The sequence below is a fragment of the Schistocerca piceifrons genome, chromosome 5 (assembly GCF_021461385.2).
Source record: "Schistocerca piceifrons isolate TAMUIC-IGC-003096 chromosome 5, iqSchPice1.1, whole genome shotgun sequence".
NCBI lineage: Eukaryota > Metazoa > Arthropoda > Insecta > Orthoptera > Acrididae > Schistocerca > Schistocerca piceifrons.
This window is the reverse complement of record NC_060142.1, coordinates 79,719,592-79,835,660: the sequence shown is the minus strand read 5'-3', so window position 1 is coordinate 79,835,660 and position 116,069 is coordinate 79,719,592. Positions and strand designations below refer to the sequence as shown.

Below are 116,069 nucleotides of genomic sequence, written 5' to 3'. Positions count from 1 at the left end.
GATTAAAATATAAACTAATGACCACAGAATACTTACCAGAAATGAACTATCCCTCTAGATCATGGATAACCATTTCTTTTGCAAACCGTACCAACTTTTGCACCTGCACACTCCACACCATGTGCTGCATGCGGCCATCCCCCCACGCAGACCTTGGGTGACGCACCGTCCACCGCTACCGCACTTCCGGTGTTGGAGGTGTCCTGCTCTGCTCACACTGATCTCCATCTGATGGTGCTGCCTCATTATGCGTTACCCAGCAGGTTTCCTAAGCTACCTGCTTTGCAAAAACATAACTCAAAGACTTGATTTGCCTCAGCGGATCATCTCCTGGATATCCATGGCATTTCTGATGATGGTGTTTGTTTTGTCTGTCTGATGAGTCATCTCCACACATATACAGACCTCATCAGTGACTTGTTCCTCTCACTGCCTGCCTTGCACAAATATTCGACGGTCAAATCACTGCTTACCAAGCACCTTTCCTGCTCTCTGGCAGAGGCTATCCATCAAATTATTCATGAGGAGCATCTTGATGACCGCACCCCTTAGCAACTTTGGCAGCATCTGTGTGCATTAATCAATCATCAAGCATTACCTGCACTGCACTTTGGACGTTTTGGATGGTCAAAATGCCTTCAGATCTACAACTTTATGTACTGTCTCATGTTGCTGACCCACTAGAGGTTCTTTTATGCATGGCGGATCAGTCTTACGCTATCATTCATCACCGACACCACCTACCACGAGCAAAATCTATATCACCCTCAGCTGGCACACCTGTGCCTTCGGTTCCATGCCCCACTGGCAGAGGCCAGCATGCTTGCTTCAGTGCCTCAGCTACTAGTCAGGAGCTGCCACCTACCGTCCTGCAGGAGGTACTGTCAGCAGGTTCCCTATAGCCGCTGACTTAGCCCGAGTGGCAACCCGATCAGCTACTGGCCCCAACGCAGTCAGCTGCGCCCCCTTCCACACCACATTGACCCACCAACTGGCCTACCCACTGTGGTGGTCCCATGATGCCTACAAGGATGCTGCCCAAAACTGCCGTGCTTGTTCCGCCTACCCAAACGAGACCAGCGAGCCACGTTTAGGCACCACTTCCCATCACGTTCCTTCACAGGCCTATCATCTGACGCTGCACCACTCGCTTCAGCACCATGATACCTCTGTGCCACAGGCATATCAATGGGTACCCGCTTTCTTGTCAACACCGGCGCCGACATTAGTGTAATCCTGCCCATGCACGCTGCTGATGCACTATCACCTTCTACCCTCACCTTGACTGCCACCAATCTTTCTCTTATTGCAGTCCATGGCTCCATCAAGATGTCGCTCCACCTATCACTGGTTCACATCTACCCTTGGATCTTCCACATTGCCAAAATGTATGAACCTGTGATCGAGTTGGATTTTCTACACCATTATGAACCTTCACCAGACCTGCAGGCCGCCACACTCTGCCACACATCTGGTTCTAGTGTCCTGACCTCACACAAGTTCAACACGACTCTACTTTCTGCCTCCTTGGCTGCACTTTCCACATGTGCGTCCCTGGTCAAGCAGATTACTACACAACTCTCTGAGCTGTGAGACATGCGCTCACAAATTGATGAACTCCACACTCAGAACAATGCCTTATGCACCCGCATCACCTCTGCCTCTGCTGAATTGTCACATGCACAGTGTACCATACAGCACTTATCTGCAGACCCACAACAAGGCAGTCCATCACACACCTCTACAGCGTCTCACCAATCTGTTCCTGTGTCAAGCATTCCACCATCTGCTGTTGTTTTCTCACTGCTGTGAACAAATCTGCAAGATGCATCTGCATGCTCCCCTCCTGCACCGTGTCTCCCGTCGCTGACTTCAGCCGACGCCCCGCCTATGCCGCCCTGGTACACCAAGGTCAATGAACCAACATTGCCTGCAGATAGCTTATGACCCCTGTTGCTGACCCTGCTATGCGAGTATCAGCCATCACTAATGGCACTTGTCATAAGATTCACACCACTGCTGGCCATCCTGTTCATTATAAGGCCAGGCACTTTAACGCTTCCAAACTTCTGTGCGCAAAGGAGTTCGTTCAGGATCTGTTGGGTTCAGGTGTCATCACCCTTCCAATAGCAACTAGTCCTAACCTATTCACCCTGTTCCTAAAAAGGATGGCACCTTACGCATGTACAGGGACTACAGGTCCCTTAATACTCGCACCATTATCGATAACTACCCCATTCCCCATATCCAGGATTTCACGCAATTATTATATGGTTCTAAGTTTTTCTCTGTTTTAGATTTTTCCAAGGTGTACCATCAAATCCCTATGCATCCACCGGATATTCCGAAGATGGCCATCATCACACCTTTTGGCCTATTTGAATACTGTTACATGCCTTATGGATTGAAAAATTCAGCGCAGACATGGCAGCGGTTCATTGTTTCCATTTTACTCCCTGTGCCATTTGCTTATGCTTACTTGGATGATATACTGATCTTTTCCTCCTCCGCTGAGGAGCATCAAGTTCACCTCAATGCAGTCCGTTTGGCCCTTGCTAAGGACCTTCTGCTGAGACGTTTCCGCCTTATGGACTTCATCTGTCAGCACTCTTCTGATGCATGCTATATCTGCAGCGTAAAGAATGTTGTGGCAGACTATCTTTTCCGCATCTACATAGTAACCGCATTGCTGAATCTGGAAGAACTCACATGACTTCAGGCCAAAGAAGATGATATACAGCAAAGAATATCGGACAACGAGTCATCTCTCTGTCTGACACCGTATCCTACATAGGTTGACAATCCCTGCCCTTTGCAACACCTCTATGGGCATTCACCACCCCCTGGTTCCTACTGCCCTTTGCTATGGGGTCTTTACTGCTTTGCATGGCTTGGTCCATCCTAGAATGTGAACAACAATGTGGATAGTTGCTGAAGTGCTTGGTCTGGAACGGTGTGAAGCATGACTGCTGCACTTGGACCCGCATGTGCGTCCCGCACCAGTGCAGCAAGGTTGGCAGGCACACTCAACCTCCATTGGGCAAGTCTGACATTCCAAAGGAATGCCTTCAGCATGTCCTCATCGACGTCATTGGCCCTCTTCCCCTTCCAAGGGTTACAGATGCATCATATCAATCATCGATCGCATGATCCACTGGGTCGAGGCTGTCCTTATTGAAATCGTGGCCGAGACCATTGCTTGTTCTTTTGTCTCAGTGTGGATTGCTTATTTCGGCTGTCCCCGGTCTCTCATGACTGATCAGGGATGACAGTTCAAATCCATCCTCTTTGCATGACTGTGTAAACTCTGCGGTGTTGCCAAATTCCAGTACCACGGCTTACCACCCGCAGACAAACAGCCTGGTCAAACGGTGGCACTGCACTCTCAAGGCTTCCCGTATGTGCCACGGTGGCTTATGATCTGAGGACCTCCCATGGGTCCTGTTGGGCATTCGCTCGGCCCATAAAGACGACTTGAGCGCATCACTCGCTGAGATTCTATACGGCGAAGCCCTCCTCCTTCCGCAGAATTTGTGGAGGGTTCACCATCGGCCAATACTGTGGATTTTTCTGCTCTGGTTGAATGGGTTCAGGCGCACATTGCACACCTTAGCAACCCCCGTCCACGCTGCCGCCACCGCCGGTGGCGGCGTAAGTAGCTAAAATCATCTCGTGACTTTTAATTGTCGTTTTGTAAATCTTACATTTAAAAACGTATTCGACTGTTTAGTTTTATATAAAAGGAAGTGGCGCACATGGCACGATGGCAGTCTGCATTATTGTCTTTCAAAAGCTGTTTGTGTGAGAATCTTTCAGAGGCTATCAGACGCCCAATGTTATTTCACCAATGTACATGTTAATCAGTCACAATATAAGACAAGAAAACTGATATACTCTGTGTTTTATTTAAAAATTGGTACATCAGCAATGCCAAATTCTGGAACTTTCTGAAGCAACAACACCCGAGGATAACAAAGTTGAGTATCTCATCATATGGAGTAGCTAAGTTATTATGTGAACTTTCATTAACTGTGACTGTAATTTTCTAGTTTTCACCATTTTCATACTTGTGAATGGTGGAGGCCCAAACTGTTAAGTTGCTCTGTTGCTATGGTTGAGAATGCACTACAGACAGAACTGGAGGAACTGTATATTTTTTCTCACTCAGCGTCAGTGTTAATTAAAATGTTTCTTTCCTCTCTCACATTTAATGGTGGCATTTCAATAATCATTAACTTGCACCCTCAGGGGGATGCACACTCTTTGTACATCATTCGTGCAGCAAATACATGGTCCCCAGTGTAGTAAAAATGATCAATGCACAAAAAATAAACTATAACTATATATGAGACTTATGCTTTGATAGTGCTTATGATTGACACATGCTTATTATGTTTTTTGCTAATATGGATTTATGCTTTACACACACACAAATATGATGTTTATGATGTTTTGAATGACTATTATGATGCTTATGTTGACAGTCATTACACACTTCTACACTTTCATACAGAATGTCTTACACCTTACACTTATTGGATGATGCTTTGAGAAGGAGGTAATGCACACATCAAAAAAAGTTTTGCATCATCCTGGTTTCCAGAACAATGCCTTGATGAACTTGTGGATAGTATGCTATGATGAATACAGGCATGCACCAATGCAAGACGACGTGCTACTGGGTATTAGAGGTACCGGTGTGAACAGCAGTCTGAACCACCAACTCTGAAGGTCTCGCTGTATGTTGATCTCTCTTACAATTGTCTGCACAGGTTCTGGAACTCTCAGAACCAATGTGATGCAAAACTTTTTTTGATGTGTGTATTATTCTGTAGGTTCTGACGCAATTGTGGTCTGACTCTATGAAGTAATTAATGGGATTCTGTAATTCTACTGAAGTCTTATGATGAGGATATGAAGTTAACGGTTTTGTTTCTATGATCAACTCCATCACTCTGCTGAGTGTTTGGTAGTGTGTTCTTTCATTTGGCCTTTATGCTTTTCAGCCTTCTGTATTGTCCTAGGGCGACAACTGAAAAATTTACTTAACTGCGTTCTGTAGGCTCCTAGTGTGGCAACAGAAATTTACCTAAATATTCTCTAACTTGACCTTTATGCTTTGCATCTTTCTGTTTTGACCTAGTGTGACAACAGATAATTTACCTAAATTGCCTTCTGTTTTGTCCTTGTGTGACAACAGATAATTTGATAATTTACCTAGTTGTATTACGTTTCATTCTTTACTGACATTCTTTATTAGTAATCACCCATGACTCTATGAACTTGCTCAATTATATATGATGTTTAACACTATTGAACTGAACACTTATATATACTTGGCTCTTTCTTGTTTTCTTTTATTTGGTGGCATTTTTGTCTTGCTTGAATTTCTCTTTGTTTTGGGAAGCTCTTGAAATTTCAAACACATTGTGTGCGATTGATGAACCTTGAGGTTTGTTCACCAATCCTGTTCTGTATTTAGGTAGACTGGATTTTGAGTTGATGTCTGATGTGATATTCTTCAAATGAACTTATGATGATATCTGGAACTGATTGTTCCGTATACTTATGTATATGCTTTTGTCCATCTTGATTCCTGGTATCTTGTTTTATAATCTTGACTTCTACGTTTGTTTCTTATGCTATGTATTATGATTGTGATAGTAGTTTGGAACTGGATGTTGCACCTTACCATTTTTTTATGTCTAGAATTTTTGTTTTCTTCTTGTATAAATGTAGACTATTTGCGTTTCTTTTCAATTTTCAGTGTCATGTTAGGGTTAGTTTGTTTAATCTTCAAGTTGTATTACCTTATCTATCTTATGTTATACAGCCTATTATGCTAGTTTGGTTTTAAGCCATTGTTTGTTGCTGTGTGGCAACACCTACATCTGGGTATCACCTTCATTAATGTGGGGGGTGGTACTCAGGAAAATATACAGGGAATCTGTCTTCTGTTTTCCTGCTTTCATAACATGTCATAAGTTTTCTTCTATCTCTTATACTATGTCCTCCATGTGATGATCACCCAACTGGTTTACCTCTTTTCCATATACATATGTTTCTATCACTCAAACCCTTCTTGTTATCTGTGCCATAAGTTGACTTCAACCTGAGATTTCAGGAATGGTCTGGCAAGATAATCTGCAACTTGATTACCTTTGGATTGGATATATTTATCTTATTTTTCATGACCCATTTAGACTAAGTGCTAGTACCTAAAGTTCATTTATTCTGTGAATGCCCTCTGTGATTACTTTTTTTGTTTAACTAAGAAACTGTTTAATTATGTGCTAATTGAATGACATACTTGGCCAAGTTTAGGTCAAGTAACACACACTTTTTACACCATAATATATATGAACTTACTGGATTCTAAGTAATACATGAAAGTTCGGAATTTAACGTTAAGTTTACTGCTATGACATACAGCTTTTCTTCTAAAAATATATATATTTTCCAAGAAACTTCAAGATGATGCTGTGATTCAGATTCAAGATGATTATACATACACTGACATTGTACTCATACAACACAAAGATGATAATTATGATCTAAACAATTCATACTCAGTCATTACATATGATTTTTGATCTTACATTTCCTTATCTTGTTGGCTTACTGTCACACTTGAGAGGTTAGGCAGGTTTCAGGCTGAGCAAGCATTTTGTCTAACAGGAATTACCTGTTCGGACCATTGTGAGGCTGATGCTGATCTACCTGTTCCTTTCGTACTAGACTTACCTGTTGCCTTTGAAATTATGTATATACAGGAGGAGGAAACCTATCCAATTTTAGGACATTAATGTGATTATAATATGATGATTATGCGTATCTAAGTCAATATCTCGATACTATTAGTTATATAGATTTACATTGTTTTATCTTGTCACATGATGTATTTTTCAATGGCATCATCAATAAATACATGTAATAATTTAGTGTTGACATGAAGAAAGTTTACATGCCATATTCTATAATCAACATGTTTCATGATTTTTGTGTAGGTATGTTCATAATTACAACTGAGTAACCATCCAGTCTGCTAATATTTATTCTGCACTTGTCAGTACAGAGTAATTTTTTAATGATGTAGTGCATCTACATGTAAATGACTACTCTGTAGTTCAAACTTAAATGCCTGACAGAGGGTTCTTCAAACTGCTTCCAGCCTATTTCTCTATTGTTCCACCCTCCAACAGCAGATGGGAAAAATAACGAACAATTAAATATCTCCCTGTGAGGCTTGATTTCTCTTATATTATTATCATGATCATTTTTCCGTAAGTACAATAAAATATTTAAGCATTCAAAGGGGAAAGTTGGTGACTGAAATTTCGTGAAAAGCTCTTGTCGCAATGAAAAATGCCTTTGTTTTAATGATTGCCACCACAACTCACTTATCACATTCATGGCATGTCCATTTCATATTACCACTCTACATTACAGCTGATTAGAAATAATTTAATTCCTGTGATCTGATGAGATCAATAGATTTTTTGATAGAGCTAAGTTTAAATTGAGAAGATAATTAGGTTTTACAGTGAAATAAGAGAGCAGTGACTTTACTTCATTTTTTAAAAATTTTATGAATGTTTTTTGAATGAACAATAGTTGTTATTCTGTGAAAAGCATTCAGTAATTTTGCAATACAATAACTGCAATGTTCAATAAATTTACATTGTTTTATCTTGTCACACAATGTATTTGTCAATGTACATCATCAATAAATACATGTAATAATGTAGTGTTGTCATGAGGAAAGTTTAGATGCCTTATTCTACAATCAACTTTCAGATCAATGGTATAAGAATGGAGTATGGAGAACTGTGAACACACCAGAATATTATACTTCATGAGTTCCATTTATCAGAAAGATAAATTTAAAAATAATAGTTAATAACATTAACGCTATAAGCTCTTTTTCTGTTATTATTGTTCATTGTTAAGAATTTTCACAGTTTACAAAAATCATTCTTTCAGAGGACATTTTGCTTAGTCAGCTTTTTCATTAGTAACATGCTATGTGCAATCTCACTGACACAAACATTAAGAGTATTATGCAAATTAATGAGCAGAAATGCCAATTCACTTAAGGAAACATGAACAGCAGTCAAATTTAATTGTCTAAGAACTGATTGTGATATTTATTTTTCCAGTTTCGTGACATACAAAAGGGGAGGTTTGTGAACAAGTTATAAGAGTTTTCATTTAATGTTAAAACACTTTTAAAAGAATATTACAATTCCATAACTCATGCTATAACATGCAAATTCCATCAAGATACTGAATCACAAAATTTTCATGATATTTTATCACACATTATTCCCATAATAATTAAAACTGCGTGCTTCAATATAGTTTTGCTGGCACTAAATGTCTTGTATAAAACTGAATTGAAAAATCACAGAACTGTGTCACATCTTGTATGACATATTTAACAGAAAGAATTAATGGTATGCAAAAAAGTACAAAACACAGAATATTACTCTTTAAATTTTCTACAAAGTAGGGAGATCGGGTTAAAATTGCATACACAGTCCACTATCTTTCATATGGTATTCTGATGAGAATACTAATCCAGTTTTTTAAAATTTGACTCTTCACTGCAGTACAGATATGTTCTAACTTCAGTCAATAATAAATGAGAATCTAGTTATCTTAAAAGAATACATTGTGACAGTTTTTAAATTTGTAAAACAATAATAATTAAAACGGCTCCATAATTAAATGTTCCTCTATTCTTTGGTACGGGAAGAATACTGGAAAACCAAGTACATCTCTTGTTTCTCAGTACCTGAAAGCAAGTGAAATTCTTAAAATGAAGAAATAATCACAAAATGTAAACACACGACATTACAAATTAAGTAGTAATAGTTTCTAAATTTTTACCAGAGATTATGATTGATGTTTACATTTATGTGCTAAGTGTGTCTTTCACAGTTATCTAAGTAAAATGACTTGCAGGTACAGTCAGTGACAGAATTCATGAGATTCTTTGTCTTATCATTACGCCAAACTGCACAGCTTTGCTGACCCTGATACAGCAGCACAAAGCACAAATAACACATTGTCTACGGGTGTGAAAAGCTATCTGAGCTTTGTCAGACTGTTCTGATAATGTGGGGGCTATACTGCTGCTGATTAATTTCTTGCATATGTTTACTTGCTGTTAACATTTAAGAACTCCAAACTATTTTTTATTGAGAAATGTCTTACAAATTGATGGAATTCACAGTAAATGATGACTCTTCAAGCCCCTTCCGCTGTTTTTTAGTCCTTTATTGGAAACAATACTGGTTTACACCATTATAGGTGTATCCTCATTTGGTGCAATGATTAACTCTTAAACAATGAGGAAGTTACGATGTCTCATATTTCTGCTGAACATAAAAAATGTTAATCTATTATAGACAGTTGTTAATAGTGAAATTTGCATTAAGCACCAGTAGATGAATGTCTAATTGGACACAGGGGGTGATAATACCATTAAGCAAGTGTTAAAACAGCAACTGTTTACTACGCCAATGCTAATAACTGGTCATTGGTGGTGCTGTACTAGAATTTCACATTGACAAACATTCAATGCGAGTTTCATAACATAAATCATGCAAAATTGATATCACATTCTCAATCAAGCATGCCCATTAAAAAGAAAGAGAACTCAGTCACATGCTGTAACCCGAAACTGGATATCAGCTTCAGTCACTGGGGATACAGAAAAACTCAAAAATTATTAGAAATACTACATAGGCCTCTAAATCCTGTAAAACAAACATTTTGAAAGTGGCATTCAAAACTCAAACAATATTTCCAAAACATCATGGTCACTAGTAAATTGAGAAATAGGTAAATCTGGGAAACATACAACTGAAAATCACTTGCTGATGAATGGTAAAATAGAAATTGATCACAATAAGGTAGCAGATCTATTTAACAATTGTTTTGCCTGTGTTGGCTCCAGCATAAACAATCAGCTTAAAAAAAAAACAAATGCAAATTCAGAGGAACACCAATGTCATAAAGTATAGTTTTTGACATCAACAAGTGAAGAAGAAATAATTAAAATAGTGAGTAGCTTGATGAATTCTCATGCAGCAGTATACAATGGTCTTAGTCTGGACACTCAAGAAATGTATTCATAAAACTGCACCACTTTATTAGCAATTATCATTTTTGGTACAGAAGATGGTCTGTTTCCAGGTGAATTGAAAATTGCTCAAGTTCTGCCTATTTTTAAAAAAGGAAACAAGAAAACTTTCAACTCATATCTGTTCTTCTAGCAATATCCCAAATCTTTGAGAAAGCAATATACAGGGCTATTACAAATGATTGAAGCGATTTCATAAATTCACTGTAGCTCCAATTATTGACATATGGTCATGACACACTACAGATACGTAGAAAAACTCATAAAGTTTTGTTCGGCTGAAGCCGCACTTCAGGTTTCTGCCGTCAGAGTGCTCGAGAGTGCAGTGAGACAAAATGGCGACAGGAGCCGAGAAAGCGTATGTCGTGCTTGAAATGCACTCACATCAGTCAGTCATAACAGTGCAACGACACTTCAGGACGAAGTTCAACAAAGATCCACCAACTGCTAACTCCATTCGGCGATGGTATGCACAGTTTAAAGCTTCTGGATGCCTCTGTAAGGGGAAATCAATGGGTCGGCCTGCAGTGAGCGAAGAAAAGGTTGAACGCGTGCGGGCAAGTTCCACGCGTAGCCCGCGGAAGTCGACGAGTAAAGCAAACAGGGAGCTAAACGTACCACAGCCGATGGTTTGGAAAATCTTACGGAAAAGGCTAAAGCAGAAGCCTTACCGTTTACAATTGCTACAAGCCCTGACATCCGATGACAAAGTCAAATGCTTTGAATTTTTGGCGCGGTTGCAACAGCTCATGGAAGAGGATGCGTTCAGTGCAAAACTTGTTTTCAGTGATGAAGCAACATTTTTTCTTAATGGTGAAGTGAACAGACACTGTGCGAATCTGGGCGGTAGAGAATCCTCACGCATTCGTGCAGCAAATTCGCAATTCACCAAAAGTTAACGTGTTTTGTGCAATCTCACGGTTTAAAGTTTACGGCCCCTTTTTCTTCTGCGAAAAAAACATTACAGGACACGTGTATCTGGACATGCTGGAAAATTGGCTCATGCCACAACTGGAGACCGACAGCGCTGACTTAACCCCATGCGATTTCTTTCTGTGGGGTTATGTGAAAGATTCAGTGTTTAAACCTCCTCTACCAAGAAACGTGCCAGAACTGCGAGCTGGCATCAACGATGCTTTCAAACTCATTGATGGGGACATGCTGCGCTGAGTGTGGGAGGAACTTGATTATCAGCTTGATGTCTGCCGAATCACTAAAGGGGCACATATCGAACATTTGTGAATGTCTAAAAAAACTTTTTGAGTTTTTGTATGTGTGTGCAAAGCATTGTGAAAATATCTCAAATAATAAAGTTATTGTAGAGCTGTGAAATCGCTTCAATCATTTGTAATAACCCTGTACATAAGAAGCTGGAACTTCCTGGTAACCACAAAAGTGACATATATGTCTGCTTGTGTCTGTATGTGTGGATGGATATGTGCGTGTGTGTGAGTGTATACCTGTCCTTTTTTCCCCCTAAGGTAAGTCTTTCCGCTCCCGGGATTGGAATGACTCCTTACCCCCTCCCTTAAAACCCACTTCCTTTCGTCTTCCCCTCTCCTTCCCTCTTTCCTGATGAGGCAACAGTTTGTTGCGAAAGCTTGAATTTTGTGTGTATGTTTGTGTTTGTTTGTGTGTCTATCGACCTGCCAGCGCTTTCGTTCGGTAAGTCACCTCATCTTTGTTTTTATATATAATTTTTCCCACGTGGAATGTTTCCTTCTATTATATAAATTCTATATTTATTGAGAAATGGAAATGTTAACATACTGTGAATGGAGCTCGAGTTTACTCATGTTTCACGTGCCATCCATTGTGGGTGAATCTCAAGATAACTCATTCTGTTTGTAGATGCCATCTTCTGTGGTAGATTTTAACTACTTCATATTGTTAGGTTTTACACCAGTAGTGAATGTATCAAACTTGATTGCCTTTGCTTTCAAGCAGTTACTATTTTTGTATTGAAGTTTATCCTACTTTTAGAGATGGCCCTATTTAGAAAACAGAAGGAAATGAACAAATCTGAAATATGTTGGGAGGGTTTTGTCCTGATTATTCAGATGTTTCTCATGAAAATGAAGATCCAGATGAATATGCAACTGGATGTTTTTATGTTCTTAGGGTGACTCCAGTGACAGCGACATGATCGGACATGTAAAGGTGCGTAAGATGTATGTGTCTTCAACTGACTCTGACAATAACATGAAGGTGATTCTGTTCTTGTGTATGATTCTTTTGCCATAATGTTAATTAATTGACTATTACTGAATCATGTTTTTAAATAAAATATGATCTTTTGATTTTAATTACTGATCAATGCAGAAATTTGAGTGCTCCAGAATTATTTAAATTTTGGTACAAAAATGAGAAACATGAAACAGAAAACAAAGGCCTTTTTTCCTTATAGATATTTAACAGTATTATTAATATACAGAATCTTTTTTGCTTGACAGTAAGGCGTTTCACTTATCTGAATCAAATTTTAATTTACTTTCAGGGAACCATTAATTAAAAATTACTTTATTTAAAATTATGATTTAATATTCAATTTGATAATCAGTTACTAAAATGAGCTGGTAAGGTATTGTACTTAACAGTGCTCAAAAATATTCTATTCTTCAAAAGTATCTTTTTCCATTTTCTGAGAGCTATATCATACTCTTTTAGGAAATTGATGTTCGGATGCCAACCTCTAAATCCCGTAAATAGGAAGGAAACTGAAGAGGGCCAGTCCTTACAGTCCCACAGTGAGTGTAAATTTTTGTTTATTTGCAGTATGAAAACCTGCCCTTTAAGTCTAAAGTAGTTCATAAGATGTACACTATACTGAAATGCTAACAACAACAACAACATTAATATGAATCACAGCTTGTACCTTACCAGTCACTGGTCAGAAGATGAAGGTCTTGAACATTGCCAGGAAGCTAAATTCTGTTGGTCTGATGAATATCCACTTGCAGCTGCCTGCAGCTGAGAATGCATTTGTTCAGCTATATTTTTAACATGTTGTATATCTGGCCGTTCATCAGGATCAGGTCTGATACAAACAGCCACAAGTTCACGCAGCTGATAATGAAACATCAAAACTCACACTGTGTATGGGCAATTCATATTAAAAAAATGCGCATCTTACTACGATATAGTCTGTAATTACACAAATATTCACACCACATTCTTTATCAGTATTTTCTATTTATTTTGAAAAGCATTTCAACATTTTTTGTAAATGCTAAGGTTCCATATTTAACAAATTCCAAAGAGCAATGTTAGGCCATGGAAAATGTGCAGATACTGACAATATCATGATTCAGAAACTACAAAGAATGTAAAAAAACAAATGTGGTACTTTTTCAAAAGAAAGATTGGGTCATCTATGATCACATGATAAAAAAAGTGTGGATGGTTAAAATTAAGAAAAAGAACAAGAAATTAGTGAAAAAAGGGAAAACTGACAAGTTTGGATTATAGTGACCAAAGGGTGATTAATCAATATTACTTCACTTAAATCTCTCTCCTCACTCATATTAAACTATAAAATTAATTCAAATATGTTATTCACAACTGAAATTAAAACATAATGACAGATAACATTTTTTTCTTCTTTTAAGAACACACACTGTGTTGACTGTTCATGAGAAGTTACAACTGTTCTAGACTTTGTCTAGCAAGGAACTACTCTCCTTTCAAAAGCACTGCTTTACCAAATGAAGCACACCAGAACACCTTGTTATTTATTTATTACGAGTTCTGTTGATCCTAATAGCAAAAGAATTGCTAGGATATGGTATGATTCATAGGATATGACAGACTAATGGCAATACTTGTATCAACTAATGGTGCATCATAATACACAAAATTACACAATAAAGCTACAAACATGCACACTCATTTATGCTAAAAAATTCATTTATTGGGTAAAATAAATTTTTCAACGGGCATTCTTTCAATTTGTTTTTATGCTTTGGCATTTCAAGAGCATGTCTTATAATTCTTTAGATAGAGCTTTGGATACTTTCACACCTGAGTAACGCAGTCCATTCTGCTAAAGGGTGAAGTTTTTCTGGTTACTATGTAAGTGCTGTTTTGATCTCACATTGTGGCCCTGATATCCACTACTGGTTTTGGAAAAAAAAAAGAGAGTGATTTTTATTAATGAAAGACAGAAGGTAGAAGATATATTTAATTTGTTAGCAATGTACCCATCCAAGAATTTAGGGCCCGTCTTCCTGTATTTATTATCCATTACATTTTATATTTATATCCTCTTGTTCTGTCTATGTCACTTGAATCTGCACATAATTAGTGCTGAGATCCAGATTTTTACCATCATTTAACTCCTTTGGTATCTGTAGATGTCTCCAAGGACATGTTCTTTAAGTTAACTGTTAGTAGCTCTGTGTTATTCTCCATACAATGAGTCATGACTAAAGTTGTTTGATAATTGTGTGTCATACCTGTACTGCCAAACCGTGTCCCAATAGGTCATGGGCTCAGGTTACACAAGCAGCAAAAATAAAGTTTTTCATGAGAGAAAACTGAAATTTGTAAATTAAAAGTGTGGTAACTAACAAGTTTGTTAATACAATGAATACGGCACAAATGATTGCTGCAAAATTGCGTTCAACTAGAAATGCTGTTGTGCAATAATTATGACACATGGACAGTACAAGTCAAATCACTACTCCTCAAAAACGACATTTGGGGATATGTATCTGGAGACATATTGTAACTCACGGTGTCTGGTGAATGTGAAGTGCTTGCTGGTGCAGAAGCTGCATACAAAGCACGGCTAGTGGCACGTTGAAAAGCAAAAGCAGGCTTTATTTTACCCATCATCAATCCCATCAAGCTGAAGCAGGTACAGAACTGCACTACATCGTGTCAGGTATGGCTTAAACTCTAGTCAATCCGCGCATCCAAAGGACCTGCTCGCAGAGCAGTACTGCTAAAACACATCACACTTCACAAATTGCAACCTACTGATAATGTGACAATGAATTCTTCGATGCTGTGGATAAGTTACAAGCAATAGATATTGACATAAATGGTGATATGATGTCAATAATACTGCTCTACACTCTTCCAGTTAGCTATGACAGTTTTAGGTGTGCTATCGATTCCTGTGACAATCTACCAGCTGTAGAGGGAGTAACGGTAAAATCTTGGGGGAAAAAAGCAAGGATTCAGAAAGACAGTGAAATTGCAAGTGCCACAATGTTTGTTAAACCATGTAAGCATTTCATGAACAAGCCAAAACATACTGCAAGTGGCAGAGACAAAGTGGAATGAAAATCAGAACAAAACCAAGAAACATAAAAGTAAGCATAAAAATTCAGTTTTTGTAAGAAGCGACATAAAGAAGATGAGTATGTTTTCAAGAAGAAGCTAATTGTGCAAGCTGCAAGCAATGTTGACCAATCTCCTTGCTGTTTCTCTATGAATGAGCCTCCTCTGAAGTTTTGCGACTATTCTTTGGTGCATAGGCAGTGGTCGCATATCACATATGTGCAATGATCCAAAAGCATTCACAAATGACAGAAACACGAGAGAATTTAATGATTGCGGACAACAGTGCTACACAAGTAACAGTATAGGTGATGGCAACGACAGCCTGAACCAATCTCATTTCAGTGGTAAAGGTTTTGGACAACAAGCATACAGTGACATTTTAGGAAGCTCATGCAGTTATACAAGATAATAATGGTAAAATCAACATGATTGCAAACAGTTTTGGTAACCTCTCTTATTTACAAGTAAATGGTCCAGAAGCCTTAATCGTTGTCAAGTCAGAAGTTACACTATATGATCAAAAGTATCCGGACACCCCCAAAAACACACATTTTTCATATTAGGTGCATTGTACTGTCACCTCCTGCCAGGTACCCCATATACTGACCTCAGTAGTCATTAGACATCGTGAGAGAGCAGAATGGGGTGCTCCACGGAAGTCACAGACTTCAAACCTGGTCAGGTGATTGCGTGAAAACTGTACAGGCCAAACTCATCTGTTGCCTGACAGAGACCACTGACGGTTGAAGAGGGTTGCAATGTGTAATAGGCAAACATCTATCCAGAACATCTTATAGGAATTCCAATCTGCATCCGGTTCCAGTACTATGATAGTTAAGTGGGAAGTGAGAAAACTTGGATTTTATGGTCGAGCGGCTGCTCATAAGCCAATCACGCCGGTAATTGCCAATCAATTCCTTGCTTGGTGTAAGGAGTGCAAATATTGGACAATTGAACAGTGGAAAAAACATTGTGTGGAGTGATGAATCACGGCACACAATGTGTCGATGTGACAGCAGGGTGTGGGTATGATGAACGCCCGGTGAACGTCATCTGCCAGTGTGTGTAGTGTCAACAGTAAAATTCGGAGACGGTGGTGTTATGGTGTGGTCATGTTTTTCAGGGAGGAGCTTGCACCCCTTGTTGTTTTGGATGGCACTATCACAGCACAGGCCTACATTGATGTTTTAAGCATCATCTTGCTTCCCACTGTTGATTGCATCTTTCAACACGATCAAACATCTGTTCATAAAGCACGGCCTCTGGCAGAGTGGTTACATGACAATAACATCCCTATAATGGACTGGCCTGTACAGAGTCCATACCTAAATCCTACAGAACATCTTTGGGATGTTTTGGAATGCCAACTTCACGCCAGGCCTCACTGACTGACATCAATAGCTCTCCTCAGTGCAGTACTCCACGAAGAACGGGTTGCCATTCCCTAAGAAACCTTCCAGCACCTGATTGAATCTATGTTTGAGAGAGTGGAAGCTGTCATCAAGGCCAAGGGTGGGCCAACGCCATACTGAATTCCAGCATTACCGAACTTGTAAGTCATTTTCAGCCAGGTGATCACATAGTGTACAAAAAGTGGTATGTAAATCTGGCACGCTCAATTAGGCCTCTGGAACTCGTGAAATATCACCAAAGTGGTCAAAAATGAAAATGTGACACATCTGCAATTCAGTGATGTTGATATCTCCGCATGAACTATGTGTCTTAAAGAAAGAGACACATCCACTCTCTTCACTAAGTGAGAAGGCAACTCACATTAACCTCTACAGTTAATCCACTCTGATGTCTGTGGAACAATGAAAGAGACATCTCAAGGTGGCGCAATATTTTTTGTGATCTCTATGGATGACCACATCAAATGGCATTAAGGCTATTTTCTTCAACATTTGTTGAATTCAAAAACCTGGCTAACGATCAGACTGGTCATAAATTAAATCCTTTCAGTCAGACAAGGTAAGGCATACTGCAACAGAAGAATGGACTCCATCTTCAGAATGACAAGAATACAGCAACTTCTAACAGTTCCATACACACCACAGCAGACTGGTGTTACCGAACAATATAACTGTTCACTGGTCAAAATGGCTCATTGTGTGCAGCTCGAGTTGAGACTACCACCATCATTTTCAGCCGAAACCATCATGACATCTAATTACATTTGAAACTGTTGCTTAACTAAAGAACTGTCAGATGGAACTCCATATGAGAAGTGGTTGAAGAGAAAACTTGTCCTATTTCACCTTGTACATTTGGTCAAAAGGTTGTCATCCTGCATACATCATCAAACAAACGAAAGTTTGATCGTAAGGGGAAAGAAGGGATTTTTGAAGGCTATTCTGACTGTCTGGAAGCCTATTGTGTGTGTGTATCATGAGATCACAGTATTCACCTGTCAAGATTATGAGTATCATGAGATTATGAGTAGCATGAGATCACAGGATTCACATGTCAGGATTATGGCAATTTTGAGCCCAATAGAACTTGTATGAACTTCCGCGAAGATGGACTAGATCATCAGCAAAGAGGGGGCATCATCATGAATTCCACTCGAGGAGATTTCAATGGTGATGCAAACACTGAATCAGAGCCATTGTCTGACAATGATCTATTTTATGGCTTTGAAGATGAGGGACTTCCAATCACTACAGACCAAGAATTCAATACGGACAATGACTTACCATGTGGCAAGACAATTTTTCAAGTGCCATACCTCCCCAAAAGTTTGTGCCAGGTATAGATTCATCAGATGTTTCAATTAATGATGCTAATTTAATTTCACATTCAACAGAGATCAATCTCAGTTGTGTGGTTCAGATCATCAAGAGTGGTTTGAGACTATATGTGATGAAATCAGGTCACTGGTAAAAAAAACTGGGGCATAGCAGACAGGCCAACAAATAAAAGGGTAACAGACTGTAGGTCTGTTTTGAGAAATAAATACACAAGTGATGGACCTTTGCCAAGGAAAAAAGAATGACGATTCAACCAGCAGTCTGAAGTTAACTTTATGGAAACATTCTCTACAGTTGCAAGACTTGGATCATTTAGACTACTCATGGCTTTGTTAGTCAAATTTGACCTTTGTGTTTCACAGCTGGATATCACCATTTCATTTCTCAATGATGAAACTGACATACACACATTCACAGAACAGCAGTACTCACTTGTTGAATTCTTATGAAAGATCAAAGATGTGGAGAGTGACAATCATATAGTCAAGAAGGCAAGTGAGATGCCCCAAACATTTAAATCTAGTGATAAAGTGTGTAAAGCCATTTATGGACAGCACCAAACTGTTTGATAGTGGTATGCCAAGTTGAATGCAAGCCTAACATCAATTGGACTGTAACCTACACATTCAGAGCCATGCATCTTTATAGACACTGTAGGAAAATGTCCAGTCTTCCTACTTTTTTATGTAGATAACATTATAATTGCTTTAGTGGTACCAGAAATGATAGAATAAATCAAGAATCAGTTATAAACCAGATTTAATGTCAGGGACCTTGGTGCCATTAAGGTACTATCTGGATGTCTAAGTAAATCAATCTGTTGACAAAATTACATTATGTCAAAGTGGCTGTATCAGGTAAGTTTTACACCAATTCAATATGAGTGACTGCAAGCCAGTAAGTATCCACTGGCAATAGGGAAGATGTAGGATGTGACAGCTATGAATACAGGAGATGGCACTCACTATCAATTCAGAGAATTAGTTGGAGCATTGATGTACATCACTACTGGTACTTAACCTGACATATGCTATGCAGTCAATGTCAGTACAATGACAGCCATGACTTCATTCACTGGGAAGCAACTAACCGAATCCTTAGATACCTCAAAGGAACCAAATACAAGAAACTGACCTACATCAAGGATAAGGAAGGAACTGTTGGTTTTCTAGATCCTGGTTGGGGAAGTTCCGATGTTGATACAAACTCGTATACTGGCTATAGCTTCAACTTATTCAGGTCAGTAATCTCATGGTGTTCAAGCAAGTAGAGAGAGCAGTTGATCTTTCATCAACAAAAGCTGAATACATGAGCCTCAACAATGCAGCAAAGGAAGTGACTCAATCATCAACATTCATGAAAGGCCTAGATTTAGAAAAATTGTTACACAACACCCTGTTCAATGACGGTCGGCCAGCTGGAAAGTTAGCATGTAGCACAGTTCTTCATTCAAAGTTTAAGCATATTCATATAAAATAACACTCCACACATCACACTCTACAAGAGTATCTGCTGAAACTGGAATATCAGCGAACAGAAGTTATGACAGCAAATGTACTGATGAAAGCTCTTTCCTGCACCAAAGCACAAGAAATGTGTTGTACAAATTTGACTTCAATCCTAGAACCACAAACTTAAGACTCAAGTCTTAATTTATAACTGTCTGTAAAAATTGAAGGGGCATGTTGAGATTCAAATTCTGCTGTCATGTAATATCTTTGGTGTTTATAGAGTTTAACGGGTAGTAGTTCTATGTTATTCTCCACGCACTGAATATGAATAAAATTGTTTGGTAATTATGTGTTGTGTCTATTGTGAATCAACATCCAAACAATTAGTTTTTTGACATTCAGAGAGAGTCCACTGTAGCTAAACCAGTGGAGGATACACAGCACAAGATTTTGCCTGCTGTTTTATCCACTGAGAGGGACGTATCATCTGCAAAGAGGCTCAAGTTGCTCACTGTAGTAGAGCAGAGGGATGTCACCATAAATATAAGAAACAATAAGAGCCTCTGTATCAATCCGTGTGGTACTTAACTCTTAACTGTGTGCCACTTAGATGAAGCTGTAATTCTATTACTGACAGTAATGATTACCACCTGCTTCCTATTCTTCGATAAAACTTAAACCACTTAAACCATTACTTTGCTTGACCCATAGAATCCCATTTTATTTGGGAGAATTTCATGGTTGGTACATTCAAAAGCCTTGGATATGTCATATAGGATTCTGAATGGTGCCAGTTTTTTGTCAACAGATTGCAGAATTTGATCTGTGAAGGAGAAAATAACATTATCTATTGATAGGTCTTGCTATAAACCAAACTGACATTCAAAATGTTGTGGCTTTCAGGTAATGGATATTCTCAAACAACAAGTTGCAAACATTTTTGGTGAAATAATGTTATCCGTTATAATCATTACAGAAATTAATAATGCCACTGACTCATCAAAAAATAAACCTTAATTTGGCTTTGACAATATCTTAAGCAAGAATTATCTGGAATACTGACCCACAGCCTTAACTCATCAATGCACCTAGGTATGTTTGCAGAGAGGATGAAAGATGTCACAGTAAAACTCTTCCAAAAAAGGTCATGCCTCAAATATGAATAACTATAGAACAGTTTGACTTCTTCTTGTGTTTTCAAAAGTATTTGATAAGTTGTTGTATTCTAACATTGTTAAACAATTTTAACCCTTCAATATTTCAAATAAATGACAATTTGGGTTTCAAAAGAAAATATTGACTGATAAGTCAATCTTCACATTTGTGGAAGACATCTTAGGGTCCCTAAACGAGAACAAACTACCAGAGGGTATCTTCTGTGATATGAGTAAAGACACCGAATTTGTTTTGTTGCAGCTGATACAAACATTGCAATAAATAGCAAATGAAGTGTAGTCTTAGAAAGATCAGTTAATGAAATTTTCCTGGACCTTAACAAATGGTTCCTTGCCAATTCTTTGTCACTAAATCTTGACAACACACACTACACGCAATTCAGAACTTTTAAAAGATTTCGCACAAGAAGATGCCTAAAACAGATAGAGGAAGTGGACAGTATTAAATTCGTGTGCTTACACATTGACAATAAATTCAATTTGGGTACACCACAGGGCTGCTGCAGCACCTAAGCAAATCTCTGTTAGCAATGGGAATGTTGTCAGACATAGGGGATATAAAAATGAAAAAACTGACATACCGTGCTTACTTTCATTCCATAATGTCATATGAGATTATTTTATAGGGATAATTCATCAAGCCAAGTGAAAGTTTTTCAGGTACAAAAATGTCTAATTAGAATTATTTGTGGTGTGAACACAGTACCATCCTGCAGAGGCCTATTTAAGGAACTAGGGACAATAACTACCATTTCACCATATATTTATTTCTTAATGAAATTTGTTATTAAAATGTATCCCTTATTCAAACCAGTTTGTGAAATCAATACTATAAATAAGAATAATCTTCAAAAGATGTAAAGTAACTTACTTTGGTCCAAAAAGGTTTCCATTAATCAGGAACACACATTTTCAATAACTTGCCGGCAGCCATAAAAAGTTTAACTACCAATTAAAGTTCAGTTTAAGAGGAGCCTAAAGGATTTATTGGTGGCCAACACATTTTAGACCAGTGATGAATTTCTTAGTAAAAACAACTGCTGTGTGTGTGTGTGTGTGTGTGTGTGTGTGTGTGTGTGTGTGTGTGCGCGCGCGCGTGTGTGTAATGGTACATTAGCATATTTGTTTTATATTGTAAATATTTATTGTGTTTTTTGTTCTTCTGTTCTTCTGACATTTTCTACATCCCAGACAATCTCATCATTATGGATCAATTGGAACAAAAACACATCTAATCTAATACAATCTAATCATTGTGAGGATTACCAATTACTACACTATGTGATCAAAAGTATCCGGACACCCCCAAAAACATGCGTTTTTCATATTAGGTGCCTTGTGCTGCCACCTACTGCCAGGTACTCCATATCAGTGACCTCAGTAGTCATTAGACATTGTGAGAGAGCAGAATGGGGCACTCTGCGGAACTCATGGACTTCAAATCTGGTCAGGTGGTTGGGTGTCACTTGGGTCATATGTCTGTAAGTGAGATTACCACACTCCTAAACATCCCTAGGTACACTGTTTCCAATGTGATAGAGAAGTAGAAATGTGAAGGGACACGTACAGCACAAAACCGTACAGGCTGACCTCATCTGTTGACTGACAGAGACCACCGACAGTTGAAGAGGGCTGTGACATGTAATACGCAGACATCTATCCAGACCATCACACAGAAATTCCAAACTGCATCCGAATCCACTGCAAGTACTATGACAGCAAGGCAGGAGGTGAGAATACTTGGATTTCATGCTCGAGTGGCTGCTTACAAGCCACACATCATGCCTGTAAATGCCGAACGTCGCCTCGCTTGGTGTAAGGAGCATAAACATTGGACGACTGAACAGTGGAAAAACATTGTGTGGGGTGATAAATCATGGTACACAATGTGGCGATTTGATGGCAGGGTGTGGGTACGGCGAATGCCTGGTGAACATCATCTGCCTGCATGTGTAGAGCAAACAGTAAAATTCGGAGGCAGTGGTGTTATGGTGTGGTCATGTTTTTCATGGAAGGGGCTTGCACCCCTTGTTGTTTTGTATGGCATTATCACAGCACAGGCCTACATTAATGTTTTAAGCACCTTCTTGCTCCCTATTGTTGAAGAGCAATAATGGCATGGCAATTGCATCTTTCAACATGGTCAAACACCTGTTCATAATGCATGGCCTGTAATGGTCTGGCCTGCACAGAGTCCTGACCTGAGTCCTATAGAACACCTTTGGGATGTTTTGGAATGCCGACTTCATGCCAGGCCTTACTGACTGACATCGATTATTGATTTTCCTACTCGGGTGGTAAAGGATAGCAGCTCACTGATAGATAACTTCTTTATAGACCAAGATAAGTTTAACCAGGTAAATGCTCAGTCTGTTGAGAATGATCTTTCTGATCATGGTGCACAGCTAGTTACAATATATGACATAGCTCCATTCAGCAATACTAAACAGTCCTCCAAAGTAGTACGTTCAGTCAACGATTTAACAATTGCAAATTTCAGGGAAAGCCTACAGCAGTTAGACTGGGATGAGGTGTACCGTGAACCTGATGCCAATTTAAAATAGAATTTATTTCATGACATTTTTGTAAATGCATTTGAAAACTGCTTCCCCAAGAAAATAGTTAAATATACTCGTAAGAAACCTTGTAACAAACCATGGCTTACTAACGGTATAAAAATATCTTGTAACCGGAAAAGGGAAATGTATCTGACAGCAAGAAAGAGTAGTGACCCAGAAACTATCAAAAATTATAAAAACTACTGTGTTATATTAAGAAAAGTTATTAAAAAATCCAGGAGTATGTGTATCATGTCTGAAATCAGCAACTCTGATAATAAAATTAAAACAATTTGGAATATTATTAAAAGAGAAACAGGTCAACCAAGAGCAGAGGAAGACAGTATTACCATCAAATTGAATGAAAGCTTTACGAGCAAAAAGTCAGAAGTTGAAAATATTTTAATAATCATTTTCTAAATGTGGATATAGTAGGATCCAGGTGTTCATTAGAAGATGCTAGGTTGTTAATGGAAGAGGCCATACCTATGCAATTTGATACAATTGAAATCTCACCCACTTCTCCCTCTGAAATTAGGAAAATAATAAACTCACATGGAATTGATGGCATTTCCAGCAAAATACTAAAAGCTTGTTCTCAACAGATAAGTAAGATTCTCAGCCACCTGTGTAATAGCTCTCTGGAACAGGGCATTTTCCCTGATAGACTGAAATATGCTATTGTTATACCTTTGCATAAAAAGGGGGATAGATCTGATGTCAACAATTACCGTCCAATCTCCCAATCTAACAGCTTTATCCAAAATTTTTGAGAAAGTAATTTATTCAAGAGTAGCTTCACATATCTGTAAAAATGAAGTACTAACAAAATGTCAGTTTGGTTTCTAGAAAGGTTTTTCAACAGAAAATGCCATATATGCTTTCACCAGTCAAATTTTGAATGATCTGAATAACCGAACACCACCCATTGGGATTTTTTGTGATCTCTCAAAGGCTTTTGATTGTGTAAATCATGAAATTCTGCTAGACAAGCTCAAGTATTGTGGCATGAGTGGGACAGTGCACAAATGGTTTAATTCGTACCTAACTGGAAGAGTGCAGAAAGTTGAAATAAGTAGTTCTTGTAACATGCAAAGATCAGCACATTCCTCAAACTGGGGAACTATCAAGAATGGGGTTCCACAAGGGTCAGTTTTGGGTCCTTTGTTGTTCTTATTATATATTAATGACTTGCCATTCTATATTCATGAAGAGGCAAAGTTAGTTCTCTTTGCTGAGGATACAAGTATAGTAATCACACCTGAGAAACAAGAATTAACTGATGAAATTGTCAATACTGTCTTTCAGAAAATTACTAAGTGGTTCCTTGTAAACGGACTCTCACTGAATTTTGATAAGACACAGTACATACAGTTCTGTACAGTGAATGGTATGACGCCATTAATAAATATAGACCTTAATCAGAAGCATATAGCTAAGGTAGAATATTCCAAATGTTTAGGTATATCCATTGATGAGAGATTAAATTGGAAGAAACACATTGATGATCTGCTGAAACATTTGAGTTCAGCTACTTATGCAATAAGGGTCATTGCAAATTTTGGTGATAAACATCTTAGTAAATTAGCTTACTACGCCTATTTTCACTCATTGCTTTCATATGGCATCATATTTTGGGGTAATTCATCACTGAGGAATAAAGTATTTATTGCACAAAAGCGTGTAATCAGAATAATAGCTGGAGTCCTGCAGACATTTATTTAAGGATCTAGGGATATTCACAGTATCTTCTCAGTATATATACTCTCTTATGAAATTTGTTATTAACAACCAAACCCAATTCAAAAGTAATAGCAGTGTGCATAACTACAATACTAGGAGAAAGGACGATCTTCACTATTCAAGATTAAATCTAACTTTGGCACAGAAGGGGTGAATTATACTGGCACTAAAGTCTTTGGTCACTTACCAAATAGTATCAAAAGTCTGACAGATAACCAACAAGTATTTAAGAATAAATTAAAAGAATTTCTGAATGACAACTCCTTCTACTCCATAGAGGAATTTTTAGATATAAATTAAGAAAAAAAGAAAAAAAAAACAAAAATATAAAAAAAAATAAAAAAATAAAAAAAATAAAAAATAAAGAAAAAAAACACAAAAAAATAAAGTTGTTATATTAACTTAAGTATGTTGTTAAATTAACCTAATTATGTCATGTATTGGAAAATTCGACTCGTTCCACATCATTACGAAATATCGTATTCATGATCCATGGAACTAGTATTAATCTAATCTAATCTAATGATACCTCTCCTCAGTGCAGCACTCTGTGAAGAATGAGCTGTCATTCACCAAGAAACCATCCAACGCCTGAATGAACAAATGCTTGTGAGAGTGGAAGCTGTCATCAAGGCTAAGGGTTGGCCAACACCATATAGCATTCCAGCATTACCAATGGAGGGTGCCACGAACTTTTAAGTCATTTTCAGCCAGGTGTCCGGATACTTTTGATCACATAGTGTATTAGAGAAAGCCCAGCAGTATGGGATCAGGAGCCCATTACATAACCTACTGAAATCCTATCTTATTAGCAGGAAGAAGGACATAATTTTGCAAGCTGTTGATTGCAAATCGGTATTACATGTTCTGTCAGACTGGGACATTATTCATCGCAGAGTCTTGCAGGTTTCTGTCCTGGATCCTTTATTGTTTTTGATTTATGCCAATGATCTACCTGCAGCTGTGAACAGTGTTGAGTGCAGATTTACCATGTTTGCAGACGACACCAGCATTATAGTTGAAAATCTGTCAAGCACCAAAAACCTTTTATCAAAAAATTTTAACTGGTTTATTCTTCAGTCTCTTTCTGCCAATTTATGCAAGCAAATTTTTGCAGTTTAGATCAAGTGACAAAAACATAGAGGAGTATGCAATGGCACTCAGTAACAAGCAGTTACAGAGGGCTGATAGCACCAAGTTCGTGGGCATTCACTTAACCTTCAAACTAAACTGTTAACATCACACTCACCAACCTGTGAAGGGAATGAAGTCAGCAGCTTTTGCATTAAGAATGCTCTCTTGTATTGGAGACCAAACAGTCATGAAGGTAGCTAATTTTGCTTATTTGCAAACTATCATGTATTATGGAATTATCTTCTGGAGGTATTCTCCTCTTGCTCAAAAAATCTTCATTGCCCAAAAGAGAGTGATATGTAGCATAATCCAAAGACCATCCTGAAGTAAATTATTTATCCAGCTAGGAATACGTATCATGGCTTCTGAATTCACTTTTTCCTTCTCTTTGTGTTCAACTCAGCAGTCAACACTAGGCATTAGAATCACATTCACTACCAATTAAAAATCTTTTGTAGGTACAGAGAGACCCTAAGTACACTGGTGCAAAAATTTTCAACCTTCTTCCCACTGAACTCAGAAACATAAGAAATAGTGCATCCCTGTTCAAAACAAATCTATGGCAACTTCTCTGAATTGCTCATTCTACTCCGTAGAGGAATTTGTGAAAGAGAGCTAACCTAAAATAAAATATAACTTAACTGTTTCACGTCTGTCAAATATTAATAAATGTAGTTCATGTAGATTAGCTTATTTCATTCAGTCACTGTGTAATGTGGCTGAGTATTTTTATAGTACATGGGTTGTTGAATTGACTGCTCAACAGTATGACAGTATGCCTGCATTACTGTTCAGAACACGTCAGTACTGAAAAGTGAATATAACAAACTATTCAAATGTTAATATAACTTTTTTATATAAATCTTGTTATTTTCATTCAAGCACTGTTTTTCTTAATGCTGTAACATCTGTTAAGCAGTAAAATGTAATTTAATGTATTGTAATCTTTATCTTGGAATGACTCGCATCCATGGTGAACTACATGGCCAATTACATGGCCAACTACAGCTTATCTCTGTTCACCAAAGAGATTCAATGAAGTAGTAAGGCAATAACTTCTTATTTTTAAGCTCAAACACAAAGAACTGAGAAATCTAAGTCAACACAGAAAACAATACTAAAAATCAAAGAGTAAAGAAGATTTTCCATGTGCTCATCGCCACAGAATAATGCTGTGCTTCACTGTGCATTCACGGATGATGTTCTGGTGACTCCCATAAACTCATCATTGTAAAGAGTCCATGGAACATGGAATGAATAAACAAACAATTATCCTGAACACCAGCTTCTCTAGGACCTTGGAAAAATTTTTTAGCAGGAAGATTAGGCGGAAGTTTGTGACCTCAAGTTTCCTTAACCCTTCTTGAAAAATGCTTTCACACATGCATATTTGAATTGCAGTGGGACAGTGCCTTAATGTAAGCATTCATTAACTGACACAAAACTGTAGTTATATATTCATGACAATGCCTGATTATCCTTGTGGAAACACTACCAACTAACTTTTTATTTTCATTTGTTTGATTGTCTTCTTTATTTCAATGTGATGGGAGTTATGTGCATCTGATTGACTCTGCTGCTGCTGCTGCTGCTGCTGCTAGCTTTATGCAGACAAGCTGTCACAGCATTCACTAAGCCACTTCTCTACAGCTGTTGAAAAAATGCATAGTGAAGATTTTTAGCAATTTCCTCAACGATTTTACTGTATTTCCAGCATGGCTTATTTCTGTGTATGATATGTACTCTACTTTTTCCCCCATTCTTCCTTTTTATAACTGGCCAGATGCTTTTTGCTTTGTTGTTGGATTTCAGATGTGATCTACAAAATTTTGTATTTTTATTGACACTTTTTCTAATATTACAGTACTATTAATACATTTATAATTCTCTTTTTTATGGGTCATCAGATACCTACACGATTCATAAAACCTATTTTGTTCTATACAAAATTTTGACCCCTCCGGTAATCCATAGTTTCCTTCAGTCGCTTGAGAATAGTTTTTAGAACTTTTCTTTCTTTTTTTTAAATACAGTTTGAAGCAATGACACAAACTCATGAGAATGTTACATTTGTCATTAACCTTCCTTTCCATATGAACACATACATAGAGCTCCAGTCAATATGTTGCAAATACAGGCTGAGATTTTCTAGGGCGTCATCAGTGGCTAGCCTGCGAGATTTAAAGGAATGTTTGGTTTTATTACACCGGCTGATGTCATTCACTGTAAGTAGTTGTCCACCATGATTTGACAGTCTCTTGACAATTTAACTTACAATGACACAGCTCCTCTAGCCTCTTTCAGTGAATATAGTGTCAATTAGGGTGTTACAGTTATGCTAGTAGGGAAGTTACCTACTGCACCTAGGTTGAGCTACTCCATCAGGTGCTTTAATTCTTCCCTAATGTTATTTTTATCTAAGAAATTCATACCGAAATCACACTTTATAATTAAATCCTTAATTTTGGAATGTGTTTAGCTCAAACACTGTTCCAGTTTGTTTAAAAAATGCCCATTTTTTCTTGAGGAACCCTGTACACTACCACTGACATATGATGTGTGGTAATTTCAGTTCCACAGGCTTCACGTTGGAAATCTACACAGTAAGTACTTGAGTCAACAGATTTAAATATTAAATTAGTTTTGACATAAATTGCAGCTCCATCTTTCTCCTTAATAGTGCTACAATAGCTCGCTGCTAATGTGTTGCCTTAAATTCTAGGCATTTCAGTTCCACCCCTTACAAGACACTTTGTGAGACATATTATTTGGGCACAGCTTATAGATACTGTAGCTTTTGTCTCAAATTTAGAAACTCCAATTGGTTTATGAGACCACTGATACTTTGGTGGAACACATACAGTTTTTTCTTATGCCATTTTTCATCTTGTTGCTATACTTTGTTAACGTAACACCTCCCAGTACACTTCAATTGAGTACAGTACTAGTAAGTATACTGATGTAGGAACTATTTAATCTCGGGATTGCACCATTTAAATACTGCCCACAATCTGTGCTTTCCTCTTTGTTGGATGATGCCAAAAAGAATCACCACTCAAAACAGTTGCTCTTCTTGTCCTAGGGCACTTTCTTTGAGACGTTTCCAAAATCTGGGAATCTCCCATACTGAGTAGCCCATCATATATCGTACCAAGTACATTATCTGAATTTTCTCTCTGGATTCTAGTTACATTTGGGACACTTCCTTGTTCTATGAAATCTCCAGCTTGGCTTGGAATGGCGCAGCTTCACTGACAGCAGATTTCATGCTGATTCTCTAAACAACATGTACTTCTTGGCCAACAGAGGTATGACCTCTGTAGCATGGCAAAGCACACTTGACATCTTATTAACTACTTCTAAAATATTTGTTATTGTGGTATTTTTCCCTAACCTACTGAGTCGGAAAATCATATGTTATGTGGACTCATTTTCGTAAACTGCTTGCATGGTCTGACTCAAAGCTTCAACTTGCCAGTATTTCCTCTCATTACTTCCAGCCTCTGCATTTATACATTCGTTCATTCACATGTTCTGTAAATCTCATAAACAAGGACAGACTTTGGGTACGTGGACCAAGTCAAGTTACACATCAATAGACAGAAGCAGCCACTGCAAGCTGCTACTGTATAGTGCATTAACAACAAATAATGACTTGCTCTAATTTACTCACACAGATAATTATATCTAAACCACTTTATATATGAAATCAAACAACTGAAACTCCACTTTATACATGTTATGCACAGTAGGGAAAAAAAAAAATTTACACTGAAAAAGCCACATCACCTCATCTTCTTCTGCTCAGCTGCTTGTTTGATATAATGCTTCAAACAAAGAATATATGTAACATTGTACATTCCACTATCATCTGTCTATATACTCACAGGATCAATAACTGTTTAGCATAAACATTAGAGTTAATGTCCCTGAGCTGAAATGTTCTAATAAATTGTAGAAGATGCCTAATAGTAATAGACACAGCTGCAGCAATTACTGGAGAAACAACAAATGTTAACTTAGACAGCACAGAGGATAATCATGCATTTGTGCTTTTCCATAAGAATCTTGTTACAGAAGAAACCCCCCATACTATAGGAAACTTAAAACCCTAAAGGTATTTCTACAGATGTGCTATACATAACAGAATGTCATTTGGAAATAACAGAAAATGAACAGATGAACCAAAATGGAAACATCTCAGTATTGTATTACTCTAAGCCTAATACAAGGAAAAGGAAGTGGCTGTATGCACAAAATGTGAATAAAGTACCAGGCCATAGACGTGAATGAATACTCCATTGAGCAGCTCTTACAGTGCTGTATTTCAATAACAAATTTCGAAACATACCGATAACAGTTCCGCAGTGTGCAGATACAGGACCCCAACAGCAATTTTTTAAAACTTCATTGGAAGTTAGATTTTGTACTTGTAATACTGAGTAGAAATAATATAACTGTATGTGAAAATTTCAATATTAATTTAATTTTGTGTAGTTCTGATAGAGGGCCAACTAGAGGGTCCCTCTTTGATTTGATGCCTGTAGCAAAATTCCCAGCAACAAATGAAGGCCATAGGACATCAAAACATATTTTTTCTAGGAAGAGAGATCTTTATTTATCACAAAGAAATAGTTCTAATCAAGACTTAAAATGCGTTATAAGCAGTATTGCAAAATTGCTCAGGGTGTGTTGTGTGTCCTACATACATCAGACAAGAAATTCAAAATTACAAACCAGCTAAGGATAATTTGGAGCATTATTGATATGTAGTCATAAACTCAGAAAGGAAAATGATACTGAACTCTCATATAACTGCAGTAGTCATGCAAGTGATATGGAATTCATGACATTAACTACTAAATTCAATGAAGTGTTTCTAACTGTAGATGAAAACAAGGGTATACAAATGGTCCACAAAAAGCAGATCCAATAAACTTGCTTACAAAGGCAATACCTATTACACAACCAAAAAGCAGGTTTGTTACTCATCTGCTAGAGAGATTACAAATCACTGGGTCATTAAAAGAGAGTAACTCTTCTGTCTACAATGATATCTCGGCTATAGTACTACAATTTTTTGCAGACTTGGTAGCACCACCTTTTAATTTAAATACTTAAATATAAATACTTTATTTAGCATCCTTGTATCTCATCATTATAAAAATGATATAGGATTTCTCATACATTATATGCCCATAAATAAAATGCGTAACAACATTCATAACATGCTAAATTAGAATAATAGATGAATAAAATTTAGTTTTTAATGAGCATTTTGGGTCATTACGATGAAGGAAATAAGCTACTGTATATTGAATGCTGGTGACTTAAGTATTCCTTGACACTATAAAAAATTCTTGCTAATTAACATTTTTTTAAAGTTCGTTTTTGAATATGTGGAATTTTGGTATACTTTTAATTTCCTTTGGTAGTGCACTAAATAAGATTTTTGGCAGATAAACAACACTTTTTTGATACATAGCTTTTGTGTGACTTTATCTATGAAAGTCGTCTCTATTTCTCGTTTTGTAGTTATGAACTTGACTGTTTAACAAAGAAAGTTCCTGGTGTGCCTTGATAAAACATATACTTTCATAAATATAGATACATGTAGAGTCATCATTTGTAGTTCCTTGAAAACTTTTTTTAGATGATTTTCTGTGTGTCATACCTCTGATTATCCTTATTGCCTTCTTTTGAAGTACAAATGAGTGTTTGGCCAAACTGGTATTCCCCCCAAAATATGATACCATATCTTAGTGTGCTATGTATGAGTGCAAAGTATAAACACAACACTGCATCAACACTACAGGAATGTTTTTAGTATTCTAAGAACATAACAATACTGACTTAATTTTTTGTTTAACATTTCTGTGTGTTTCTCCCACATTAAATATCCATCTAGCCATAATCCTAAAAATTTAGTGGGGGGGGGGGGGGGGTTGCTTTGTCTACACTGCTCAAGTTTTACAGTTAGGTGAGTTTTTACTTTGTTTGTTATATGTCTGATGTTCATCCAAACTGTTTTTTTGTCATTAACAATTAATTTGTTGTTTGTAAACCACATGTTTGCTTCTTCTGTGGCTACTTTGACTCTCTCCAGTAAGTCAGTTTCATTTTTAGCTTTGACAAATAGACTGGTGTCGTCAGCAAACAATACTGCATCTGCTGTTGATAAATGGCTTGGCAAATCACTATAAATGTTAAGAACAGCAATGGCCCCATTACAGACCTCTGCGGCACACCATACCTGACTATTTGGTATGTCGATGAGTAGACTGTACCCGCATGCTGTATCTCTACCTTCTGATACCTATTAGAAAGATATGATCTGAACCAATCTTGTGCTACTCCACGAACCCCGTAGCAATATAGTTTTCTGAGCAGTAAATTATGGTCAATGACATCGAAAGCCTTAGATAGGTCCAAAAACAGTCCACAGTTTAGTTAATTTTTGTCTACAGAATTTATGAACAGTTTTAAAAAGTTATAAATTGCTGTGTCAGTTGACCAATTTTTTCCAAAAACCGTTTTTGCCTTTTAACTAGAATTTGATTTTTATTAAGAAAATGAGACAGTCTTTCATGCATTACTCTTTCAATTACTTTTGAAAATCCAGATAACAATGATATAGGCTGGTAACTGATAACATAAGACTGGTCACCCTTCTTGTAAATAGGTTTGACAATCGATTTCTTTAGTTTTTTCTGGGAAGATTCCTGTGCTAAATGACATGTTAATCATGTCAGCAAATGAGGAATCTATGTATCTTTCACTGTTCTTTATTGCTTTGTCTGCTAGCATAAGAAGTGATCTTCTTCAAATCTCATAACATATATCTATAATATAATCTCAAAATAATTAACATAATTATCAGTTTGAGTACATTAGCACTAGTCAATCAGTTGCTAGGGTACTTCACAGAAGTAGCCAGCCATGGTGGCTTATGCCTATTAATATACAACTCGACTCGTTCCACATTCGTTAAGGTTCTCCTTCGTGAAAGGATTTAAAGAACACGATTTGTGAATGAATGAATAAATTCAAAATCTCAAGAAGCAGTAAAATCAGATTTGACTCTGTTTAATACTGGTTTTTATTAGTCTCTACATATTTATTTCCTTAATTTTTGTTTCAGTTTTACTGTGCTAGCCACTTCATCTCTATTAGACATTAGAATATGCGCGCGCGCGCGCCCACACACCCACCCACACACACACACACACACCACACACACACACACACACACACACACACACACTTACCTGTAACGAGTAAATGTCAGATGGTATAGGTGGGACACAGCATTTCTCAATTTTTTTGCACAAGGTATAGAGATTCATTTTTTCACCATAGAATGGTGACTGTAGGGCTGCCAGCTGAAACATGTTTTCAGATACTGTTACTGGAAAGCAATTCGACTACAGTCTAATGTATCATGTGGTTATAAACTTCTGCAGCAACTTACCTCATAAAGGAGGCATCCCATGGACCAAATATCACTTTTAAAGTTGTATCCTTGTTCATACATTCTTTCTGGACTCATATAATAAGGAGTACCAACAAGTGAATGAGCAGCTGTTGTTTTGGAACTGAAAAAATCTACTGAGGCCCAAGTCACCAAGTTTTACAACACCTTGTGATGTCATGAAAACATTTGCTGGTTTAATATCTGCAAAGGAAGTGTCAGCACTTACAGCTGTTTAAAATTCTCGGTGAAGTTTCTGAACTGAGGATGAGTCGGTAAGTTATCTCCCAGTTTCATTGTCACTGGTGAAATCTGGGACAACAGGGTGAAGTTACGATGTATCAAAGAGAAAAAAGCAGAAGCCCATGGTTTGCAGTACCACTGAACATGAAAGTAAATGTGATGGTATAGGCAAAATTACATTACATCTGGAGTCAGCAGGCATTACCAAACAGGAGGCACCAGGATGCATAACTTGGCTGGTATTGATAAAAAGATATATGGCAACTTCATTAAAGTTAGAGATTGTGCAAAAGAAGTAAGAATGAAATCCTTCACCTATGGGTAAAGGCAGTGAACATGCAATATACAGCGTATGTCAGAAGGAAAGGTACATGCTTTGACGGGTGGTACTACTGGTGATTCTGAACAAAAAAAACTTCTAATAAACATATGCCTTTTTCTTAACCATCTCTGAGTAAACCAACGGTAGACAAGTGTTTTGTCACCGATTGGAGCTCAGTTTTGCATTCCTATACCTGGGCACAAGCATGTGAAATACAACTGAGAAGGTCCTCTCATGTCCACTCTGCACTTGTAGACGTCGCTCTTCAGCCGCCCCCGCAAACAGTAATCCAATGGGGTGACCTCGGTGGCCAAGTAATGACTCCATGGCAACCGATCCAATGACCAGGATATGTTGTGTTGAGATACTGTGTCACTGACCGTGCAGAATGTGTAGGAGCTCCGTCATGGTGAAAGTACATATGAGCTCGTGTTGCCAAAGGGATATCCGAACATATTCTGGTAACAAATTTTGAAGAAACTCAAGATAGTGTGTCCCAGTAAGATGGTTATCTAAAACAACTGGACTGATGAGTTACGTCACCAATAATACTGCACTACACATTGACTGAGAAACATCACTGAAAATTAATTTCCACAGTAGTGTGCACATTTTCATTTGCCCATACATGAGAGTTATGTGTGTGTTGTTGACTCTGCTGTGGGCAAATGTTGAGTTATCAGTGAATGGAATACGTGGAATTAATTGCTCATTGGCAATGATCTATTGACAGAATTCTTGCCGGGCGGCAGCATCTCTTTGATGCAGATGTTGTACAATCTGCCGATGAAAGGGATACAGACCGTACTCGTGTACTGTGCGTATCACTCGTGTTTGTGGAATACCAGTTGGGCAGCAATTCTTCTAGAGCTAGTGGTACGGTTGTGTTCCACTACTTGAAGAATGTTCTAGACTTCATTAAGAGTTTGTTGTACAAGATGTTCAGAGACAACATTATGCTGGGAAGCATACCATACTCGGGCAATCCGTGAAACAGCCTGCTAAACACCTTGTTATCTGGCACTCTGCAATTCGGAAATCGTTGTTGGTATTCTCGCACAGCAGCTCTGGAACTCCCATTGGACAAACCATGGACAAACACCATTTCAGCATACTCTGTATGTGTGAAGATCCATGGCATTTTCACTACACAAAACTGTATTTGTTGTTCATGTAACAACACTGTAGCACCATGCACTACAACAAGCACTGTCAGACTGATACTTGATGTAAATAACTTTACCGTGCGCAAGTGAACTGCGTACTGACACGGTTAGTAAGGGACGACACTATATGTTTCCCATTCCTAGTTGTTTTCATTGGTTTACCCGGAAATGGTTAAAAAAAGGGCATATGTTTATTAGGAGTTTTTTGTTCAGAATCACCCCTAGTATCATCCCTCAAAGCTTGCACCTTTCCTCCTGACTCACCCTTTATATCAAGCAATGAATGTTTCAATTTACTTACATCTTGCACCTGGGAAAAAATTTCAAGTGCAGATTAGTATAATCTTAAGTTACTGTTAGAGAATAATGCAGCTTAGACTTATCCTAATATACTACAACAGATGAAATAAATAAGCATTTTTTAATATTCACAAATTCTTCAAATAAGTGAGACAGTTTATAATATTCAAATGCTTATTTCGACAAATAGGGTAAATTTAATTAATAACAAATGTTAAAATTGGAATGCAGACTTGAATCTCTGTCTATTATCCACAGCTTCTGACCTACTCTTGTGAGTCAAAGATGCTGATAATATTTAATCTCACATTTGTTTTTAATTACAGCTCCAATCTTTCTTTCCTTTGTCTTACATGTCATACTCTAGAAACAAGTTTATCATTATTACGAGGGCAGTTCAATAAGTAATGCAACACTTCTTTTTTCTCGGCCAATTTTGGTTGAAAAAACCAGAAATTTCTTGTGGAATATTTTCAAACATTCCCGCTTCGTCTTGTATAGTTTCATTGACTTCCAACAGGTGGCAGCGCTGTACGGAGCTGTTAAAATGGCGTCTGTAACGGATGTGCGTTGCAAACAACGGGCAGTGATCGAGTTTCTTTTGGCGGAAAACCAGGGCATCTCAGATATTCATAGGCGCTTGCAGAATGTCTACGGTGATCTAGCAGTGGACAAAAGCATGGTGAGTCATTGGGCAAAGCGTGTGTCATCATCGCCGCAAGGTCAAGCAAGACTGTCTGATCTCCCACGTGCGGGCCGGCCGTGCACAGCTGTGACTCCTGCAACGGCAGAGCGTGCGAACACACTCGTTTGAGATGATCGACGGATCACCATCAAACAACTCAGTGCTCAACTTGACATCTCTGTTGGTAGTGCTGTCACAATTGTTCACCAGTTGGGATATTCAAAGGTTTGTTCCCGCTGGGTCCCTCGTTGTCTAACCGAACACCATAAAGAGCAAAGGAGAACCATCTGTGCGGAACTGCTTGCTCGTCGTGTGGCTGAGGGTGACAATTTCTTGTCAAAGATTGTTACAGGCGATGAAACATGGGTTCATCACTTCGAACCTGAAACAAAACGGCAATCAATGGAGTGGCGCCACACCCACTCCCCTACCAAGAAAAAGTTTAAAGCCATACCCTCAGCCGGTAAAGTCATAGTTACAGTCTTCTGGGATGCTGAAGGGGTTATTCTGTTCGATGTCCTTCCCCATGGTCAAACGATCAACTCTGAAGTGTATTGTGCTATTCTTCAGAAATTGAAGAAACGACTTCAGCGTGTTCGTAGGCACAAAAATCTGAACGAACTTCTCCTTCTTCATGACAACGCAAGACCTCACACAAGTCTTCGCACCCGAGAGGAGCTCACAAAACTTCAGTGGACTGTTCTTCCTCATGCACCCTACAGCCCCGATCTTGCACCGTCGGATTTCCATATGTTTGGCCCAATGAAGGACGCAATCCGTGGGAGGCACTTCGCGGATGATTGAAGCAGTTATTGATGCAGTACGACGTTGGCTCCGACATCGACCAGTGGAATGGTACCGTGCAGGCATACAGGCCCTCATTTCAAGGTGGCGTAAGGCCGTAGCATTGAATGGAGATTACGTTGAAAAATAGTGTTGTGTAACTAAAAAGATTGGGGAATAACCTGGTGTATTTCAATGCTGAATAAAACAACCCCTGTTTCAGAAAAAAAATGTGTTGCATTACTTATTGAACTGCCCTCGTATTTTATATGGGTGTTGCCATAAATGCCTGCACTCGACTTTTCTGCAAATTAAATTATTAAATAGTTATACTAACCCCTGTGCATTATGCGTTTTGAGTGCATATGCTCAACAGCACTACACAACTGAACAAAATATTTCCCATATAGTCCTTTCAGGTATGAGGCGTCTGTGGTTTACGGAAATGTTTTATCATGCGTGAAAGATCCCCAGCATCTGCAAGCTCTAGAACAATGTTGAGCTCATTGTCTTCAATAAAAGATCCCAGAATATTTGATGATATTTGGATGGTCCAATTGCTGAAAACAGAATTAAATATTATGAGTTCATACAATGTTTAAGATAAACTCTATGCTTGGTTCCACAGCAACATTAAATTTCTTTAAAGTAATCATTTTCCTGAAGAGAACACTATTTAATAGGGACGTCTCCCCCCCCCCCCCCCCCCCCCCCACCACACACAACACACACACACACACACACACACACACACACACACACACACAACACACACACACACACACACACTCTCTCTGGGCAACTATCCTCTCACATGTAGGTCTATTGTTAAACTGGTTAACTGCAGATTACCAACTGCTTGCCGAACATACTGTACACCATAGCCAATAACCTCAACTGAGCCATTTGGATATTCACCCATCACCAGCTTCTTTGTACTGCACAAAGCAAAATTGCCTTTCAGCACACCCTTCATTTTCACAATTGCTGTAGCTTTAAGGTACATTCGTTGTCATCTCATTTCTTTGCTAACACACACACACACACACTCGTCATTTTTCCATTTGCCAAAATTATGTTGTAATCACCTTTCCCCAGATACTTCCTCCATTCTCTCCCCCCCCCCCCCCTCCCCAAATCTCCAAAAACATGCAAGTTGCCAACAGATCTACCACGTAATCATATTTTCTTCCTCCTCCTCCTCATCGTCATTGTCATCGTCGTCATCTCCATCATACCTCAAAGAGTATTTTAGGTTATTCAGAATATTCTAGCATACTGTTTATTTAAAGTAGTTATTTGAAGAGTAACTGAGTAAACTGAACCTTCCTAACAGATTAAATCTGTGCGCCAGACTGGGTCACAAACCTGCGACAACTGGCAAGTGAAGCTGTGAGGATGAATTCCTTAAAGTTAGCACATGAAAGTTGGGAAGGAGTATACATAGAAACTAAAGTGAATAGCAAGTTCTCCAATTTTATGTCTGAGTTTAAATTAAAATTTGAAGGAACATTCCCCAAAGCATTAATTCCCACAGGAACACCCACCAACAATAAATGGATTACTAAAGGAATTAGAAAAAATGCTCAAACTTGTAAACACCTAAACTCCATTAAAAAGGACAATAGTGATCCAGTTTTTTTGCACTACTACAAAAAGCTACAAAAGAATCTACAGGAAGGTACTCAATACAGCAAAAAATAAAATAAAAAAAAATAAAAAATAAAAAATCAGCGAACGACAGGTTCATAAATTTACCCAATAATAAAAGTAAAGCTACATGGGCTGTAGTGAAACAAGAAACAGGAACTGTGAAGCAGAGAGGTACAAACACACAAATCAGGAACAAGGAAAACTTCCCGAAAGAATTAATAAATTATGTGAATACCTACTTTAGCAGCACTGCAATGAACTTACAGAAAATTTTTCCAAAAGGTGCTAATCAACCAATACAGAAGCATATAGCAAACTCAATGGCATTGCTTCCAACTACCGAGGAGGAAGTATGCAATGTTGTAAGGCAATTAAAGAACAAAAACTTGGCAGGTTTAGATGAAATCCTAATGTGTGTGCTGAAAAAATGTATAAATGGTATCAAAGCTCCACTAACAGAAATCATAAATGAATCCTTCAAAACTGGTTGCTTCCCTGACTATCTGAAGCATACCAAAATTTTACCAGTTCACAAGAAAGATGACGTAGAAAACGTTGAGAACTACAGACCAATAGCCCTATTGTCATGCTTTTCCAAAGTGATAGAAACAATAATGAAAAACAGGTTTTTGAGCTATCTAAGTAAATTCAACCACCTCTGCAATGACCAGCAAATTTTCAGGCCTGGTAGAGGTACAGAATCTGCAATAGCACAATTTACAAAAACAGTTTTAGAAGCACTAGATGAGAACAGCTATGTAACTGGCCTTTTCCTAGACCTGTCTAAGGTATTTGATACAGTTGACCACCAGAAGCTGTCGCATAAATTAGAGGCTCTAGGAGTAAGGGGAGTGGTTTCATTTATATCTAGAAAACAGAGAAGCAGAGTACAGTCAGTAGAGATCACACATGTCTCTAGTGGATCAAAGTACATTGAGAAACATATATCTGATCTGGGGAAAAAGTGCTCAGAATTTACAAACAGTATTTAAAATGCAAAAGAAAGCAATATGAATTATAACAAAAAGCAGTAAGCGGGCCCACTGCAGAGAACTTTTCAAAATGTTAGAAATTCTAACTGTTTCTTGTGAATTTATATTCCAAACCATAGTGTACATCAAGAAAAATATAGAAAATTATAGCACAAATAGCAGTTTTCATAACTATAGTACAAGAACAAGTCACTGTCTTCACCTAGACAGGAAGAATAAACATAAGACTCAAAACAGCTTCTTGTATGAAGGTGTAAAACTGTATAAAAAACTGCCGCAGAAAATAAAAGCAGCACATAACATGTACCGCTTTAGGAAGAATCTTAAATTGTTTTTGCGGGAACACTGCTTTTACACTATAAGTGAATTCCTTAGTAAAAAAGATTGTAAATAGCTTTTGTTTCACAATATTTTGATAAGGAGCAAAAATGATTGTAAATAACTCATCTGTCACAATGTTTAACTACATGTACCGACAAACTGTATAAATATATGAACGTATGCAACTGACAACATCCATACATTTTAAAATGTCCACGGATGGCTAAATAAACAAATAAATAAATGAGTTGTGCTTGGATAGTTCAGTTAGTAGAGCAGTCTTAATGTACTAGGAAGTTTCAAACTGTCACACACACACACACACACACACACACACACACACACACACACACCACTGCAGAGTTAAAATTCATTCTGGAACCTAGTTAATTAACACATTCCAGTCGCTACCCATATGTACGTTGTGACCTCCCCAACAGTCTGCACTCAAAGAACCTCTGAGTGTGGCTTTCCCAATTATTACCTCATGATGCGTTATTTCTGACCATTGGTGGGTTAAGTCAGTTGTTCACTCTTTTAGTACTTTGGAGAGCCCCTAAATGGATATTCCTGCTTCCACAAAGTGCTACATGACTCAAAAAACATATTACACGCACAATCAGTTCCCACACATTTGTTGTCACAAAAGTTTTGTCGTAAAATGGGGACAGTTTGACTGATGATGACATTCTGAGGCTGCGTGAAGAATGTTTTTGAAAGTGGTGTATAATGGTTTTAAATCAATGACACTATTCTGAAACATACAGTAATTCACTTGAATCCTTCATTTTAAGCAGGAGTCATACAATGAAGTTGAAAAAGCTTACGATGTCTGGGGGACTGCAGCAGTCACTGTGGCCCAACTGGACTGTGTAGCAGTAAAACCACATCAATACAGGAGTATTGTGACTGTGGGCATGGTGGTTTCTGATGAAATGTTCCTATAAAATGTTAATGACAGCCAACCATCACATACGAGAGCACTTATTTTTTGTTGCATTATGTCCATGCTTATCACAATCCAGGGACACTAGACAGGTAGAACACTGTTAGTATATTTGAAGTGTCTGAAGATTTAAATAATTTGAAATGGAGGAGGATGAAATTTTCTTATCTATGACAAACCTAACTTTATGTACAACCAAGTAAATGAATATGTACAGTTATCCAAAGAAATATTATATTTAAATTTAAAGAGAAGCAATATAATATGTTACATTACTCCAGCATCAGTTGTGTTCTACGTCATATTCTACCCATATCCACAATCAATTTTCAAACACGATATTAAACAAGTCTGGATGCTAAACACTTTAATGGCTCTCTTGAGTACCTACAGACAAACCTGAACGTAATACATGTACATTATGAAGTGGAACCCAAGTTATACAAAACACCTCTAAAAATTGCAAGACCACAAATAACACTGTACTGCACAGAAATAATTCAAAAGCCAAGATTGTGCGGGGCTCGGGCCAGCAGGGAGAGGTGAATGTCCGACCTTGATTTCTTTCCCAGCCACCAACTCAACAGTCTACATGCAGCTCATTTTCAACAATACAGCATTTAAGTTGCTTATTTCCAGTGACTGTATGTTTTTGTGCTATTGTGACTAAGGGGAAAGATGTTGTGATTACTTTCACTGATAAATTAGCTGTTATCAAAGAAGTTGAAGAAGGAAGTTTATTGAAAACTGCTGTAACTAGTTACAGAGTTGCTGTTTCCTTTGTTCTGAATGGGTGAAGTCTTAATCTACATTTCTAGAACAAGCTGCAAAAATTATCAAATAAAAACACTGAAACCATCTGACTTTGAAAAAAGTGTGTGAAGCTCTTTATCTTTGGTTCATCCAGAAATGAGGAAAAGGCATGCCTCTGATGGGGCTGATAGTGCAAGAAAAAGCTAAGATGTTAGCTGAGTTGTTAGCTGAGAAAGAAAAAGAATTTTTTCCATGCTATTTGTGTTTACACAGGTTTAAAAATGGATATAGCATTCAGCAACTGAATGTATGAGGAGAAAAGTTATCTGCAGACCCAACTGTGGTTTGTGTTTTCAAAACTGAGTTTTAAGATTACACTCAAGACCAGATTAAGGACCAAATTTACAACGCCGATGAACTGAGTATTAATTTCAAGAGGTTGCCTACAAAATCCCTAATTTCCTCAAAAGAAACATCTGCTCCAGGGCACAAAATGAAAAAAGTATTGATAACTGTTCTTTTGGTATTAAATGCCACTGACACACACAGATTGCCAACCCCCACCTCCCACAATGTGTATCAGGATGTCAAAAAATCATGAGCCTTGAAGGATTTTGCCTGAAATGTGCTGACCTTTTTTTATAGGACCCAAAAAAATTCTTGATTTGTCTTACGATCTCAACATGGTTTGGTGATCAGTTTGTACTGAAAGTTTTTAACTGACAAAGGTCTGTAAAAAAAAAAAAAAAATCTTATTAATTGACAATGTGCCAACACATCCCTGTGATTTAAAAAGTGGCACTACTGCTGTATGTTTCCTTCCCCAAGATGTTATCAGTCTAATTCAACCAATGGATTGGGGCATAATAGCTATATTTAAATTGAAATGCAGTGTGCTATTTTTGAGACCCAACCTGCAAAATAGTATCTTATGAAACAAAAACATGAACAAAGCGCTGAAGGTAGTAAATATGAAGCACGTATTTATTGGTGTGCACAAACTTGGGTTAATGTGAAAGCAGAAACTCTTTAAATGTGCCAGAGGAAACTGTATGAGGGGGCTCGAAAGAGATTGCTTAGATAATTTTAAAAACTGGGCACCAATGGTAAAAAGATTCCCGGATGCGAAGAGGGGTTGTGTGTGAGGTGGATGAATGGGTTGTGGATGATTTGCTATACCTATGTTGTTATCTTTTAGGGTATCCTAAAATTTATTGAACAATGGAGGGAGTCAACGCCAGCTGGCATCCTTCTACTGAAAAGACAGCAGGCCATGGTTGCTTGGAAATGTTTCGAGGGATGCAAGAAACAAACACTAATTACCGACAAGGAAAGTTGCTACTCACCATACAGCGGAGATGCTGAGTTGTGATATGCACAATAAAACAATACATACAATCATAGCTTTCGGCCATTCAGGCCCTTTGTCAGCAGCAGGCGCGCGCACACACACACACACACACACACACACACACACACACACACACACACACACCTCTGCAGTCTCAGAGAGCTGAAACTACACTTGTGTGTATCTTTTTATTGTGCCAATCATGACTCAGCATCTCTGCTATATGGTGAGTAGCATCTACATCTACATCCATACTCCGCAAGCCACCTGATGGTGTGTGGCGATGGGTACCTCGAGTACCTCTATCGGTTCTCCCTGTTCCAGTCTCGTATTGTTCGTGGAAAGAAGGATTGTCGGTATGCCTCTGTGTGGGCTTTAATCTCTCTGATTTTATCCTCATGGTCTCTTCGCGAGATATACATAGGAGGGAGCAATATACTGCTTGACTCCTCGGTGAAGGTATGTTCTCGAAACTTCAACAAAAGCCCATACTGAGCTACTGAGCATCTCTCCTGCAGAGTATTGCACTGGAGTTTATCTATCATCTCCGTAATGCTTTCGCGATTACTAAATGATCCTGTAACGAAGCGCGCTGCTCTCTGTTGGATCTTTTCTCTCTCTCCTCTATCAACCCTATCCGGTACAGATCCCACACCGCTGAGCAGTATTCAAGCAGTGGGCGAACAAGCGTACTGTAACCTACTTCCTTTGTTTTCAGATTGCGTTTCCTTAGGATTCTTCCAATGAACCTCAGTCTGGCATCTGCTTTACTGACGCTCAGCTTTACATGATCATTCCGTTTTAAATCACTCCTAATGCGTATTCCCAGATAATTTATGGAATTAACTGCTTCCAGTTGCTGACCTGCTATATTGTAGCTAAATGATAAGGGATCTTTCTTTCTATGTATTCGCAGCACATTACACTTGTCTACATTGAGATTCAATTGCCATTCCCTGCACCATGCGTCAATTCGCTGCAGATCCTTCTGCATTTCAGTACAATTTTCCATTGTTACGACCTCTCGATATACCACAGCATCATCCACAAAAAGCCTCAGTAAACTTCCGATGTCATCCACAAGGTCATTTATGTATATTGTGAATAGCAACGGTCCTACGACACTCCCCTGCGGCACACCTGAAATCACTCTTACTTCGGAAGACTTCTCTCCATTGAGAATGACATGCTGCGTTCTGTTATCTAGGAACTCTTCAATCCAATCACACAATTGGTCTGATGGTCCATATGCTCTTACTTTGTGCATTAAACGACTGCGGGGAACTGTATCAAATGCCTTGCGGAAGTCGAGAAACACTGCATCTACCTGAGAACCTGTGTCTATGGTCCTCTGAGTCTCGTGGACGAATAGCGCGAGCTGGGTTTCACACGATTGTCTTTTTTGAAACCCATGCTGATTCCTACAGAGTAGATTTCTAGTCTCCAGAAAAGTCATTATACTCTAACATAATACGTGTTCCAAAATTCTACAACTGATCGACGTTAGAGATATAGGTCTATAGTTCTGCACATCTGTTCGACGTCCCTTCTTGAAAACGGGGATGACCTGTGCCCTTTTCCAATCCTTTGGAACGCTACGCTCTTCTAGAGACCTATGGTACACCGCTGCAAGAAGGGGGGCAAGTTCCTTCACATACTCTGTGTAAAATCGAACTGGAATCCCATCAGGTCCAGTAGCCTTTCCTCTTTTGAGCGATTTTAATTGTTTCTCTATCCCTCTGTCATCTATTTCGATATCTACCATTTTGTCATTTGTGCAACACTCTAGAGAAGGAACTACAGTGCAGTCTTCCTCTGTGAAACAGCTTTGGAAAAAGACATTTAGTATTTGGCCTTTAGTCTGTCATCCTCTGTTTCAGTACCATTTTGGTCACAGAGTGTCTGGACATTTTGTTTTGATCCACCTACCGCTTTGACATTAAGACCAAAATTTCTTAGGATTTTCTGCCAAGTCAGTACATAGAACTTTAGTTTCGAATTCATTGAACGCCTCTCGCATAGCCCTCCTCAAACTACATTTCACTTTGCGTAATTTTTGTTTGTCTGCAAGGCTTTGGCTATATTTATGTTTGCTGTGTAGTTCCCTTTGCTTCCGCAGCAGTTTTCTAACTCGGTTGTTGTACCACAGTGGCTCTTTTCCATCTCTTATAATCTTGCTTGGCACATACTCATCTAATGCATATTGTACGATGGTTTTGAACTTTGTCCACTGGTCCTCAACACTATCTGAACTTGAGACAAAACTTTTGTGTTGAGCCATCAGGTACTCTGAAATCTGCTTTTTGTCACTTTTGCTCAACAGAAAAATCTTCCTACCTCTTTTAATATTTCTATTTACAGCTGAAATCATCGATGCAGTAATCACTTTATGATTGCTGATTCCCTGTTCTGCATTAACTGTTTCAAATAGTTTGGGTCTGTTTGTCACCAGAAGGTCTAATATGTTATCACCACGAGTTGGTTCTCTGTTTAACTGCTCAACGTAGTTTTCAGATAAAGCACCCACCCGTTATGAATGGTTGAGTCTCCCAGTCTATATCCGGCAAATTAAAATCTCCACCCAGAAATATAACATGGTGGGGAAATCTACTCAAAATATTTTCCAAATTATCCTTCAGGTGCTCAGCCACAACAGCTGCTGAGCCAGGGGGCCTATAGAGACATCCAATTACCATGTCTGGCCTGCTTTAACCGTGACCTTCACCCAAATTATTTCACATTTCGAATCTCCATCAATTTCCTTCAATACTATTACACTTCTTGTCGATATAAACACGCCTCCCCCTTCACTGTCCAGCCTGTCTCTGCGGTATACATTCCAACCTGAGTTTAAAATTTCATTACTGTTTACATCTGGTTTCAGCCAACTTTCTGTCCCTAGGACTATGTGGGCATTGTGACCGTTTATTAATGAGAGGCAGTTCTGGGACCTTTCTGTAGACGCTCCTGCAGTTTTCTATTACCACATTAATATTGTTATTCCCTGTTGCATTTTGCCTGCTCCTACCTTGCCGCGTCTCAGGAGGCATCTAGTCAGGCCTAGGGAGGGAATTCTCTAACCTAAAAAACCCACATGTTCACTCCACACGTACTCCGCTACCCTTGTAGCTGCTTCCTGCATGTAGTGCACACCTGACCTATTCAGGGAGACCCTACATTTCTCCACCCGATAGCGGAGGTCGAGAAATTTGCACCCCAGATCTCCGCAGAAGCGTCTGAGCCTCTAGTTTAAGCCTTCCACTCTGTCCCAAACCAGAGGACCGCGATCGGTTCTGTGAATGATACTACAAACAGTTAGCTCAGATTCCACCCCGCGAGCGAGGCTTTCCTTCTCTGGTATTGTTACATTCCATCATAGATTTCCCATTGTTTGACAGAAATTACAGAGTTTTTTTGAATGAGTAATTTATATGCTACAAACTACTAAGTACAGTATATTGTATACCTATGTAATATGATCCTAAAAATGTAATTTCATCTTTAGTAAAGTAAGTAAGTAAGTAAGTAAGTAAGTAAGTGTTGCCTACAAAGAAATCCTTTCAAAAATACATACTGTAATTACAATACAAAACGCTACAGTATGTATTTAGGTGTCCATGAAATAACCAGAAAAAACTGTTATCTCAAACAGCTTCCCCCTTTGGTTTGGTTAACAAGGGTTGTACTGTGTTTATATTTTTACATATATTAATTTCTTAAGTTTTCAGGTAACTTTTGGTCAATAACGTAGCATGAAGGGTTTGAAGAAAAAAAGGCAATGAATTTTAGAAAGCTACAAGCTATGTTTAAATAATGATTCCCGTGGAGGCCCGGGAAAAGAATGGGCCTTCGGTATGTTCTGCCAGTCGTAAAAGGCGACTAAAAGAACAAACCACTAATAGGGCTAACCCCCCTTTTAGTGTGATTAGTTGGTTCAGGACAGAACTAAAGAAGCCTCAGACAAGCGCCGTCATCATCGGGGACGACGCTTGAACCCTATCCCCGCCCACAATGGTAACAACACTGCTAGCCAACTGGAAAATGATTTAAATCCAAATAGAGGTGTTTTGCAGGATATGCTTCCTGCAACCACCCTAGAAGGAAAACAAAGGCAGAGGATGAGATGGTCAGATGAAGTTAATCGACACCTCATGTTCAGTTATTACCAAGCAACAAACCTAGGAACCAACACAAATGGATACAGATCACAAGTATACACAACATTTATTATCAGATACCCAGAATTAAAATTTTTAACAGAACAACGTCTAGCTGATCAGATCCGTGTAATAATAAAAATTAACAGGACACCCCAGTCAGAATTAGAACACATCAAACAACAAGTACAACAAATACTGGAACAAAATAATGTGCAATCAGAAGAAGAAGAAAATACAGTAATGGACTCAAACATCCCAGAGCAAACAAACAAAGAACAACACGCATCAATTAAACAATCAGAGGAAAATGAAATCTTAAGACAGCCACCAGAACAAGCACAAATAGAACACAAAGTGACACACATGTTAGATATAGAAGAAAAATTTCAGCTGACATATATAGAATACAAAGACACAAATACAGACATTAAACCATTCTTGCATAGACCGCCAAATAACCCACAAGTCGAAACAACAATAAAAACTATCAACACAATCATACACAACAAAATAAATGAAAACACAATTATGGAAGAATTACAACTACTGGTTTATATAAGAGCACTCACTACACTAAATATACACACTAGGCAGAGATCAAAACCAACCAACACACAGAAGAAACCCAAAAAACCAGCATGGCAACACAGGCTACAGATCAGAATAGAAAAACTGAGAAAAGACATCAGACAGCTAACACAATTTATAGGAAATGAAATGTCAGAAAAAAAAATGAAAAAGGTTAGGTAAAATCTCACAACAAGAAGTGATAGAGCAATTAGATGAAAAGAAGCAGAAATTACAAGCATTGGCCAAACGACTTAGAAGATACAAAAAAAAGTGAAAATAGAAGGAAACAAAACCAAACATTCAACACAAACCAAAAGAAATTTTACCAGACAATAGATAACACACACATTAAAATAGACAATCCACCAAACATAACAGACATGGAACACTTCTGGAGCAACATATGGTCAAACCCGGTACAACATAACAGGCATGCATGGTGGATACGAGCAGAAACAGATACATACAAGATGATACCACAAATGCCTGAAGTGATAATTTTGCAACATGAAGTCACCCAAGCAATTAATTCTACTCACAATTGGAAAGCCCCCGGAAAAGATAAAATAGCAAATTTCTGGCTAAAGAAGTTCACCTCAACACATTCACATCTAACTAAATTAGTAAACATATCTAAAAACAAATATGATGTGACTTACCAAACAAAAGTGCTGGCACGTCGATACACACACAAACAAACACAAATATACACACAAAATTCTAGCTCTCGCAACCAATGGCCGCCCCGCCAGGAAAGAGGGAAGGAGAGGGAAAGACGAAAGGATTCGGGTTCCAAGGGAGAGGGCAAGGAGTCACTCCATTGCAGACCCATACACATTCCCTAATACACTTACACATGGAATAACTTATCTGAAACCTAAAGATCAAGCAGACACAGCAAACCCAGCTAAATATTGCCCCATAACATGCCTACCAACAATATACAAAATATTAACTTCAGTCATTAAACAGAAATTAATGACACATACAACACAGAACAAAATTATAAATGAAGAACAAAAAGGCTGTTGCAAAGGAGCACGAGGATGTAAAGAGCTTCTGATAATAGATGCAGAGGTGACATATCAAGCTAAAACTAAACAAAGGTCACTACACTACGCATACATTGATTACCAAAAAGCTTTTGATAGTGTACCCCACTCATGGTTACTACAAATATTGGAAATATACAAAGTAGATCCTAAATTGATACAGTTCCTAAACACAGTAATGAAAAATTGGAAAACCACACTTAATATCCAAACAAATTCAAATAATATCACATCACAGCCAATACAGATTAAGCGTGGAATACACCAAGGAGACTCATTAAGTCCTTTCTGGTTCTGCCTTGCTCTGAACCCACTATCCAACATGCTAAATAATACAAATTATGGATACAATATTACTGGAACATACCCACACAAAATCACACATTTGCTATACATGGCTGATCTAAAACTACTGGCAGCAACAAATCAACAACTCAATCAATTACTAAAGATAACAGAAGTATTCAGTAATGATATAAATATGGCTTTTGGAACAGACAAATGTAAGAAAAATAGCATAGTCAAGGGAAAACACACTAAACAAGAAGACTATATATTGGATAACCACAGCGACTGCATAGAAGCGATGGAAAAAACAGATGCCTATAAATATCTAGGATACAGACAGAAAATAGGAATAGATAATACAGATATTAAAGAAGAACTAAAAGAAAAATATAGACAAAGACTAACAAAAATACTGAAAACAGAATTGACAGCAAGAAACAAGACAAAAGCTATAAATACTTATGCTATACCAATATTGACCTACTCATTTGGAGTAGTGAAATGGAGTAACACAGACCTAGAAGCACTCAATACACTTACACGATCACAATGCCATGATCACAATGCCACAAATATAGAATACATCACATACATTCAGCAACAGAAAGATTCACATTAATCAGAAAGGAAGGAGGAAGGGGATTTATCGACATAAAAAACCTACATTATGGACAGGTAGACAATTTAAGAAAATTCTTTCTAGGACGAGCAGAAACTAGCAAAATACACAAAGCAATCACTCATATAAATACATCGGCTACACCACTGCAATTTCATAACCACTTCTACAACCCTCTAGGTCACATAACATCAACAGATACGAAGAAAGTAAATTGGAAAAAGAAAACACTACATGGCAAGCACCCATATCATCTAACACAGCCACACATCGATCAAGACGCATCCAACAAATGGCTAAGAAAAGGCAATATATACAGTGAGACGGAAGGATTCATGATTGCAATACAGGATCAAACAATAAACACCAGATATTACAGCAAGCATATTATTAAAGATCCCAGTACCACAACAGATAAATGCAGACTTTGCAAACAACAAATAGAAACAGTAGATCACATCACAAGCGGATGTACAATACTAGCAAATACAGAATACCCCAGAAGACATGACAATGTAGCAAAAATAATACATCAACAGCTTGCCTTACAACATAAACTTATAAAACAACATGTTCCCACATACAAGTATGCACCATAAAATGTACTGGAGAATGATGAATACAAATTATACTGGAACAGAACGATTATAACAGATCAAACAACACCACATAACAAACCTGACATCATACTCACCAATAAAAAGAAGAAATTAACACAACTAATCGAAATATCCATACCCAATACAACAAATATACAAAAGAAAACAGGAGAAAAAATTGAAAAATACATCCAACTGGCTGATGAAGCCAAGGACATGTGGCATCAGGATAAAGTTGACATTATACCAATTATACTATCAACTACAGGAGTCATATCACACAATACAGCTACATCCAAACTTATATATACAACTACAGAAATCCGTAATTATTGATACATGTTCAATCACCCGAAAGTTCCTAAATGCAATATAACATATACCGTACAGTTAAAAGGAAGTCACGCTTGATCAAGGTCCACGTCACTTTCCATTTTTGACCAGACATAACGTCTGAGAAAAGAAAGAAATAATAATGATGATGAGGCAATTATGGTAATGCACAATGTGACACACATAATACAATGCAACTGGTAATTTAAAATAACAGTGCACTAGTTGTCAGCATTATAAAATTACGTTACAATTGATAAATTCCTTTATATCATAGACTGAATGAGCAACTAACCAGTCATCTATAGGCTTAGCATACATCCAGGATTAGCCCGGAGATTCCTGATTTTTTAGTGGTGTGCAGGGTTACAAAAATGTCTAGGATTTGAGATTTTATGGCCTGGTGAAGATCTTTTTGACTTTTAGACATATTATGTTCGAGTTTGCCTTTTTAAACATATTCTTACAACCATATACCTCTCTCAGTTGGCCTTTGAGCAAGCACTGATGTCAACGGGGCGACATGGCTACCAATTCCACCACAACTTTTCACTTAGCCATTTGGCAACACAACAGGGGCAATGTGTTTATGTTGTTTTCATGTGCAAAGAAACTCATCTACACACTTTTGATCATTTTACTTCAATTTGTTTTTTATATTATTGTTTGGCAATGGGCAAAAGAAAGTGTGTGTTTAATGTTAACCTGCAACATGAATACAAATTTTTGAGATTTATTATGCATTGAAAGTAACATTTAATGTGTTTATTGCACACTCTATACTGGAGAATTTTCTGTTGTACACACAGGAAATGGTGATATTAAAGACCATGTGAAAACAGCTAAACATAGGAGTGCTATTAATGCTAGTGCTTCACCAAGACAAGCCAAATATGGCAATAACAGTGATCTGAAGTGTGCTACTAAAGAGGCTACATTTTCCTACCAAACTACTAGACATTAACTTACAGCCAGTTTCAAAACATCAAACTGCCTATCTAAACTACTTTAAAAGTTATGTGACTGAAAATTTTCCAGCCAGAACCAGAATCAAAGCAATTATGGTTATATCTAGTGAAAAGTGCAACTGAATAAATAAAGTTTAATGTTTCAGTGAACACTCTAGATTTTTAAGTAATTTCAAATATATATCCTGGGTTGGGCAGAAAGAGCAATGTAATCCTAGTTGTGTAGTGTTTATTAGAATGCTTGTTCTGATAATCATTTACAATGTTTTAAAGCTTACTACTAAATTATAGTGTTCCATGAGTTCATAGACAGTCTGTGGTATGGAGTATAACACATCTATTGCTTCTTACAGTGTAACAATGTACATTTCAGCATTTTACTTCTGGTACCTCATTTACGAACAGAGGTTTACTGTGTGGACTATGTGAAAAACCAGCAATCGTGCTAATGGCTTTCTTCTTGAGTATTAAGTTGTCATGCTTACAGCTGGACTTGACACTGTAAAATAATGCTATTTTTTACGATATTATGCTTTGGAAAAATTTTAAACGCAGGATATTCTAATATATGTATATTTCAGGTACACAATCTGTAAGTCACTTTGACAAATAAATTACTCTGAACAACTTAACACTAATATATTTCATATACTGACTCCAACATAATGTATCATATTTCATCATCTAGATTTATTTCCAAAAACTTGAAATAACTTGGATCATTTGACAGAAGCTTGTCAGTTAGACTAAAAACGATCTGCTGACTTTCGTTTCCATTCAGCAAGAATCAGTTTGCTTTATGTCAATATTAAGTAACTGTCTTAGCAACACAAGTTTTGAGGCTACTGAAGTCATAACTACTGCAAAGAAAAACTGTATCACCTATATATCAGATGGTGCATGTAGTTGGATGGCTGTTTGGGGTTTAAGGGACCAAACAGCAAGGTCATCAGTCCCTTGTTTCAAATGTGGCCCATTCCGCTAGTGTGACATCTCAGGAAAGTCAGAATAATAAAAGGGAAAAGACTAAAAATGTAAAAGGGCAGTCATGTTGTCAATGGTAAAAACAAAATGAGGTCTCAGCGCCCTGCCCCAACACCAGAGAGAGATTAAAAACCTTAAAACTGAGAATAAAAACCACTTTCCCGGAGGAAACCGAGAACCAGAGAGACCATCCAGGAATCGTCAGCCAACTTCAAAGGTAAAGTGCGGTAGAGCCCATACTTGGCACGCAGAGCCAAAAGAAGGGGGCATTCAACCAAAATGTGGGCTACTGACTGGAAGGCTCCACAACCACAAAGTGGGGGTGGCTCATCACGCAAAAGAAAACCATGGGTCAGCCTGGTATGCCCAATGTGGAGACGACACAGTGTGATCGAGTCCTTTCGGGAGAGGCGAAAGGAAGAACGCCACGGGCCTGGTGTCACCTTAATCGCACAAAGTTTATTAGACAGGGGAGTAGCCTCCCAAGAATTGGCCCATGACTGTGCGAAGTGGGATTTGATGTGAAGCCGTAAATCCGCTGCAGGAGGGGTTACAGAAAACGGGGGGTAAGTGACTGCTCCCCCAGCCAAACGATCAGCGAGCTCATTACCCGGGATACCCACATGGCCAGGGACCCAAAGGATGTCAATGGAACAAGCACCACGGTGAATATCAGCGAGATGGTCATGGATGGCAGAGACCAAGGTATGGCGCGGAAAACACCTGTCAATAGCCAAAAGGCCACTCATTGAGTCCGTACATAACAAAATGCGGTTGTGTTGGGACTATTTAATAAAGATAAGGGCCTGGGAAATGGCCATCAATTCCACAAAGTGGGGGTGGCTCATCACGCAAAAGAAAACCATGGGTCAGCTTGGTATGGCCAATGTGGAGACGACACAGTGTGATCGAGTCCTTTCGGGAGAGGCGAAAGGAAGAACGTCACGGGCCTGGTGTCACCTTAATCGCACAAAGTTTATTAGACAGGGGAGTAGCCTCCCAAGAATTGGCCCATGACTGTGCGAAGTGGGATTTGATGTGAAGCCGTAAATCCGCTGCAGGAGGGGTTACAGAAAACGGGGGGTAAGTGACTGCTCCCCCAGCCAAACGATCAGCGAGCTCATTACCCGTAGGTGGCAGCAGATGAACTAAAAACAGTACCAACCCGAACCCTGAATGACCGATGGAACAGGAACTGGTGGATAAAAATCGGGAGTGGGCCCCAAAGACCCCACTGATGAAGGGTAAGTAAGATGTGATGGCGCCAGGCCGTGTCATAGGCCTTGCGAAGGTCAAAAAATAGTGTAACCAAATGGCGGCCCTGGGAAAAAGCCTGCCGAACTGCAGATTCCAAGCGAAGTAAATGATCGATTGGAGACCATCCCTCTCGGAAGCCACACTGGTAAGGGAACAATAGATCCTGAGATTCGAGGACCCAATTGAGCCGATGGGCTACCATCCGTTGAAGTAACTTACAAACAACATTGGTCAGACTAATTGGCCGATAGCTGTCAACAGATAGGGGGTTCTTACCAGGCTTAAGGACACGAACCACGATGCTATCCCTCCACTGAGAAGGGAAGTCACCCTGGAGCCAGATACAGTTAAATACCCGAAGAAGATGTTGCCGTTGTGGAGCATTGAGATGTTGAAGCAGTTGGTTATGAATGGAGTCTGGGCCAGAAGATAGAGCAGAAAGAAATTCCCATTCAGTAAAAGGTTCATTGTAAGATTCTGACTCACAAGGGGTAAAACATAAGGTGGAAGCTTCGGCCCGCTGTTTCTGGTGAAGGAAAGCAGCCGGATAGGAGGCTGATGCTGACGCCACTGCAAAATGGGTCGCAAGATGTTCCGCAAGAGCAAACGGGTCCGTACAAAGGCCATCTGGGAGGTGAAGGCCTGGGAGGGTGGACTGCCGATGGCAACCTTGGAGAGAGCGAAGTTAGCCCATACCCGTGACAGAGGGACAGTAGAACCGAGGGAAGAAACAAATCATTCCCAACATATCCACTTGCTCTGTTTGATTAAATAACGGGCTTTAGCGTGAAGGCATTTAAAGTTAGTAAGGCTGGCTACGGAAGGGTGCCTCTTAAAGTGTTGCAAAGTTCGACAGCGATCACGGATGGCAATGGGAATGGCCATACTCCACCACGGGACTTGCCGGCGACGAAATGGTCCAGATGAGCGTGGGACAGCAAGGCTAGCAGCGTGAACAATCGTGTCAGACACGTCACATAGGACATCATCAATACAACCCGACAAAGAGGGAGAAAACATGACCAGTGCAGTGTATAGAGGCCAATCGGCGCGTTGGAAAGACCAACGAGGTAACCTGTCCATCGGGGAGCGGGAAGGGAGAGAGAGAATCAATGGGAAATGGTCACTATCACAAAGGTGTGGCGACCAGTGTAATGAAGGGAGGAGAGAGGGAGAAGAAAGAGAAAGATCAATGGCAGAAAAGGTACCATGACCGGAACTGAAATGAGTAGGGGAGCCATCATTAAGAAGGCACAAGTCGTGGTCTGCAATAAACTGGTCTATGAGAAGACCTCGTCTAGATGGAAAGGCACTGCCCCACAAGGGATGATGAGCATTAAAATCCCCAAGGAGGAGGAAGGGAGGAGAAAGTTGCTAGAGAAGGGCAGTTAAGGCAGCAGGTATAAGATTCCTGTCAGGAGGGAGATAAAGACTGCAAACCATGACCTCAGAGTCCAGGTGGACCCTAACAGCAACCGCTTCCAATGTAGTTTGAAGAGGAATCCACGTGCTAGCAACGTCTGTACAGACCAACGTACAAACGACACCAGAAGCCTGCAGGGGGCCGACCCGATTTTGAAAGAAAACACGGAACCCACAGAGGGTCGGTGAGTGACCATCAGTAAAATGAGATTCCTGTAGAACCACACAAGCTGTAGAGTAAGACGAAATAAGGGATTTCAACTCCAGAAGGTGACGGTAATATCCATTACAATTCCATTGGAAAACCACAGAACGATGATTCAAATGGGGGTTGAACAGGCTAAAGCCAGTCATGCTGTCGGGTCACCACCCGTCACCGACAAGGAGGGGGCGACATCCATGAACAACAGGTCAGAATCTGGCTGTGAAGCTGGGGATGGGACCTCTAGTGACACCAGAGGCTCCTTGTCTGGGGACTTATGTTTCTTCTTCTTTTCTGTTTGAGATCGAGGAGGGCTAAGCAGCATAAAAGAGCCAGCTGCAGCAAGATCGGGAACAGAAAGAGATCGGGCGACCTGGGGGCCAATAGACCATGGTTCTCGTGGTCGTCGCGTGGCAGGAGACCTTTGGCCTGGAAGGTGCCAGGAAGGGGTATCCCAGAAGGAGCGCCCTTGACTGGCAGACGCCGAAGATGTGGGACACTTCTCCAGCTGGGGAGTGGGAGCAGCGCCCGGAGGAGACGGTGTGGGAGCCGCAGGGAGGGGTGGAGGTGAGGGGTCCGGGGCTGGGGTAAGGAAGGGGGAGGAAGGGGTGAAGATGTAACCAAAGCGTAACTAGATTTCATGGACACAGGGTGAAGACATGTATACTTCTTATGGGCCTCTGTGTACGTTAAACGATCGAGTGACTTATACTCCTGTATCTTCTTTTCCTTCTTATATACTAGGCAATCTGGTGAATGTGGAGAATGATTGCCCTGACACTTAACACACACAGGAGGGGAAACACAGGGACTCCCCTCATGGAGTGGACGTCCACAGTCACCACAGAGAGGGGCCTGTGAACAGTGGGAAGACACGTGTCCAAAACGCAAGCGCTTAAAACACCTCATAGGAGGTGGGATGTATGGCTTCACATCACATCGATAAACCATAATCTTTACCTTCTCAGGGAGGGTATCCCCTTCAAAGGCCAGGTTAAAGGCACCAGTATCAATGTGATTGTCCTTAGGACCCTTCTGAACACACGGAACAAAGTGAACACCCTGCCGTGCGAGATTGGCCCGAAGTTCCTCATCAGTTTGAAGGATGAGATCCCCGTGAAATATCACACCTTGAACCATATTTAGAGACTGGTGGGGGGTAATGGACACAGGAATTGTGCCAAGATGGGTACAGGCATGAAGGGCCGCAGACTGTGCAGCTGAAGCAGTTTTTATCAGCAACGAACGCGGCCGCATCTTGTTCAGGGAGCCCACTTCGCCAAACTCGTCTTCAATGTGTTCCACAAAGAATAAAGGTTTGTATTGGTGAAAGTATCCCCATCAGTCCTGGTGCAAACCAGACAACGGGGGAAACGTTTCGCCCCTAGCCAACAGACCTGACCCTCTTCCTAGGGAGTAGCCATGGAAGGGAAGGCCGAAGGGGCAAGAGTAGCAGCACTCGAAGAATCAGTTCCACGCAGAGAGACGGCCGCAGAAGAATGGCCAGAGTTCTGGACCCGTATGCGTTTCATTTGCATAGCGTCCGCCCTGATACCACCCACTCCAATCAGGGGCTCTCCTCACGGGCGCCACCCAGCCACAGCAAGGGCCGTCTGGCATGGCGGCCATTGCCAGGAGTTCCGATGCTCCAGGATGACGAGCAACCACTGCAAGACTTGCATGAGGAGGTCACAGCTCAGGTATCAGAAGTGTGATCCCTGTGTGTTCAGGGGGCTCAACCAAAAGGGTACATAGTGACCCCACCACACGGGCTGGCTACCGTGCTGGCTATGCACCCTAGCACCAGACAACGGCGTGAAAGAAAAGGTGGAATGTACTAGGAGGGCACACGTCGGAGACACTAGGTAAGGTGCTCTTCCCCAAATGGCTCACACTATGGAAGAGAAATTTAGTAATGGAGGTCAAACCCCAGAGGGGGACCAGGGAATGCCAAAAGGAGGAGATGATTACACAACAAAGCCAAATTGTAAAACCAACAGAACCAGGAGGATTGCGAGGCCAACATAAGCAAGGACACCAAGAGAGGGAGAGGAGAGGGCAACGAGAAAGGAGCAAGGAGGGGAAAGGTGGGGAAGGGGAAGGAAATGCAGCCCTGGAAAGAAAGAAGGCTGCAATAGCTCGGGGCCCCGTGATAGCCACGCATGTATCCACAAAAGAGTTGTTGACCCCCTGGGGTGATGGTGCATGTAGGAGGGGTTCATATCTCAGGCACTATTCATCGCAGAGATAAGAGGTCAAATGTTTTGGGTAGCCTAGAGACCATTTGTATACCTATCAGAAGAACAGACAGAGTCTAGCTATCCTACAGCATAGTGTCAAAATTTAAACAATACACACTTCCTCCAGTCCAGGCAAATTGAGTAAATTGGTTGGCTCTTTTGCGTTAGGTGTGGTCTAGGGTGGACCTTAGGCAGCTTATAAAAGCACCACTTGTTCATGGTTGGTTCCTGAGAAAACCCTGATAAACTATGGTTTTTGGGTACTGAAAGTACCAACTGTAAGGATGGCCCCTTCTATAACTTCTGTTCATAGCAGATTGTCAAAATTTTTACCAAATGTTCCTAAGAACATTTTCTTGTGGAATCTTGAAACTTTTTGATATCATTATATGAGTATGTTATCAAGATCCAGAGGTTCAAAGTTACCACACATAAGCATAAAAAATATGAATGTAATACCCAGTCAGAGCCACCACTGTAAATGTAGTTTTAACTGACATATGAACACATAGCGAGGTTTCTTACATCCTTGCAAGGATTCTGGGATCATCAAACTATGTCTTTAGGCAGCATTTTTTCATCAAAAAAACTTTATGATGTGCTATATCTGTCTAATGGGCACTTCATGCCTACACAAATATGCCCAAAGTGGTACCACAGTAACAGAAAATGGGCTAAAAACAGTATTAACATGCCGGAAAAGAACTTAAAATGACTGCCAAAAATTACATAAAACTGGAAGCAGTGAAAATTCAGTAAAATATTTCTTATTTCATTTTTACTCTTTCAAGATATGAATCGCAAGCTGTGCATTTTCGGTGAACTGAGACAGATGAGGAAAGTATCCAGAATAAATGTAAAGCAAATGACTGTCTTAATCTTCTATTAAACAAATTTTTTGTTGTGTTTGTGTGACAAGATATATAAATATGTTGAAATATGTAAATGAAATGTCAAAACTTTACTGACCTATAGAATTCATTCTATACAAGTGGCCCCCAGTGGAACAGTGCTCCTGACAGAGCACAAAAAGGTAAATATGATCCTCTTTAAAAGACTCTGACAGAGAAGTGGGGAACCAGCTGTCTCAATCCTCATTCTGCTTTCCTCACCAAAAATTTTGGCACGCAAACATATTCACACTTTTTTGTGCTTAAAGAGAGTAGCCAAGAGACAGTGATGGTGGAAGAGAGAGGAGACAATGATGGTAGGAGATAGGAAGTTGCAGTGACAGAAAACAAGGGATGGATGAAGATAATAACAATGCAAGCCAAAGAGATAGGAGATACTGATGGTCAGTGAGAGACGGTGGCAATAAAAGAAAAAGAGAGGTGGATGGAGATACAAGCAGTGTGAACGAATGAGAGGAGAGACAGTAGAAACAAGAAACACACATGAGCGGAGACCAACTTTAAGATGGAGGTATAGGGAAGAATTCATTTTGGACAGACATTTTATACACGAGAGTATAGGAGAAAAAATTAGTCAGACCCACTCCAGCAGGTGCAGTTTTTTGCTGGTAGTATCACACTAGATCCAATGAATGATGGCATTATTTACATTATTATTTACATTATTATCTCCCTTTTTATGTACTGGAACTATCCTAGAGAATTTAAGCTACATATGAAAATATCCCTCTAATATACAGTTGTTTATATGATATTTGAACAGGTCTTGAATACAATCTATTATTATACGAAACCACATGAGACCTCAAAGAAACAAAACTTACTTGTATTTCCTTATGATCTAACTCTGATGAACTGACACCAGATTTGATAGTAGCACTTCCTACTTCAGCTGATTTAATGAAAAAAAATCACTGAATTCTTGGGGTGAGAGATTAATTTTGTTATTTCTTGTATCTTTAACACCACTATTTATTAGTTTCCATACAGCTTTCCACTTTTCCATTTATTTGGTGAATTCTCAATACTACCTCTTTTTTATTTATTTACAACATGCTCCATTACAAATATTTGCAGTACTGTGTGTGTGTGTGTGTGTGTGTGTGTGTGTGTGTGTGTGTGTGTTAAGTGTAATGTAGTGTTTGTGTTTGATAATGATAATGATGGTGATGACGGAAGGGAGAGGGTGAAACCTGGTGCTGACCACTGCCTACTGCTCGCAAACAGCACCAAGGGGGCAGTTAAGCTTCACATCCCCATCTGATGGACAGATCACCATTAACAGTCACACTCTCTTATTTCATGAGACACTGTGGAGAGCTTTGTTATTTAAATCAGGACATTGGCATAAAGTCTAGTGATCAGGAACTTTATGCCACCACCTCTCCTCCCCTTGCTGGCCAAATACTGACAATTAAAATTATTTCCACCACCAGGATTCTAACTAGGTTTCCCAGGGTCAAGCACTACTGCACAAGCATGTTATCAATTCCATTGAGGAGGTCATACCAGATTAGTTGGAAGTTTAGCATACCATGGACTTTTCTGTTTGGAACATTAGTTTTAAAACCTTTGTGAATTATTTTGCATTCTTTATAGGATGAAAGACCTGAGTCGAAACAAGGCCCCCGGAGTAGACAACATTCCATTGAAACTACTGACGGCCTTGGGAGAGCCAGTCCTGACAAAACTCTACCATCTGGTGAGCAAGATGTATGAAACAGGCGAAATACCCTCAGACTTCAAGAAGAATATAATAATTCCAATCCCAAAGAAAGCAGGTGTTGACAGATGTGAAAATTACCGAACAATCAGTTTAATAAGCCACAGCTGCAAAATACTAACACGAATTCTTTACAGACGAATGGAAAAACTAGTAGAAGCCAACCTCGGGGAAGATCAGTTTGGCAAGGGAGTAAGACAGGGTTGTAGCCTCTTCCCGATGTTATTCAATCTGTATATTGAGCAAGCAGTAAACGAAACAAAAGAAAAATTCGGAGTAGGTATTAAAATCCATGGAGAAGAAATAAAAACTTTGAGGTTCGCTGATGAATTGTAATTCTGTCAGAGACAGCAAAGGACTTGGAAGAGCAGTTGAACTGAATGGATGGTGTCTTGAAGGGAGGATATAAGATGACCATCAACAAAAGCAAAACGAGGATAATGGAATGTAGTCGAATTAAGTAGGGGGGATGTTGAGGGTATTAGATTAGGAAATGAGACACTTAAAGTAGTAAAGGAGTTTTGCTATTAGGGGAGCAAAATAACTAATGATGGTCGAAGTAGAGAGGATATAAAATGTAGACTGGCAATGGCAAGGAAATCGTTTCTGAAGAAGAGAAATTTGTTAACATCAAGTATAGATTTAAGAGTCAGGAAGTCATTTCTGAAAGTATTTGTATGGAGTGTAGCCATGTATGGAAGTGAAACATGGACGATAAATAGTTTGGACAAGAAGAGAATAGAAGCTTTTGAAATGTGGTGCTACAGAAGAATGCTGAAGATTAGATGGGTAGATCACATAACTAATGAGGAAGTATTGAATAGGATTGGGGAGAAGAGAAGTTTGTGGCACAACTTGACCAGAAGAAGGGATCGGTTGGTAGGACATGTTCTGAGGCATCAAGGGATCACCAATTTAGTATTGGAGGGCAGCGTGGAGGGTAAAAATCTTAGGGGAAGACCAAGAGATGAATACACTAAGCAGATTCAGAAGGATGTAGGTTGCAGTAGGTACTGGGAGATGAAGAAGCTTGCACAGGATAGAGTAGCATGGAGAGCTGCATCAAACCAGTCTCAGGACTGAAGACCACAACAACAACATAGGAATAATGTCATTAAATTGTGTCAGAGAGCTCTAAAGCCAATCAAGTATGACCTTTGCTGACAAATCATTACTTATATTATAATGTGTCACCCTCACACTGACCACCTAGTCTGTCTGCAAAGGACTAACTAACTCTAATAGTTGGAACCTACTTGTATAATTTACAGATAGAGACTTATGTGGATGGGCTTGCAGACTGACTGGCTGCAGAAAAGTTTTCAGCCAGAGAAAGGTGCCCATTCACAGGCTGACTGCATCTATTGCTAGCAAAGTTCATGAGTCCACAGGCAGAACATGCACACCACAGGAAGTTGAGTAAAGCAATATAGGAAAAGACCCTCACTGAAATAATAATAATAATAATAATAATAATTGTGGACATTCCTAAATGTATGGATGAATAACCCTTTAACATAGTTCTTCTGTCTACCTGTTCATAAAGCCACACTCTGTAGACCTTTGTTCACAATCTTATTGCCAAGAGAAATGGTAATGGCACCTGTGAGTGTGATGCCACTATTAATAAGTACTGTATATTCTGATTTTATACATTATAAATTATGACATCAAAAGTCTGAGAGTTTATTGTGTTGTAGTCCTTTCTTCAATTAACTGCTTGGTGTATGTACTTACCAGGTTGTTGGCATAGTGCTTTTCAAATGATGTAATCACCTTAATTGCAGTTTCTTGAAAATTATGCGTAAGTGAGATACAGTACAGATTTAAAATTATACAGTGAAACATTTTATATACACTCCTGGAAATGGAAAAAAGAACACATTGACACCGGTGTGTCAGACCCACCATACTTGCTCTGGACACTGCGAGAGGGCTGTACAAGCAATTATCACACGCACGGCACAGCGGACACACCAGGAACCGCGGTGTTGGCCGTCGAATGGCGCTAGCTGCGCAGCATTTGTGCACTGCCGCCGCCAGTGTCAGCCAGTTTGCCGTGGCATACGGAGCTCCATCACAGTCTTTAACACTGGTAGCATGCCGCGACAGCGTGGACGTGAACCGTATGCGCAGTTGACGGACTTTGAGCGAGGGCATATAGTGGGCATGCGGGAGGCCGGGTGGACGTACCGCTGAATTGCTCAACACGTGGGGCGTGAGGTCTCCACAGTACATCGATGTTGTCGCCAGTGGTCGGCGGAAGGTGCACGTGCCCGTCGACCTGGGACCGGACCGCAGCGACGCACGCCAAGACCGTAGGATCCTACGCAGTGCCGTAGGGGACCGCACCGCCACTTCCCAGCAAATTAGGGACACTGTTGCTCCTGGGGTATCGGCGAGGACCATTCGCAACCGTCTCCATGAAGCTGGGCTACGGTCCCGCGCACCGTTAGGCCGTCTTCCGCTCACGCCCCAACATCGTGCAGCCCGCCTCCAGTGGTGTCGCAACAGGCGTGAATGGAGGGACGAATGGAGACGTGTCATCTTCAGCGATGCGAGTCGCTTCTGCCTTGGTGCCAATGATGGTCGTATGCGTGTTTGGCGCCGTGCAGGTGAGCGCCACAATCAGGACTGCATACGACCGAGGCACACAGGGCCAACACCCGGCATCATGGTGTCGGGAGCGATCTCCTACACTGGCCGTACACCACTGGTGATCGTCGAGGGGACACTGAATAGTGCACGGTACATCCAAACCGTCATCGAACCCATCGTTCTACCATTCCTAGATCGGCAAGGGAACTTGCTGTTCCAACAGGACAATGCACGTCCGCATGTATCCCGTGCTACCCAACGTGCTCTAGAAGGTGTAAGTCAACTACCCTGGCCAGCAAGATCTCCGGATCTGTCCCCCATTGAGCATGTTTGGGACTGGATGAAGCGTCGTCTCACGCGGTCTGCACGTCCAGCACGAACACTGGTCCAACTGAGGTGCCAGGTGGAAATGGCATGGCAAGCCGTTTCACAGGACTACATCCAGCATCTCTACGATCGTCTCCATGGGAGAATAGCAGCCTGCATTGCTGCTAAAGGTGGATATACACTGTACTAGTGCCGACATTGTGCATGCTCTGTTGCCTGTGTCTATGTGCCTGTGGTTCTGTCAGTGTGATCATGTGATGTATCTGACCCCAGGAATGTGTCAATAAAGTTTCCCCTTCCTGGGACAATGAATTCACGGTGTTCTTATTTCAATTTCCAGGAGTGTATTTCATCATTATTCTTTCCCCAATGAACCACAGACCTTGCCAAGGTCAGGTGGCTTGCATGTCTCAACAATACAGATAGCTATACTGTAGGTGCGAGCACAACTGATGTATGTCTGTGGGAGATGCCAGACAAATATGTGGTTCCTGAAGAGAGGCAGGAACCTTTTCCATAGCTGCAGGGGCAACAGTCTGGATGATTGACTAATCTGGCCTTGCAACATCAACTAATACGGCCTTGCTATGCTGGTACTGTGAATGGCCGAAAGCAAGGGGAAACTACAGCTGTCACATTTTTTTTAGGCCATGCAGCTCTACTGTACAGTTAAATAATGATGGCATCTGCTTGGGTAAAATATTCTAGAGGTAAAATCCAGGTGGGGACTACCCTGGGGAATATCATCACTAAAAAAACTTTATTTCTACAGGCTGGAGCATAGAATGTTAGATCCCTTAATCAGGAAGGTAGGTTAGAAAATTTAAAAAGGGAAATGAATAGGTTGAAGTTAGATGCAGTGGGAACTAGTGCTGTTCAGTAACAGGATGGACAGGAATTCTGGCTAGATGAGTACAGGGTTATAAATACCAAATCAAACAGGGGTAATGCAGGTCTAAATATAATGAATGAAAAATGGAGATGCAGGTTAGCTACTATGAACAGCAGAGTGAAAATTTTATTGTAGCCACGACTGGCTCAAAGGCAACACCTACCACAGCAGTACAAGTTGATAAGCCAACGAGTTCCACAGATTATGAGATTGAAAGGATGAATTATGAGATAAAACAAATTATTCAGGTAGTTAAGTGTGAGGAAAGTTTAGTTGTGATGGGGTCCTGTAATACAACAGTAGGAAAAGGAAGAGAAGGAAAAATAGTAGGAGAATATGTACTCAGGGAAAAAGAATGAAGGAGAAAACCACCTGGTAGAATTTTTCGCAGAGCATAATTTAATCATCAACACTTGGTGTAAGAATCACAAAAGAAGACTGTATATGAGGAAGAGACATGGGGACAAGAAAATTTCATATTGGATATATGATGGTAAGACAGAGATTTGGGAATCAGATTTTAAACTGTTAACATTTCCATGGACAAATGTGGGCTCTGACTGTAATTTATTGGTAGCAAACTGTAAAACTAAAACTGAAGAAATTGCAAAAGGTGGGAAATTAAGGAGATGGAACCTGGATAAGTTCAAGGAACCAAAGTGAGCACTAGCCAATGTTTGACTGAAACAGGGGAAAGGAATACAATAACAGATAACTGGACAGCTTTGCGAGAGGAGATGGGGAAGGAGCAGATGATCAAATAGGTAAAAGAAGGCCCAGTAGAAATCCTTGAAAATCACAGGTGATATTGAATTTGGGGCCTAATTGAGGAAAGGAGAAAATATAAAAATGCAGAAAATGATGAAAGTGAAAGGGAATATGGACATCTAATAAAATTAGATTGACACAAAGTGCAAAATGGCTATGCAGGAATGCCTACATGACAAATGCAAGTCTACAGAGGCATATAGAACCAGGGGAAAGATAAATACTGCCTATAAGAGATTCAAAGAAGCCTTTGCAGAAAAAGAAGTAGTTGCATGAATAGCTCAGACAGCAAACCAGTATTAAGCAAAGAAGGGAAAGATGAAAGATATAAGGCATATATAGAGGGGCTATACAAGGGACATGACCTTCAAGGAAATACTACAGAAAGGGAAGAGGAAGTAAATGAAGATGAGATGGGAAACATGATACTGTCAGAAGAATATGACAAAGCACTAAAAGACCCAACTGAAACAAGCCCCCAAGAGTAGATGACATTCCTTCAGAACTACTGTCATTTTGTGACAGCCAGTCATGACAAAACTATTCCACCTGGTGTGCAAGGTGTGTGAGATAGATGAAACACCTTCAGGCTTCAAGAAGAATGTAATAATTGCAATCCCAAAGAAAGCAGGCACTGACAGGTATGATTAATACTGAACTATCACTTTAATATTCTAGTTCAAAATAAAAGACTGGATAAATTGGTAGAAGCGAACTGTGGGGAAGATCAGTTTGGGTTGCGGAGAAATGTAGGAACATGCAAGGCAATAATGGTGCTATGAAACGCTGAGGAAAGGCAAACCTACATTTATATAATTTGTAGATGTAGAGCCATGAGCCATGGACCTTGCCATTGTTGGGGAGGCTTACATGCCTCAGCGATACAGATAGCCATACCATAGGTGCAACCACAATGGTGGGGTTTCTGTTGAAAGGCCAAACATACATGTGGTTCCTGAAGAGGGGCAGCAGCCTTTTCAGTAGTTGCAGGGGCAACAGTCTGGATGATTGATCTGGCCTTGTAACCAAAACGGCCTTGCTGTGCTGGTACTGCAAATGGCCGACAGCCAGGATAGCCCTAATTTTTCCCAACGGCATGCAGCTTTACTGTATGGTTAAATAATGATGGTGCCCTCTTGGGTTGTATTTCAGAAGTAAAATAGTTCCCCATTCGGATCTCTGGGTGGGGACTACTCGGGAGGATGTTGATATCAGGAGAAACAAAACAGGCGTTCTATGGATCGGATCGTGGAATGTGAGATCTCTGAATCAGGCAGGTAGGTTAGAAAATTTTAAAAGGTTAAAGTTGAAGTTAGTGCAGTTCGATGGCAGGAGGAATAAGACTTCTGGTCAGGTAAATTCAGGGTTATAAATACAAAATCAAATAGGGGCAATGCAGCAGTTGGTTTAATAATGAATTTAAAAAAAAAGTGTGGATAAGCTACTACGAACAGCACAGTGAATGCATTAGTGTAGCCAAGACAGACATGAAGCCCATACCTACCACAGTAGTACAAGTTTATATGCCAACTAGCTCTGCAGATGATGAAGAGATTGAATAAATTTATGTTGTGATAAAAGAAATTATTCACATAGTTCAGGGAGAGGAAAATTTAATAGTCATGTGGGACTGGAATTCGATAGCAGGAAAAGGAAGAGAAGGAATAGTAGTAGGTGAACATGGACTGGGGATAAGGAATAAAAGAGGAAGCTGCCTGTTAGAACTTTGCACAGAGCATAACCTAATCATAGCTAATACTTTGTTTAAGAATCATGAAAGAAGGTTGTATATGTGGAAGAGGCCTGGAGACACTGGAAGGTTTCACATAGAATATATAATGGTAACACAGAGTTTTAGGAACCAGGTTTTAAATTGTAAGACATTTCCAGGGGCAGATGTGGACTCAGGCCACAATTTATTTATTATGAACAGTAGATTAAAACTGAAGAAATTGCAAAAAGGTGGGAACTTAAGCAGATGGGACCCAGGTAAACTGAAAGAAACAGAGGTTTTAGAGGGTTTCAGAGGGAGCATTAGGGAACAATTGACAAGAACAGGGAAACGGAATATAGAAGGAGAATGAGTAGCTTTGAGAGATGAAATAGTGAAGGCAGCAGAGAATCAAGTAGGTAAAAAGACAAGGGCTAGTAGAAATCCTTGGATAACAGAAGAGATATTGAATTTAACTGATGAATGGAGGAAACATAAAAATGCAGTAAATGAAGTAGGTGAAAAGGAATACAAACATCTCAAAAATGAGATTGACAGGAAGTGCAAAATGGCGATGCAGGGGAGGCCAGAGGACAAATGCAAGGATGTAGAGGCGTATATGACTAGAGGTAAGATAGATACTGCCTACAGGAAAATTAAAGAGACCTTTAGAGGAAAGAGAACCACCTGTACGAATATCAAGAGCTCAGATGGAAAACCAATCCTAAGCAAAGAGGGGAAAACAGAAAGGTGGAAGGAGCGTATAGAGGGTCTATAAAAGGGCAGTGTACTAGAGTGCAATATTATGGAAATGGAAGAGGATGTAGACAAAGATGAAATAGGAGATATGATACTGTTTGAAGAATTTGACATAGCGCTGAAACACCTAAATCGTAACAAGGCCCCGGGTGTAGACAACATTCAATTAGAACTACTGATAGCCTTGGGAGAGCCAGCCCTGACAAAACTCTACCATCTGGTGAGCAAGATGTACGAGACAGGTGAAATACCCTCAGATTTCAAGAAGAATATAATAATTCCAATCCCAAAGAAAGCAAGTGTTGACAGGTGGGAAAATTATCGAACTATCAGTTTAATAAATCACGGCTGCAAAATACTAACACAAATTCTTTACAGACGAACTGAAAAACTGGTAGAAGCTGACCTCGGGGAAGATCAATTTGGATTCCGTAGAAATGCAGAAGCACGTGAGGTAATACTGACCCTATGACTTGCCTTAGAAGATAGATTAAGGAAAGGCAAACCTATGTTTCTAACATTTGTAGACTTACAGAAAGCTTTTGACAGTGTTGACTGGAATACCCTCTTTCAAATTCTGAAGGTGGCAGGGGTCAAATATAGGGAATGAAAGGCTATTTACAATTTGTACAGAAACCAGATGGCAGTTATAAGAGTCGAGGGGCATGAAAGGGAAGCAGTGGTTGAGAATGGAGTGAGACAGAGTTGTAGTCTGTCTCCAATGTTATTTCATCTGTATACTGAGCAAGCAGTAAAGTAAACAAAAGAAAAATTTGGAGTAGGAATTAAAATCAATGGAGAACAAATAAAAACTTTGAGGTTTGCTGACGACATTGTAAGAGCTGTTGAATGGAATGGACAGTGTCTTGAAAGGAGGATATAAGATGAACATAAACAAAAGCAAAACGAGGCTAATGGAATGTAGTCGAATTAAACCAGGTGATGCTGAGGGAATCAGATTAGGAAATGAGACACTTAAAGAACCGTAGTGGATGAGTTCTGCTATTTGGGGAGCAAAATAACTGATCATGGTCAAAGTAGAGAGGATATAAAATGTAGACTGGCAATGGCAAAGAAAGCATTTCTGAAGAAGAGAAATTTGTTATAGTCAAGTAGAGATGTAAGTGCCAGGAAGTCTTTCCTGAAAATATTTGTATGGACTGTAGCCCTGTATGGAAGTTAAAAATGGACAATAAACAGTTTAGACAAGACAAGAATAGACACTTTCAAAATGTGGTACTAAGGAAGAATGTTGAAGATTAGATGGCTAGATCACTTAACTAATGATGAGGTACTGAATAGAAGTGGGGGGAAGAGGAATTTGTGGCACAACTTGACTTTAAGGGGTCAGTTGGTAGGACACGTTCTGAGGCATCAAGGAATCACCAATTTAGTACTGGAGGGAAGTGTGGAAGGTGAAACTTGTAGAGGGAGACCAAGAGACGAGTACACTAAGCAGATTCAGAGGAATGTAGGTTGCAGCAGTTACTCAGAGATGAAGAAGCTTGCAAGGATAGAGTAGCATGGATATCTGCATCAAACTAATCTCTGAACTGAAGACCACAATAACAGATGTAGAGAAAAGTTTTGACTATGTTGACTGGAATAAACATTTTGAGCGTCGAAGGCAGCAGGGATACAATACAGGGAGAGAAAGGTTATATAAACATGTACAGAAACCACACGGCAGTTATAACAATTGAAGGGCATGAAAGGAAAGCAGTAGTTGAGAAGAGAGTGAGACAGGGTTGCTACCTATCCCTGATGTTATTTGTTTTTTAAGCTGAACAGGCAGTACAGGAAATGAAAAAAAGTAGATGTTCAAATGTGTGTGAATTCCTATGGGACCAAACTGCTGAGGTCATCAGTCCCTAGACTTACACACTACTTAAACTAACTTAGGGCCTACGCTAAAGACAACACACACACACCCAAACCCGAGGGAGGACTCGAACCTCCGGCGGGAGTGGCCGCCCGATTCGTGACATGGTGCCTAAAAATAAGTAGAAAGGGGTAAAGTTCAGGGAGAAGGAATAAAAATTTGATGTTTGCCCATGACATTGTAATTTGCAAGTCACTTGGAAGAGTAGCTGAATGTAGGCCTAATGGTCAATGTGTTGAAAGGAGGATATATGATTAACATCAACAAAAGCGAAACAAAGGTGATGGGATGTAGAGAATTAAATCAGGTAATTCTTAGGTAATTATATTAGGATTGAGACAGTAAAAGTAGTAGATGAGTTTTGCTATTTTTGTAGTAATATAACTGGTGGTGGTTGAAGTAGAGAAGGTATAGGCTAATATGCAGACTAGGAAGGAAAGCGTTTCTGAAGAAGAGAAATTTGTTAACATAAAATATAAATTTAAGTGTTATGAACTCTTTTCTGAAGATATTTGTGTTCAGTATAGCCTTACAGGGAAGAGAATTGTGGACAACAAGCAGTTCAGACAAGAATATAGAAGCGTCTGAAATATGATAGTACAGAAAATGCTGAAGATTGGTTGCCAGTTTTTTACTTATTACTAATTTATTACTAGTTCTATGGCATCCACCAGCTATATCTAAGCAGACAGCATCAAGATACAATAATATTACTACAATCAAATGAACGGAATACTGCTATTTAAGCTATTCTACTAATAAGGATACCATAAACATATTGAAGTTAAGAACTAGATGGGTGAGCAGCGTAACCAATGCAGTGCTGAACAGAACTGAGAGGAAAAGAAATGTGTAGCTTAACTTGAATAAAAGAAGGTGTCAGTCGCTAGGACGCTTCCTGAGACATGAAGGAACCATCAATTTAGCACCTCCCCTCCATCACCAAGACCTAACTCCAGACCCACACCCAGCAGTTCAAATGTACATCCCCATTTGATTTTATAACATTGTGTAGAAAGGAAAACTGTACACTGCTATTTTTGTTGTGTCGACTTTGTTACAACTACAGTGTGGCACCCACCAACACAAGTCCAAGAAACCAGAAACTTTATGTACGATTAAGGGGAGAGTAGAAGGTATGTTACATATTTTAGAGTGATTTAATTAAGTTTTAACTGTATTGTGATAAATTTGTGTAATTTTGTACTGGGATGTACAAATACAATGGAAATTGTGTAAGTTTGTCTACGAATGAATGACGGAACACGTAAATATATAAATACCAGTGTAGTAAACATAAAGTCTCACAACGCAACACAGTTTATGTCACTATCTAGGGTGAGGGGGTGGAACCAAAACTTTCGATTGACCCAACCAAAGTTCAACGAGTGTGAGGCGAAAATATACTGGTAAATCAATGAAGTATTGGTTACATTATTCTGGATGCTGCTGCACGTGATGTTTCTTGTTTATTTGCCTCTCATTAAAAACACGGACTGAAAGTGGAACTATCTTTTCAAGTTTTCGGAAATTTTTGTTTCGGGCAAATTAACTGCTCATAAAACGAATGAGCGATGAAAGTAGCTAACCGATAGTAATAATCCAGAGTAAGAAACCCTTGTTTCACGCCAGGAGGTATTTTAGAACTTACGAGACGTGTGCTGATAATGCAAACGTAGGGCTTCCGTGTGTTCAACTGACGCTACCATTCTCCCGGACTATGCGACCCGATAAATAAATAAATAGCAAATGCGATGAAAATATTTACCACTATCATCGATTCGTATTTACGTAACATGCACAAGTCGGTTTTTATAATGTTTCACCGATATCTTTCTGAACACCATATGTTCAACAAGATACATCGGCGTGTCGCTGCCGTCCATGGTGAGGAAGCTATTGTTGTACAAAATTAGCCAATACGAATCCCACCAAATGTAACTGCCAGAACTATCTCACAGCTGCGGTAAATAACTCTTCTAACATACTGATTGCACTATTACTGTGAATAATTTACTACAAAACGCTACAATAAACCGGTGGGGAATGAAACTCTCACTAATCAAACAGTGAATGTGTAAGTTTTCATCGTTTGATACGTCCATACGTGCTAGGGGGCTACATATTACGCGAACAATGGTTGCTCACAGCAAGACTTACATGAACTAACCTACGTGCTGTGGGTAAGGGAGGGGGGGGAGCAAAAGTGTTTACTATTATTATAATATTATTAGTAATGCTAATACTATTATTATTATTATTATTATTATTATTACTACTACTACTACTACTACTACTACTACTACTACTGCTGCTGCTGCTACGATGTTGCTGGGTCAAGCTGCTGGTGGTGCTGCTACCCGTGACAGAATCAGTGTTTTCAAATAGTTGCATTCATGTTTCGTTAAAATATATAAATCCTTTACCTGCAACAGTTTGATTTCTTTCATACAATCAAGGCGAGCCTTTGCGTCCATCATCTCGAAGATTTGCACTTTTTTCAAGGCAACGACTGATCCGTCCACTTTACTACGTGCTCTATAAACGACGCTAAATTGTCCTTTGCCGATCTGTCGCTCAACGTTAAACTGATTTAAGCTTCCGTAACGCGACTCCCCTAGGTTGGCCGTCAGAGCCAGAATTTCCGCGTCACTCATGTCGCGAAGGGGCTTATGCGCACACTTTTCGCGTCAACGTACTTTCTCTTCCGCGCCGTCAATTGGAATGTGGGGCGGCGACGCGACTTCCCCTACGGAACGACTGCGCAGACGCAAGATTCGACAAGTAACAGGTGACAACCTATGCTCTCCAGCTTTGACTTGCGCTCTTGTAAACATTCTGCTTGATTGAGTGTATGAGGTAGCCGATGTCGCTTCATCATATCAGCGACACAGTTTCTTTTCGTCACAGAAACGTCGTATTCCGACTTGTAGCTCTCAACAGCTGCTAATGTGGTATCATTGACGTTGCGATGCGTCATTGCCATTGTTTACGCTTACAGTTGCTAAGTAACGGTGTTATTGCTTTTTACCGTCGGAAGGAGAAAGCTTAGACTAGCTGTATCTGAGATCAGAAAACCGTATAAAAACTCATGGTACTGTAATTTTGATCGTCTTCTTGTCGTATGAATTAACTGTGACTGTGTCGCGACGAATTCAGACACGTGTACATAGTGGTCGTTGTTTTGCTGTGCTGTTACCTAGCAACGCAGTATTTACGTCTACTATTCATCAGCACTTGAAGGTTATCGACCAAAGCACACATGACAAAGAGACACGACAGTCCATTTTCATAGCTTCATTCGTGGCAGTGTTCATAGTTATCATTACTGCCCTATATCAACATCTCTGTTCGTTGACAGGCGGAGAGGAGCGAGAGACTACAACCATTTTTAGATATTCACGTTTTATGTCATAAGAAAGGCCTACGCAATTTTGAAGAATTAAGGGCAGGAGCTTAGGCAACAAATAAGTATCCACAATATCCGCTTGCCATCTATTAACATGTACAGTAAATGTCCTTGTGAAAATTTCTTGGCAAGATTCCCATGTAAGGGATATTGTGACTACCCTCTACAGGAATAGGACCTACTTTCTTGTCGTCTGTATAATGTACGATACTCATGGTAGTCTAAAATGGTCACTGTTATTTTAATGCTTTTTTGTGATGCATCGTAGTTCAAGGGCGCCCGTGTGATAGTTTGTACCGGGGCGGGGACTAGACATGGGGGGTTCGGAATGTTTTTAATATTTTGGAAGCGTAAGATGACTTTTAAGTAGCCAATAAAAAGTTCCAGTTCCGACCCTGTTAACAACCTGCGTAATACCGATTTTTAAACCATTTTCTAACCACTTGACAATGGCTGAGATCTCTGCCGAAAGCTCATGGACAGTAAAACACTTGACGAGGCTGGAAACCCGACAATATTTTAAAAGAAATTTAAGGTTTGCAAAACACACTTATTCCAAACAGCCTGTGACCGCAAGTTTGATTAACACTCCACATCTGGAGAGCACACTAAGCGTTAGAGGGAGCGCGTCGAGACTCTGTTTTTCTTAGCGTCTTGTCTCTCCCCATTGTATTATTGAGAAGTAAGACAACTCCCAAAGCAGTTGTCACTTCTGAATTAATGGGATGCTAACTTCAACGAGACAGCTGACAGTTTCTTTTCTGTTCTTGTCCAGTGTGAACTACGCCCCATATTTATTCATATGGCTCACATGCAGTGTAGAAATACGGGATTAACGTTACTATATGAATATAACAAGAATACAGAAAGACGGAACTACATATAAAAATAACTACATGTCAATGTCTAAGATCCTAATCCATATAAGAGATGTATTGTCAGCTTTCATCAGGTCGCTCCAACTACCCTGATTGGAGCGCAAGGGGCATACATCACTAATATGCTTGATTTGCAAAGTGCGTCTGCGCGTCGACCATGGCCATTGCGAGCTCTGTTCGGTTTGACCCATAGTTTCCCTTCGAGTTCTGTGCGAGCAGTAACACAGTTATGCTCTCGGAACCACTTCCGCTCCTTCTCAGCAGGGTGACAATTCTGATCCCACAGGTCTCTCGCCTCTATATTACTGGCATCTAGCTGTTCTGTTTGCCATAACGGTGGGTTTGTATTTCGTCGTAGACCGCTACGTACACTATGTGATCAAAAGTATCCGGACACCCCCAAAAACCTACGTTTTTCAAATTAGGTGCATTGTGCTGCCACCTACTGCCAGGTACTTCACATCAGCGACTTCAGCAGTCATTAGAAATCGTGAGAGCAGAGTGGGGCGCTCCGCGGAACTCCTGGACTTCGAACTTCGTCAGGAGATTGGGTGTCACTTGTGTCATACGTCTGTATGCGAGATTTCCACACTCCTAAACATTCCTAGATCCACTATTTCTGATGTGATAATGAAGTGGAAAGCTGAAGGGACATGTACAGCACAAAAGCGTACGGGCCGACATCGTCTGTTGACTGACAGTGACCGCCGACAGCTGAAGAGGGTCGTAATGTGTAATAGGCAGACATCTGTCCAGACCATCACACAGGAATTCCAAACTGCATCAGGATCCACGGTAAGTACTACGACAGTCAGACGGGAGGTGAGAAAACTTGGATTTCATGGTCGAGCGGCTGCTCATAAGCCACACATCACGCCGGTAAATGCCAAACGACGCCTCACTTGGTGTACGGAGCGTTAACATTGGACCAATGACCAGTGGAAAAACGTTGTGTGGAGTGACGAATCACGGTACACAATGTGGCGATCCGATGGCAGGATGTGGGTATGGCGAATGCCCAGTGAACGTCATCTGCCAGCGTGTTAAGTGCCAACAGTAAAATTCGGAGACGGTGGTGTTATGATGTGGTCGTTTTTTTCATGGAGGGTGCTTGCACCCCTTTTTGTTTTGCGTGGCAGTATCAGAGCACAGGCCTACATTGATGTTTTAAGCACCTTCTTGCTTCCCACTGTTGAAGAGCAATTCGGGGATGGCGACTGCATCTTTCAAGACGATCGATCACCTGTTCATAATGTACGGCCTGTGGTGGAGTGGTTACACGACAATAACATCCCTGTAATGGTCTGGCCTGCACAGAGTCCTGACTTGAATCCTATAGAACACCTTTGGAATGTTTTGGAACGCCAATTTCGTGCCAGGCCGCACCGACCGACATCGATACCTCTCCTGAGTGCAGCACTCCGTGAAGAATGGGCTGCCATTCCCCAAGAAACCTTCCAGCACCTGATTGAACGTATGCCTGCGAGAGTGGAAGCTGTCATCAAGGCTAAGGGTGGGCCAACACCATACTGAATTCCAGCATTACCGATGGAGGGCGCCAAGAACTTGTAAGTCCTTTTCAGCCTGGTGTCCGAGTACTTTTGATCATATAGTGTATGTGTTCTTGTATGGGTAACTCCAGGTTCGCCTGTAGCTTGTGGTATTCCCTAAGCAAGACCTCGCTTCTATGATTACGGGTCGATGGTTGTTGCTCAACAGAGGAAGCCATCAAATGGGCGTTGGTCGGGTTGTCCCAGTTATGAACTGCATAGTGTGGTTTAATTGGATGTCGATCAGGTGGCAGTTATGAGAGCGAAATCGTCAACACTTCCTAACAAGAAGCATGTTTATTCGATAGAAGCTAAAGTATAGGCGAAGCTGAATGTCTGACTCAGCAGAAAGTGCTCCAAATTTTACAGACATAGAATTTTCGACCTAAATTATAATATTCGCTGAATAAGAAGTCCCAGAACATCCCAGAAAACAAGAATGCGTCAGTAAAATCACAGCAAGAATTAATTAAAAATTAAATAAGTGAACAGAACAATTTATCATGTACATATGCTAATTTTTAATTATTTCACTACTGTAATCACACTTGCAATTGAAATAAAACAATTGTGCCAACTGAAAGCTTACATGATCTCGTGTTTGTGCCGTGACAACTATCGCAAGAAAATTAAATATGTATGCTGACTGGAAAGCTGATCTGATGTTATTTCTCAGTTATGCGACCTGCTGTAAGTAGAATATACGTTCCTGCTCGCCGTCCTCACGCCATGATCTTCAGTTTCTTCTGCTGCTGAGGATAGCGAGGCATCTGGAGTTAACTGATCAATCAGGAACTTAATTTCTACAACACGGTGCTTTCATACACTGTTTGAAAAAATTCCAACACGTAACGGGACATCCTCCTCTATCATTACTTTTCCTCAATAGTAGTTGTCGATGCCAGTATTATTTTTCGAATTTTGAACAGGTCAGTATTATCTCAGTTGCTTTTCTGAAAACTTTCATATAATATTATACACGGTATGTTATATTTCAGGCTAAAATTCATGAAAAGTAATTACTTTATAAAATATTTAAGTTTCGATATTATATCGATAAGTACTAGTTCTGAACGTACAGTTAAAATTATTTTTTAGAAACATTTGAAATTACGAATTGTTTGTACACTTAAAATTTCTATTGTTAATTACGCAATCCTGTACTGTTTATTAAGTTCATTTCTGGATTCATTTATGAAATAATAATCGAAATTAAAAACGTAACGAAATTCATTTGTTAAGAAAAATTGTAAACCCTTTGGAATATTGTTATTTTCGCAGAGTGTGAAAGTCGTAAGCTTGCCTCTGATGTGATCGGACGTATTTTTGGATAATAGGTGCGAACAATGTAAATCGGCTTTGTTAATGTGAGAAATCAAGATACTGCATGACATAGTAAAATGTGAGAAAATCTGAGGAAAACATATTTACCTAAAAAAAATTCTGTAACAACCATCTTCCAATTGATTTAGTTCAAAACAACCGTGAGTACCTGAGATTTACAGTTTCAAGAATCAGACTCCTAGACAAGAAGAAATGGAGCCATGTCAACATGACAAGCTAAGTAAGCCTGAAAGTTTATTGTAATCGTCGCTCCTCTCAAATCTTCATAAAAGACTTTGCTTATTAATTACTTGGACTGGGCATTGTTTAATGTGGACAATGGGTGGAAGAAGGAAGGAGGGAGGAGATTACAAACACCAACAAATAGTTAATATAAAGTAACGAAATTTCGAGAAAACATTTGTATAGGTAACGTTGCAATACCACTGGTTACTGTAAGCTTGAGAAAAGCCATTGAAAATGTGAAATTCTAGTACATTAATAACCGGCGATACAACCAGAATGTTGACTGCAAGCATGGAAAAGTGCATACATTGTGCAGGTGCACGATGTCAGTTTGTTGGATGTAGTTCCATGTCTGTTGGTCCATACGTGCTCGATTGGGGACAGATCTGATGATCGAGCAGGCCAAGCTAACATGTCTACACTATGTATAACATGTTGAGTTACAACAGCAGTATGTGGGCGAGCGTTATCCCGTTGGAAAACTCCACCTCAAATGCTGTTCATGAACGTCAGCACAACAGCTCGAATCAACAGGCTGACGCGCAGATTTGCAGTCAGAGTGCTCCTGTCGTTATACAAAATCGCATCCCAGACTCCAGGTGTAGGTCCAATGTGCCTAGGCTGCTGATAGGTTGGTTGCAGTCGCTCACCTGGCCTCCTCTTAACCAACACACGGCCCTCACTGGCCCGAGGCAGGAACGGCTTTCTTCAAAAAACACGACAGACCTCCACCCTGCCCTCCGATGAGCTCTCGCTTGGCACCACTGGAGTCGCAATATATTGACGGTGGTTTAGGGTCAGTGGGATGCACGCTACAGGGCATCTGGCTCGGAACTGTCCTCGAAGTAACTGCTTTGTAATAGTTCGTTGTGTTACTGAGGTGCGAACTGCTGCTCAGTCGAAGAGCCAGAGTCATATGCCGACCACCATGGTATTCCCTCACCTGAGCACATTCTTCTTGCTACCGTACATTCTCGTGAGCACCACTGCCAGCAGTCATACACAGTGGCTACATTCCTGCCACATCTTTTTGCAGTATCGCAGAAGGAACATCCATCTTCTCGTACCCCATTAAATGACCTCGTTCAAACTAAGTGACTTGTTGATAATTGCATCTTTGTCGCCTGAGAGGCATTCTTGACTAACGTTACCTCAACACGTCCAATCTCAAAGATAACTAACGCTCACGACCGTTAAGGCATGCATTTAAGTCAAACGTGATTTGGATCCTCATAGTGGCGCTACTGACGCCACTCTAATGCGACTAACGCGAAATCTGAATAGACATCATCATTCAGATGCAGAAACACGCCTAACAACTTACATTTATCTCGCACAATACCTTCTTGGTGTTGGGATTTTTTTTTCTCTCAGTGTATACAGCTTCCAGCTCACGTCCCGAACTTGTGTCACTTAAGCCTAGTTTATATGACGACACTAGGTTGCAGGCAACTGCGCTACCAAGCACTGCGCATGCGCGCTGCGCGGCTGTGCAGCTCATACGTGTAACTAAACACTTTCGGCGTGTTCCAACTTTGGCGACACTAGTTGCATGGGTTTTGAGGTTATGTGTGTTCGCAGAGTGTAGACAAACTGAAATATGAAGTGGGGAATGGAGAATAATGTTCGCTTTTTGGATATCTATGCTTTGCATAGGTGTTTGTGGGATTTCAGTGACGCTGATTTACAAAAAAATTCTGCAACAACCATCTTCCAATTGATTACCCTCATGTGTGATCAGAACACAGATGGTTTTGACAATATCTGAGCTGCAGGGCAAAATTTATTGAAGTAGGAACACATATACAACTGAATTAAGAAAAATACAAGCAAATTTAATTCTAGCTGTGGAAATGCTCTCGTCTACAAGACTAAAATCCCATCGTTCGAGATGGTCGACTCTTTTTTTTTTTGTTGAAAAGGGGTATTGTTGACAGGAGGGAAGGCTACAGAAATTAAGAAGCTGCATTCTTTATTCAATATTTATCTATTTAAAACGTCGCAACAGTGCTCCCCATTGACGTATATTTGAATTTTGAAATATTGCCACTGAAGCAGTTTGCAAACCATTCTCTTCTAATGCGGCCTGCTTCGAATAGTTACTGCTGTCAATGTTACTAACTGTTACTGTTAATGTTAATAATTATTGATGTAAATGAAAAAGCGCCATCAGCAGCTAAAACCGCTTCTTATAGCACGCTGAGTGTTCTCGATTGTCATGCACGCAATGTGATATGTAATTTCAGTTCTGGCGGCAGTGGTTCATGCGTTACACTATCTTTATGCCTTATCGCATAATTAACTCTATTTAGAAGAAACGTGAACAGTTCTGGTGACATTATAATTAAAAGAACTTCTTAGGTCTTCCATTATAAATTATTTCAGCAAGGATGCTGAGCAACCAAGCTGATGTCTTTTCTTCATCCAGTCACGAATCGATACACGTTTCTTATTTTTTTCTTATGCAGCGATTCCACGCAACAAGCTTTATCTCCAGCACAACTCATGTGACGTGCAGCTGCCAAAACTTTCATTTCTGACACGACTCAGGAACCCAAAAAACGACGAAACTGAAGTGTATACTGGTTTCGCCGTGTCTATAGTCAAATATGAAACCAATTGCGCAACTCATTCCACATAACGAGTGGCGCAACCCAATGTCGTCGTGTAAACTAGGCTTTACTTTTTTCACGTCTTCGCGAAATTTCGTTTGGAGTGAATTGAATTTCTCTCGGCGTCGTCAGGAACTGCCGTGTCTTGCGCAATATCAACGATACACTTTATTTTTTGCAATATATTACACAATATACTGAAGGGGCATGTGCTGTGCAAACTGCCAATAACGATCTCAGACAGTCGATTTTATTGCGCAGTACTCAGTATTGCGCAACAAATATTGGGTGGATGATAGCCGCTTAAGGGCGGTATTGCGCAAAACACGTCAGTTCTTACCGACACCGACGTAGTTCAGTTCTCTCCGAACGAATTTCAGCAAAGAGCTGAACAAAAGCAAATGACAAAACATGCAGAAGTGAGCTGGAGGATTTGTATGAAAGTACCATCTCGCACTTTGAACAAATGAAGTTTCGGATTGATCAGGTAACTTTTGGTACCCGTTGTCCACAAATGGAGAGGGAACTAGAGATCAGGGTGTCAGGACGGCAAGCAGAAATGTGTACTCCAGTTGTAGCAATTCTCAGTAGTGACAAATAAGATCAGGTCAGCTGTCCAGTATTTATTTTTCTTGCAACAGTTGTCACAGTACAAACACGAGATCATGAAAGCTTTCAATTGGCGTAATTGTTTTATTTCATTTGCAACTGTAGTTACAGTAGATGAATAAATAGAAACTAGCATTTATACAGGATAAATTGTACTGTTCACTTGTTTAACTTATGATTAATTCTTGTTGTGAATCACAGTTGTAGGCTGTCATTGTTTGAAAAGCCCACGGTCCATAGAAATGTTCACAGATAACTTCTCGAACTTTATTCTCCTTCTCTGAATAATTGCTGGTTGTATTTTGCAAGCAACTCGTCGAGCCCTAATAATTATGTGGTGTCGTGTGTCACAGATAATACACCATGTTACCGGTTCCACAGACATACGTAATGTTTGTCTGTGGTCGGTCCCTAGTTCGGCAGTGCAGGTAACGGAGCATATAAAGGCCGCTCCACACATGTCAGTGATGCTGCTGCGGTGTTAACCAAGGTGCATATGACGTTCCCGACGTGGTGTCTGGCGGACTTGCCTCTCGCCTGACGTCTAACCAAACTGCTCCTCACCAGTTTCCCACTCTACCCAGGTGTGGCAGCCTCTGGGCTACCATAATGATCACAGGAATCGTCTGCCAGGCCAATACCGAAGAAGAAGCAGCCTTGCTCCTGCCTCTTTCCGACACGGAGGATATCAACATGGATTATTCCGTGACTACATCCAACAAATTCGCAGGACTCACACTAGATGCCGCTGATGCTCCCCCTTAAGGGGCAACACAAAGCAAAAAGCATTCCCCCAATTAAAAGGTACCAAACTGAGGGATATCTAAAGTTCCTTAAAGACATCAAGCCGTCCCTAAAGGGCAAAGTAGTGTGCATTTACAGAGGTGACACAGTGAAATACCAGCTATACAACCCAGAGGACTTTAGATTTGTACTGAAAAGCATGGAAAACAGCAGCATGCAACATCACGCCTATGATCTCGAGGCCAACAAAATCCTCAAGGTAGAGATCAAAAAGCTTCCTCCCGTGGCAAAGAGGCAGACATCCAGCAAGAACCAAAAGAATTAGGATTCAACGTCCAGGTCGTCGTCAAGATGCACGAAGCCGAGGCAGCGGAAAAAGTCAAATCAGAGAACAAATTTAGAACACCTGTATTCATCGCAAACATCGTCAAGGACGACAATTTTGCAGATGTCTACAAAGTCACAAACCTCATGTACAATAAGGTAACCGTGGAATCATACAGAAAAAAGAAACTGCCCGACCCAGTGCTTCTGGTGCCAAAGGTTCAACCACAGTTCACGAAACTGCCACTCAGACCCCCGCTGTGTAAAACGCGGCGGCAACCATCTCAACAGCCTTTGCCTGAAAGCGACAGCAGGCCCTCCTAAGTGCGTGAACTGCAAAGGAACGCACACAGCCAGGTACAATGTCGATCCTGGATCGAAATGGCAAAGTCCATGCAGCCAAACAGAGATTGAAAGCGGATGCTGCACCCAGACCAGCCCCTGCTAGTAATGCGCAAAACTATCCACGCTGCAGGAGTTGTTGAGGAATCTTGGTTTGCCCAGTCTGAAAGATAGAAGTACAAGCCTTGCGGCTACGCCTTCAATAATAACATATATTGGAAATAAAACATTGGCTTTTTGGTGGGCTTATTTTTTTCCTACATTAAAATGATTTCAAGACACTGGCTGGATTTTTTTTCCATTCGCTCACACATTCACACGATATATACAGGGTGTTTCAAAAATGACCGGTATATTTGAAACGGCAATAAAAACTAAACGAGCAGCGATAGAAATACACCGTTTGTTGCAATATGCTTGGGACAACAGTACATTTTCAGGCAGACAAACTTTCGAAATTACAGTAGTTAGAATTTTCAACAACAGATGGCGCTGCGGTCTGGGAAACTCTATAGTACGATATTTTCCACATATCCACCATGCGTAGCAATAATATGGCGTAGTCTTTGAATGAAATTACCCGAAACCTTTGACAACGTGTCTGGCGGAATGGCTTCACATGCAGATGAGATGTACTGCTTCAGCTGTTCAATTGTTTCTGGATTCTGGCGGTACACCTGGTCTTTCAAGTGTCCCCACAGAAAGAAGTCACAGGGGTTCATGTCTGGCGAATAGGGAGGCCAATCCACGCCGCCTCCTGTATGTTTCGGATAGCCCAAAGCAATCACACGATCATCGAAATATTCATTCAGGAAATTAAAGACGTCGGCCGTGCGATGTGGCCGGGCTCCATCTTGCATAAACCACGAGGTGTTCGCAGTGTCGTCTAAGGCAGTTTGTACCGCCACAGATTCACGAAGAATGTCCAGATAGCGTGATGCAGTAATCGTTTCGGATCTGAAAAATGGGCCAATGATTCCTTTGGAAGAAATGGCGGCCCAGACCAGTACTTTTTGAGGATGCAGGGACGATGGGACTGCAACATGGGGCTTTTCGGTTCCCCATATGCGCCAGTTCTGTTTATTGACGAAGCCATCCAGGTAAAAATAAGCTGCCCACATGCATATCGCCGTCATCAATCCTGTGCACCATATCGTTAGCGAATGTCTCTCGTGCAGCAATGGTAGCGGCGCTGAGGGGTTGCCGCGTTTGAATTTTGTATGGATAGAGGTGTAAACTCTGGCGCATGAGACGATACGTGGACGTTGGCGTCATTTGGACCGCAGCTGCAACACGGCGAACGGAAACCCGAGGCCGCTGTTGGATCACCTGCTGCACTAGCTGCGCGTTGCCCTCTGTGGTTGCCGTACGCGGTCGCCCTATCTTTCCAGCACGTTCATCTGTCACGTTCCCAGTCCGTTGAAATTGTTCAAACAGATCCTTTATTGTGTCGCTTTTCGGTTCTTTGGTTACATTAAACCTCCGTTGAAAACTTCGTCTTGTTGCAACAACACTGTGTTCTAGGCGGTGGAATTCCAACACCAGAAAAATCCTCTGTTCTAAGGAATAAACCATGTTGTCTACAGCACACTTGCACGTTGTGAACAGCACACGCTTACAGCAGAAAGACGACGTACAGAATGGCGCACCCACAGACTGCGTTGTCTTCTATATCTTTCACATCACTTGCAGCGCCATCTGTTGTTGAAAATTGTAATTACTGTAATTTCGAAAGTTTGTCCGCCTGAAAATGTACTGTTGTCCCAAGCATATTGCAACAAACAGTGTATTTCTATCGCTGCTCGTTTAGTTTTTATTGCCGTTCCAAATATACAGGTCATTTTTGAAACACCCTGTACATTGCACACATTTATACATCTTGCGGTAAACACATTCACACACATTCATACATCTTTTATTTTATTTATTTATTTTTTTATTTTTAAAATATATGTACACGAGGTGTATGGTCTTGTTATTCTCGTAGGTCGCCTGGCCATCTGGTGGAGACCTGGTAGTGGACCCTGTGTCCAAGTTTTCGTACAAGGTTGTTTTCTGAGTTTTGTGTTCTTTTGTAGAAGGCTTCGGCAGTGGTTCTGAATCGGTCCCTCAGGTAGGGAACCCCTGCGAGCTGGTGAAGCTCGTTCGTTGGGAACCGGTGTGGCGGGTGGAGTGCCCTTTTCAGAGCACGGTTTTGAAATCTTTTGTAGTAATTGTATGTGGGTTGGAGCAGCATTGAGCCACACAACAGCAGCGTAGTCTAGGATTGACCGCACCAATGTAAGGTACAATATCACCCCCAGTCTTGATGGTAGTGTCGATGATGGATTTAGTAGTGAATAAAGCACTGCCAATCTTCTCCTGGCTTTCTCTCGGATGTTCTCTGTATGGGGACGCCATGTCAGACGCCTGTCGACGGTCACACGCAGGTATTTCGCTGTTTGGGACTGCAGTGCCCCTTATGTCGATGGGCTGGATGTTAGGTGGAAAAGGTCTTCTGCAAATAGCTATTGCCTGCGTCTTCGTGCCATTGAAGGGCAATCGCCAATTCGTCGCCGATTCGCTCAGCGTATTACACGCTTGTTGCAGTTTTGCCTGGAGGTGTGCAGCATTCATACGTCGGGAGTAGATGGCCGTGTCATCGGCATGTAGAGACAGGTGTGTTCTGGCACGTCAGATGTGTACAATGTGTATAACGGTGGTCCCAATACACTGCCCTGAGGTACTCCCGCTATGATGAGTCTGGTGGACGATGTACCATCTTGAGTGCTGACATGAAATGTCCTGTTTTCGAGGTAGCTTTTCAGGAGTGTCGCATGTGACACGGGGACCCCCTATCTAGAAGTTTATACAGGAGGCCCTCGTGCCACACGCAATCAAAGGCGCGTGAGACATCCAGGAATACAGCCCCTAAGAATTCGTTCCTTTCCATGGCGCCGAATGCTTCCTCAACTAGGCGTAATAGCTGCTGGGTGGTGGAGTGGCCTCGGCGAAAGCCGAACTGGACGTCTGGTATCAGGTGTTCTGCTTCCACATGCTGCTGAAGTCTCTTTATGTACAGACGTTCAAAGAGTTTCGATATAGCAGGTAAGAGACTGATTGGTCTGTAATTTGCTGGCGATCGAGGGTCCTTTCCTGCCTTCGGTATGGCGACGACTTCAGCATATTTCCATGTGAGGGGGAAGTCGCCTGTTGCCAAGATCCCATTGAAAGCCGCCGCTATTAGTGGTGCTGCGGTGGGTGGTAGTTGCTTCAGCAGCTCATTTGTTAGGAGCCTGGCCCTGCTGCTTTTTTTCCATTTAGTTCTTCGAGCTGTTTTGTTACTTCTGCTGTGGAAATCGGTTGGATGTGGTCGTCTTCAGCTCGGCCGGCGATGAATCTTGGAAGGCACCCGTTAACTAGACGAATGTGGGCTGCGTCGGAAGGGTCGTTCATCGGCGCGAAATTTTTTGCGAATGCATCTTTAGTGTCTGGTTCGCTGACAATATTGCTGCCCACGTGTAGCGGGGTTAACTTCTGTCCCTTCCTTAGGCCAATATTACACTGTCAAATTTCTTTGTCAAATATCTTTGTCAAAAAACATTGTCAAAGATATTTGATGGTGTAATAGGGGACTTTGTCAAATGTCGTCCAATATTTGACCAAATCTAGGACCTCGCTGTAGATTTGATCAAAGAAGTCGCTTGTCTTCTGTTCACTGCAACGTGACATGTTACCACATGGAGCGCTAGCATCGCTGCAGCGTTCTGTCATCTGTAGTGTTTTTATAAACATTGCCAGTAAATACAATTGGTGTGTGCCGACATCTACAAAATTAATAGAGATGTATGAAGCTGTTGAGGTGCTTTACAACGCGAGGCACCCTGAACACAAAAATAGATTAAGAAGATTGGAGACCTGACCTGACCTGACCTAACTTAACCCTCTCCTGTAGCAAGGAATCGGAGTGTTACAGTGAGCCTGTCTTCTGCAGATGTAGCTGTTCTTAAGTGAATATTGTGCTTTGTGATATGAGGATACACTTCACTGAGCACATACAGAAATGTATGCTCATCCATTCTTAAGTAATTGATGTACGACTTGACGTCCTCCACTATAAGCTCATGTAACAAGTTTTGTTGAATGCTATTATCGTGTCGTCGTAAAACCGACGGCTTCGCCCAGGTACGTTTCCTTTTTTTCTCCGCTTCCGCATGTGCACACAGTGCAATTGTGGTACATACAACTGCTGCGGTTAATAACAAGTTGTTGTTGTCAGCCATCTTGAACTTTGACGAAAAATATGATGACAGTGCAATACCTCTTCTAGCGCTACGTCAAAGATCTTTGTCATATTTGACGGAATATTTGATCACATCTTTGATCAAACCTTTGACAAAGAAATTTGATAGTGTAATACCGGCCTTAGTAGAGACTTCGCCATCTTCCACGCTGATTGGTCTTGCATCTGTAGCAGCCCGATCTTATCTGCCCAAACTTGGTTCTTTTATTTTTCTACTGCTACCCTTATCTCTCGTTGCAGTCGGTTTACTCGGCGCTTTGTGGCTGGGTTGCGCGTAACTATCCGCAGCTGAGAAACAGATACCAGCACAACAAGCGGCATCTGCGGGGCAGCTTGCTGCCGAATCCGCCGCTGCCATCCCCACCACTGGTCCCCCCTCCCCTCCCGCACAGCACACGCCACGCAGGACGCCACTGCGCCACCTCGTGCAGCCGGCAGCCAGCAGACAGAACAGGCAATCACCCAACCAGACGGAGCGGCCACACTCAACCACCTTCACGACACTGCCCGTCTGATAGGCAACTTCAACATCAGCAAAATAGTCACCACTGTGAAAACTACGAGGGAACAACTACTGACTTCCCCAGACAACCTGTCGAAATTCTTGATTATTGCCTCAGCAGTGATGTCATTCTTTAATGGACCCTAATCTTAAGCACTCCCTCACCATAATAAACTGGAATGCCGATGGCATCTTACACCAGAAATACTCCCTAGAACTTTCTTAGATGACCATGGGGTTGACATCAGGCTAATAGGAGAGACTCACCTTAAGCCCCGCAACAACCTTAGAAGTAGAAACTACATTATGTATACAAACTATTGGGTAAACTGTTCCCAAGAAGGGACGCTAGTACTAGTCAAAAATAGGTTACCCCATGACTTCAATAGAATCGCAGACCAGAGAGCCGTGTCGGCAGCAGTAGTAGTAGTAGTAGTAGCTCGCAGTCGGGCGGTTGGGCCAGGTCGTCCGTAGAGAGCAGTTCATAGACATTCCCCCAGTAGGGAGAATCGAGGCCACTGGGACAGAAACAGAAGTAAACAGGACGACTGTCATACTAGTGGCAGCCTGCCAATCTCCCTGTGGGACTATTTCCCCAGTAGATGATCCATTTGTTGTGGGTACTTTCCCACTCTGGTATCCTTTATAATGATGAAGTTGATGCATTAGCCAAACAAGCGGCAACCTTAGGCACCGTCCTGGATCTGCACCTTCCTTATACAGACTACTTACGTGAAGTCAAGGATTACGCAAGACAACAATGGCAGGAAATGTGGAACGTTTCTCAACAGACAAAAGGCTGTTATTACGCAGTGCTACAACCTCGGATTCCTTCACAGCCGTGGTTCATGAGGACACATCTGGACCGATCCACGATTTCTACCATCATAAGACTCCGCTTCAATCATGCCTCTTTCCCACAACATCTACATCAGATCAACGTTTACAGTGCACCAGCATGTGAGTGTGATCCTGAGTCGGAAGCTGATGTCAACCACATCTTATTTATGCGCCCCAAATTTGACAGTGAACGGTTGGTCTTTCTGAAGACATTGCTGAGTATGGGCTACCATCTTCCTCAATCAGCTTCTTCTCTTTTGTGTACTAAAGACGTTCGTCTATATAAAGTGATAGTTAACTTCATCAAGAGTACTGGTTACAATCTGTAGGTTTTAATGGTGTATGTAAATTATAAATATGTCTTGCTGATGAAGATATTTCAGAATTGGTGTGAATTGTAAGCCAAGACACTTTTAATTATTTTCCAATTCAATTCAATTCAATTTTTAAAACATTATGTACAAAACTGTAACAGCTTTTTATTCTTGTAAATATGCATTTCTGTATTTGTTTCTTCAATTATGTGTACATTGGCACTATGTGTTGCCGATGGCTAAATTGAGTACACACTCAAAGGCCAAATAAACAAACAAACAAAAAAAAAGATGTAGAAGCACTATTAGGTTTAGGTCAGAGAGTGATTATTGGAGGTAACCTAAACTCGAAACACATGGCATGGGGTTGTCGAACGGGAAACGCGAGTGGCAGAATCTTGCACATCCTGATAGAGGCAAGGAACGATGTCACCATTTTAGCAACAGAAGAGGCAACATACTACCACCGCAACCAACACTATCAAAAAATTGTTCAAATGACTGTAAGCACTATGGGACTTAACATCTGAGGTCATCAGTCCCCTAGACTTAGAACTACTTAAACCTAACTAACCCAAGGACATCACACACATTCATGCTCCAGGCAGGACTTGAACCGGCGACCGTAGCAACAGCGCGGTTCCGGACGGAAGCGTCTAGAACAGCTCGGCCACAGCGGCCGGCCCAACACTATCGTCCTGATATACTAGACATATTTCCAGTAAAAAACTTCCCGTGGGCGTATAACCAAAAGACAATAAACGAACTCGACTCTAATCGTATTACAATCTGCCTGGAAATAGCTGGTGCCAACCACATCAGGAAAAGCGCAACCTACTTGACCGACTGGGAGAGTTATGCACTCCTAGTAGGTCTCCACATTGACCATCTTCCAAGCATGAATAACAGAAGGCAAAACGATGAAAAACTGGAGTACTTCACTAGAACACTAAGTGAATGTTATAAGAGGTCAACGACGAGGCGGACGCACCACAACAGGGACTGAAGGACTGTAGATTCATATTTTGCGCGTACTTGCGATCCGCTAATTGCGTCATTTATTCATAGTCAAGGAAAGTTAGATCCCGTCCATGTTGCAACTTTAATGTTGTGGTTCACCACATAAATAATTTGTTCTATTTCCCACTATTGATTGAATCTATAATTGGCCCACAATTGCAGCGAACCTGATTACTAATTTAACAATTCAACCTGATGATGTGGGTCCTAGGTTTTGAAGTCACTCATTAAATAAATTATTTAGAAGAGCACCCACGCGATTGTTACTCAAGATGCTTCAAATCATTGCATGTGGAGCTAATGGATGTAATAACAGGACTGTTTTGGTAATTGTCGAATTGTGGCAGGAATTCCAAACCCTATTGCCACACCTTCATGACCAGGGTAGTACATGGCATATTTCAGCAGGATAATGCAATACCGCAGAATGCAGTTCACACCGCAAACGCTTTGAGGGATGCACAGATATTTGACTGAACTGCCAAATCTTCTAATTTGTCACCATGTCTGGGGTGCGATGGGAAGACAGAATGTCATACCAATCTCCAGTCAGCAGTCTTCATGAGGTCATGTAGCATGTGTTTGGAGTGTGGCAAGAATGAGAGTGGTAGGTCGTTTGTATGGTATCACATATCAGTACCACCCCATGGGTGCCACAGTTGGCAACGGAAATGTAAGTTTCCATCTGACACCAACAGCGGTTGTGCGGGGTCTGGCGGAACCAATGGTGCACTCCTGCTGAGCTAGCCTCCAGCGGCTCTGTACTATGAGCAGCCTTTGCTTCGGCAATATAGGACGGCCGGCAGTAGCTATTCGCCCACTTGCACTCAGAGCCACTTCACTACGTGAAGCTACGCAGCCGCCGCCAAGTCGTAGCTTCAACACCATAGGTCGTGCTTTTGTTCAGAGAGTCTCTTTCTTGTTGACACTGAGAGCTGGACTCTGTTTCTTGTAATGAATCTTCGTAAGCTTGGAGAAATACACTTTAAGTAAATCTTTTGTTAACTTGTTGGTTAATCACATCTGCTCCGTGCAACAACGAATAAAAGCGTGCATTCGTGGCTGTGGGGGCCACACTGCATACTGGTGTCGATGCACGATATTAGTTTCTAATGGAACGAATATATATTCATTCAATATCCGTTACGTAATTAGTGTCTCTATAAAATGTGATGCCTCATGGTGCAGCACTTTCCCTTATACAGTGTGTAAACTTTTAGATGGCAGACCTCTCCCTAGTCCTGAATCGGTAGAAGTCGGTAATCGTCGGGAGGGTTCGGTAGGCACGCAGTTTCGACTGCTGCCAACATTACGTAGCTGACTGTGTTGTACAAGGTAGCCATTGTCGTCTGCTTCGTTATTGTTTTGCGCTGTACTGTTCTGCGTGTTTTTATTGTGCAGTTGTGCTAAACATTATCAAAATGAGTGAAGAGGCAGTTGCTGGCCCATCTCGGGAGTCGCCAACGACCCCTACCGGTAGGCCTACGGTTAGAAGGAAACCAGTGTTACGTAGCGATGCTCGCAAAATTATATTGCGTGTGATTGAATGCTGCGAAAGGGAAATAGTGTTAGTAGTGAAGAAATAATAGAACAAAACGTCATGCCTGACGCGGCACTTTTTCACGCATCTCAATGTTTACCACGTCATATCTCCTGAATTATAAATCGTAAAGAGACATAAATTTGCCGGCGTATTTACTGATATATGTGGATACTGTATGGGAAATATGTTGCGATTAGAGTTAATAGTTACGAAATAATACATTAAAACGTCACGCTTACTGCGGCAGATTTACGGTATGTACTGAGAAAATGTAGTAAGCGACAACCTTTTTTCCCTTCATTATTTTGTGGGGGGTGTCAGCGAGAAAAATTTTCGTAAAGGTTTGAAACTGTATGTAACGTTTGTTGCTAGTCGCTAAGTGCTCTCATTCTCAAATAATGGATGCGTAAATCTGGGTACTTTCCTGCGGTGGCATCTCATTGTTTATGACGTCATATCTCCTCAAGAATGCGTCTTATTTCTTTTTTTTTCAGCTAGGAACCCTCGTGGGCGTACGGAGAACAAATCACCAAAATTTCATCGCAATCGGATGAATGGTTTGGTAACGCACAGAGGGCAGACATACATACATTCATTTTTAGCGATTGACAGTTACGTTAAACTATATGACCTGTTTAAGTATATTTAGATTTTATAATTAATAGTTTAACATTGCGGGGAATGAAATTAAAAAATTGAGGCCAGTGGGAATCGAACCCTGGTCCGCTGCATGTCAAGCCTTTACCTAATCAATTTTTTTTTGTAATTCTCATTTTGTCCGCGTTTGTTCGTTGTATCTGCTCGTGGCGGACGTCGTAAGACATCCGATGAAGTTCGTTGATGATCGATTAACTCAGATTTTGTATTACAGAGGGTACGTAACCCTCTGTCCGAACACACTGAGCTACCGTGCCGGCAATCAATTGCACTACGCGTGATACAGCGACCTAACTGTTGAAACATTGTCTATTACTCTTTTCGGGCGTTCGGAGAACAACTCACCGAAGTTTCATTGCAATGGATTGTGAACGCAAAGTAGACAAACATACATACATTCATTTTTATATATAGATAGATTTTAACGTACATGACGATTTCAGTTTCGTTTACGAACAACATTTGAAGCGAGTTTTACTTCCAAGCCTTTCGTCTGCTTTCGTGTAAGCATGGCGCGCAATTTGTAGTGCCAGCACTGCAACTGGTAGGCGTGCCTTGTCTCCCCCCCCCCCCCCCCCCCCAACGGCTCCTCTTACCTCACCAGCCAATGCTTGCTTCCTCCTCTCCCCGCACTCCCCTCTCTGCCGTCAGTCAACACACTGTAAACAATTGTTAAGGTTTTCATGGCACTTGTTGGCCTGTCGACTTCTGTCTCGCGTTCTTCGGCCGACGTTTGTTTAATGATTTTTCTGGCGTTATCATCCGTTTGCTTTGATTGGTTATTTAAAACAGATAGTCATTAAGACAGCAGGTATTGCCAAAAACTGCAGAGTGATTGCGTACCTCACTTTCAAAGACATCTAATGACATTCAGTAACAAATTTCGAACTGCTTGTCATTGCCTGCAAGCGGTTCACTGAAAAATTTATCTCAGTCATTCGGTTCCCCACTTTTTAGCGCTGGCATTGTCAACGGTTTTCCCTTATCTTTTTTTAAATGATGCCACATCACAGTAAATGATGCTACGTGCCGGTTTATCCCGCTCCATTTTCGAACCTGCGCGTGAGCCAAATGGAACCAGCTGCTGCGTCCACAACCCTTTGTGTCGCTTTGTGTGCTTCTTCTGACAATTTGTCAGTTGCAGCCTACATCCACCCGCAGGCCCTGCTCTGTCTTTACAGTTTTTATACCCCGCGCTTGTTCCCTCCATTACCAGCAAACCGATGATTCTTTGTTACCTCAGGATGTGTCATACCAACCGAACAGTTCTCTTAGTCAAGGTGTGGCATAGATTACTTTTCTCCCCATTTCGCATCAATACCTCGTCATTAGTTACCCGAGCTACCAATACAATCTTCAACATTCTTCTGCAGCAGTGCATCCCAAAACCCTCTGTTCTCTTCCAGTCTCAACTGTTCATTGTTCATATTTCACGTATGTAGAAGGTTGCAACTTAGGCAAATACCTTTTGAAAAGACTTTGAAACTTCTTTATTTAAATGTGTGAATCTGTACTTAAATTGCTAAGTGACTGAGAAGTTGAAACTTCTACGTTACTTTATTCTGAAAGAGCCGAGTAAAACCGAACGTACTGAGCCTACTTTCTCTTTACTTTTTCTTATCATTTCAACACTGACCCACAATATTCTAGCGCAACGCAATCTGACTGCTCAAAAAAATTACAACCTAACTTCAAATAATTAATACAAAAGAATGTTCCTTAATAAGAAGCAATCCTGACAATAACCTACACATTTCATTAAGCACTTACCTCACAAAAATCTTCATTACGCGAACTACTGCAATAGAGCGAGCGTCAATATTGCCAGGTAAATAAAAGACTCTAACTACTAAAGCCACTAACTACTAATAGGCATGTGGTTAGCAAAGGAAAGATTTTGTTGCAAACCAAATAATGAATTTTTTACCTTAATAATGCGACATACAGTTCAAACTAGAATATAAATTGTCATTGACATCCAGTACAAAGATAAATAATCTCCAAGTCGGATACTTCCAGGTCGTTAGCCTACGCTAACACTTCAGACCTCTATCCTCCATCAACGGTAACTTCTCACATTTATCATCTATCACTGCTGGCTGTTCACCTCCAACTGCCCAACAGTACCTCCATCACTGCTGACGACAAACTTCCAACTGCCCAACACTAACTGGCGATTAACTTCCGACAACGAGTCCAACCAGCCACAGAGTCTCTTACAAAGAAAGCGTAGTCAGAGATCCAATGCAAAGCGCTGCACAGAGCTGCCAACACAGAAGCGGCCCATTTACAACTTCATCACATTTAAATTTACATTCGATGTGAACAAGTCTGTCTCTTACAGAAATCCTTTTCTTGGTGTTGGCATTCTGCATTTTATATTCTCTCTATTTCGACCATCGCCAGCTATTTTCTTGCCCGAAGAACAAATCTCACCCACTACACTATTAGTGTCTCATATCTTAATCCAATTCCTTCAAGACTGCCTTATTTAATTCGACTGCATTGCATTACCCTTGAGTTACTTTTATTGATGTTCAGCTTATAGTTTCTTTTCAAGACATTATCCGTTCTGTTGAACTGATCTTCCAAGTCCTTTGCCATCTCTGACAGATTTAGGCCTACTAGGTGTTTCAGTTGGCCGTGCGGTCTAACGCACGACTTCCAGGGAGGGAAGGAGCGCCTGATCCCCGGCACGAATCCGCCCGGCGGATTTGTGTCGAGGTCCGGTGAACCGGCCAGTCTCTGGATGGTTTTTAGGCGGTTTTCCATCTGCCTCGGCGAATGCGGGCTGGTTCCCCTTATTCCGCCTCAGTTACAGTATGTCGGCGATTGCTGCGCAAACAAGTTCTCCACGTACGCGTACACCACCATTACTCTACCACGCAAACATAGGGGTTACACTCGTCTAGAGTGAGACGTTCCCTAGGGGGTACGCCGGGGGCCGAAACGCACAATAATCCTGGGTTCGGTGTGGGGCGGCGGAGGGGCTAAGTGGACTGCGGTAGTCGTCGTGGGGTTGTGGACCACTGCGGCTGCGGCGGGGACGGAGCCTCGCCGTCGTTTCTGGGTCTCCGGTTAACATACAATACATACAAGTAATGCAGCACATTTTTTTTCTGAAAGTGCGTTGGTTTTATTCAGGATGCCAATAAAAGACATTATTCCCCCACTCTTTTGGCTACAAAGCCCTATTTTCAATATTATTCTCCGCTCAATGCGACGGCCTTACGCCACCTTACAGGGAGGGCTCGTATGGCCGCATGGTACCACTCCACTCGTCAATGTCGGAGCCAATGTCTTGCTTCATCAATAACCGCCCCATCATTCACGTACTGCTTCCTGCGGAGTGCATTCTTCATTGGGCCAAACAGATGGAAGTCGGAAGGTGCGATACCCGGGCTGTAAGGTGGATGAGGAAGAACAATCCCATGAAGCTTTGTGACTCTCAGGCGAACAGCCTTGCGTTGTCGTGGAGAAGTTCGTTTTCATTCTTGTGACGGCGTTCGAACATTGCAGGAGTCACAGCTATGTGCGGCCGCCCAGCACGCGGTAGACCGGACAAGTTTGTGTTGCGATGCGGTGACAGACGCGATGATGTTGTTGTCATCATGACAGACGCCTCGCCCAACGACTCACCGTGCTTTTGTTCACTGCCAGGTCTCCGCAGACATTCTGGATATCTGCGATGTTCTGGTTCTCCACCAATGGAAACCCAATGACAGCTCTCTGCTTGGAACGCACCTCCGTACAGACTCCAATTTGAAGGTTACGTACAGCGCCACCACCAGTCGGAACTTCATGAAACTACAGGGTTCGAAGCGGGATTGTTCCACGATGTCTCACAACAAATTCCGCATTTTTTCAACCGAATTTTACCGAGAAAAAAATTGCTGCCTACTTATTAAACGACACTCGTACAATGTGACAGGCAAACCCCAAAATTTTTATTTCTTCTCCCTGACCTTTAATTCCTTTTCCAGTTTCTTTCTTACTTTCCTTTAATGCTTGCTCAGTGTCGAGATCGGATAACATAACATAACCACAACTACTGATGCCTTTTCATGCTCTTCGACTCTTATAACTGGAATGTGGTTTCTGTAAAAGTCGTAGATAACCTTTCATACTCTTTATTTTATCTCCGCTATCTCATTAATTTCAAAAACTAGAGACCATTTAACATTGTTAAAAGCTTCGCCTAAATCTACAAATCTATACTGAAGCGCCAAGTAAACTGGTATAGACATGCTGCATGCATATTCAATTACAGAGATACGTACACAGTATATATATATATATATATATATATATATATATATATATATATATATATATATATATATATATACACATATATATACTGCCGAAGGCACACTCTTGTGCACTGCACGACACAAAGGTTTACCCCTCACCTGGGCCCGTCAACATCGACATTGGACTGTTGATGACTGGAAACATGCTGCCTGCTCGGACGAGTCTCGTTTCAAAGTGTGTTGAGCGGATAGACGTGTACGGGTATGGAGAGAATTTCATGAATCCATGAACCCTGCATGTCAGCAGGGGACTGTTCAAGTTAGTGGAGGCTCTATAATGGTGTGGAGCGTTGAAAGGTGGCTACACTGAGTCACAGCGCCAGAGATTGCGCCAAAGAGTATTATTGCGCCGCCTCCATTGGGGCAGTTGTAGTTCAGAAGTTGCTGTGGGCTGTAGTAGTTCAGAGGTTGCCGTGGGCAGTGCTTGTTGAGAGGATGTCGATAGCAGTACTAGTTGAGGGTATGTCGTGTGCAGTTGTTATGTTGGGCGAGACAGCAGATGCTGTTCGATTGTGGATGTTGCAATAATCACAGTGTATTTTTCGTCAATATATATGAAGGTAAAAAAAAATTTTTATTTCCAATTTCCTAAATAACAATACCTCTTGGTCACAGGTTCCGTCAACAAAGTATATGGCTTGTGTTCATGTATTAGACTGTAATTCTGGTTTCTATGTGCAGTTATGGTATTCCTGGTTTTTTTAATTACTTCATTGAAAATGGTGTTTAAAATATCTTGTCATATTGAGGAAGAACCGTGCCAGATACGAGTACGTTGAATCACACTTCCACACACAGAACAGTTACACTTGCGCTTTGTTGTTTCGTAGCTTTTATAGTTGCTGGGGACTTAATTAATCAATTGTGTTAACGGAAATTTCCTTTCATTCTTTATTGTTATTCTAAGCAGTCAGATTGCGTACTAACACTACTCAGGGCCAACAGCTACTAAAATTATTTTTATTTGCATTTTATTTAATTAAGCCCCCATGCAACATGTGGAATTGGAGTGATATGGGAACCTCTGATACGTCTGGACACGACTGTGACATACGACGTGTACATAAGCACCCTGCTGATCACCTGCATCGATTCATGTCCATCGTGCATTCCGACGGACTTGGGCAATTTCAGCAGGACAATGCGACACCCCAAACGTCCAGAATTGATGCAGTTCGGCTCCAGGAACGCTCTTCTGAGTTTAATCACTTCTGCTGGCTACCAGACTCCCCAGACAAGAACATTATTGAGCATATCCAGGATGGCTTGCAACGTGCTGTTCAGAAGACATCTCCACCTCCTCGTAATCTTACGGGTTTATGGATAGCCCTGCAGGATTCATGAAGTCACTTCCCTCCAGCACTACTTCAGACATTAGTCGAGTCCATGCCACGTTGTGTTGTGATGACTAAAGTCTCTGTCACGTGTATCTTTTGTGTTTATTTCTCTGTTATGTGTATCTGTTATATTTATTAAACTTACTGAAAAACGCTACGAATCTATTCACCAACACAGTAGTTTCTTGGTATGGGCCACAATATATTCTTTGAAAATTGTTTATTGAGTTCTGGGTATAAAATATGTAACATTGTTTTCCTATAAAAGTGGGGAGAGGCTTCCTAATTACAGAACTCTCTTTCTGTCCAAACATCAATCCCAACTTGCGGGGTCTGCTGTTATGGTTAAATGGACATGGCACATTAATGTTAAGGGCTGGCCAGATGCGCTTCCTGTCGCCACTCCTTACCTCCCCCAAGACTGAATCAGTGAACCCCAGCTGTCTGCGTCTAGTGTAAGCCATGGAATAGAGCGAACGTGCTTCAAATGTCTGTGAGTCGTGTAACTGAGGCGGAACGTGCGGACCAGCCCGGTATTCACATAGCGGGGAGTGGAAAACCGCCTAAAAAGCACATCCAGGCTGGGTGAGACACCGGCTTTCGTCGTTAGGCCGCCGGGCGGATTCTATCCAGGGCCAGCGCGCCTACCCGAGTCCAGGAAGCACCGCATTAGCGCTCTCGGCTACCCTGGCGGGTCTTCCTAATTACAGAACTGACACTGAAAAATTAAATTTGATGCCTTCAAAACGTAATTTTTTTCCGAGCACACTTTCTGCAGTCTCGTTTCTGATTTCCATACACATTTTCAGTCAGAATTAGGGTGAATTGCAGTAGCTACGAATTTAAATAACATTTATAAATATATTTGAAATTTTCAGTGTATTTAATTATAATAGAATTATAGGAAGAAATCAGTTGGTAGCACACCTGCGTGACGTGCCTTTGCTAAGATCATGCTATAAATTTCTCATTCGTCTTGCAGTGCAGTCCTGGCAGCACTTTTATTGCAATATACACTTTCTTACATCCCATGCACGTTCAAAGCGACGCATTACTGTTTATTATGGACAATGTTTAATTTCATGCCCTCTGTTATTTCATAAAACTGTTAATAGTTATTATTATATACCTTGTTGTTGAATAACTCCGAAAAAAGTATCTGTTTCATGACAAGTTTTAGCTGCACGTACTCCACATAAGGCTATGACACGAAGTTATGTTACAGTCAACATTATTTTGAATGTAGTAAAACAAAAAATCGCTATCCATACCTCTTGTTTCCACTGCGCCTTTGAAAGACCTAACATGCGAATCGTATGAATCATGAATGAATGTGCAAAGGTTAAATTTACTGAGAAAGAATAACAGCGCTATGATGCTTTCATGTAGTAGGGGAAAAAAAGGAATACTAATAAATTGGTTTGAAAAGTAGTGATGGAGACAGTTATCAGGAGCCTAAGACCACCATAGTTAAGGAACTAGATGATAGGTCAGCCATGACCTACCTACACGTCAAGGGAGACTGACACAACTGAAAAACTTCCAAGTTCATCTTTAGATGCTACTCAATAATGAATTATTGGCAAATGTAAGTACGCTCCATTTAATTTTATTTTTTAAATTGCTTTAATTTACTTTTACTTCATTTTAAAACAAAATGCTAAGTATTATACGGATCTGTATACTGACGAAATGTCCGGTGCCAGTAACGCTGCAGTATGGAGTGTTCTGTCCCTGTTCAAAAATGGTTCAAATGGCTCTGAGCACTATGGGACTCAACTGCTGAGGTCATAAGTCCCCTAGAACTTAGAACTACTTAAACCTAACTAACCTAAGGACATCACATACGTCCATGCCCGAGGCAGGATTCGAACCTGCGACCGTAGCAGTCGCGCGGCTCCGGACTGAGCGCCTAGAACCGCTAGACCACCGCGGCCGGCTGTCCCTGTTCGTTCCCTGGCGTGCCCATACATTTCAGTAAGCAGACATCAGCACGTTCGCATGTGAAGGGCAGTTGGTCGTGCAACAGCCTCGTGTATATGGTGCTTTGTGAACCGTTTGTTCAGCAAATTTTGAATCGCAGCATCAAAGTCTTGATGTCTTGCCAAATTACATTCAGTTGCCAAAGTCCCGAAACTGTCAGACGTTGTTCATGCATAGCTGATCGAGACAGTTTTTAGCATGACCCAGAGTGCTGAAAAACCTTTTTGCTTCAGCTACAATCACAGGAAGGTTGTAAAAGATGCTCAAAGCTACACACACCTTCGCAAATAAGCCTTAAATTAAAAAAAAGAAAGTGTGTGAAATCTTATGGGACTTAACTGCTAAGGTCATCAGTCCCTAAGCTTACACACTACTTAACCTAAATTATCCTAAGGACAAACACACACAACCATACCCGAGGGAGGACTCGAACCTCCGCCGGGACCAGCCGCACACTCCATGTCTGCAGCGCCTAAGACCACTCGGCTAATCCCGCGCGGCTTAAATTTTAAGCTCATGCATCTTGTTCTAGAGGGTAATGGTTCCAAACCAATGCATTCAATTATTTAAGCATGAATTGTTTTCGAATATCTAATTTTTTCTTCTAAATCTGTTGTGACATCATTATGGTATTCATCAATAAATAACGAATGGCTTAGCGACCTGATAGTCAGTCATCTTCGAGAATTTCAATAAAAACCAAATGTTTCATCTAAAAACCTTCATAATTTCATATCCGATTTTCAAGTTAGACTCTTCATTGTCAATAATAACATAAAATACATTTACCTTGAATAAATTTTCTAAATTCTCATCTGTCACTTCACTCCTGATTTCGTCATGAAATGATTTCCTCTCCTTAGTGCGCACCTCCGGAATTTCAGTGTCGATATTAATTGCGCTGGCACCAACTTAGGTCAAAGAGAATGGTGTTACAATTTTCGCGAAGACATTTTAAGTTATTTAATAATCCCTCAAAGTGTCTTACCTTAACATCACTTGTGGTATTTTGAACGTGTAGGAATTTGCTTCTGTACTCAATTGGTATTAACAGCTTTAGCTAAACTGAACACTTGAATGATTTCACACAACCAAGACACCCTTAGCACAAAACGAGTTCCAGCTGACAAATTTAACTTACTGACAGTTTCCGTAGCAATGGCAATGTTATTCAAGTGAGCTGAAACTGGTATTGCATCGACAGCCCGAATACTCCAACGGATATCACACTATTTATGCAAAGAACTTCCAGCATGTTGTTTCAGAATTTCCCATCGTTGTGAACTGCTACTGAACAGGTTATTAAGAAGTTGAATCACGTCGATAAAAGTATCTGTTTCATGAAAAGTCTCAGCTGCATGTACTTCACCTAAGGCTATGACAGACACATACAAATTTTGCAAGAGGATTACACGAAGAAAATGTGTCTGAGCTGCTCTATAAGACCCTCTGACATTACTTCCGCTATCATAACCTTGTCCCCGGCATTCAAAGATAGGAACTGACTGTTTCTTAAGTGTTGATCGAACTAAATATGCAATAGGAAGTCTCGTTTTCTGGTTACATTTTACGAATTCAAAAAGCCGTTCATTTGTTTCATATTTATCAATTTCTTTCTTGAAGTTAATATAATGCAGGATACATGTTGCTTGTTCAGCGTGACTTGAATCAGGATTTGGTCAATAATAATTGAACAATACTTCTCATTTTCTCTCGGTTCCAATACGGCAGTCTTGGCATGAGGGGTACATTTAGAAATAAATGCATTTTGATAATATGCTATTTTGTCGAAAACTGACATTCTGAGCCCAAGGAATTTTCCCTCATTTGCGCCGGCTGAAGATAATGTTCCAGACCGGTAATGGCGCTATTCAAATAAATAAAACCCACTGTAAAAAGTGGCTGGTTGCTGTTATCTCTTATGAAAGAGTCCACCGCAGATTTGCTATGGAACGACATTAAAACACACGCAGAAGGAATTCGAATATGCAGTTGATGATGAAGAGCAAAAAATTACAACGATCGACGCACGGGATTTACGGCTCAGTACATCAAGAAGCACTCCGTACTAAATTTGTAGGCATGTAGCATGTGACGAAATTGGTGGTACGAAGATAAAATTTTTAGAAGTTGCACGCATTATTCCACTGTCAGCTGCAACAGCTTTTGATGGAATTGAACGAAGAGTACTGAGACGTTTCATATTTCTGCGAAGTACGTTCGTTAGGTCAAGGGGTACGCCTCGAACGATTTTTCTATTTTAAACCTGCTATTTCTGAGTTTATGAGGAAAAATGGAAAGGAGTAACGAGAATTAGAACATCTGGAATGGATTGCAGACCTCGCATTTTAAGTGGACTGACTGCCCACTGCACATAGTAAAATATTGCATGTAAAACACTGTAGTAAGCCATTTGATGAGGGATGCATTTAAAAAGAAAATCACATTGTGGAAGACATAAATTTTGACAAGAAACACCATCTATTTCCAGAAGCTCATTGGTTTCAAAGAAAACACGAGGTCTGAAGAATTCATTCTCACCTTGAAAGAAGTACAAGGACAGATTTCTAAACGTTTTGAGGACATTGCTCATCTTACATTTGTTTTCGAGCAGTTTTCGAGACTGTTTACTGTTTCATTGAATGTGCAGATGGAAATGATTGATAAACTGCCTATTGGATTCTTCAGCCGACGTTTTTCTAACGTTTCGCCAACACGAGTGGTTGGTATTATCAGAGCTTCACTCTTCATTGTTGGTGGTGGACTGGAGTTGAGCTTGCGGCTGCAGTTTACATGTACCTGGTGCGCCAACGTCCAAGGGCTGTTTGGTGGTCATTTCCGGTGCGGCTCTCTTCTTGCTTTCTGCAGCAGACGTTCGCTGTAGCACGAGAATCCAGGATACGTTCACCATCAGGCTTTATTCCCTTTTGTTGAAGCTGTTCTCGTGTTTGTGTATTTCTATAGCTTCTCTGAACAAGTGGGTGCGATAGCTCTCCCCTACAGCAAGAACTTCTTTGTCGACGAATTTTTCAAGGTGGTCGATCTCACACAGCGTGTGTCTCAGATCGACAAAGGAGGAAAGGGACCCACTTGCATTATTGGGAATATATCGCATACCATGTACCTGCGGAAAGTCTACGTTGGAATGACTGCACGATCAATCCATACCAGGAACATAGAACATAAGCGGCATTGCAGGTTGGGGCAGGTGGAGAAATCGGCCGTGGCAGAGCAGGCGGATATAATTGATGTTTCATAACCGAAGAGCTACACTCAGCTAATACTTTATAAACAAAGGCATTTTTCTATAACTTTTATCTTTTTGAATAATTATGGAAAACAATTAGAATGACTACAATAGTGAATCACAATATACGTCTTAACTTTAATAGAAGGTGTGTCGTGTTCTTCGATAGTTCGCGTAAAAAAAAAAAGAACTGAGGTGATCAGTTCGATTGAAAGGTCTACACGTTGTTTCCCTCTGGAGGAGCTTCCACGTCTCCATAATGTGGTTGCAGACGTGATAAAATATTTCGATAAACGTATGTGGCTCAAAGACTGTTCCCGATTATGACAATAAATTAGTGTTGATTACATGGCATCCTGAGTGCGAAAATCTGGGAAATTGTCTGCGTCCGTATGCCGACAGTCTGTACCAGGTAAAATTTGTCTTCAGTGCGCCCGAAATAAATAATACTAAAAATTTGTTTTGTTTGTGATCTATGTTGTTGAGAATTGTGAAATATGAAACCGAGTCGTATGCAGTGAGACTGCACTGCCATTTGAATGTGGCGCTTTCACCTGAGCACAATGGCACTTGTGCCAGAACACGGCTCACGTGTCAAATTCTTGGCCATCACTGACTATCAGTTAGGAAATGGAGTTAATTCAAGGGCTTTTTTCTTCTAGTTTCAGAAACATGGTCAGAGAAATGAAAAAGTAATCAGTTAGTTGTGATGGATGTACAAAGTGCTTTTTGAAAAAAAAGGGAAAATTGTTTTCCTAATATCGTGGTTGCTCTTACAAGGGAACCTCCCCATCGCACCCCCCTCAGATTTAGTTACAAGTTGCTACAGTGGATAGGCCTTGAAAAACTGAACACAGATCAATTGAGAAAACAGGAAGAAGTTATGTGGAACTGTGAAAAAATAAGCAAAATATACAAACTGAGTAGTCCATGGGTCAAATATACAACATCATGGACTATGTGAGCTCAGGAGCGCCGTGGTCCCGTGGTAGGGTGAGCAGCTGCGGAACGAGAGGTCCTTGGTTCAAGTCTTCCTTCGAGTGAAAATTTTACTTTCTTTATTTTTGCATAGTTATTATCTGTCTGTTCGTTCATTGACGTCTCTGTTCACTGTAATAAGTTTAGTGTCTGTGTTCTGCGAGCGCACCGCAAAACCGTGCGATTAGTAGACGAAAGGACGTGCCTCTCCAATGGGAACCGAAAACATTTGATCGCAAGGTCATAGGTCAACCGATTCCTCCACAGGAAAACACATCTGATATATTCTATACGAAACTGGTGACGGCATGTGCGTCACATGACAGGAATATGTTGTCGACTCACCTAGCTTGTACACTTGGCGAATGGGTGAAAAGATTCTTCTACCATGCCCGATTTAGATTTTCTTGTGGATGTGATAATCACTCCAACAAAAGTGATGAAAACATAAGAGTTTGTCACATACATTGAAAATAAAAAATTAAAATTTTCTCTCGATGGGAGATTTGAACCCAGTTCCTATCGTTCCACACCTGCTCACGTTACCACGAGACCACAGCGCTCTTGCACTTCACCTTGATGTTGCACATCTTCCCACGAACTACTCAGTTTGTATATTTTGCTTATTTTTTCACAGTTCCACACAACTTCTTCCTGTTTTCTCAATTGATCTGTGTTCAGTTTTTCAAGGCCTATCCACTGAGCCTACTTATAACTAAATCTGAGGGGGGTGCGATGGGGAGGTTCCCTTGTTAGGATGTAGTACCTAGTACTTGTTACAAACAGCGGTGTAAAGAGATCGCTTTTAAAATTGAAACATAAAAAATAGGTTCATGTTAGAAGAGACTCAACTCTTTGGCTTGCTCACTATTGAAAGTAATATGTTGAGACAATTATGGATATAAGCTGCCTCATTACTGTGAAGTATGACTATCCCTGGTCGTTTGGGATAGGTTTATTTATTACATTCTATATGGTTGCAGATGACAACTGTGAAAGAAAAACAAATGTATCGCAAAACATAAAAAAACCTGGAAAATCACAGAATGCGGTAACAAGGCATATATACAAATTTTGTTTTTCAAATTTGTAAACACTTCCTTAAAAACTCGGATTTATATTAATAGAAGTAGTAAAGAGCATTTTTTTTGTTTAACAGAAAGAAAATAAAAGCCTACTAATGACGCCGAAATTTCGTCGAAACATGTCTAGGTAACAGAAGAAAAGCAAAAAATTGTGTTTTACTCGAGGTTGAGCACTCAAAAAAAAAAAAAAAAAAAAAAAAAAAGTAAGCAAACAGGGGCAGAAGAGCTTTACCCTCAAGATGATGATTTATTACAAAATTTTATGTGATTGAAAAACCTCAAGTGCGGCGTTATAGTCTTTGAATCAGGAAATTGCTATAAAATGGTATTTTTGCTTGTTAGTTATAATAGAGTTTCGCCTGGTAGGACGTGCACCAGAGGCTCAGCTTTGTGGTCTAGAGATACGAAATACCGTTCTGGCGGCAGCTTCAGAATCGTCAGCTAGAAGAGCGGCAACTGCTGAGCCAGCAGCGACAATTCCTCCTGTAGCGAGAGCGACAGCACGAGGAGCAGGCCACCGCCTTTTCTAAAATAAGAAATACTAAGAGCGGCAGCAGGTATCAAAGGAAGCGTGAGTCAGCCGCTACGGTGTCCGCTGCGATAAGGCCTGTCTACCGCAGTCGCACTGTTCGCGGAATCCAGCGGCGGAAGTGCATCGCTTAGCTTTCAAGAGTACCGCCACCCTGGACAGACTGCCCAGCCGTATGACTCATACACGTCGAGAGCCATTTCGCTGCCGACGGCGTAAAGCTGGGTATGAATTAGTTACACGTGCGTCACCACTACCCCCCCCCCCCCCCCCCCACCACCACCCCCACCACCACCACCACCACCACTGCTGCTCTTACATGCATGTCAGCGTTTCCACACGAGTTGGAAGCTCCATACTGTGTTCATTAACAGAATAAACCTGATGTAAACATTACACCACGTATTCTTCCGCGTTTGGTGGAATCTCATTGGATTTCATTTCACATGGAAGCGAAGTATAGCTGTTCCAAGTAATCTTCATTTGTGTGGCCATATTGCCCGTAGTTGCTTAGCAATTCTTGAGAGTATTTTCGTTCTGTCGTTGCTGTTGTGTCTAGACAAGACAGCCTAGACACAATGGGAGGAAGCCGAAAGGCACGCGCTAAGCTAAAGGAGGATGGCGTGAGGTCTGAAACAGGATACGTAATGAATGCTATAAAGAAAAGTGCGTAGCTTCTGGAATACTTAACTTTAATCCATCCTTTTGGTACATCTGGAGATTGTGGCGATACAAGTGAGACTCTTTAGATACATGCAATGTTACTAATGGCGCCTTGCTAGGTCGTAGCCATTGACTTAGCTGAAGGCTATTCTAACTATTGGCTCGGCTAATGAGCAATGCTTCGTCCATGTAGTCGCTAGCAAAGTCGTCCGTACAACTGGGGCGAGTGCTAGTCCGTATCTCGAGACCTGCCTTGTGTTGGCGCTCGGTCTGCGATCACACAGTGGCGACACGCGGGTCCGATATGTACTAATGGACCGCGGCCGATTTAAAACTACCACCTAACAAGTGTGGTGTCTGGCGGTGACACCACAGTTGCAACTACAAAAACTCCTGTTTTTTTTCACGAGAGGCGCTTCAGTTTTTGAGATAAAACATTACCAGTGGTCTGTAATCAAGTTATTTACGTTTTGAGTTGCTTTTACATCGAAAAACAGTTCGTTAACAATATGTTGGTTTTTACTTACGCTGATTTCAGCTTGATTTATGCCTACTACATCGGGAAATGCCGTTTGCTAGCACATCGTTGATGTTTTCCTTCTTTACACACTGATAGTTGTAGTCCAATTTTTAGTTGCTCTGCAGAACTATGCAGTTTTTTTATGTTTTATTCGGTACACTTTTCCACACACCACTTTTTTCTGTTTATTTTTATACTTCTGAGTATGTATTGTGGTTTGTGTGTTGTAGTGTTGCCAACATAATATTGCCACTTGTTAACGAACGAGAATTACACACATACAGTAAACTAAAGAATAAAAAATAGTACAAACTAGTGGCAAAGTTATGTCGGCAACACTACAAAGCACAAACCACAATACATATTTAGAAATATAAAAACAAACAAAACAAGATTGTGTCCAAATAAAAAGAGTATCTGATTTTTCAATTTTGTCCCACAAATTTAATTTTTGTGATGCTTTCTTAACTTCAAGAATCTTTATCAACAGTCTTTTATAACAATCTTTCATAAAATATCGACGTTTAAGAGTTTATATTTGCAGTGTAAACAGGAGTATTGTGTGCAGTATGTAATTAGAAGCAAGAAGACGTGCATTTTTCACAAAAAAATGTGCTTACATATGTTTTCATAGCGTGTAGCCTATCTAATAAGTGTTAGATTTAAAAGATATACATATTTCAAATTGAATGAAAAAAATATGATGACCAAAGTGATGTCTGAATCAGCGATGTATGGGTGGCACCTTACGGCTCTACGACGCCATCAATTCAACAATGCATTCCTTGTACTGAAATGTCTCTATGCATTAAAATTTTCGGAAAACTTCAGAGGCGATAATTTCTGTAAAATTGTGAAAAACATTGACGACAATCTGTTTCTCGACACTTTATAACGGTGTTCCACACTAGCTTTTCACTACCGAGGAGGAAGCAACGTCAGCCTTTTTCATACTACGTATTCACAGCGCGATAATCAGAGCACAACACTACAGAGATGCAACTGTATACAATTTTCGAAATAAAAAATACATAGCTAAAGGATGATTAAAGAAAACGTTGATGCCTGTTAACACATTAGAATATCTTAAAGTTTCATTTACCGAAACGTAGTAACAAGATATCTTCTACATAAGTAGGGCCTACTTCCAAGAGCGTAACAACACCAGTCCATATACGCTACGGCCGCTGATCAATCATCGCGTTTGTGTTGTTTCACATCAACTTTATTCTTATGATGAAGGAAGTATACTTACGTGACTTTCAAGATGGCGACAGATGAAATTATTCGTACGGGAATTGCGCAGCTTATAGCCGTAGAGCTTATGGTGACTTTGATGAAGAAAACACGTACCCACAGATGTTGAATATGGAAATGGGTGTCTCGCAGGAATCGTTTGGGAACATTAAATACGGTAATAAGGGAGTTTTATGATGAGGATGTAGTTTCCATCGAAAATAATTTTCGAATGAGCTTTGACAGCTTTTTGAGCCATATTTCTGGCTCTGTACAAAAGTCTAATACACGCATGCGACAAGCTTTCCCAGCTCACATTACATTACAAGTAATACTGAAATATCTGGCTCAGTAGTCACTGCGGTATACCGCCGGTTCAGAGCAATAGCGTCGACGAACTACACTTTGCCAGAAAATGAATTTATTAATAATTCCTTCTCTAAAATAACCTTTGGATCATTTTTTGCTATATAATACATAGTAACAATGGACCAACAGGACATTCTAAGCAGCATTCGCTAATGAACGTTTCCAGGATGATTTCTAGGAAATACGAGTATTGGAACTTTCAGTTTGTCATACTATAAAGTTTAAGAAATGCTAGTTATGACAGTATTGCTCTGAACCGTCGATACGTACTGCATTCTGAAGAGCATTTTTTTTAATTTTTACACTGAAAGTACATTCGAAAGTAAGGCTTTTGCCTCAACAATTCAGCTTGGTTTTTATTTTCGAAGCTAGTCAATGTTCTGATAGTTCACAGATGCTTTAAACAAAAGTTTGTTTTAGCAGTGTGGTACCGTGCCTAATTTTGTTGCCAAACTTTGTACTATTGTGCAAAACAGTCATTACTTAATGATAGCTCCCAGACGAACACTGTTAAATACTGTTGTAACTGACAATTTGAAAGTTTTACAACACAACTTGTATTTATGTGAGTCTACATGGAAATGACGGAACAACAACTAAAAGTCACAATTACAAAGCCAGTAAGAATTTCCTGCTAGAGGCAACGAAAGATAACTTCTAAGTTTCCCACAAGAGTCCGAGGTAACACACATACACTTAATTCCAAGTCTTATTCCAATGGCGAAGACATAGTCTTCCATGGAGGTGTCCCTGAGGTCGGTATTCGGCGAAACTGAGGTCCGGTGCTGGTTCTAGCCTTTAAACAGTATCGGCCAGCCAATCAGATGTTGGTGTAGTAATACTTCCTGCAGGAAATCTCGAACTCCCTCTGCAGGAAGCAGTATGCGGAATGTCTGTTTCCAAAATAGCCGATGTTTACCATTGCTTACGCCTTGGGCATAGACAACCTTGGTCCGGTGTGGTGTTAGATGTACTGCCAGCCCGCAGGGGCTGCCTTGGCGACGGCATAACACCCCTCCCGCTTTGTTGGAAGAGCTGGAGAGGCCGATCGGGAGCTGTCGTCCTGAAGGAGGCTCCGCCTTCCGCGCAATGCGGAGGGAGCGTCGAAACGGTGGTGGTTGCGAGGCGACAGTGGGCTGGGCAAGCGGCATGGGAATGTCTGCGTCGTCGAACTGGAGCGGCGCCGAAGAGGGGCGAGGAAGCGGATCCCAGGGAAGGTTCCAAGGTTGCCCTAGGTCTGGAGCAACAGGCAGCTCTTGTCCCTTTCCTGGAAGATCCCCCACTAACGGAAGATAGGGCAGCAACATAGGCCCCACGGAAGAGGCCGGCAACGAAAGAGAGAGAGAAACCGGCGTTTGGGGCTGCGGCTGGTCAAGAAAACGTGGATGGAGTTGGTTGCGGTGAAGAGAAACCACCCTGTCGTCCAGGCGGACGTCGAACAGTTGTCGAGCATGGGGCCAGAGAACGATCCCTGGCAGCCAGCAGGGCTGCGACCTGAAACAGTGAGCCCACACCGTGGACCTGGATGAATATTGAAAGGTGGCTACACTGAGCCACAGCGCCAGAGATTGCGCCAAAGAGTATTATTCAGCCGCCTCCACAGTGCCTGTCGAGGACTCGTAGTAGTCAGTGCTTGGGGAGAGCTCGTAGTAGTCAGTGCCTGTCGAGGACTCGTGGTAGTCAGTTCTTGGGGAGAGCTTGTAGTAGAGTGTTTGTTGAGATGTGCTAGTAGGCAGTGCTTGCTGAGATGTGATATTGGAGAGTTCTGGTTGAGATGTGGTAGTAGCGAGTCGGTGTGGAGAGATTGTAATGTTTAGAGCGCTTTTCATCAATATAAATTAAGGTAACAAACTACTTTTCTTTTTTTTCTCATAATTTCAATGTTCTGAATAATGCGTCATTACAGGTTCAGTCAACAAAGCATCTGGCTTGTGTTCTTGTATTAGAGTGTAATTCTGCTTTCCTTACGCAATTGTAGTATTTCTATTTTTTAGTTACTTCAGTATAAATGGTATTTAAAATTTCTTGTCTTGTTGAAGAAGATCTGTGCCAGATGTGTACGTTGAGTCACACTCCCACACACAGAACAATTACAGTTGTGCTTTGGTTTAGTAGGTTTTATCGTTGCTGGGGACTTAATTAATTAACTGTGTTAACGAAAATTTTCTTTCATTGTTTATTGTTATTCTATGCAGTCAGATTGCGTACAAATACTAGTCAGGGCCAACCGTTTACGAGACCAGCGTAATCGGACATACAGCTACTAAAAATATTTGCATTTTATTTTAATTAAGCCCCCATGCACGTGGCGACCGCTGCTTCGGATCGTCCCTTGGAATTTTTCTGATTGTAAAAATAGTAGACAGTAGTATTGTTGTAGTAATTTGTAGTTTAGTAATTGTAGTCTATATTGCAAGTGTAGATTTGGTAATTGGCATTCTTCTAATGGTATTTTTCAAAATTTAATTTTTATTGCCTTGTATACGCGTTTGACAATTTAGTGCAATTATTTCAATTGTTCGATTAATCGTGTTTGAGGGAGACATTTCATGTAAATGGTATTGTTGGAGATAAAGAGTCATTGTGTGTAATTTTCGTACAGTGACGAATTTTTTTATGTTTTGTAAATGATTACGCGGTCGATGAAAAAGGCGAAAATGATGAATAGTGAGAATGACGAAATTGTTGACATGGCGAACTCGCCAACACAGGACAACAGTATGATGAATAATGGAGTTGAAAACAATGTAATAAGTCGGGAAGACAGTCCGGAACCATTTCAAAATTTTTCTCAATCAGAAAATTCACAGAATACGAGATTAACGATAGAAGATTCTGAAATAGTATCGAACACAGATAGCTTTACAGCTATGACGAAGGAAGCTGGTTTTGCGGGAAATGTTAGGGGCGAAAAGAATTTTCAAACAGTTAACATGGAGCAGTTGATGAGTGCAATATTAAATTTGGGATCACAAATGGGAACAATGGAAAAACGGTTAGACTCACTGGGATCACAAATGGGAACAATGGAAACACGGTTTGGATCTGAATTAAAAACAGAGATAGGAACAATTAAAACCGAGATGGGAACTTTGGGATCTGAATTAAAAACTGATATGGGAACAATGGAAACACGGTTGGACTCACAAATAGTAACAATCAGAACTGAGATGGGAACACTGGAAACACGGTTAGACTCACGAATAGGGACATGTTTCAAAAATATGAAAGATGAGTTAAAGAAAGAAATCAGAGAAGAAGTACAACCGATTTTGAATTCTCACAATAATAGATTAATTGCAGTAGAGATTAGACAAAGGGAACAGGATAGAGAACAGGAAGAAAGAGATCGCGAGATAGTACAAACATTTTCAGAGTTAAATTTACAACGTGCACACGATAAGAAAGAAATATTTGAGAGAATCGAGGAATCCGTACCAGATGACAGAATAAATAATCTAACACAACAATATGAACAGTTAACTACCAAATGTGTCAATACTGAAACCCGAGTCGCGACACTTACGGAAGACGTAAATAAACAGAAAGAAAAAAATAGGTGATTTAGCGGAAAGAGTTGAGGAGATATCAGATAAATTGACAAATCTTAGTTTACATGGGGACAGAGATTCGGATGATACAGCTCCATTACCATTCGCAGAAACCGAAGAGTACCAGAACATAAATAAACATGTTGAAAATCAGGGAAAATTTAATGAACGCGGTAAAAGGGAAGTTGAGGCATTACGAAAGCAAGTCAAACAGATCGAAGGCGAAATTGTAGGAAAAGACAGCAAAAGAAATTTGAAATCACAGATAGCAGAGGGGTTTGAAGAAAATAATTTGTTTCATTTACGGGATGCGACAAAAGAGCGCCAGGCGCGCGAACTTGACAATAATCGTCTTTGGGACTGGGACAGACGCGGTAGGTCTTTGTCGCCACGAGGCGAAATCTTTGACTATAAACACTTTTTGACTGTTCGGAAATTTAAGATCTTCCGCAACTCTAAGAATGACATACATCCATGTGCATGGTTAGATAAATTTATGTACGCACTTCCACCTAATTGGCCACTAAGTCACAAACTGGAATTTATGTGTGGATATTTAGAAAACGAACCGGCGACGCGGATGCGCGCACTCATTAGAGATTGTAATAATCTGAATGATTTTTATCATGCATTTCTATCGGCATATTGGTCCGAAAACACGCAAGACAGAGTCAAGCATAGTCTGATTATGCAGCGTAATTTTAAACAGTCTGAGTTCCGCACGCCAGCAGAATATTTTGAAGACATGATTCGAAAGAATCAGTTCCGTTCCAACCCTTATAGCCCGACTGAATTAATTCGCATTTGTTTAACTAAGCTGCCACAATCCATAAGACAAATTGCTTTAGCCGGAAGATGTAAAGACTTTTAAGACTTTGTTGCAAGAACTTGAGTATGACAACGACGACGGGACTTCTTGTAACTTTTTCAGTAACAGTATTTACAATAGATTTCCAGAGAAAAGAGATAGTGATCGGAACGGGCGTTATATGGGTAACTTTGAGAATGACAGACGTAACAGACAGGACAATAGATACCAGCCTTATGACAATAACAGACGTTCTAACAGAAATTACACAGACAATTATAATAACAGTAATTCGTACCGGAATGATCAATCATACGGAAACAGTAATCGGTATCATCAAGACAGAAATTATTCAAACAGTAATAGAAATTCTTACTACAGAAATAATCAGGGTAGTAGATACAACAATAATTTCAGAAGTGACAGTCGAAATTATACAAGAAGTAGTTATGCAGACAGACAGGAAAATAGAAATTTTAATAACAGACACAACCCAGAATTTGCATCTAACAGACAGGAGGGACCTAATTGGCATCCTCCACGTGACAGAACTTCAGAGAGACAAGTGCAAATAGTAGAAATTGATCCGCGAAATGACGCGAATAATCAAAGACGTGACGCAAACAATCGACAATGACTTGCAGCTTCGGCTTCTGGCAGCAATATAGACGGTTCAGAAAGTAATGACACTACGACTTCACACTGCGTACGACTGGAAGACATGAGAGACATTTTGTTAGACGAAAAGGAAAATAATGTAGACGTGTTTTTACATCCTGTTATTGAAGTATGTGTGGGTAAGAATAAGTTCACTGCAGTTTTAGATTCTGGGAGCCCACTGAATGTCATTAGTGAATCAGTTTTTCGTATATGTGTAAGAACTATTGCTTTTCCTGTGTTACCTATTTCTAAAACTACAATTCGAGGAGCGATTTCTGGAAAAAGTGTGGAAGTCAAACAACAGACCAATTTAAATTTCATTTGTCAAGGATACGAATTTTCTGCTAATTTTATTATTGTTCCATTACTCAGTACACAAATTATATTAGGTATGGAGTTTCTTAACGCACATAAGGCAATTTTGAACTTTAAAGAAGGAAGTGTGAATTTGACTGTTGCCGGAATGCCGAAAAGTTTGAAATTTTTCGAGTGTTTAACAAGATCTGAGTCAGATACAAAATGTTTAAGGTTTCTTACTTCTGATGTTTTCGTTGAGCATTATGACGACAGTGTGTTTATTCATGACAATGACAATAGATACAGAGACGCGATGGATGATATAATTAATAGCGAAGAATTAATTAATGAAAAGGTTAAGAAAGCTGAAGTGCCAGATGACGTTGCAAGAGAAGAGCTGCACCACATTTTGACTTCACATGCTACAGTATTTAGTCATCACACAGGAACTATACAAGGCTTACAATATTTATTTAAAGTAAAAGAACACACACCATTTCGCGGGAAAACGTACGCTATTCCTTTGGCTTACAGAGACAAGGTTAAGAATGAACTTCAGTACATGTTAGATCAGGGCATTATTGAGCCTGCAGTCAGTCCTTATACTAGCCCATTACACGTTGTTCTTAAAAAGGATGGGTCAATTCGTTTGGTTCTGGATTCCAGACAGATAAATAAGATCATCATTCCTGAAACTGACCGTCCACAAAATTTAGATGAACTTCTTCAACATTTTCATGGAATTAAAGTTTTATCCACGATTGATATGCGCGCAAGTTTTTGGCAAATAGAACTCCACCCTGATTGTAGAAAATACACGGCCTTTTTAGCCTTTGGTAACTGTTACCAGTTTCGGAAATTACCGTTTGGACTTACTGTATCTTCAGCAGCATTCATTCGTAGCTTAAATGAAATTTTACCTGTTTATCTTCGTGACAATATTACTTCATATGTTGACGACATTCTTATTGCTAAACATTCTTGGAGTGAGCACAACAAAATTTTGGATTCATTATTACGTATTTTTGCAAGAGTTGGCATTACAGTGAACTTGGAAAAATCTGAATTTGGTCGTTCTCAGGTGAAATTTCTCGGTCACATTATTTCTACAGAAGGTATTCTTCCTGATCCAGAGAAACTAGACGCTATTCGTAATTATGCTGTTCCTACCACAAAACGTGATGTTCGTAGTTTCCTTGGTGTCTGTAATTTTCTTAGACGCTTTGTTAGATTGGACGATTTGGCCACACCTCGTTTTTGCGATCTATCTGGAAAGTTCTTTTTAAACGAAAATCGGTCGACAACTCTGTTTGGTTAGTTTGTATTCCTGATGAGTGGGTTAATAAGCTGATTTGGTATACGCATTTCAGTTATGCACACTTTGGTCCCAGAAAATGCTTTCATAAATTACGGGAAAATTGCTACTTCAATAATATGGAAAAACGTATTCGATCTGTTCTGGCCAAATGCAAATTATGTCAAAAGGCTAAGCCGCCAACAATTTCTCACAGAGCACCATTGTTTCCTATCATTCCAGCGAAATTAAAGGACATGGCTGCAGTCGATTTGTTCGGTCCAGTGGTTCGTTCTACTAATGGTTTTGCGTACATTTTGGTAGCAGTGAAGTTGACATCAAAATATGTGTGTTTTACACCGTTACGCAAAGCAACAGCTCGTTCAGTATCTAATGCTTTCATTAACCATTTTCTTAAAGAAGTTGGTCATGTTAATAAGGTTATATCAGATAATGGATCACAGTTTCGTTCTAAAATTTGGCTTCGTACTCTACGGCGTCGTAAAATTAAACCAATTTTCATTTCACTTTTTCACCCTCAATCTAACGCTTCAGAGAGATGGATGAAGGAAATCAATAAATTGTGTCGTCTTTATTGTCATCAGAATCACAGAACGTGGGATCAGTATCTTCATATTTTTCAAAACATTCTGAATGAACTTCCTAATGACTCAACTTCTTTACCGCCAATACTGATATTAAAAAACAAAGCACCGACAAATCGCATATCTGAAATCGTTCCTTTTCCGCCTACACGGAAACTGCGGCATTCTGAAGTTGTGAACATGGCTCTGCAAAATATTGCATCTGCGGCTGCTAGAAGAGAGAAATCAGCTAAGCGTCCTGGTCGTTTAAAAACTTTTTCAGTTGGTCAAAAAGTGTTAATTAAGTCTCATCGTTTGTCTCACAAAGGAAAAGGCTTGTGTCGCAAATTTTTTCTGCTTTATAACGGTCCATAAAGAATTCGCAAAATTATTCATGATAACGCTTTCGAAGTAGAAACTCTTAAATCACGACGCTCCAAGGGAATACATCATATATCAAACGTTAAAATTTTTGTGGAGTGACATACTTTAGAGAAACCAACAGCTAGATGTAAACATGCAGAGAATACAAGGATACCGCGCTGTGTTTTGGCGGCGGCACATACTCAAAGCAACAGTCAAGTCTGCGCGCCGCACAAGGCAGTCGTTGACCGCAAACAATTGCTTCCTACGTCATGCGCCTACAGCTGATCGAGCGCTCAGTGCGAATGCACTGACAGCCGTAAACAAATACACAGTTTAATTTCTCCGATTAAATTCAGTGTAAAGCTATAGTGACTCGATGAATTCTGTTATTAACATTCAGTATTTTTCAGGATACGGTTCTATAAAATATTTAAGAACTTCAGGTAAATTCTGTGCGTGTCCGACGTTAAGAGGACTTGCTATCGAGAAAATTTCAGGAAGAATGTAATTTCGAAGAAGAAACTAATAAACTAAAAAAGGTAACTATTAATTGAGTTCATTTTTCAGGTAACATATTTCCACTTAGGTACGTACTTTAGACGTAATTTGCTGCTCGCGATTACGTGATTCATACTTTGTGCTAATTTCATGTTCTATGAAATTACTTGTGAAGTGACGTGCTTGCGTACGTTAACTGATTTTGACAATGATTATTAATGAACTGGGTTGTAACTTGTGTATATTATGCATCGCTTGGCTGCACTACTTTTTCACTGATGTCATATTTTTCTATTATGTGCTTGCTGTGCTTATTTATTTAAATTATAATTGTCACCTGATTAGTTGTGCTGATATGTATGTAAGTTATACTTTGTGATTTATCTGCTTGCGCCTTCATGTATACTTATTAAGATGACATATGAACATTTATTTCCTTATGCTGATATGATGCTAATGACCTGTTTATTACGTAAGATATATGTTTACTGCTATGCGTATGGATTGCATATTTATACATTTCTGTTTGTCGTCACAACTACTCTTTAATTTGGTATATAGAAATGCTGATATAAGGTGTACAAACATAGAGTTTAGGTCATACTATTGGATTAATTATAGATTGTTCGCTTGGCAGAGCCTCGTTGTAAGGATTATGCTGCATCCACTTGTTGACATTCTGTTCTCTACTGGTATATTTACTCGCTATTGCTTGTTTTGCTTACGCTCAGTGCCTTATATTTTTAAGATAAGAAAATGAACTGCTATAATTCGAGGAACGACATTAGTACACGAAACTTCATAGAAGTCACATGAGCTGAGGTTTTATGGAAGCTGTATAAATTTATGCTAATAGGAAGGAAGCTAACGACATGACATACCATTACTAGGTTTAGACCATTAACAATTATTACACTGCATTCTTCGTGAGCAATTGAAATAGGAAGTGACACTTGACACAAGAAATACTCCACATGTGTGCTTCTGTTTGCCATAATTCTTGAAGTGGTGTACACACTGTGAAATACACTCCTGGAAATTGAAATAAGAACACC

At 40.4% G+C, this 116,069-nt stretch overlaps 1 protein-coding gene across 1 annotated transcript; it reads right to left on the bottom strand.

Annotated features, from left to right (window-relative positions):
- Window positions 1-8,325: 8,325 nt before the first annotated feature.
- Window positions 8,326-72,409, bottom strand: LOC124798471 (serine/threonine-protein kinase Nek7-like). The gene is given in 10 exon segments (XM_047261904.1): window positions 8,326-8,797; window positions 13,031-13,216; window positions 33,519-33,632; window positions 33,722-33,853; window positions 33,855-33,925; window positions 37,558-37,621; window positions 37,623-37,655; window positions 37,657-37,749; window positions 37,751-37,780; window positions 71,928-72,409. Coding segments are annotated over 9 exon segments (951 nt in total). The 5' UTR covers window positions 72,159-72,409; the 3' UTR covers window positions 8,326-8,797; window positions 13,031-13,033.
- Window positions 72,410-116,069: the final 43,660 nt, after the last annotated feature.